At 44.7% G+C, this 140,971-nt stretch overlaps 9 protein-coding genes and 1 pseudogene across 19 annotated transcripts; 4 read left to right on the plus strand and 6 right to left on the minus strand.

Moving 5' to 3' along the window:
• Positions 1-1,444: 1,444 nt before the first annotated feature.
• atad3 (ATPase family AAA domain containing 3) lies at positions 1,445-13,352 on the minus strand. Its single transcript, XM_021569362.3, has 16 exons — positions 12,951-13,352; positions 11,565-11,641; positions 11,346-11,447; positions 10,954-11,013; positions 10,767-10,836; positions 10,472-10,637; positions 9,694-9,763; positions 8,683-8,838; positions 6,999-7,055; positions 4,875-5,000; positions 4,658-4,782; positions 4,382-4,433; positions 4,208-4,278; positions 3,917-4,084; positions 2,815-2,923; positions 1,445-2,293 (listed from the first exon to the last, which is right to left on the minus strand). The coding sequence occupies exons 1-16, from the start codon at positions 13,138-13,140 to the stop codon at positions 1,787-1,789; spliced, it is 2,106 nt and encodes a 701-aa protein (XP_021425037.2). The 5' UTR covers positions 13,141-13,352; the 3' UTR covers positions 1,445-1,786.
• A 489-nt stretch (positions 13,353-13,841) lies between these two features.
• On the minus strand, positions 13,842-16,110 carry mrpl20 (mitochondrial ribosomal protein L20). The gene is made up of 4 exons (XM_021569364.3): positions 15,897-16,110; positions 15,060-15,170; positions 14,797-14,874; positions 13,842-14,367 (listed from the first exon to the last, which is right to left on the minus strand). The coding sequence occupies exons 1-4, from the start codon at positions 15,981-15,983 to the stop codon at positions 14,194-14,196; spliced, it is 450 nt and encodes a 149-aa protein (XP_021425039.1). The 5' UTR covers positions 15,984-16,110; the 3' UTR covers positions 13,842-14,193.
• An 18,038-nt stretch (positions 16,111-34,148) lies between these two features.
• On the minus strand, positions 34,149-35,108 carry LOC149976063 (28S ribosomal RNA; annotated as a pseudogene; the record flags this gene model as incomplete).
• Positions 35,109-40,311: 5,203 nt separating this feature from the next.
• On the plus strand, positions 40,312-46,838 carry sdhb (succinate dehydrogenase complex, subunit B, iron sulfur (Ip)). The gene is made up of 8 exons (XM_021569365.3): positions 40,312-40,427; positions 42,406-42,539; positions 44,624-44,709; positions 45,351-45,487; positions 45,609-45,725; positions 45,857-45,958; positions 46,098-46,220; positions 46,342-46,838. Exons 1-8 carry the CDS (start codon positions 40,356-40,358, stop codon positions 46,420-46,422), a joined length of 852 nt encoding a protein of 283 aa, XP_021425040.3. The 5' UTR covers positions 40,312-40,355; the 3' UTR covers positions 46,423-46,838.
• A 548-nt stretch (positions 46,839-47,386) lies between these two features.
• mfap2 (microfibril associated protein 2) lies at positions 47,387-52,166 on the plus strand. 8 transcript variants are annotated; one of them, XM_021569368.3, is made up of 9 exons: positions 47,387-47,598; positions 49,551-49,611; positions 49,763-49,813; positions 50,296-50,322; positions 50,511-50,594; positions 50,733-50,768; positions 50,885-50,972; positions 51,072-51,145; positions 51,268-52,166. In XM_021569368.3, the coding sequence occupies exons 2-9, from the start codon at positions 49,581-49,583 to the stop codon at positions 51,369-51,371; spliced, it is 495 nt and encodes a 164-aa protein (XP_021425043.1). In that variant the 5' UTR covers positions 47,387-47,598; positions 49,551-49,580; the 3' UTR covers positions 51,372-52,166. The 8 variants fall into 8 exon arrangements, with proteins under 8 accessions (XP_021425043.1, XP_090061874.1, XP_090061876.1 ...); XM_090205748.1 differs by having other exon boundaries at positions 47,426-47,598; positions 50,727-50,768; XM_021569369.3 differs by having other exon boundaries at positions 47,428-47,598; positions 49,532-49,611.
• Positions 52,167-52,232: 66 nt separating this feature from the next.
• crocc (ciliary rootlet coiled-coil, rootletin) lies at positions 52,233-98,667 on the minus strand. 3 transcript variants are annotated; one of them, XM_036950430.2, is made up of 37 exons: positions 98,491-98,667; positions 91,748-91,874; positions 90,170-90,315; positions 88,784-88,975; positions 88,341-88,424; positions 88,117-88,217; positions 87,856-88,021; positions 87,643-87,749; positions 87,312-87,539; positions 85,170-85,260; positions 84,987-85,073; positions 84,684-84,896; positions 84,236-84,435; positions 83,856-84,038; positions 82,817-82,961; positions 82,504-82,650; positions 82,038-82,268; positions 81,655-81,848; positions 81,435-81,562; positions 78,915-79,084; positions 78,494-78,673; positions 74,011-74,145; positions 73,775-73,918; positions 73,449-73,687; positions 73,149-73,308; positions 72,788-72,955; positions 72,172-72,613; positions 71,915-72,081; positions 71,562-71,682; positions 71,200-71,363; positions 70,071-70,286; positions 69,688-69,912; positions 69,381-69,530; positions 68,956-69,156; positions 64,889-65,020; positions 55,111-55,284; positions 52,233-55,023 (listed from the first exon to the last, which is right to left on the minus strand). In XM_036950430.2, the coding sequence occupies exons 3-37, from the start codon at positions 90,302-90,304 to the stop codon at positions 54,937-54,939; spliced, it is 5,907 nt and encodes a 1,968-aa protein (XP_036806325.2). In that variant the 5' UTR covers positions 90,305-90,315; positions 91,748-91,874; positions 98,491-98,667; the 3' UTR covers positions 52,233-54,936. The 3 variants fall into 3 exon arrangements, 2 of the variants coding, with proteins under 2 accessions (XP_036806325.2, XP_036806324.2); XM_036950429.2 differs by lacking the exon at positions 98,491-98,667 and adding an exon at positions 92,478-92,843; XR_016487991.1 differs by lacking the exons at positions 52,233-55,023; positions 55,111-55,284; positions 64,889-65,020; ... (11 more) ...; positions 73,775-73,918; positions 98,491-98,667 and adding an exon at positions 92,478-92,843 and having other exon boundaries at positions 74,023-74,145; positions 78,494-78,747.
• A 575-nt stretch (positions 98,668-99,242) lies between these two features.
• On the minus strand, positions 99,243-109,521 carry necap2 (NECAP endocytosis associated 2). Its single transcript, XM_021569376.3, has 8 exons — positions 109,332-109,521; positions 104,077-104,177; positions 102,137-102,241; positions 101,879-101,960; positions 101,665-101,773; positions 101,427-101,568; positions 101,228-101,312; positions 99,243-100,312 (listed from the first exon to the last, which is right to left on the minus strand). Exons 1-8 carry the CDS (start codon positions 109,430-109,432, stop codon positions 100,273-100,275), a joined length of 765 nt encoding a protein of 254 aa, XP_021425051.1. The 5' UTR covers positions 109,433-109,521; the 3' UTR covers positions 99,243-100,272.
• A 4,789-nt stretch (positions 109,522-114,310) lies between these two features.
• Positions 114,311-118,426, plus strand: ap5b1 (adaptor related protein complex 5 subunit beta 1). The gene is made up of 3 exons (XM_090205747.1): positions 114,311-115,107; positions 115,283-116,086; positions 116,243-118,426. Exons 1-3 carry the CDS (start codon positions 114,970-114,972, stop codon positions 118,193-118,195), a joined length of 2,895 nt encoding a protein of 964 aa, XP_090061873.1. The 5' UTR covers positions 114,311-114,969; the 3' UTR covers positions 118,196-118,426.
• c17h1orf50 (chromosome 17 C1orf50 homolog) lies at positions 118,376-125,701 on the minus strand. Of its 2 annotated transcripts, XM_090204160.1 has the most exons (6): positions 125,056-125,701; positions 122,734-122,970; positions 122,042-122,157; positions 120,156-120,242; positions 119,907-120,038; positions 118,376-119,253 (listed from the first exon to the last, which is right to left on the minus strand). In XM_090204160.1, the coding sequence occupies exons 2-6, from the start codon at positions 122,780-122,782 to the stop codon at positions 119,068-119,070; spliced, it is 570 nt and encodes a 189-aa protein (XP_090060286.1). In that variant the 5' UTR covers positions 122,783-122,970; positions 125,056-125,701; the 3' UTR covers positions 118,376-119,067.
• Positions 125,702-132,064: 6,363 nt separating this feature from the next.
• Positions 132,065-140,916, plus strand: p3h1 (prolyl 3-hydroxylase 1). The gene is made up of 15 exons (XM_036950436.2): positions 132,065-132,951; positions 135,197-135,349; positions 135,682-135,871; positions 135,968-136,099; positions 136,261-136,400; positions 136,508-136,597; positions 136,728-136,780; positions 137,266-137,387; positions 137,521-137,648; positions 137,806-137,901; positions 138,160-138,310; positions 138,460-138,577; positions 138,739-138,814; positions 138,933-139,073; positions 139,265-140,916. The coding sequence occupies exons 1-15, from the start codon at positions 132,487-132,489 to the stop codon at positions 140,255-140,257; spliced, it is 3,048 nt and encodes a 1,015-aa protein (XP_036806331.2). The 5' UTR covers positions 132,065-132,486; the 3' UTR covers positions 140,258-140,916.
• Positions 140,917-140,971: the final 55 nt, after the last annotated feature.

The raw sequence follows: 140,971 nt of genomic DNA on the forward strand, positions 1-140,971 counted from the left end.
AGGCCTTCGTCAGAGCTTTACGTATCGGCCTCAAGGCCTTCGTCAGAGCTTTACGTATCGGCCTCAAGGCCTTCGTCAGAGCTTTACGTATCGGCCTCAAGGCCTTCGTCAGAGCTTTACGTATCGACCTCAAGGCCTTCGTCAGAGCTTTACGTATCGGCCTCAAGGCCTTCGTCAGAGCTTTACGTATCGGCCTCAAGGCCTTCGTCAGAGCTTTACGTATCGACCTCAAGGCCTTCGTCAGAGCTTTACGTATCGGCCTCAAGGCCTTCGTCAGAGCTTTTGTGAGTAAAAAAAAAAATGTGCACCCTCATCCACATCCGTTCCATACATCAAATGGGGTTGGAGTCAAGGGAAGTGTTACCAAATATAACAATGTGCATTTCATAAATATTCTAAAAGTGTGTACCTAAAACGTATTAACCACATCTGTAAAACCACAATGAGGACATCGACCCATCAAGCAAGTTTTCATAAATCATTGGGTGCCAGCCACTTTAAGAAAATGAGCCAGGCTCTTTAACGCCCTCTTCTGAATGGTAGCTATAAATGCAGAGGTTGCACACAGTGCAACAATATGAAGTGTGAATATCTCTGCCACCCACACACAGGAAAACGGTTCCAAATAAATGACATTATTACGTGCTCCACCACCCATGTTATCTACATGATTAATTGCCCATGTGGCTGTGTTATGTAGGTAAAACCTCTTCTCTCAAACAGAATTTGTGAACATAAATGTTTAATCAGGAGAAACGACAGGGATTGGCCGGTCGCAGTACATTTTAATGACCAAAAACATGACATTTCTTCCTTTAGATTTTGTGGCATAGAGAAAGTCAAGATATCAGACCGGGGAGGTGATATAAATAATACTCTGAGCAAAATAATGTTTTTGGATTTTCACCCTCCAGACATGATTTCCTAAAGGACTTAATGATGAAATGCCTGTGCGTGTTATGTTGTAAATGTGAACATGAATTAATGCCCCCATTTCAGATACTCAAGACGTTTTTCTTGCGCTGTACCCATTGATTTATGAAAACTGCTTGGGTGGGTCGATGTCCTCATTGTGGTTTTATAGACGTGTCTAATACGTTTTAGGTACACACTTTATTAGAATATTTATGACATGCATATTGTTATTTTTGGTAACGCTTATTTTCCCTCGACTCCAACCCCATTCGATGGAATGGATGTGGGTGGAGCTGTCTACATAAGGGTGCTAATTCACAAAAGATCTGAGGAAGGCCTTGAGGCCGATACATAAAGCTTACCTAAGAGCAGTGATACTATCAAGAGCAGAATGCTGGTTTCTTCTTTTTTCTCATCTTATTCAACGGATACCATGCACTTGCAAAAAAAGATAGCTCAGCTGTGCAAGTGCCTTTTGAATGTCTATGAAACCATTCCTTTAGAAATCACAACAAAAATGCAGCCATAGTAAGAAACTTGGATTATTTTACTATTCATAAAAACAAAGTAATCTCCATCCACACTGTCATTTAAATAGAGTATTATCTCTTACAGTGCACATCAACATTAATACTATTACAGACATAGGGTTTCGATGTAAAGTACACTTTTTTTCTTACATTTTACACAAATCATATATTACAGCTCTCCTGTTCCTACAGGATTGCTTCGTAAAATGTTAGTGCCTCCATCCCTCCTCCCCCTGCCCACCAACTCTTTCAGTTAGACAGACAGATGTACACAGACCGAGACTACAGACAGTGAGGAGGAACAGGAGGCGTCCTCCCTGTCCTTCCTTTGGCCCCTAATGTTAAACTGGAGTCCCATCCTTGGGAGGAGCTTTGGTTTTCCCCTCCTTCCCTGTCCCACCCTCACTGCTTGGGGCTGCATCAGTCTGGGATACACCCTCTGCCACCTCCCCCTGAGGTGTTACCACCGTTTCTGCTTTGACACCCTCCCCCTTAGCCAGGACAGTCCCCTCCTCCACAGGCAGTTCGGCACCGTCTGATGAAGGTGGGGCTTGCACCTCTAGTTTCAGCTCCTCCTGAATGACATGGGCCTCTGGTTTGTTGCCCATCTCCAGAGCCGGAGTGAGCACATCCTGGGCCTGTGGCGGCTCCCCTAGAGGCAGAGTGAAGCCTATCTTGCTGCTGTCTGCTGGTCCAGCGCTGGGAGAGATTGTGCTCTTGGCCCCAGCCTCCTTAGTGTGCCCATGCAGCCAGTCCATCTTCTGGAGGTGCTGCCGCATGGCTTCGTCCACCCGAGCATCAATCATGGCCTCTGTCAGGACGCCGTCCTCTGAGGAGTAGGCTGCCGCCTGCAAGAGGACATGGAATACAAGGATTATTACATTACAGTCATCCGAACAAGGATTTTATCATTACACGAACAGTCCAGTAAATCTATAATAATGTATCTACAAATATACATTTACAGTATTAACTATCTGCAAGATCAGTGTATGAATATTGAGTAATGTATAAGGTAGTTAACAGACAAGGCCCACTTGTCCACAGAATGAGGCTAGCAGGAGAGATGACCATGACACAGCAGCAGTGGAGATCATGGCATACATAGTGATCCACTTCCCAGCTCTGCGTCTATTAATAAGCCCATGGAGGGAGAATAAATGGGTCTAGACTCCCCGGCTAACCAAATCACCTTGGGTCAGCATTGTCTGATTCTCCCATCCCTAACCAAGTTCCAGCCTGTGCACAGGCTCTCCTTCCAACCAATCATTTATGTCAAATTGGCTTAACTGGAAAATTCACCACATCACGGTTGTTATCCATTCAGAAAGCATTGATGTATGAACAACAGGGGAAACATGTCACATACCTGCCAGGCCACGCCCAGTTTGGAGATCTCTCTGCCTGACATGCCCTCTGCCCGCTTAGCGATGTCCGAGCACTTCTTTCCATAGTCAAACTGAGCCAGCTTCATTCTCCTGCAAGGACAGAGGCAGAGGAAGATGCAGACATAGAGGGGGTTTAGAGACAGAAACAGGTCTGAATGGAATCCAGTCTGTCAGAGGAAACAGGTCTGAATGGCATCCAGTCTGTCAGAGGAAACAGGTCTGAATGGCATCCAGTCTGTCAGAGGAAACAGGTCTGAATGGCATCCAGTCTGTCAGAGGAAACAGGTATGAATGGCATCCAGTCTGTCAGAAGAAACAGGTATGAATGGCATCCAGTTTGTCAGAGGAAACAGGTCTGAATGGCATCCTGTCTGTCAGAGGAAACAGGCCTGAATGGCATCCTGTCTGTCAGAGGAAACAGGCCTGTGTTATGAGGTCTGACTATGTCTGGAGAGACACTCCTTAAGTGGCCCAGCTCCTTCCACCAGCTGGCTCTGTTGTCAGCGTGTTGTTGTTGATCCTGGTCCAGTTCCCAGTGCCCTATGTGTAGGTCGCCCCCTGCCCCTCTTCCTCTCAGGCTCCAGGCCCTCAGAGACCCACTTTAATTAGTGACACCATGGCTACGGCTGGCTGGGCTCCTGCTTACTGCTGGGTCACCTGCTCTTAAATACCTGCTCCTGACACTCCACAGCTCTCAGCCAGAGGTCATTTACATGGAACAGGACAGAGAGGGGCCTCCCTCCTCCCAGGCACTCAGTGTTAATGCCTGTCCCCATGTGTGCGTGGGTAGGTGTGTGTGTGTGTGTCACTGTATGCAGATGACTCCAAGGCTGCATTTACACAGGCAGCCCAATTATTTTGCCACTAAAAAGAGTGACATTTTGACCAATCAGATTTTGCCAATAATTGGGCAAAAGATCAGAATTGGGCTGCCTGTGTAAACACCGCATAAGTGTCTGGGAGTATCTAGTTACTTGACATCAGAACAGTTGCATTATGCATCCCAGTATATGAGTGCTTGTGAAAGTGCCCTATTTAAACCTGTGCTGCCATGTTGTGTGGGTGTAATGCTGTATGACTCACTGTCTCCCCCCTGTGGCAGGCTCCAGCACATATCTGTCAAAGTACAGACGCACCAGCCTCTCCCTCTCATCAGGACCCGGCAGGGCGAAGTTTACTATCTCGTCAATGCGGTCGTTGATGGCCCAGTCAAACTGCTCTGGCTGGTTACTGGCCAGCACCATCATGAACCTGGAGGGGGAGACGACACAACAGTGGTTAGAGCGCTGTGATATCTGAAGGACATGGTACATCAGAGGTCTTGGGCATAGATATGAAATGTCTAAATAGAAGAAGTAGTTGTAGAGAACTGACTTGTTGCTCTGCTCTCCAGTGCGATACAGGAATGCATTCAAAGTGGCTCTGAGCTCTTCACTGATCTTTTCCTGCAAACAGAGAGAGACAACTTGAACTCTGTTTTCCAATATTTCTACAAGATCAGAGTTTTGGTTGTGCTATGAAATACAGGAAGGTAGAGAACAGACTTACAGTAGACCTCTTGCGAAGGAATGCATCGGCTTCATCAACAAACAGCAGCAGGCTGTGTCAGAGGAGAGAGAGGGTTGCATTAGCAGAGCTGCGCTGGTCTTACATCATTCTCTGTACATTGTTTAATGTGAATGTCTGTGTAATGCAAGTGCAAATGTATTTAATGTCAAGTTGTCTAGACACTTACGTTACATGGTTTCACACGGTTACATCATGGTTACATTTACATGAAGTTCTATAAATAGTGTGATGCTACTGCGAGTGAGGGTAGCATACCCACGGCGACTGGTGTTGGCCCAGTCAAAGACTTTGTGCATGGCGGTGACGCCCTCACGGCCCATGGGCGCCACATCTCCACCAGTCATGATGGCATAGTCCATCCCAGAGTGCACTGCCAGCTTCTACTCAGAACACAGAGAGATAGTTACCAACATATATAGATGCCAAGATAACACCTCTTGTCATAGGCTAAATGAGTCGGTACGGGACCTACCTTGGCGAAGAGGGTCTTGCCAGTACCTGGTGGGCCATACATGAGGATGTTCCTGTAGAGCCCCTTGTTCTGACGCGTGTTCCTAGTTGCTATGGCAATATCACGTACACGTTCTTCTAGGTTAGGCTGTGCGGAGCAGAGGGAATAATTCATTTCAGGGAAATCAACATTTCGGCTCAAAGCAGGGCTGCGAAAACATACGTGTGCACAGCATTCTCTAAGAATGTCCCTAGCCGCATCCTCAGACCAGCTGGCTGGTGTGTTTACCAACATATTCAATCTCTCCCTATCTGCTGTCCCCACATGCTTCAAGATGGCCACCACTGTTCCTGTTCCCAAGAAGGCAAAGGTAACTGAACTAAATTACTATCGCCCCGTAGCACTCACCTGTCATCATTAAGTACTTTTAGAGACTAGTCAAGGATCATATCACCTCTACCTTACCTGCCACCCTAGACCCACTTCAATTTGCTTACTGCCCCAATAGATCCACAGATGATGCAATCGCCATCACTCTGCACACTGCCCTATCCCATCTGGACAAGAGGAATAGCCATGTAAGAATGCTGTTCATTGACTACAGCTCAGCATTCAACTCCATAGTACCCTCCAAGCTCATCATTGAGCTCGATGCCCTGGGTCTGAACCCCGCCCTGTGCAACTGGGTCCTGGACTTCCTGACGGACCGCCCCCCCCAGGTGGTGAAGGTAGAAAACATCACCTCGACTCCGCTGAACCTCAACACTGCGGCCCCACAAGGGTGTGTGCCCAGTCCCCTTCTGTACTCCCTGTTCACCCATGACTGCGTGGCCAAGCATGCCTCCAACTCAATCATCAAGTTTGCAGACGACACAACATTAGTGGGCTTGATTACCAATGACGACGAGACAGCCTACAGAGAGGAGGTGAGGGCTCTGGGAGTGTGGTGCCTGGAAAACGACCTCTCCCTCAACGTCAACAAAATTAAGGAGCTGGTCGTGGTCTTCAGGAAACAGCAGAGGGAGCACGCCCCTATCCACAGTGACGGGACCACAATGGAGAAGGTGGAAAGCTTCAAGTTCCTTGGCGTACACATCATGATGAATAACTGAAATGTACCACCCACACAGAAGGTGAAGAAGGCACATCAGAGCCTCTTCAACCTCAGGAGGCTGAAGAAATTTGGCCTGTCACCTAAAACTCTAAATTCTTTACAATTGCACAATTGAAAGCATCCTGTCGGGCTGTATCACCGCCTAGTACGGCAACGGCTCCGCCCACAACCACAAGGCTCTCCAGAGGTTAGTGCGGTCTGCACAACGCATGACCGGGGGCAAACTACCTGCCCTCCAGGACACCTACAGCACCCGATGTCACAGGAAGGCCAAAAAGATCATCAAGGACAACAACCACCAGAGCTACTGCCTGTTCACCCTGCTAACATCCAGAAGGCGAGGCCAGTACAGGTGCTTCAAAGCTGGGACCGAGAGACTGAAAAACATCTTGTATCTCAAGGCCATCAGACTGTTAAACAGTCATCACTAGCACATTAGAGGCTGCTGCCTATAGGCATAGATGATAAATCACTGGCCACTTTAAGGAATGGAACACTAGTCACTTAATAATGTTTACATATCTGGCATTACTCAACTCATATGTATATACTGTATCTTACTCCGTTCCACTCTGATATACGTTGTCAATTTGTATATAGTCTTAATTCATTCCTGGTAGCCTAGTGGTTAGAGTATTGGGCCAGTAACCGAAAGGTTGCTAGATTGAATCCCTGAGCTGACAAGGTAAAAAAAAAGATGTCGTTCTGTCCCTGAACAAGGCAGTTAACCCACTGTTCCTAGGCCGTCATTGCAAATAAGAATTTGTTCTTAACTGACTTGCCTAGTTAAATAAAAGGTAAAAAAATTAATAAAAAATCCTACTCAGATGTGTGTATATGTTGTGTAATTTGTTAGATATTACTGTCGGAGCTAGAAGAACAAGCATTACACTACACCTGCAATAACATCTGCTAATCACATTTATGTCACCAATAAAATGTGATGTTTCTTTCATACATGTACTGGGTATAATATCGATACGAGACTCTAAGGTATGGTGCTCAGGTGTGTGCCGAGTGTCGGTACTCACACTGAGCACTACTCCCTCCAGTGCATCCTGAGGTTTACTTGTCAGGCGCTTTGACATCTAAGAGAGGGGAAAAATAAGAAGATGGACCTTCATCGTACTAAATAAATTTGTGTTTAGGAAAATTAAGTTAATCACAATAAAAAAAACACCAAAAGCATCAGATCAAGGACATGTACAGTGCATTCGGATAGTATTCAGCCCCCTTGACTTTTTCAACATTTTGTTACATTACAGCCTTATTCTAAAATTGATTAAATCAGGTTTTTCCCCCCTCAATCTACACACAATACCCCATAATGACAAAGCAAAAACATGTATTTATAAATGTGCTAACATTTATAAATAAAATATATAAATATCACATTTACATAAGAATTTACTCAGTTCTTTGTTGAAGCACAATTACAGCCTCGAGTCTTCTTGGGTATGACACTACAAGCTTGGCACACCTGTATTTCTTCTCTGCAGATCCTCTCAAGCTCTGTCAGGTTAGATAGGGAGCGTCGCTGCACAGCTATTTTCATTTCGATCAAGTTCAAGTCCGGCCTCTGGCTGGGCTACGCAAGGACATTCAGAGACTTGTCCCGAAGCCACTGCTGTGTTGTCTTGGCTGTTTGCTTAGGGTCGTTGTCCTGTTGGAAGGCGAACCTTCGCCGCAGCCTGAGGTCCTGAGCAGGTTTTCAACAAGGATCTCTCCTTTTTGCTCCGTTCATCTTTCCCTCGTTCCTGACTAGTTTCCCAGTTCCTGCCACTGAAATACATCCCCACAGCATGATGCTGCCACCATCATGCTTCACCGTAGGAATGGTGCCAGGTTTCCTCAAGAAGTGACGCTTGGCATTCAGGCCAAAGAGTTCGAACTTGGTGTCACCAGGCCAGAGAACCTTGTTTGTCCTTCAGGTGCCTTTTGGCAAACTCCAAGCAGGCTGTCATGTGCGTTTTACTGAGGAGTGGCGTCCCTCTGGCCACTCTTCCATAAAGGCCTGATTGGTAGAGTGCTGCAGAGATGGTTGTCCTTCTGGAAGGTTCTCCCAATTCTACAGAGGAACACTGGAGCTATGTCAGAGTGACCATCGGGTTCTTAGTCACCTCCCTGACCAAGGCCCTTCTCCCCCGATTGCTCAGTTTGTCTGGGCGACCAGCTCTAGGATGAGTCTTGGTGGTTCCAAACTTCTTCCATTTAAGAATGATGGAGGCCACTGTGTTCTTGGGGACCTTAAATGCTGCAGAAATGTTTTGGTACCCTTCCCCGGATCTGTGTCTTGACGCTCTACGGACAATTCCTTCGACCTCGTGGCTTGGTTTTTGCTCTGACATTATGTAGACAGGTGTGTGCCTTTCTAAACCATGTCAAATCAATTGAATTTACCACAGGTGGACTCCAATCAAGTTGTAGAAACATCTCAAGGATGATCAATGGAAACAGGATGCACCTGAGCTCAATTTCGAGTCTCATAGCAACGGGTCTGAATACTTACGTAAATAAGGTATTTATGTTTTTTATTTCCATAAATTACAAACCTGTTTTCACTTTGTCATTATGGGGTAGTGTGTGTTGATTGATGAGGGGATTTTTTTTTTAAATCAATTTTAGAATAAGGCTGTAACTTAACAAAATGTGGAAAAGGGGAAGGGGTCTGAACACTTTCCGAATGCACTGTATAATGCACAGCAGGGCCTCTACCTTGATCGGGTGCTTGATCGCCTCCGCAACAGTGATGCGAGAAGTCTCTCTGACCAATGAGGGTTTCCCGAGTCGGGCCTCAATGTAGCGACCCGCCACAGCTGTGGCGTTCCGGGCAGAATACACACCTACAGCCAGCAGAGTCAGTCCTGCCACCTGGTGGTGTGGGAGGGGAAATTACACTACATTTAGAGACGCTCCAAGGACAACTCAAATCAGATATAAACATGTAACATATACACTCAACAATTAGTTAGTGAGCATTTCTCCTTTGCCAAAATAATCCATCCACCTGACAGGTGTGGCATATGAAGAAGCTGATTAAACAGCACGATCATTACACAGGTGCACCTTGTGCAGGGGGACCATAAAAGGCCACTAAAATGTGCAGTTGTCACACAACACAATGCTACAGATGTCTCAAGTTTTGAGGGAGCATGCAATTTGTATGCTAACTGCAGGAATGTCCACCAGAGCAGTTGCCAGATAATTGTATGTTCATTTCTCTACCATAAGCCGCCTCCAATGTTGTTTTGGAGAATAGTACGTCCAACCGGCCTCACCACCGCAGACCACATGTATGGCATCGTATGGGCGAGCGGTTTACTGATGTCAACGTTGTGAACAGAGTGCCAAATGGTAGAGGTGGGTTATGGTATGGGCAGTTATAAGCTACAGACAACAAACACAATTTCATTTTATCAATTTGGAAATTTGAATGCACAAAAATACTATGACGAGATCCTGGGGCCCATTGTGAGGCCCATTGATTTTTAGGGTATTTGTGACCAACAGATGCATATCTGTATTCCCAGTCATGTGAAAAACATAGATTTGGGCCTAATTCATTTATTTCAATTGACTGATTTCCTCATATAAACTGTAACTCACTCAAATCTATGAAATGATTGCATGTTGCATCTATATTTTTGTTCAGTATACTTATGAGTCATTGGCAGTTTGCATAAGGATGAGCATAAACAAGTATGTAGAGTGGAAGGTGGGTTTCACCGTAGCTGTAACTTTATCCCAGTCCGACACAAAAGCCCGGAATCCTTCCCCAAACACAGCACCTGCAGTCCTGAAAACACACAGATATACAGAGACAGTCAGGTCTCCAATAGTATCTATCATTATGGTCTGTAGTGTAATACACAAGGTGTGTCTCAGCATACAGGCTCTAGTACAGCATGTCTTTGCCTCAGCTTATAGTCTTCATAGAGTATGTTCTTGTCTCATCGTATAGTCTCTAGTACAGCATATCCTTGTCTCATCATATAGTCTCTAGTACAGTATGTCCTTGTCTCACCGTATAGTCTCTAGTACAGCATGTCCTTGTCACAGCATGTCTTTGCCTCAGCGTATAGTCTCTAGTACAGTATGTCCTTGTCACAGCATGTCTTTGCCCCAGCGTATAGTCTCTTAGAGTATGCTCTTGTCTCAGCATATAGTCTCGTAGAGTATGCTCTTGTCTCAGCGTATAGTCTAGTCCAGCATGTCCTTGTCTCAGCGTATAGTCTCTAGTACAGCATGTCTTTGTCTCAGCGTATAGTCTCTAGTCCAGTATGTTCTTGTCTCATCGTATAGTCTCTAGTAGAGTATGCTCTTGTCTCAGCGTATAGTCTCTAGTCCAGTATGTCCTTGTCTCAGCGTATAGTCTCTAGTACAGCATGTCTTTGTCTCAGCGTATAGTCTCTAGTCCAGTATGTTCTTGTCTCATCGTATAGTCTCTAGTAGAGTATGTTCTTGTCTCATCGTATAGTCTCTAGTAGAGTTGTCCTTGTCTCACCGTATAGTCTCTAGTACAGTCTGTCTGTGCTCTGCTGCCTTCAGGCGGATCTGCTCACGGATGATGTCTGCGTTTTCCCGCTCAACACGTGCCCGCGCTTTAGACTCCGCCTCTACGCGTAGCAGCTCATTCTTGTGCCTCAGCTGCATCTCGTGCTCAATTGTTGCTACGTGGAGAGGATACATTAGTGGACATTTTGTGATTGCCAGACCCCATATGGCTATATTGACCAGTGAATATTGAAGCAGAACCATATTCCTGGAGGCTGCGTGAGAATAGTATATGGGGTCAGTACCTTTCCTCATGGCTTCCTGTTTAAGCACAGAGTCCTCCTGTTTCCGAAGGTTGTCCTCATTCAGGGCTTGCTGAGGACACCGAGGAGAGGCCACACTCAAGTCAGTTGGACATGGCATTTTCACTGTACTTCTTTATATCCTAAACAGGACTGAATTGATATTGCAGCTAATGGCAGTTGATATTACCTGTTGCTTGAGTTGATCCTCATACCTCTGTCTGGCAAGTCTGTCTTGGAACTGTGCTCTCTGTGAAGAGATAGAGAAGGTAACCATAGTAACAGATGTATGCTGGACAGATAGGTAATCACTTGTTCCACTCCCTCATTGTAGCCTCTGTTTCAACAGAATTAAAGCTAATTGTGCAAACAATTTCAAGCTTACAGAAAATTCTACTCTCTACAAACTCCTCAAGATCTTTTAACTACTACAGGGAAAATGCTTCCTTCTACAGTTTACCCATACATGATGATCCATGCTATTAGCCCATCATTGACCACATACTATGTAGTACAATGAATACTACTGCACAATCACCCCCTCTGCAGTACCACTAAACCCTTCCTCTGCTCTCCTCTCACCGATTGATGTTGCTTGGTCTCCTCGCCGACAGTTTTCCTCCTCTCCTCCCCTTGAATACGCAGCTGATCCCCCTTCAGCTGCTCCACTGCTGCCTCGTACTCCTTACACCATCACACACACAAAGGGAACAATTAGCATGATCAGATTTAAGATTGATAGTACTGTTTTTTGGTGGCCTACACATTACTCTGCATGTGCCTTGTTTAGTGCAACTGTACCTTGATTTTGGTCTGGTGTTCCATCTGAACAGATTGCTCCTGCATGCGAGCCAGATCCAGGGCCTCTTTGGCATGACCTGAAATTAAGCCAAGGTATTGGACATTAGTCGTCCAGATATACGTTTAATTTAATGACGATAGCTATATTCCAACAATACTAAACAAAAATATAAAACGCAACATGTAAAGTGTTGGTCCCATGTTTCATGAGTTGAAATAAAAGATCCCAGAAATGTTCCATAAGCACAAAACGCTTATTTCTCAAATATGTTTATTTTCTAAATTTGTTTACATCCCTGTTAGTGAGCATTTTATCCTTTGCCAAGATAATCCATCCACCTTACAGGTATGGCCTATCAAGAAGCTGATTAAACAGCATGGTCATTACGTTGTGCTGGGGACAATAAAAGGCCACTCTAAAATGTGCAGTTTTATCACAGAACACAATGCAACAGATGTCTCAATCGGCATGCTGATTGCACAAATGTCCACCAGAGCTGTTGCCAGATAATTTTATGTTAATTTCTCTACCAGAAGCTGCCTCCAATGCTGTTTAAGAGAATTTGGCAGTACATCCAACCAGCCTCACAACCACAGACCATGTGTAACCACGTCAGCCCAGGACCTCCACATCAGACTTCTTCACCTGCGGGATCGTCGGAGACCCAGCCATCCGGACAGCTGATGAAACTGAGGAGTATTTTGGTCTGTAATAAAGCCCTTTTGTGGGGAAAAACTTGTTATGATTGGCTGGGCCTGGCTCCCCTGTGAGTGAGCATGGGTCCCAAGTGGGTGGGCCTATGCCCTCCCAGGCCCACCCATGACTGCACCCCTGCCCAGTCATGTGAAATCCATAGATTATGGGCTAATTCATTTCAATTGACTGATTTCCTTATGAACTGTAACTCAGTAAAATAAATATGGTTGTATTTATATTTTTGTTCAGTATACTTTGAAATTCTAAGTGTAATGCTTGCATGTTTGACTAGAGCAAAGATTAACTATATACTGACTAGAGCTATTTGGCAAACGGTGTGAAAGAATGACCTTTGCACCTTTCACCTTGAATACACTAACTTCCAACATGAATGAAAATGTGCAGCACAACGTTCAAACCAAGCAGTGAAACCTGTGATTCTCGTTTACTACAGTGTTATGTTCTACTGACAGCTGTCATCAGGATTTGATAGTTTACTAGATTAGATACCCGTAGGAACTAGGAGAATATATATCAGACACTGGCCCGTGTTGCATCAGCATCACTGCTTAGGCTGTAAAGCATGCTGCGGGTGCATCGGTCTTTCTGGGGATGTAAACAAAATGTTTCAAGCTAGCTACTAGCTCTACAGTACTATATATAATATAGTTATCATGCAAGACACTTACGAGACTTGTCGAGCTCCTTCGCCGCTTGGGCCGCTCGCTCCAGCCCGGTTGGGTCGAAGTTGCTCCATTTGTCCTTGGGTTTATCTCCGCCACCTCCGGAGCCGCCAGCTGGTGGAGGGGGTGGCGGTGGAACCGGGAATTCCGGGGGAGCCTCGGGCTGCCCCTTATTCAGGCCGAACAGCCAGGACATGTTTAGGTAAACGGAGAATAAACTGCAGTCCAGGCCGGTAAAGGTGATCAGGTTTGGCTGTCAGTCACTACACTTCCTCCACACGCGTGTCACGCTGCAGTCTTTGCGCAAGTGCAGGAGAGGACAGATTTTCCCTGAAAGACAACTATGCTGATTGGTTACGAGGAAAAATATATTCCTCTCATTGGTTGTCCTTTGCAGAGGTTAAACACACAGTCACACCCATAAGAGGGTATGGTAGCCGCAATGGCCCAAAACAGGAAGGTCTTATAATTAACCTGAATAACTTCACAGGAAGGCCATGTCACAAAATGAATTGATAGTTGCATCATACGGAGTTTTTGTTGGACTTCGTTCAACAGAAAGCAGTTTTTAATTGGAATTTATTAGCTAACATTTTATATTCTGTTTGGATATCTACGTAATGCAATGCAGTAGCATTTTAAGGAAACCCTGAATTAAAATTTTGAACAAATTAATTGACAGTTACTGAATAATTATGAACATTCTACGTACAATTACGTTGGACAAAGTTGCACAGCACTAATTTAAAAATTAGTTATGTAAAGTGCTTTACATAACCTCATTTAGTAGTCAGTCTTGGAAACCCTAAATTGAGACCACCACTTGTTAGGAGAAAGTACATAATGTTTCATTGTCATATATTTGTGTAACATTAACAACAATATCAGAACACTGAATAGATAAAATGTTTTATTTACTAGACAATCATTTTCCACATGTATTGACAAATACACAATCACACATATATACAGACACAAGGCATTACAAATGAAGGTAAAGTATTTTCTCTGTAACTCTGGCCCCCGACCACCACTCAACAGTCTATGAATACCATCCCATTAAGTGTGGTTTGGAGCTGGATTCTGTCTGTATCCATTCAGTAGCCATGCTTCAAAGAGGGATTAAATGGTTGCAGGGCAGAACTGTGTTGGTCGTATTGCAGGTAAGGAAAATTGGTTATTGGATGGGTGGGTCACTTGCAAAGAGGTGGTATGGTGTCCATTGCAATTGCCTATGGAGGTGGCTAGATCACTGTAGCGTGACAATGCGTGAGAAGACACCAGGAGGTTCTTTGCCGTCACCCAGCGCTGCACCGAATCCCTCCTGTTGCCTCGCCCTGGCCAGCTTTGCAAGAGACAGGAATGACTTAGGTTCTGTGATGGCAAGGTCGCTCAGAACACGTCGATTCACCTCAACACTACTCTGTAACGGGGGAGAAAAGGGACGGAAGCGTAAATAAGTATACACCTTGAACTAACAAAAATCTAAGGAAATATTAGGAAAGAATGAGAGGATTTTAGTTACAACTTTAAGGAGTGGGATAAGAGGGTAGTGCAGAGGGTTTACAGTAAAGTACATACAATCAATCATGTAACATTCTATTTGTACCATTCATCCCTATTTGTTATTAATATATAACATTTTCAGTGAATCCCCTCCAGCTAATGTTTTTCTTTTCTAAGTATCTTCTGTGCTCTGATTACATGTGGTTGCCCTCCTTATAGAGCCGCTGCATCATCGTAAATCAGACCTTGGGAACAAAAATGCCATACAGCGGTGTACTGAATTCTCACTAGCTGGAACAGAGTGGTAACTAGGTTAAGACATATACTGTAGGCCTAATGTACTGACCTTCACCAGGTTGTGCATAAGGGCGGGATACTTCATGCCGTGCTCCCGTGATGCTGCCGCGATGCGTGAGATCCACAACTGATGAAAGACATGTTTTAGGATCACACAATAGCAGTCATCTACATGTAGCTGATTATCATAATGATGAGAGGAGAGATCTTGATGACATGTTAGGGTGCACATATAGATCTACGGTATAGCATAGCTAGCACATCAGATTAGATGGATCAATGACATGGCTATAATTCTGAACATGCTCTTACCGTACGCATGTTACGTCGTTTTATTTTGCGAGCCTTAGTAGCATATACAAAGGCCCTTCGTACTGCCCTCACTGCCAGGCTGTAGCATCTGTTCTTTCTACCTCTGAAGTGCTGATGGACACACAGATAGGGGGAAGAGAAATACAGATGATGGGAATGGGCAAAAAGGGTGACACACTACAAGGGTATGAGGGTTCTTTTGGGCCAAGTTCATTTTAACTCTGACAATACAGGAAGTGAATTGAAATGAATGAATTGAAAAGTCCATGTATATAACATTGCACAATTTTAATTCATCCCCAGAATAAAAATGGAATTTAATTGAACCCAAATGGAAAGGTAGATTGGTTTTTACTTCATTGACGTTAATTGGCAGATGACCTCTAGTAACGTTACTCAGGTAAAATTTTGAAACATCTTTCTTAACCACCTAGCTAGGTTGCTAACTGAATAAGACGACTAGCTATAACGTTACCACACTTGTACACTGTATCTGCATGACATGTGCAAGAGGTGAGTAGGACTAGCTACATTTAGCTATAACAAGCCTAAAATTGGCACAGTCCTCCTCTCTTTGGAATGAGACTTGCCCTGAAATGAGTACCAGACAGCTATTTGGGAAACTAGCTGAAATGCTAATTTCTAGCTATCTTAACTAGCTTCATAACTAGCTAGCTATATAACGTTAATAGAGGAGTCACTTGCAATGTAAAACTGTCACTACGGTGAGTAAAGGTTGCATACAAAGCAGCTAAATTCTGTAATGTCAATTAAATAGAATAGCTAGCTAACTGTCAGTCAATGGCTGGCTAGCTAGTAGCTACAGTGCTAACTTACCCGTGCATTACTGAGAACTTCTTGAACCTTCCAATATCGATCAGGTCCACGATTGCGGATCCAGCAAGATAAAGTCAAAAACACCATCTTTCTTTCGTAAAGATTTTGCTACGATCCTGTAGTTTTCCCTTCGTCAACTTCAATGGATTAGATGACCTTTATGCAGCACGGGAAATCACATGTGTTCGCTGCCTTTTGCAGTGTTCTTGACTAGCTAGGATTATACCGGCAGCACAAATGATAATGTCAAATTGGAATGGTAAAAAGGAAACCTAAATAAAATCCCGCATTTCAAAACATTACAGTGTGGATAACTAATTCAAAAGATATTGCATTTGAATCAATTGGCACTTATTATGCCAATAACAAAATACAAAAAGTAATAAAATACATTTTGAAATATGTGTTTGGACATGCCAGGGTTTTTCTATATTTATACTATTTTCTACATTGTATAATAATAGTGAAGACATCAAAACTATGAAGTAACACATGGAATCATGTAGTAACCAAAAAAAGTGTTAAACAAATAAAAATATATTTTATATATTTTATACTTACACAGCCTGGAGATGTGTTGGGTCATTGTCCTGTTGAAAAACAAATGATAGTCCCACTATCGCAAACCAGATGGGATGGCATATTGCTGCAGAATGCTGTGCTAGACATGCTGATTAAGGGTGCCTTGAATTCTAAATAAATCACTCACAGTGTCACCAGCAAAACATCCCCACCCCATCACACCTGTAGAAAGGCCCATGGAGTAGGTGGAATCGTCCTTTAATTCATGGCCACTTGCTCAGCTGGGCCAGGGGCGCTTTAATTGGTATAGAATCATCTTGATCCCCTCTGTCAAATACGCTTGGACCTTATTTTTTGGTATTTTCAGTGAAAATGAAAGAATGAAAGAAAATGAGAATTATAAAAAGGTTCATTTCTGGTTCTACCGTGATCTTGTTACTACATCTCAAGAATTGCATTTGGTGAAAGGCTCAGTGTTCATACTCTTGTTCAGGCAAATGAGAAATAAGTGCACTCAGGCTACCCGGAAGGCCAACGTTAGTTACTTTAAGAAGCAGTTCACTCTCTGTGGGTCAAACCACAAGAAGTTCTGGGAAACGGTTAAAGACCTGGAGAATAAACCCTCCCCCTCACAGCTGCCCATATCCCTTAAAGTTGATGATATGGTTGGTTGGTACTGACAAGAAGCACATGGCTGAGCTATTTAATCACCACTTCATTAAGTCAGGATTCCTATTTGACTCAGCCATGCTTCTTTGCCTGTCAAACATTTTCTCATCTCCCACCCCTTCTAATGCAACTAGCCCCGATGCTCCTCCCTCTTTCCCCCCTGCCCCGCTACAAAGTATCTCCCTGCAGGTGGTCAATGAGTCCGAGGTGCTAAAGGAGCTCCCTAAACTTGACCCCAAAAAAACATCTGGGTCAGATGGTTTGGACCCTCTCTTCTTTAAGGTTGCATCCCCTATCCGCCAAGCCTATCTCTGACCTTTTTAACCTGTCTCTCTTCTCTGGGGAGGTTCCCATTGCTTGGAAGGTAGCCACGGTTCATCCTATATTTAAAGGGGGACATCAAGCTGATCCTAACTGGTATAGGCCAATTTCTATTTTGCCCTGTTTATCAAGTGTTGGAAAAACTTTTCATTAATCAACTGACTGGCTTTCTTGATTTCTTGTCTATTGTATTCTCTCTGGTATGCAATCTGTTTTCCGTTCAGATTATGGATGTGTCACTGCAACCTTAATGGTCCTCTATGATGTCGCCATTGCCCTTGATTCTAAACAATATTGTGCTGCTATTTTTATTGACTTGGCCAAAGCTTTTGATACGGTATACCATTCCATTCTTGTGGGCTGTCGAAGGAGTATTGGTGTCTCTGAGGCCTGGTTTGGCCTGGTTTGCTAACTACCTCTCTCAAAGAGTGCAGTGTATCAAACCAGAACATCTGCTGTCTCAGCCACTGCCTGTCACCAAGGGTGTACCCCAAGGCTCGATCCTAGGTCCCAAGCTCTTCTCAATTTACATCAGTAACATAGCTCAGGCAGTAGGAAGCTCTCTCATCCATTTATATGCAGATGATACCGTCTTATACTCAGCTGGCCCCTCCCCGGATTTAGTGTTAAACACTTTACAACAAAGCTTTCTTAGTGTCCAACAAGCTTTTTCTGCCCTTAACCTCGTTCTGAACACCTCCAAAACAAAGGTCATGTGGTTTGGTAAGAATAATGCCCCTCTCCCCACAGGTGTGATTACTACCTCTTCAGGGTTTAGAGCTTGAGGTAGTCACCTCATACAAGTACTTGGGAGTATGGCTAGACGGTACACTGTCCTTCTTGCAGCACATATCAAAGCTGCAGGCTAAAGTTAAATCTAGACTTGGTTTCCTCTATTGTAATCATTCCTCTTTCACCCCAGCTGCTAAACTAACCTTGATTCCGATGACCGTCCTACCCATGCTAGATTACAGAGACATAATTTATAGATCGGCCGGTAAGGGTGCTCTCGAGCGGCTTAATGTTCTTTACCATTCGGCCATCAGATTTGCCACCAATGCTCCTAAAAGGACACATCACTGCACTCTATACTCTTCTGTAAACTGGTCATCTCTGTATACCCGTCTCAAAACCCACTGGTTGATCCTTATTTATAAAACCCTCTTAGTCATCACTCCCCCCTATCTAAGATATCTACTGCAGCCCTCATCCTCCACATACAACACCCGTTCTGCCAGTCACATTCTGTTAAAGGTCCCCAAAGCACACACATCCCTGGGTCGCTCCTCTTTTCAGTTCACTGCAGCTAACGACTGGAACGAGCTGCAACAAACACACAAACTGGACTGTTTTATCTCAATCTCTTCATTCACAGACTCAATCATGGACACTTACTGACAGTTATGGCTGCTTTGAGTGATGTATTGCTGTCTCTACCTTCTTGCCCTTTGTGCTCTTGTCTGTGCCCTAGAATGTTTGTACCATGTTTTGTGCTGCTACCATGTAGTGCTGCTATGTTGTGTTGCTACCATGTTGTTGTCATGTTGTGTTGCTACCATGCTGTGTTGTCATGTGTTACTGCCTTGCTATGTTGTTGTCTTAGGTCTCTCTTCATGTAGTGTTTTGTTGTCTCTCTTGTTGTGATGTGTGTTTTGTCCTATATTTTTATTACATTTATTTTTATTTTTAATCCCAGCCCCGTTCCCGCAGGATGCCTTTTCCTCCTTTTAATGAGTTGAGATCTGTCGGACATTTCCACCTGACCTAATTAAAGCGCCCCTTGCCCAGCTGAGCAAGTGGCCATGAATTAAAGGATGATTCCACCAACTCCATGGGCCTTTCTTACAGCCATCCCGGGAATTTGTTAAATTCCACACTCCTCAAAAGGCTCATCGATCCACATCCTCTGTCATCTCAGGGAGAGGAATTAGTTGGGCAACTGGTCGGATATATTCTTTACCTGGATTTCCACTGATCTAACACAACCGTCAGTCCCAGGCATGGTCTTGGTGATATGGCCCACCAGCCAGGAGGCTTGAGGCACTTGAGGGTCCACTATCATTAATACTTGGCCAGTGTCCAGGCTGGCCATTTCTTTCCGCCATTTCCCTCTGTGCTGTAGGCTTGGTAGGTAATCCCGAATAAATCGGCCCCAGAAATGGTCAACCAAGATCTGACTGTGTCGCCACCGGTGTCTGCCAACGAGGTTGGTATCAGCATACATGGCTTGAGGAAGTGACGCATCTCGGCGCCTCATCAGGAGCAGATTTGGTGTAACAAGATCTGGGTCAGCGATGTCTGCAGAGCGATATCCCAATGGTTTGGAGTTCAGTATCCCTTTCACCTCTATCAGGACGGTCCGCAAGATAGTTTCAGTGACAGTTTGGTCCCCCAGGACAACTCATAAGGCCGACTTCAGAGATTTGATCCTGGAGGCTTGGTTCCATTGCTTGGAAGGCTTCCTTCAACCTGGCTTCTCCTGCCTTGAAGTTTGTGCCCGTCAGCCAGAATCTCGTAGGGTTTCCCCCGTCGGGAGATAAACCGCCGTAGGGCCACGAGGAAGGTTTCAGTATCCAAACTCTCTTGTAGGTCCAGGTGGACACATCTAGTTGTCAAAACACTTGAACAGAATGCCCCAGCGCTTCTCCACTTGACGACCTAGTTTGATCGTAAAGGGGACTAAGCAATCTACTCCTGTTGACCAGAAGTGGAGTTTGAGAACGCACAAGCGAGCAGGGGGCAAATCCGCCATTTTGGGCACAGTTGCTCAGGCCCGCCATCTCTGACATTCCATGCAGTCGTATTGGTGCTTACGAATGGCTCCTCGTCCTCCAAGTATCCTGTACCTCCACCTCATCTTCCCATAGACTCTCTCTGGCCCTGGGTGGAGAAGCCTCTCATCATAACTCTTGAGATGAGGAGGCTGGTGAGAAGGTGTCTGGAGTCAAGGATAATTGGGTGGATAGCATCGGGATCCAAGACTTCTGCTTGGCGCAGCCTCCCTCGACTCTGATCAATCCGAGGATTTGGTCGTACTCTGGGGCAAGAGAGAGAAGACGTCTGTCCTTAGCTACTTCCCTACCAGCTTTCAGAGCTTTTAGCTCCTCAGGGAAGCTGGCCCAGCTGAGCAAGTAGCCATGAATTAAAGGACGATTCCACCAACTCCATGGGCCTTTCTACAACTCCTCCTCAATGCTTCACGGTGGGAACCACACATGTGGAGATAATCCGTTCACCTACTCTGCTTCTCACGAAGACACAGCGGTTGGAACGAAATATCTCAAATTTGGACTCATCAGAACAAAGGATTATTTTCCACCGGTCTATTGTCCATTGCTCGTGTTTCTTGGCCCAACCAAGTCTCTTCTTATTATTATTTAGTAGTAGTTTGTTTGCAGCAATTCTACCATGAAGGCTTGATTCACGCAGTCTCCTCTGAAAAGTTAATGTTGAGATGTGTCTGATACTTGAGCTCTGTGAAGCATTTATTTGGGCTGGTAACTCTAATGAATTTATCCTCTGCAGCAGAGGATAGAGGTAACTACAGAGGTAACTTTGGGTCTTCCTTTCCTGTGGCGGTCCTCATGAGAGCCAGTTTCATCATAGCGCTTGATGGTTTTTGCAACTGCACTTTGAAACTTTCAAAGTTCTTGACATTTTCCAGATTGACTGACCTTCATGACTTAAAGTAATGATGGACTGTCATTTTTCTTTGCTTATTTGAGCTGTTCTTGCCATAATATGTGTAACAGTATAACTTTAGACCGTTCCCTCACACATACCCGGGCGCGAACCAGGGACCCTCTGCACACATCAACAACAGTCACCCACGAAGCGTCGTTACCCATCGCTCCACAAAAGCCACGGCCCTTGCAGAGCAAGGGGAACTACTACTTCAAGGTCTCAGAGAAAGTGACGTCACCGATTGAAACGCTATTTAGCGCGCACCGCTAACTAAGCTAGCCGTTTCACATCCGTTACACTCACCCCCCTTTTGACCTTCCTCCTTTTCTGCAGCAACCAGTTATCCAGGTCACGGCACCAATGTAACAGTATAACTTTAGACCGTCCCCTCGCCCATACCTGGGCGCGAACCAGCGACCCTCTGCACACATCAACAACAGTCACCCACGAAGCATCGTTACCCATCGCTCCACAAAAGCCACGGCCCTTGCAGAGCAAGGGGAACTACTACTTCAAGGTCTCAGAGAAAGTGACGTCACCGATTGAAACGCTATTTAGCGCGCACCGCTAACTAAGCTAGCCGTTTCACATCCGTTACACTCACCCCCCTTTTGACCTTCCTCCTTTTCTGCAGCAACCAGTTATCCGGGTCACGGCACCAATGTAACAGTATAACTTTAGACCGTCCCCGCGCCCATACCTGGGCGCGAACCAGGGACCCTCTGCACACATCAACAACAGTCACCCACGAAGCGTCGTTACCCATCGCTCCACAAAAAAAAAAACGATTGAAACGCTATTTAGCGCGCACCGCTAACTAAGCTAGCCATTTCACATCCGTTACATATGGACTTGGTCTTTTACCAAATAGGGCTATCTTCTGTATACCACCCCTACCTTGTCACAATGCAACTGATTGACTCAAACGCATTAAGAAGGAAAGAAATTCCACAAATTAACTTTTAATAAGGCACACCTGTTAATAGAAATGCATTCCAGGTGACTACCACATGAAGCTGGTTATGAACATGCCAAGAGTGTGCAAAGCTTTTATCAAGCTGAAGGGTGGCTATTGTCATGGAAATGCTAACCAGAAAAGAAGAGATAGACTGTAGATTCCTCAAAACAACTTATTTTCTTATAAGATTTGCAAAAATGGAGCTGGTTAACAATCGCACAACAGGTGCAACAGTCAAGAGGCCAAAAAACAAGAGTTGGGTCTCAGCCTTTATAGGAAAATACAACCTCTTTTGTCTATGTGACAGTTTAGCAGGTGTGTGAGATCATGGTGGGAGCATTGCGTACAAACAAGTGATAACACCAGTTTTGTTACTCCTTTCTGCTGACAGAATTGTCGCTGCTGCTCAAGCTAGCCTCTGTTCTCTTCTTATCTCCACACAGCGGTGCCATTGAATGATACGAAAATAACAGGATGACTAAGTTACTCAAAAACAAGAGAGGAAAAACACTGTCTTCTTCTTACATGAGAGAAACAGAGAGTGGAAATGTACAGGTTTTTATGCTTATACAAATGATGTGTAAAACAGAATTTATAATTTTGTCACTATTCTACTTTAAAGAATCTAAAATCTAAAATAGATATTTAGATTTTTTAAAAACACTTTTTTGGTTACTACATGATTCCATATGTGTTATTTCATAGTTTTGATGTCTTCACTATTATTCTACCAAGTAGAAAATAGTAATAATAAAGAAAAAAGAAAAATCCTTGAATGAGTAGGTGTGTCCACACTTTTGACTGGTACTGTATATATATAGTTTCTATTTTATATATCTCGGATATAGGACAGACAATTCAGAACAAACTTCCTTTAGATATTGTTTTACTATCTGTTTATCCATGTATGAAGCTGTTTTTCAATGTGTTTCTGTGGGCTAATAGCAGGAAAGCCAAATTCAACGTTTCTTCAAATCATTTTTGTATATATATATATATATATATATATTAGACCCGCCCCCCCAAAAAAGGGGTAGCAGTGCTGTGAAAAACAGTTGTACTGCACTAGAGTGCAAAACACTTAGATTTTCCTGATGTTTAATCAGCACGTCTTTGCAGGTGGACTCTTATTTTGAAGAAAGAAATCCGAGATCGTGCTGCCAGCATAATATCCTGCTGCTAGGAGAGCGGTAGTGTCAAAGATGTTTATAACTAACCCAAGATAGACCACAGCCTGTCTTTTCCAACGGGACCAAACTACTCATAGCGGGCAGAATAAACCAGATCCTATTGGCATGTATTTGCATATTTCCGTTAGGGAAATACTACTTTTTGAAGTGCGCGGGTGCAATAACTCCTTTCGCCCTTGCACTCCTTCTACATATTTAAAACATTGACAAAGAGTAAAGTCTACAGATCTTAGTCCAGTCTGTTCATAACAGATTTAAGTGTTGGGAATAGAACACAGTATTGAGTTCAAATGTTTAATCTATTACAAAATTAAAAGAATATCAGCCAAAATCCATCTCGCACCATCTTCTCCCACTGCCGGCCACTGGGCTTCCTCTCATCACCATATTGGTGGTGAGTGGAAACGCCAAACAGATGTATCAGATTCATACATCAGGTGAAACATCTGAAACATAGTTTTATCTGTAGCAATGGGAGCGTTCCAGCAGATAACCTTTGTCAAGACGTTGATCACCACCATTCAAAGTGTGTTGCATTTTGGTTAAGAAAATTGTCAGACTTGCGATGACTCGTTGATTGCATGACCTTTACAACAACCATGTGATCAAAGGTTATGAACTTTCCACTGCAGTTGCCTGGACATTTCTGCAGTTTCTCCTCGCCAACTGTAACTTGAAGACCGAACCAAAGCAATGTGGGAGACAACCTTCTTTTTTCTTGGAAGCAAAAGGCACTACATGCTCATAAATGGTTGATGTCTCCACCTGTCATTGGTTATTAACAATGCATGTTTAATGTTTTGGGTGGATAACTAGAGCTTAAATACATCTTTATCCTTACATGTGGTCCAAATTTCTAACATAAATAAACTGAAATATCCTACTTGCGACAAATATAGCTAATTTATTTATCTCGATGTTACTGTAATGTTGTGTCCCATGTTACTGTCACAACTTCCGCCGAAGTCGGAAGTCGGGCGGCGTTCGGGGATCGAGGGACTATGATGGGACGGCCACACAGTGCCAGGGATTCCAATTACAACTGGACCTTTACCTGGCCACTGTGCACCCAGCTCCCTCAGGAAGGGAGAGAGTGGCTGCCCTCGTCTCAGGCATCTCATGGAGAGCTCTGGAGTGTGGGGAGAAGTGGGGGTGAAGATGTGGGGGAGAAGCCGTGTGGGGCGAAGATGATGCGGCGTTGGACCACTTCGAGGAGTGCTAGCTGTGCCACCAGAGACTCTGGGTTCGCGCCCAGGCTCTGTCGCAGACGGCCGTGACCGGGAAGCAGTGCGGCTTGGTTGGGTTGTATTTCGGAGGACACATGGCCTTTGACCTTCGTCTCTCCCGAGCCAGTACGGGAGTTGTAGCGATGAGACAAGATAGTAACTACTAACAATTGGATACCACGAAATTGGGGAGAAAAGGGGGTAAAAATAAAATACATTTTAAAAAGGAATTCCTTGGCCGCCGGAGCAGGCTGGAACAACAGGGCCCCCATCGACCACTATCAGTGCAGCCTGTGCGAGGACGTCCGATGTGAGCTGGAGTGCAGGGATGCCACCATCTCCTTCGACCAACTGGTGGATTTGTCCATCCGGTTGGATAACCTGCTGGTCACCCGCGGATGTCCAGAGGGGGCTCTGTCTGTGCCATCTTCCAGCACCCCCGCTCCGGTGCCCATGGAGTTGGGAGGGACTGCGCGTAGGGAGATTGGAGGAGGAGCCATCACGTGCACCATCTGTGGCCGCAGAGGGCACACTGGCGGTCGGTGCCGTGTTGGTTCCTCTGGAAGTCGAGGTAACAGGCAGGGCAATCTGGCGTCGCCCCAGGTGAGTTTGCACCACACTCATCCAGAGTCCTCTGTTGACCACCTGTTTGTACCTGTTTGTTTCCCTGAGTTTTCCCCGCATTCCCAGCATAAGGCACTCGACGATTCAGGCGCAGCTGGGAATTTTATCAACAGAGCGTTAGCCCTTAGTTTAGGGATCCCCATTATTCCTGTACCTTTCCCGGTTCACGCTCTGGATAGTTGACCATTAGAGTCCTTGCTAATCAGGGAAGCCACCATCTCTCTGGCCATGGAGACGCAGGGGGTCACGAGGAGAAAATCAGTCTCTTCCTCATTGACTGTCCTGCGTTTCCCGTGATACTAGGCCTTCCCTGGTTAGCTTATCATAACCCCACTATTTCCTGGCAACAGAGGGCCCTCACGGGGTGGTCGCAAGAGTGCTCAGGGAGGTGTGTAGGGGTTTCCGTTGGTGCTACCACGGTGGCAAGTCCAGACCAGGTCTCCACCGTGCGCATCCCCCCAGAATTTGCCGATTTGGCTCTCGCCTTCTGTAAAACGAAGGCGACTCAATTACCACCTCATCGACAGGGGGGTTGTGCGATAAATCTCCTGGCAGACACTGCGCTTCCCAGGAGTCACATGTATCCCCTGTCGCAAGCGGAGACGGTGGCTATGGAGACATATGTCTCTGAATCCCTGCGTCAGGGGTACATTTGGTCCTCCACTTCACCCGCCTCCTTGAGTTTATTTTTTGTGAAGAAGAAGGATGGAGGTCTACGCCCATGCATTGACTATAGAGGTCTCAATCAAATCACAGTGAGTTATAGTTACCCGCTACCTCTTATCGCCACGGAAATTGAGTCAATGCATGGGGCGAGCTTCTTCACGAAACTGGATCTCAGGAGTGCGTATAACCTGGTGCGTATCCGGGAGGGAGACGAGTGGAAGACCGCGTTTAGTACCACCTCAGGGCATTATGAGTACTTAGTCATGCCGTACGGGTTGATGAATGCTACATTAGTTTTCCAATCCTTTGTAGACAAGATTTTCAGGGACCTGCACGGTCAGGGTGTAGTGGTGTATATTGATGACAATCTGATATACTCCGCTACACGTGCCGAGCATGTGTCCTTGGTATGCAAGGTACTTGGACGACTGATGGAGCATGACCTGTATGTCAAGGCCGAGAAATGCCTGTTCTTTCAGCAGGTCGTCTCCTTCCTAGGGTATCATATTTCCACATCAGGGGTGGAAATGGAGAGTGACCGCATTGCAGCAGTGCGTAATTGGCCGGCTCCCACCACGGTAAAGGAGGTGCAGCGATTTTTAGGGTATGCCAATTATTACCGGAGATTTATCCAGGGTTTTGGCCAGGTGGCTGCTCCCATTACCTCACTGCTGAAGGGGGGTCCGGTAATGTTGCAGTGGTCGGCTGAGGCGGACAGGGCTTTTGGGCAGCTAAGAGCTCTGTTTACTTCGGCTCCTGTGCTGGCCCATCCAGATCCCCCTTTGGCATTCATAGTGGAGGTGGACAAGTCCGAGGCTGGGATAGGAGCCGTGCTCTCACGGCGCTCGGGTACGCCACCAAAACTCTGCCCCTGTGCTTTCTTCTCTAAGAAGCTCAGCCCAGCGGAGCGTAACTATGATGTGGGGGACCGGGAGCTGTTGGCTGTGGTTAAAGCGTTGAAGGCGTGGAGACATTGGCTTGAGGGGGCTAAACACCCTTTTCTCATCTGGACTGACCACCGCAACCTGGAGTACATCCAGGCAGCGAGGAGACTGAATCTTCGTCAGGCAAGTTGGGCTATGTTCTTTACCCATTTTGTGTTTATTTTGTCCTACAGACCAGGTTCCCAGAATACGAAGGCAGACGCACTGTCCCGGCTGTATGACACAGAGGAGCGGCCTATGGATCAGACTCCCGGCCTCTTGCCTGGTAGCGCCGGTCGTGTGGGTGTTGGACCCAGACATTGAGCAGGCGTTGCGTACAGAGCCCGCTCCCCTCCAGTGTTCTGTCGGGCGTATTTACGTTCCGTCTGCTGTCCATGACCAGTTGATCTATTGGGCCCACACGTCACCCTCCTCTGGTCATCCGGGGATCGGTCGGACGGTGCACTGTCTGACTGGGAATTACTGGTGTCCCACCTTAGCTAAGGACGTGAGGGTTTATGTTTCCTCCTGCTCGGTGTGTTCCCAGTGTAAGGCTCCGAGACACCTGTCCAGAGGTAAGCTACACCCCTTACCCGTTCCACGTCGACCTTGGTCACACTTGTCTGTGGATTTTTTAACCAATCTACCTCTTTCACAGGGAAACACTACGATCCTGGTCGTTGTGGATCGTTTCTCTAAGTCCTGTCGTCTCCTCCCTCTGCCCGGTCTTCCTGCCGGCCCTACAGACTGCGGAAGCCCTGTTTACCCATGTATGCCGGCACTACGGGGTGCTTGAGGATAGTGTCTGATCCGGGTCCCCAGTTCACGTCGAGAGTCTGGAAGGCGTTCATGGAACGTCTGGGGGTCACGATCAGCCTTACCTTGGGTTTTCACCCAGAGAGTAACGGGCAGGTAGAGAGAGTCAACCAGGATGTGGGCAGGTTTCTGCGGTCCTATTGCCAGGACCAGCCGGGGGAGTGGGTGGCGTTCATGCCCTGGGCTGAGATGGCACAAAACTCGCTTCACCACTCGCTTCACCACTTTCAGTGCATATTGGGGTACCAGCTGGTGGCATCAGGGCAAGACCGAGGCTCCTGTGGTGGACGACTGGTTCAGGCGCTTGGAGTAGACATGGGAGGCCGCCCATGTTCACCTCCAGCGAGCAGCGCTTCGCCAAAAGACCAGCGCGGACCGTCACCGCAGTGAGACTCTCGACCCGAAAACTGCTCCTCCGCCTGCCCTGCCGGAAGCTGGGTCTGTGGTTTGTGGAGCCATTCAAAGTCCTGAGGAGGGTGAACGAGGTGTGTTACAGATTACAGCTTCCCTCTGATGACCTTATTAACTCCTCGTTCCATGTGTCTCTCCTCAGGCCGGTGGTGGCTGGTCCGCTCCAGGAATCTGAGGTGCGGGAGGTCCCTCCGCGCCCCCTGGACATCGAGGGGGCCCCGGCGTACTCCGTTTGTTCCATCCTGGATTTGAGGCGTCGGGCAGGGGGCCTTTAGTACCTCGTGGAGTGGGAGGGTTCCGGTCGCGGATGTTCTGGACCCCGAACTGTTGCGGGAGTTTCACCTTCGCCGGCCGGATCGCCCTGCGCCTCGCCCTCCGGATCATCCCCGAGGCCGGTGTCAGGGCTTTTGGGCAGGTGTCAGGGCTTTTTTACAGGTCTGTGAGAGCCAGAAATCTTGCTTGTTTGTAGGTGACCAAATACTTATTTTCCACCATAATTTGCAAATAAATTCATAAAAAATCCTACAATGTGATTTTCTGGATTTTTTCTCATTTTGTCTGTCATAGTTGAAGTGTACCTATGATGAAAATTACAAGCCTCTTTCTTCTTTTTAAGTGGGAGAACTTGCACAATTGGTGGCTGACTATAACTTTTTTGCCCCACTGTATATACACAGATGTTGCTCTCTGGTTTCATCAGACTGTTTAACAGTCCAGTCGCGGTGCTTGGGTAAAATCATTAAGGAAGTCAAGACAAGCCAGCAAAAAATACATGTTATGTTGTGATAGTTGTGATAATTGCCTCGTTTGCTCTAAAACCAATTTGTTCATACACCACCGTGATATATGTCTGTGACAACAAAAAGACAAGTCACACAGTGGCGGAATAAATTCAACTACACATACATTAGTTTCATCACAAAACCAGACAGCAACATCTGTCTGGTGAAGTCCACAAAGCAAATATTGCATGTAACAAACAGTTATATCAATCAAATGTATTTCAATCAATCAAATTTATTTATGAAGCCCTTTTTACATCAACCGATGTCACAAAGTGCTGTCCAGAAACCCAGCCTAAAACCCCAAACAGAAAGCAATGCAGATATAGAAGCACGGTGGCTAGGAAAAACTCCCTAGAAAAGCAGGAACCTAGGAAGAAACCTAGAGAGGAACCAGGCTCTGAGGGGTGGCCAGTCCTCTTCTGGCTGTGCCGGGTGGAGATTATAACAGTACATGGCCAAGATGTTCAAATGTTCATAGATGACCAGCAGGGTCAAATAATAATAATCACAGTGGTTGTAGAGGGTGCAACAGGTTAGCACCTCAGGAGTAAATGTCAGTTGGCTTTTCATAGCCGATAATTCAGAGTTAGAGACAGCAGGTGCGGTAGAAAGAGAGATTCGAAAACAGCAGGTCCGGGACAAGGTAGCACGTCCGGTGAACAGGTCAGGGTTCCATAGCTGCAGGCAGAACAGTTGAAACTGGAGCAGCAGCATGACCAGGTGGACTGGGGACAGCAAGGAGTCATCAGGCCAGGTAGTCCTGAGGCATGGTCTTAGGGCTCAAGTCCTCTGAGAGAAGAGAGAAAAGAGAGAGAGTTAGAGGGAGCATACTTAAATTCACACAGGACACCGGATAAGACTGGAGAAATACTCCAGATATAACAGACTGATCCTAGCCCCCCGACACATAAACTATTGCAGCATAAATACTGGAGGCTGAGACAGGGGGGGTCTGGAGACACTGTGGTCCTGTCCGACAATACACCCGGACAGGGCCAACAAGGCAGGATATAACCCCAATCACTTTGCCAAGCACAGCCCCCACACCACTAAAGGGATGTCTGTGCATAGTCAATATTTTGGACAGTTTACTGAACATCTACCAATTTAGAACCATGGAATTACCGCAAGTCAGCACAAAGAAAACAGGAGAACTGCTTCTGCTATTCCAGCACCATTTCAACTTAAACATTTAAACATCATCAAATCAACAAGGCTATATATGCTTAGTTTAATACACTTAAAACAAACTTTATGATACCAAAAACAATTTAGTCTAATCAATGTTCTAAATATCATGTGGCTGTCCATGATCCATGATGCTGCAACAGGACCACCCACAGTTGAGCTCAGCTCAACACTGATTGGCAAATTTTTATTTATTTTATCAAAGGATGCCAAATGCTAGTCAAATATTTGGGAAAGCCTGGCTTCCCTTGGCATCCATGAATACACACCACTGTCTCGGTCCCAGCTTTGATATACCTGTACTGTCTCCGACTTCTAGATGGTAGTGGGTTGAACAGTCCGTGGCTCGGGTGGCTGAGGTCCTTGATGATTTTCTTGGCCTTCCTGTGGCAGTTGGTGCAGTAGATGTCCTGGAGGGCAGGCAGTGGCAGGCAGCCTTTAACCAGCTTGTAAAATTCAAAAAATGATGTCATGGTGTTAGAAGCTTTTGATAGGTTAATTGACATAAATTGAGTCAATTGGAGGTGTACCTGTGGATGTATTTCAAGTCCTACCTTCAAACTCAGTGCCTCTTTGCTTGACATCATGAGAAAATCAAAAGAAATAAGCCAAGACCTAAACTAAGCCAAGACCAAGAAAAAATATTGTAGACCTCCACAAGTCTGGTTCATCCTTGGGAGCAATTTCCAAACGCCTGAAGGTACCACGTTCATCTGTACAAACAATAGTACGCAAGTATAAACACCATGGGACCATACAGCCGTCATACCGCTCAGGAAGGAGACGCATTCTGTCTCCTAGAGATTACGTACTTTGGTGAGAAAGTATAGGTGAGAAAAGTGCAAATCAATCCCAGAACAACAGCAAAGGACCTTGTGAAGATGCTGGAGGAAACAGGTACAAAAGTATCTATATCCACAGTAAAACGAGTCCTATAACCTGAAAGGATGTTCAACAAGGAAGAAGCCACTACTCCAAACCCGCCATAAACAAAAGACAGACTATGGTTTGCAACTGCATATGGGGACAAAGATCATATTTTTGGGAGAAATGTCCTATGGTCTGATGAAACAAAAATAGGACTGTTTGGCCATAAGGAGGAAAAAGGGGGAGGCTTGCAAGCCAAAGAACACTATCCCAACCGTGTGGCACGGGGGTGGCAGCATCATGTTGTGGGGGTGATTTGCTGCAGGAGGGACTGGTGCACTTCACAAAATAGATGACATCATGAGGTAGGAAAATTAGGTGGATATATTGAAGCAACATCTCTAGACATCAGTCAGGAAGTTAAAGCTTGGTCGCAAATGGGTCTTCCAAATGGACAATGACCCCAAGCATGCTTCCAAAGTTGTGGCAAAATAGCTTAAGGACAACAAAGTCAAGGTATTGGAGTGGCCATCACAAAGCCCTGACCTCAATCCTATAGAAAATGTGTGGGCAGAACTTAAAAAGCGTGTGCGAGCAAGGAGCCCTACAAACCTGACTCAGTTACACCAGCTCTGTCAGGAGGAATGGGCCAAAATTCACCCAACTTACTGTGGGAAGCTTGTGGAAGGATACCCGAAACGTTTGACCCAAGTTAAACAATGCAAAGGCAATGCTACCAAATGCTAATTGTCTGTATGTAAACCTCTGACCCACTGGGAATGTGATGAAAGAAATAAAAGCTGAAATAAATCATTCTCTCTACTATTATTCTGACATTTCACATTCTTAAAATAAAGTGGTGATCCTAACTGACCTAAGACAGGGAATTTTTACTAGGATTAAATGTCAGGAATTGTGAAAAACTGAGTTTAAATGTATTTGGCTAAGGTGTATAATGTGTAAACTTCCGACTTCAACTGTAAATGCATAAAATACGGTCTGAGGTTAACACAGGCATAGGACATCTTGTATGTTTTGATCTATGAGATAATCATCATCATCATCAGCCAATGTCACTTTTTTTGTACATTTTGAAGCATTTATGTAATCATACAAATAACATAAAGGCATCATAATTCATAAAGGTCATGTTAACGGACTGATATTACTACATAGAACAAAATGTATAAGATCTCCTAAGCCTGTGTTAACCTCATGCGTTACCAGAAAATAAGGTATTTCTGTCTTTTAGGAATACAAGCTGGCGGGGTCTATACCATGCCTTCTTAACTGTCCGTGGGAATATTAATTCAGTTTTAGTGACTTTAATTAAATCTAAAACTTCAGTCTCACAGACATGTTAATAGTGTATTACAAGAGGTATTACAGAGTGTTATGCATTTGATTATGATAATGCTATCTCTTACCTCTCCAGCTTTGAGTCTGGGTCAGCTCCATACTGTACCCCAAATTTGAGCTTGACTACATTGATGTGAATGCAGGAAGAAGCGTGTGGCCAGCACCTCAAACACTAACCCAGCAGAAAGTGACACACAATTATGTAACTCTTCTGATGAATGGAAAAGTGTTGCAGTTGACAATCATCAATGCAGGAGGAACACATGTTGAATGCAGCCTTGCTTACCACGGTGTCCCTGAACACAAGCTTTCCCCAGTGCATGGGCCTCAAAAGTCAGGGAGCAGTCTTTTTCCATCTGGTAACAACACAGTGTATTGATAGTGAGTGACCCACAATAACATACATCGATGTAGACAGTTAAAAGTTAAAACAGACATAAATGGGCCCTTAATCAGAATGCACTATACAGCATGAAATAATTACTATCTTCTGCATGGACAAACAAACCTCTTAGCCTGACAGATTCTCTCCAGAGCAGTCTAAGGCTGTTTATAAAAGCCAATTAAATGCTTAGTCCTCCCATAACTAAACAAGAATAATGGCAAAGTTTAGAGCTTGTCAGTGAAAGAACCAAATTCAATTGTTTTCCCCCATGTATAAACATGTATCTACAGTATATATGTATCGGATCATCCTGAAAGTTAAAGACCCCCCCACAGTGGATATATAGTATTTTGGAATGAAAATTCTTCAAATGTATTTTATGTTTTAACATCAGCTATGCAAAGACCCAACTGTTACATGACATACCATCTGTAAAAGCCCACCAACACCATGCTGGTCTGTGGGAAAAAAAGAAGCAAAAATGAGCCTTGGCATGGCAACATATATTGTAAAAACTATAACAGTTTACAGTTAAGCTACTGGTATGACAATAATATCACTAGCTAGCTATTACAGTTGTCACTCAGCAATAAAGTGAAGTGCATTACAGCCTAACAAAACTCTGGTAATGAGAATTCACAGCTAACATTTTTTAACTGCATTTGTCAAAGAGATTGTGCAGAGACACGTTTGACTGACTAACTAATACAAATGGTGCAGAAATCAAATGTATCATGACAGAAAAGTGTGTGCTAGCTTACCAACAGTAGGTCAATTTAACAGAGGTAAAGCCAGTTTCAGGTTGGATTTTCCATGGATTTTTGCCTGCAGTTTTCCTTACGTCCACCAACAGCAGTTAGGGACCGTCAACATAGTGAAAATCATATTTTTTAAATTTCAATAGCTCTTTAACCATTACTCCTAAAACGTTCAAAACTGGTTCTAGCTACCCCGACGGCATAGAGACACAATGCACACACTTTCTTTGGTCGATTTACATCTCACTCCATTTGAAATTGTTTATTTAAATGTTTGAAATTCAATAGCTCCTTGGTCATGTGACCTACTGACCTCAAACAAGGTTCAGAATGTCCACTGACTACCCTTGTATATTGCACATCATTTCGTTTGTCAATTTTCATCTCGTACAATTTTACATGAATTGTGTAAACTTTAGAATTTCAATAGCTCCTTGGTCATGAGACCTACTGTCTTCAAACAATGTTCAGAATGTACACTCAGTGGGCCTACACATTGAACATTGCCTCAAGGCCTACACTCCATGCCCGCCCTCTCCCTGGGCCTGAGAGTGTATAGCTTACTCCCTGGAACTACAGACCTCCACACCTATTCTCTCTACCCCTCAACACCCCTCTTCCTTAGCCTAAGAGTTTAGCTTACTCCCTGGAATTGCTAAGATGTCTATAGTCCCACTGTCATGAACCACGTGCACCTGCACGAGCCCAGGCAGATGGACAACCACCACCTAGCCTCATACCTATCCAGAGCCCAGTGTCAATGGTTTACGCCTTCTACTCGCCTGCCTGGGCTCCCTCACATTCTGTGTGTGGCCTCTGGCCCCTGGTCCTTCTCCGTGCACCTGGTAACCCGTAATTAAAGGAGCAGGTTGGTGGAGGAAGACGCCTTCCTTCCCCAACAAAAGCTTGGATCGAGGGCTGACTTTCAATAGATGGCAGCGAGTGAGAAGCTCAGCTACGTACGAAACCATGACCCAGAATCAGGTCGTCGTCTACGAGTGATTTAGCACAAGGTTCCCCACAAACATGCGGTGTGCATCAGGAGAGGGGCGGCAACCCATCCGGCCGCACCCCAACCCTGTCACGAACAGCTCTACTCAACCGCCAAAAGAGGCAGGCTATCCTGGGCCAACCGAAGATTCGCAGCGCTACGGTATTGTTATGTTTAGGGGGGGATTCTGACTTAGAGGTGTTCAGTCATAATCCCACAGATGGTAGCTTCGCACCAGCCAAGCAAATACACCAAATGTCTGAACCTGCGGTTCCTCTCGTACTGAGCGGAATTACTACTGCAACAACACATCATCAGTAGGGTAAATCTAGCAGGTCTCACGACGGTCTAAACCCAGCTCACGTTCCCTATTAGTGGGTGAACAATCCAACGCTTGGTGCATTCTGCTTCACAGTGATAGGAAGAGGGGACAGCGAAGGATCAAAAAGCGACGTCACTATGAACGATTGGCCGCCACAAGCCAGTTATCGTTGTGGTAACTTTTGACACCCCCTGCTTAAAAGCCAAAAACTCAGAAGGATTGTGAGGCCCCGCTTCACGGTCTGTATTCATACCGAAAATCAAGATCAAGCGAGCTTTTGCCCTTCTGCTCCACGGGAAGTTTCTGACGATTTGACAGGTGGACCGCCCCAGTCAAACTCCCCACCTGCCACTGTCCCCGGAGCGGGTCACAACTGGAGCGAGCACTTGGGGCTCACCTCCCTGCCTCACCGGGTAAGTGAAAAAACAACATGCATAGTGGTGGTTCATCGGCGGCCGAGGCCTCCCACTACTTCTACTCCTCTCATGTCTTTTCACAGTGCCAGACTAGAGTCAAGCTCAACCAGGTATTCTTTCCCCACTGATTCCGTCAAGCCTGGTCCCTGGGCTGTGGTTTCGCTAGATAGTAGGTAGGGACACTGGGAATCACTTTCATTCATTCATGCTCGTCATTACTTAGATGACGAGGCATTTGGCTACCTCAAGAGACACTTAATTAAGTCCCGCTGTATCGAATTTCCTTACTTTGACATGAGGGGGTAACAGACACCCCGAAGTTGGTTTGAGTGCGACCGCTAAGGGTAGCATGCTACGGTCAGATATCATCAAATTGACATCCATTCGAGTCACGCCCGATGGCATCTGTTACGAATCCCACTGGCTCTACAGTCTAGGGGGGATGGCAACGAGACCCTTAACATAACTCATGCAAATTATAACAGTGAAGAAGTAACAGTGAGAACGAAAAAAAACACAGACAACTAAATTACCGTCAAACACTCATGGTTTATTTTGTAAAAACACGGTAAAGGGGGGCAGGAAAAGGGGCTGAGCTGGACCCAAGGAAAGAAACAAATATCCAAAAACACCCCTAAACTAGACTAGCCTACTTCAATACAGCTAACTAACTAACCAAAAATACAGCAGGTGGTCCGCCCAATTCTAACTAGGGTATTTATACAAAGTATTCCTACGGGTAATGTATGCCCATGGGCGACTTGGCTTGGTACCCCCTTTTGCCACCATCAAACAAATAGTCAAACACCATAACAATACTCACAGGTGGGGACAAAGTGACATGTAGTTGCAAAAAACAAAAGACAGCTCAATCCAAAGAGATATAGAGAGCGAGAGATTGAGCGAGAGATTGAGAGAGAGACACAGAGAGATTGAAACACAGAGAGATCGAGCTCCAGAGGAAACAACTGAATGTGTTTTTAAACCAAGAGAAAGGGGATGTGATTAGGTAATGGAAACAGGAAGTGTGCCTTCTGATTGATGACTGCATGGTGACTGATTGGGGAATGATGATTGCCACCTGTGAGGAGGGGAGAAGGAGAAAAAAGAAATACACACACACAGGATACACACACAGGATACCTGTATCCGTAACAGCATTGTCAGAGGCTTTTCTGTCTTACAAACTGAACATCAGGTGCCGCGACTAACCTTCAGCGGACTTTAACTGGGTTTTTACACCCAATCAACATCAAGTGCCAGCGTAGTACTTATAGGCTTGAGAACCAAATACCCATCCCAGTATCTAGCGGCACCTTCAACCGGGTGTCGGAAGAAGCAACAGAAAATAATCATTGTCTTTCAATCATTTGCTTGCCCAGACAGCCCTCTGGGACAGAGCCATAGGAACCACTTTTACCAGTGCTTCATTGATATTCCTCACTTTGAAATGAGGGGGTCACAGTCACCCCACAGGTGATTTGAGTGCCCCCAAGTGGGTACGCTCCTTTGAATTTCATCAAGTTGACATTCAGTGATCCGTGCCCAGTAGGAACCTAGGCTTCTTCCGTCCGTTTTATGGTTCCGCAGCAAATCAATGGGCGTGGATGGTCCTACCCACATCAGATGTAGGCCTCCCTCCCCAGACAAGCTGGAGGTACCTCTCCCCACTTCATAGGGCATGAGCCAGATCCATGCAATGCCCTATCACTGCGGGGCCAATAGGTTAAGTCGCTGCCTCAAGTCTAGTGAGCGTAGAGGAGACCTCCCCACCTACAATGTGTGGGGCCGGCGAGCGCTGTAGCTGGGGAGATCCGTGAGAAGGGCACGGCGCTCGTCCAGAGTTTCCGCCGCCAACCACCGGACCCAACCGTTCGCCCTACTCTCTGTAGCGCCTTACGGGCAGATGCCGAGCAGTTGCCACACCAGGCGGTGATGCAACCGATCAGGATGCTCTCGATGGTGCAGCTGTAGAATCTTTTGAGGATCTGGGGATCCATGCCAAATCTTTTCAGTCTCCTGAGGGGAAAAGGTTTTGTCGTGCCCTCTTCACGACTGTCTTGGTATGTTTGGACCATGATAGTTTGTTGATGTGGACACAAGGAACTTGAAACTCTCGACCTGCTCCAGGTGATGTTGTGCCCTCTTCACGACTGTCTTGGTGTGTTTGGACCATGATAGTTTGTTGATGATGTAGACACCAAGGAACTTTAAACTCTTGGCCCGTTCCACTACAGCCCAATTGATGTTGTTGTCCACGATCAGCTCCTTTGTCTTGCTCACATTGAGGGAGACGTTGTTGTCCTGGCACCACACTGCCAGTTCTCTGACCTCCTCCCTATAGGCCGTCTCATCGTTGTCGGTGATCAGGTCTACCACTGTTGTGTCGTCAGCAAACTTAATGATGGTGTTGGAGTCGTGTTTGGCCATGCAGTAGTGGGTGAACAGAGAATACAGGAGGGGACTAAGTACACACCCCTGAGGGGCCACAGTTTTAAGTATCAGCGTGGCAGACGTGTTGTTGCCTACTCTTACCACGTGGGGGCGGCCCGTCAGGAAGTCCAGGATCCAGTTGCAGAGGGAGGTGTTTAGTCCCAGAGTCCTTAGCTTAGTGATGAGCTTCGTCGGAACTATGGTGTTGAACGCTGAGCTGTAGTCAATGAACAGCATTCTCACATAGGTGTTCCTTTTGTCCAGGTGAGAAAGGGCCGTGTGGAGTGCGATTGAGATTGACGTCCTCTGTGGATCTGTTGGGGCGGTATGCAAATTGGAGTGGGTCTAGGATGTCCGGGAGGATACTGTTGATGCCATGACTAGCCTTTCAAAACACTTCATGGCTACCGACGTGAGTGCCACGGGGCGGTAATCATTTAGGCAGCTTACCTTCGCTTCCTTGGGCACAGAAACTATGGTGGTCTGCTTGAAAGTGTGGTCTACAGCTTATCATAAGGTACTCTACCAAAGGCGAGCAATACCTAGAGACATCTTTAATTTTAGACTTCGCACACTAGCTGTTATTGACAAATAGACACACACACCCACCCCTCGTTTTACCAGAGGCAGCATCTCTGTTCTGCCTGTGCACGGGAAATCCCGCTAGCTCTACAGTGAGGGAAAAAAGTATTTGATCCCCTGCTGATTTTGTGCGTTTGCCCACTGACAAAGAAATTATCAGCCTATAATTTTAATGGTAGGTTTATTTGAACAGTGAGAGACAGAATAACAACAAAAGAATCCAGAAAAACACATGTCAAAAATGTTATAAATAGATTTGCATTTTAATGAGGGAAATAATTATTTGACCCCTCTGCAAAACATGACTTAGTACTTGGTGGCAAAACCCTTGTTGGCAATCACATAGGTCAGACATTTCTTGTAGTTGGCCACCAGGTTTGCACACATCTCAGGGGGGATTTTGTCCCACTCCTCTTTGCAGATCTTCTCCAAGTCATTAAGGTTTCGAGGCTGACGTTTGGCAACTCGAACCTTCAGCTCCATCCACAAATTTTCTATGGGATTAAGGTCTGGAGACTGGCTAGGCCACTCCAGGACCTTAATGTGCTTCTTCTTGAGCCACTCCTTTGTTGTCTTGGCCGTGTGTTTTGGGTAATTGTCATGCTTGAATAACCATCCACGACCCATTTTCAATGCCCTGGCTGAGGGAAGGAGATTCTCACCCAAGATTTGACGGTGCACGGCCCCGTCCATCGTCCCTTTGATGCGGTGAAGTTGTCCTGTCCCCTTAGCAGAAAAACACCCCCAAAGCATAATATTTCCACCTCCATGTTTGACGGTTGGGATGGTGTTCTTGGGGTCATAGGCAGCATTCCTCCTCCTCCAAACACAGCGAGTTGAGTTGATGCCAAAGAGCTCCATTTTGGTCTCATCTGACCACAACACTTTCACCCAGTTGTCCTCTGAATCATTCAGATGTTCATTGGCAAACTTCAGACAGGCATGTATATGTGCTGTCTTGATCAGGGGGACCTTGCGGGCGCTGCAGGATTTCAGTCCTTCACCGCATAGTGTGTTACCAATTGTTTTCTTGGTGACTATGGTCCCAGCAGCCTTGAGATCATTGACAAAATTCTCCTCATGATCATTGCAACTCCACGAGGTGAGTTCTTGCATGGAGCCCCAGGCCGAGGGAGACTGACAGTTCTTTTGTGTTTCTTCCATTTGTGAATAATTGCACCAACTGTTGTCACCTTCTCACCAAGCTGCTTGGCGATGGTCTTGTAGCCCATTCCAGCCTTGTGTAGGTCTACAATCTTGTCCCTGACATCCTTGGAGAGCGCTTTGGTCTTGGCCATGGTGGAGAGTTTGGAATCTGATTGATTGATTGCTTCTGTGGACAGGTGTGTTTTATACAGGTAAGAGTGTGCTCCTAATCTCAGCTCGTTACCTGTATAAACGACACCTGGGAGCCAGAAATCTTTCTGATTGAGAGGGGGTTAAATACTTATTTCCCTCCTTAAAATGCAAATCAATTTATAACATTTTTGACATGCGTTTTTCTGGATTCGTTTGTTGTTATTCTGTCTCTCACTGTTCAAATAAACCTACCATTAAAATTATAGACTGATAATTTCTTTGTCAGTGGACAAACGTACAAAATCAGCAGGGGATCAAATACTTTTTTCCCTCACTATATATTGTCCGTATTGTCATTCAGCCACATCTCGATGAAACATAAGATGTTACAGTTTTTGATGTCCCGTTGGTAGGATAATCTTAATCCTAGATTATTCAAGATTCTCAGAAGGCTGCCCGATCTGCGGCCCCTTTTCCTGCATCTTCCGTCAAGCAAAATACCTTGATATGGGCCTGTTCCAGTGAAAGCAGGATGTCCTTCTCGTCGGACTCGTTAAAGGAAAAGGTTTCTTCCAGTCCGTGGTGAGTAATCACAGCTCTGATGTCCAGAAGTTATTTTCGGTCATAAGAGACAGTAGCAGCAACATTATGTACACAATAAATTTAAAAACAAGTTACACAAAAAGCAAAAAAACTAACTAAATAGCACAATTGGTTGGGAGCATGTGCCATACATTTCCACGTTTATTAGCTTTGCAAAGCGAATTATTGTCCAAATCATGAAAATAAGACCTGTGTAATGTTGTGCGTAACGTTTCCAACATCGTGGCACTTATTTGGAGTCTGTGGTTCAAGTGGTTTGAATGAACGAATATCCTTCGAAAGTCCAACCTGAAACTGTCTTTACCTCGGTGTCAATTTACCCAACCCCACTATTAGCGCCATTTGGCCTTCTGGTGTACCAAAATGCAATACACTGCCAGTGTGATCTAGGCGTAAAGGAAATACCGCAGTGCATTCTGGTATAGCATATACAGCGAGAGGTCAGAGGAACGTTGTTCAAGATGTCGGTCGTTTGTCTCTCGTCCTTGGGTCGCTGTAGCGCCGTGGCATTCCGATCTTCCGCCGGAATGGTGGTAAGGCTGTGTTAAATACGTCTGTGTCCATTTTAACGATTACCTAAACGGAATGTGTTTTGTTGACCGTTTCTAACGATATGCGTTTGTCGGCTAGTTATCTAGCTGCTTGCTTCGTCCCTCAACGAACTATTGTTTACAGACCGCTCGTTGCGGAAGCTTCCGTAGCCTGACATACTTGATCAACCAAATCTAAACTATTCGGTTTCACCAGAATAACGTTTCCAGTCAGAGGCATATTCAGTATCTCCAGGAACAAAATGTGTGGAATGTGGCCTTCGCTATCAAATAAGCGTTTTAAACACGCTTTTATCCGGTCTCCCATTTGACGCCCGTGGTGGGTGGGCTGTCACTGTAGTCCATTTTAGACCACGTAGTCACGCGAGAGTAAACTACAACATCTACAGCCGGAAAATGGGAGATTTGTGGAATTTCTTTCCTTAATGCGTTTGAGCCAATCAGTTGCATTGTGACAAGGTAGGGGTGGTATACAGAAAATGGTCTATTACCAAATAGGGCTAAGTCCATATTATGGCAAGAATAGCTCAAATAAGCAAAGAGAAACAACATTCCATCATTACTTTAAGACATGAAGGTCAGTCAATATGGAACATTTCAAGAACTTTTGAAGTTTCTTCAAGTACAGTCGCAAAAACATTAAGCGCAATGATTAAACTGATTCTCATGAGGACCGCCACAGGAAAGGAAGACCCAGAGTTACCTATGCTGCAGAGGATAGGTTAATTTGTGTTACCAGCCTCAGAAATTGCATCCCAAATAAATGCTTCACAGAGCTCAAGTAATAGACACATCTCAACATCAACTGTTCAGAGGAGACTGCGTGAATCAGGCCTTCATGGTTGAATTGATGCAAACAAACCACTACTAAAGGACACCAATAAGAAGAAGATACTTGCTTGGGCCAAGAAACATGAGCAATGGACATTAGACCAGTGGAAATCTGTCCTTTGGTCTTATTCCAAATTTTTGGTTCCAAGGTGAACGAATGATGTCCACATGTGTGGTTCCCAATGTGAAGCGTGGAGGAGGTGGTGTGGGGGTGCTTTGCTGGTGACACTGTCAGTGATTTATTTTGAATTTGTGGCACCTTTAACCAGGAAGCAGCGACACACCATCCCATCTGGTTTGCGTTTAGTCCCACTATCATTTGTTTTTCAACAGGACAATGGCCTCCACAATCCACCGACCTCAACCCAATTGAGATGGTTTGGGATGAGTTGGACCGCAGAGTGAAGGAAAAGCAGCCAACAAGTGCTCTGCATATGTGGGAACTCCTTCAAGACTGTTGGAAAGCATTCCAGGTGAAGTTAGTTGAGAGAATGCCAAGTGTGCAAAGCTGTGTAATTGCTGGCGATTCTTTAGATGCAAAAAACGTCTGAGCTCAAGTCCTCCCACACCAGTCACCGGTACACACCGGTCAACTCCATCATAAATCGTTGAGTTTAATCAGCTAGAGTCAGAGCTGACAGTAAGCAAAGACTTGTGGATGTTTTAGCAACGGCTGCCAAAATAGCACGGTAATGTTAACAGGATGGCCGACTTTGCTTAGTCCTTTTTAAAGGCACTTTTGTTCTATTGTTTGATCTTGCTTCATCTGTTTCTTGTCAATACTTCATATTGTGTCCATTGGAGATGGTGCTATTGTTCACATGTTTAAAATTAAGTAAATGCATTATGTGCGGAATGAGTTGGGTTAGTGGTGTAAGGTTAGATGATCCTGTAACACTTGATGTAATGTAGTTATGTGATCTGTAGGGGGACGGTATGGGAATGGCACAAAATATGTCTGACCTTGCTCCACCGGGTATTACGCTTCCTCTGATGTAGCATAATGTTAAACAATTCACTCAACACTGTTTATACAATCCTCATGCCAGGAACATTGTCGTCATTCGTGTGTTTTGTTATGACACGCATGGAAGAAGCAGTCCTCCTCACTCGCCTCTCTTACTGTTAGGCGGTTCGGTATGCCCAGACAGCAGCGGCCACAGCCCCACAGCCTAGAATCAAGAAGTTCCAGGTGTACCGCTGGGACCCAGACACAGTTGGGGACAAGCCCCGCATGCAGACCTTCGACATTGACCTCAACACGTAAGTACAGCCCACCTTATCAGCTGCACACTTCCATTAGGTTGTTGGACCAAGGACTTTGTCATTTATTGAACGTTATCACAAACCATGTTTCCATCTACAGTTTTTATGTGAGTAAAGTCAAGCCGTATAAATGTATGATGGAAACAGGAATTGTTGGTAGATTTTTAATAAATGTCGACAGACAATTTGTTAATTCGACATGGTGGGATATTTCTGTCGGTAAAATTAATTACGCAACGAATTGAGGTGGAAATTATTTCTTGTGCATACTTTTCCAAGAAATTGCACAGTTTAGGCTACTGGGTGGTGAAAGTGCACGGTTATGAACTTGATGCTCCTTTCCAATAAAATTGTGGGTCTTAATTTGTATGCTAGTGACATGATGATTGGTGCTTAAGCTGACAATTCACAAACAAAAATGGTCTTGCTCTTATCCATGTCATCATTTAACCTAACCAGTCCAGTGCCCACTTTATCAGTAAACTGTTATCTCGAGAGTATGCTCGAAAACCAGATTAAGTTTGTCGCAACAGTTTGTCTGGCAACTCTATCGGTATAGCAAAAAATACAATGGAAACTCATTTAACTCCTATTTTGTTTGTTCGGTACATGACAACTTAAGTGCAAAAGTGTTTTTTTTACTTTGTATTTTATGTGCATGACTTCATCACGCACAGCCTTTTATCCCTAACAAAGTCAGTCTGACACACCTCTGGTGTGGAATTGCAAGTATGATAAAATATGCGGTTAATTTGTTTGCATGAGAATCTGTCGCAAATTGAATGGAAACCTAGCTACTGTGCTAGATCTTTTTAGTACCGAGCTCCCCTTGTGATGGAAGACTACCCCTCTAGATCAGACTGGCTGTTGACTGGTCCTGGGCATTGGCATGTTCTGTTGATGTTAATCTCCTTTCATTTAGGAGTTTGCGACTTGGGAGTTACAGAATGACTTCACATGTCTCAAGGCGGCCAACTATATCTCTCGATACAGTTCTCAGAAATAGAAGATCGTGTTGCAGTGGTGTTCAGGGCATTAAGTATTAACTCAAATGATGACACTGTTTGAGAGCGAATCATGAGCACCCTTCATATGGAATTAAGGAGGATAACCCTGATACTCTGGACAGGTTCCCAGTCCTACTTATGTTCTTTCTCTATCTGTTCAGACCTATTGGCTCACCTCTGGCAATGAGGCACCGTGACAGTACACCACGGTATTTTTGTCACAAGTTCACAGCATGGATATGTATAGTATGTGTCAATCCTGTTGTCATATTTCTTCAGTGTACAGCTGTCAAATCTAATTTCATTTGTCACATGCTTTGTAAACTGATGTAGACTAACAGTGAAATGCTCATGCCAACATGCAGAGAGAAAGAAAATAGAAAAGTAATAATATACAATGAGTAACTTGGCTATATACATGGGGTACTGAGTCGATGTCCTATCACTAGGCAACAGGATAGAAAACGCTGTAGCCGCAGTGTATGGGATGAGTAAAAAAGGGTCAATGCAGATAACCAATAGTTACCCGGACTGACTATTTAGCAGTCTTACAGCTTGGGGGTAGAAGCTGTTCAGGGTCCTGTTGGTTCCAGACTTACATCGGTACTGCTTGCCATGCGGTAGCAGAGAGAACAGTCTATGACTTGGGTGGCTGGATTGTTTGACTTTTTTTGGGGCCTTCCTCTGAAACTGCCTGGTATTGAGGTCCTGGATGGCAGGGAGCTCGGCCCCAGTGATTTACTGGGCGATCCACACTGCTCTCTTGTAGCGCCTTGCGGTCAGATGCCAAGCAGTGTCCATACCAAGCGGTGGTGCAGCCAGTCAAGATGCTCTCAATGGCTCAGCTGTACAACTTTTTGAGGATCAGAGGGCCCGTGCCACACTTTTTATTTTCTTCAGCCTCCTGACTGGAAGAGGCGTTGTTGTGCCATCTTCACGACTGTTGGTGTGTGTGGACCATGATAGATCCTGTGTGTGTGTGGACCGTGATAGATCCTGTGTGTGTGTGGACCATGATAGATCCTGTGTGTCTTGGGAAACAATAAGTTGACTGTGCTTCCCTCCTTTCCACAGCTGTGGCCCCATGGTATTAGATGCCCTCATCAAGATCAAGAACGAGATGGACGGCACTCTGACTTTCCGTCGCTCCTGCAGAGAGGGTCAGTGTGGGAAGGGAAGTGGGGTTAGTTTGGGACACTGATGAATAGATAAAATTGTTGGAATGATTCTAGTAATGAATCACTAAATGTTCTGTGGGGAGTGAGAGAACAGCTGGGATTAGTGTTCTTAAAGGTTGACTTACTGTATTTTTGTTAAGTGAGGGGATTTGAGTAGCATCAAGGTTGGAAAAAGATTGGAGAAGAGGTTGGGAGTTTGGTATGACTCGCTCAGTGATCAAAGACTGTAAAAATGGGACCCGTTGCGTCTCTGCTTGGCACTCTGCATTAAGGAGATAGATTGGGGCTAAGGCCCTGCGGTAGACTAGCGTCCTGTCCAGAGGGTGTAACTTGTACATCAAGTTGCCTCATGCTACAGAAACAGGAGATAGGCTCGTGCTCCTATGAGCCGTTACGGCTCACACACGCCAAGGCTACTAAGGTTGGAAAGTGTGTCCAGGATGGAATTATCTAAGAACAGGATGTCCAGGGATGATACCAGGGCAGCTTAGTTCTAGTGACTGGCTATCCTCAGATGGATATGCTCTAGCCAAGGAAACCTAACACGTGTCAATTCCTTCTACAACTTCATATAATGTCTAAGGGGTCTAATACAGTGTGTATGTGGGTTTGCTATGGATCAGGTATCTGTGGATCCTGTGCAATGAACATCAATGGAGGCAACACACTGGCCTGCCTCAACAAGATTGACACCAACACCAGCAAGGCTACCAAGATCTACCCTCTGCCACACATGTACGTGGTCAAGGACCTGGTGCCTGTGAGTGTCATGACATTCCATACAAGCTCTTCACAAACTGGCTGGATTCCTTTATACACCATTATGGCTTTCAATGTTAAATTGCAATGAGTTTTGTGATTGGGTTCTGTTTTGGTTGCAGGATATGAGTAATTTCTATGCTCAGTACAAGTCAATCGAGCCCTACCTGAAGAAGAAAGATGAGTCAAATGAGGGAAAGGAACAATACCATCAGACTGTGGAGGACAGACAAAAACTGGTACACCCAAATTACCTTTGTTCAATTTGCAATGAGCATAATTTAGACGTATGAACTTAGGGCTGCTATTGTGTCCATTCTGCACTCTTCTCCCTTTCCTCCTCATGACTTGATAATTCTCTCCCTCCCAGGACGGGCTGTATGAATGTATCCTGTGTGCGTGCTGCAGCACCAGCTGTCCCAGCTACTGGTGGAATGGAGACAAGTACTTGGGACCTGCTGTCCTCATGCAGGTCTGTGTATTTGAGTTTAGACTAGTCTGAGAACTTTTTTGTTTAGAGTTGTTGTATTTTGATCAACGGAACACTGATGGGTGAATGTGTGTATGCACCTTGGACTGTTTGTGAGCTCACATGTCCGTCCTCCCTCCAGGCCTATCGTTGGATGATCGACTCGCGAGACGAGTTCACAGAGGAGCGTCTTTCCAAACTGCAGGATCCTTTCTCTCTCTACCGCTGTCACACCATCATGAACTGCACTAAGACCTGCCCCAAGGTAACCTCAGTCTAGTAAACAACACTACTCCCTTCCAAGGGCTAACAGTAAACCTCACTGCTTACTAGCACACTTCTTCCTCATTGTACTCAAATGCATCACTTCTCTCCTACTCTTACAGGGCCTTAACCCAGGGAAGGCGATTGCAGAGATTAAGAAGATGATGGCCACTTACAAGGAGAAGGAATCAGCTTCTGCTTGAACCCCCCCCCATAAATTATACTATAATTAAGATTCCCTACCAGTAGGTTCTGCTGGGCCTACACACCTGTTCAACACCTCCACACTCTAGCACTACTGACTGACACTGGACTCCAAGGGCAATGGGTGCATGGTCCACGCCGGATTGGTGTGTGTGTACTGTAGCGCGAGAGCGTGTGTTTGTGTGTAAGAGAATGCATGGGTGCATACTGTATGTGAGACTTGACCCACTGACTTAAATTGTGCATTCCTTAGTTCATATACCCATTGTTTGGTCTCGTAGGTGTGTGTGGGGGTGGGTTTGAGTTCAGAGTGTGATGTATTCACAGATATTAAATATGTATATGATCTGCAGCTCTTCCGTCATACCTATATCTATCAGGAGTCTGCTTGTAATAAATCCAATGCTTTAATGCCTGCCGTTGTTTCCCTTGTTATTACGCTTGCTTCAGACCAGATGTCTCTCATTTTATTCCTTTAGTAATAGTTATCACCCCTCGGCTTTATCAGCACCTTCATTGAGTGGCGTGATTCTTTGTACAGCATTTGAATGGTGATGGGTTTTTAGGATCAGCTAAATATAAAAAATACTGTATGTGTGCTACAGTGAGTAGTGCCGTAATTTCAATCTATATCCTCTAGGTGTCAGTCTTTCACATACTTAACTGGAGTTGCGTGAAAAGGGAGAACAAATAAGGACCCTGTCCAAAAAAAGCCCCTTCAGTGTACGCAATTTGGCGAGTCTCCCGAAGCCTATTGTTGGGCATGTCATTAATGCACAATGGCAAATTAATCAATAAAATAGAACCATGAATGTATCTGCCATTTTTAAATGGTTCATGTTCTGTCACACGGTACTGCCCTGCTAATTGACTGTCCCCTATCATGAACAATGACGTGGACAATCAAAATCATACACGAAAAATGATATGCCTTGAGATCAATTATGTGTGTGTACTGCTTTCAAACATCCCTATATATCCATCCTTGAGGGCAGGGGGTTTATGTGCAGTCAGTGCCGTGGACTCCAGTCTGTGGTTGGTGGGGGTCGGCGATGTGTCGACAGAGGCGGGAGAGGGGGCTTGAAGGCGGGGCGCTACAATATGCGGTTCGGTCAGAAGTTGCTGAAGACGGACGCATTAAACTTGCGGATCGCCAGAGCTAAATTGAAATAGAGGTAAGAACTGCAAGTTGTTTAAATATATTTAGAAATGAAATAATTGCAGTGTTTGTAAGCATGTCCGCTTATTTTGATTACTTTGAATATTGACCATTAATCAATGACCAAGGAGTTGGGCTACATTTCTTAACTTTTACCATGTGTCAGGGTGGTGAGGGTTTTTGATCACTTATCAGTTATTTGAAATATACATATTTGTATCCATCATCAGTACCGAGTTATAGGCCCTCCTGAAGAAAAAAAAACTATAAAATACGAAGTCTACAAGTTCAATAATAGCAAGCAAGCAGACCTGTCAACTAAGCTGATTCTGTGTCTTTTCTTTACAATTCACGACATGATTGGGCCTCATGTAATTATTCAACAGGTACTTAAATCTTTCATTTATTCAGATTGTTATAGGTTGACATGAGGTTGTCTATTTGTTGTCTGTTTACACTGTTGTGGAGAATGGGGCAATCTGCAATCCAGGGGGTGGGGTTATAGCTGGGGGCAATGACAATACAATGGAGAGGGGCTGGCCAACATAAATAAAATGAGAGGACAAGGGAGAAAAAGAATGCGGACTAATGGGGGGTTGTTAAGAGGGGAGGAGATTGGAGGCAGGGGAAGAGATGGAGAGAGAAATCACATATGTTATATATATATTTATATAGTACTTGAAAACACACTGTGTTTAGTAGGAGGAGGCATGAAGAGTGGGAGCTCTCCCTCTTCATGTTTGCATTGTTCCGAAGTCCCCATGCTTTGGGGGAGGGGGGCAAAATGGGGTTGAGGAGGAGGGTGTAATAGCTCCCAGATGTGTGCTGTGAAAACATATGGTTTTCGATAGCCACTGTGATGCACAAGAGGAATATCTGAACACACACACTTTGGTGACATGTACCTTCATACATACATGTACACTCTGAAACACTACCGCCAGACCTCATAGTATGAAACATTAAATGTGATGATACTCACACATATACACACTGATGATCACATGATAGCACACTCGGTGCACAAAAAAACACACACAAGCTAGACTGTCTGATTGTGTGCAGTACAGAAGGGGAGAAGTATTTGTTCATTCCACAAGGAAAGTAGCCTAATATTGTGGTCTGCACAGTTACTTATAAACAGTCTTATAAACTGTTCTCAGTTTATAAGTGGTTTATGAACTTTTACCGTGCCATTGTCATGTACTTGAAAAATGTAATAAGCATTGGAGGGGGGTCTTATTGCAGCAGTGTACTGCTATCCTCTGAGAATACAGTCCTCTCTCTCTCTCTCTTCACTAACTCCCCCTTCCTCACTCTCTCTCTCTCTCACTCTGTCTTTTTGGCGTGGCATACAGTGGTCATACTGTACGAACTCAACCTGGCCAGCTCTCTGCTTGTTAGAGAGAGAGAGGAGTAGAGAGGGGGAGGGGTTCAGGGAAATGACAAGAGAGGGCGACATAGAGGAAATGAGAGACGTGGAGGGAGGAATATGGAAGATGGGGAGAGAAGGAGGGGTGGGGTGGAGGGGCTCAGTGGTTCTTTTCCTGGAATTTAGCCCCTGGTCTGTCTGCTTTAGAGTGTTTCGTAGTGGAATGGAGAAAAGGAGAAAAACAGAGGGATTGTTAAGAAAGACAGACGTGCCACATTCTTGCTGTCAAATTTTTCCTTTTTCCCCCTGACTGTTTGGGGCCAGGGGAGGGCAGAGTGGAGGGTAAAAGAGAGAGGGAAGAGGTGAGGTCAGAATGCAGGATAGGAGAGAGATGGAAGGAAAAAGACAAGAGGCCCATGGATAAAAGACTGTGATGAGGCCCATGGGTAAAAGACTGTCACAGTTGGGAGTCTGAAAAACGACACACAGAAATACATCTATGACACAGCGAACACTATGTAACAGATGTGTGTTTCTGTATCACTTGGAATCAGTAACCTTTTGAAAATGTATACAGTCTTCTCTCTCCTCCTCAGTGTCAGTCTACCTCCACAGAGACAGCGATCATGAGAGTCCTCCTACTGCTCTCCATGCCAGGTGAGTCCAGCACAGTCACACTGAACACTGCATAATGTACGCAACACTCTTAATGTACACACAGCAGTAGACTAACCCAATAAACATTCTATACAACAAAACACTTGTCCAGCACCTTTGCCTAAACATTTAGGCAACTTTGCCTCAACAGTCCTCCTGCTAGCTCAGCCCCCCCTCTACCAAGAACCATTTCCTTTCCTGGGTGAGTTCATCCATGTCATTATTACACTGTCTGTCCACGTGTACAAACACACCGTGACTCAGTACAGTGTCTCTTCACATGTGGTCATTATTTCAATGTCTTTTGTCTACCCACCCCGAGAGTATACCATTTTACCAGGTAGATAGAAACATTGAATGTCCTGTGTATTGTAATTTGTTTATTGTAAATACTTCAATGACCACTTACTATCTCAGCACTTGTTAACATCTTGATTATGAAGTCATGCACAAAGACAATCTACCGTACATTTCCTCCCAATTTTAAAAGCAGGTGGTCGATGTTATATTCTTGCAAGACTTGCAACAATCCCCACTGTGCTTGAGAAGATCTCTGCTATTCATCTGTCACATAAAGAGTTGCTTGCCTGTCTGTCAGTCTGCCTGCTGTACATTTATCACAATATGTTATCAATGTAACAAAGGAATATCTCATACTGTACCTTTGTTAATTTTGCTTCACAGAGGACTATGGCCCTGATTATTTCCCAGGTAAGATACTTGTGTGATCTTGTTACCTATTCTACTCCTGGAGTATCATTAGTTTTGATAGACTGATGTAGAGAGCTTCTCTGCCCTTTGGTGATGTACTGAAAGTTCTGCTCAGTACCTCCATTTTCCTTGAGAGAATTCAGCAATTCCCTTGTTGCTCACCATCTCTCTCTCCCCCCTCCTATCAGATAATCCTGACACGGATGTCCAGCAGCAGATTCTGTCACAGGTTCCCCAAATGTTCCCTGGTCCCGAACGTCCTGGTCTGTCTGGTACACACACACCTTTCATTATCTACTATTCAACATTTATTATCAACGGGTATGTTCAACATCTATATCCACTGTCCTGTTCTTCTGTCGTATTAGTAGGGTTATTCCATTAAAATGTGAGTTTCTGTTTAGTTTCAGAGCAAGAGACAGAGCCCACAGAACCTGGCCCCCTAGGTAAAAAACAGAGAGGGAGGGTCCGTGTGAATAGTTTTTGATGGATGACTGACCTGGACTATTATGCTGTGTGTAGATGATTGTGTTGGATGGCTCATATGTTTTCTGTTGTGTAGATTGTCGAGAGGAGCAGTACCCCTGCACCAGACTCTACTCTGTTCACAAACCATGCAAACAGTGTCTGAATAGCCTCTGCTTCTACAGGTCTGATATTGCACACCTAACCCTTAACTTATCATGGTTACATTGAACATGGATTATAAAGTGTTCAACATCCCACTAACACCGTTCCTCTCTCCTCAGCTTGCGAAGGGTGTATGTGGTCAACAAGGAGGTGTGTGTCAGGACCGTGTGTGCGCATGAAGAGCTGCTAAGAGGTGAGGTGTTCTTGTATACAATGCACAACCAGCTGTCCCCACTAAAGAAACACACACACCCGTTCAGTTTTGTATTCACCTCTGTGAAGGACAAAGGCTGTAACACTTCTCTCTCTCTGTAGCTGACATGTGCCGTGACCAGTTCCCTCGTTGTGGTGTAGCGGCGGTGAGTGGCCAGTGTGGGTCACTGGGGAGCAGCTGTGGGAAGAGCTGTGGAGGCTGTTGAGAACATGGGACACATCAGAGAACACCAGCCCAAATACTGCCACATCTCTAGGGTCCACATCCCACCTCCTTCCCATCCCATTTTCTGTTTAATCTTTGACTGTATTCCACTTTGGTACCAAAGAACTCCCATGTTTCTTCTCTTTTCATCTCTCCTCCCTTTCAGAATTCCATACATAATGAGAAGTGGGATCAGTAGAACGTGTGTATGGATAAATATATATTCTTTTATACTCAACAGAACATTGATGACTGTATAATGTCACTGGTGCTATAAAATCACTACCACACTGGTGCTAAGGAATGGAAATCAGCAATCAGAGGCACATAAAAAAAGCAACATTTTTATCTTGTTTTTTATGCCTAATTTTATCCTATATTCTAAATCATTGTGTGATGTTTGTTGTTTACTATACCTGTGTTGAAAAGCAGTCATAGTAATGAGGGGACAGCCAGAGTGACAGCTACTGCTTACTGACCTCAACAACAAAGGCATTAGCAAAACTCAATCATCCATAACCATCCCACTGCCTTGGCACTGACTGGGTGGCAAGCAGCGAAAATCAGACTTGAAGAGACGGGTGCTGACCCCTGACCTCTCGAGTGTTATTGTGTAACATGGTCAACGTGACTAGAGCTACAGTGGCTGGTGACCTTGCAGTGAGTGCATAGGTTCACATATCAGTGGCAAGAAGTGCTTTGAAATGCGGCTCACAAATTGTTACTGTACTACTGCTTTGTAAAACCCTTTCACTATACTGTATGAAAAAAATACATGTTTTTTACTACAACTTTACCTTGGTGTGACTAATTCTGATGAGTTGGATTGTTTGTGCTTTATGTGGATCAAACAAACAAGCAGTGTTGTCAAAGATTCTTTATCAACATTCATTTCTTACAGAACACCACTGTTCTCTCATTTCAATTCCCTTACAATGTGTATCCATCCCCTAAACATCATCCTGATAGTTATCATAAATGTACCTCGATATGTGCTATTCCTAGTTAGTTACAAGTATATCAATCTAAATTCACAAACTGATATACATACAGCACATACAGTGCCTTGCGAAAGTATTCGGCCCCCTTGAACTTTGCGACCTTTTGCCACATTTCAGGCTTCAAACATAAAGATATAAAACTGTATTTTTTTGTGAAGAATCAACAACAAGTGGGACACAATCATGAAGTGGAACAACATTTATTGGATATTTCAAACTTTTTTAACAAATCAAAAACTGAAAAATTGGGCGTGCAAAATTATTCAGCCCCCTTAAGTTAATACTTTGTAGCGCCACCTTTTGCTGCGGTTACAGCTATAAGTCGCTTGGGGTATGTCTCTATCAGTTTTGCACATCGAGAGACTGACATTTTTTCCCATTCCTCCTTGCAAAACAGCTCGAGCTCAGTGAGGTTGGATGGAGAGCATTTGTGAACAGCAGTTTTCAGTTCTTTCCACAGATTCTCGATTGGATTCAGGTCTGGACTTTGACTTGGGCATTCTAACACCTGGATATGTTTATTTTTGAACCATTCCATTGTAGATTTTGCTTTATGTTTTGGATCATTGTCTTGTTGGAAGACAAATCTCCGTCCCAGTCTCAGGTCTTTTGCAGACTCCATCAGGTTATCTTCCAGAATGGTCCTGTATTTGGCTCCATCCATCTTCCCATCAATTTTAACGATCTTCCCTGTCCCTGCTGAAGAAAAGCAGGCCCAAACCATGATGCTGCCACTACCATGTTTGACAGTGGGGAAGGTGTGTTCAGCTGTGTTGCTTTTACGCCAAACATAACGTTTTGCATTGTTGCCAAAAAGTTCAATTTTGGTTTCATCTGACCAGAGCACCTTCTTCCACATGTTTGGTGTGTCTCCCAGGTGGCTTGTGGCAAACTTTAAACAACACTTTTTATGGATATCTTTAAGAAATGGCTTTCTTCTTGCCACTCTTCCATAAAGGCCAGATTTGTGCAATATACGACTGATTGTTGTCCTATGGACAGAGTCTCCCACCTCAGCTGTAGATCTCTGCAGTTCATCCAGAGTGATCATGGGCCTCTTGGCTGCATCTCTGATCAGTCTTCTCCTTGTATGAGCTGAAAGTTTAGAGTGATGGCCAGGTCTTGGTAGATTTGCAGTGGTCTGATACTCCTTCCATTTCAATATTATCGCTTGCACAGTGCTCCTTGGGATGTTTAAAGCTTGGGAAATCTTTTTGTATCCAAATCCGGCTTTAAACTTCTTCACAACAGTATCTCGGACCTGCCTGGTGTGTTCCTTGTTCTTCATGATGCTCTCTGCGCATTTAACGGACCTCTGAGACTATCACAGTGCAGGTGCATTTATACGGAGACTTGATTACACACAGGTGGATTGTATTTATCCTCATTAGTCATTTAGTTCAACATTGGATCATTCAGAGATCCTCACTGAACTTCTGGAGAGAGTTTGCTGCACTGAAAGTAAAGGGGCTGAATAATTTTGCACGCCCAATTTTTCAGTTTTTGATTTGTTAAAAAAGTTTGAAATATCTAATAAATGTCGTTCCACTTCATGATTGTGTCCCACTTGTTGTTGATTCTTCACAAAAAAATACAGTTTTATATCTTTATGTTTGAAGCCTGAAATGTGGCAAAAGGTTGCAAAGTTCAAGGGGGCCGAATACTTTCGCAAGGCACTGTACATATTTAGGTGTTATGGCTTGGGGGTAGAATCTGTTCAGGGTCCTGTTGGTTCCAGACTTGCATCGGTACTGCTTTCCGTGTGGTAGCAGAGAGAACAGTCTATTGAATTGAATTGTTTGACCATTTTTTGGGGCCTTCCTCTGAAACTGCCTGGTATTGAGGTCCTGGATAGCAGGGAGCTCGGCCCCAGTGATTTACTGGGCGATCCACACTGCTCTCTTGTAGCGCCTTGCGGTCAGATGCCAAGCAGTGTCCATACCAAGCGGTGGTGCAGCCAGTCAAGATGCTCTCAATGGCTCAGCTGTACAACTTTCTGAGGATCCGAGGGCCCAAGCCACATTTTTTCAGCCTCCTGAGGGGAAGACGTGTTGTCGTGCCCTCTCCACGACTTGGTGTGTGTGGACCATGATAGATCCTGTGTGTTTGTATATCACAAACTGATATACATACAGCACATAAATACTTCATCTCATGTGGTCGCTTCATGTGCTCTACATATAATAGTGTCTATTGGTCCAGACAAAATAGTTGGTTCAATCTCAACCAGATGGACAGTACAGTAGTTCCTTCATATGGCCGATCAATTTGTTGCCTAGTGCTCAAACAGTGACTCAGACTCGGTTCTCCCTTTGTATTGTGTTTTGCTGGTGTGTGTGGGAGGGAATCCAGGCCAACTGTATACTGGCAGCTGAGGATCTCATTCCTCCTCTGTTGTACCGGATGACACTTCTATCATCCACAGTCTCCTCCCGTGGTGTCGCTGACTTTCTCCCTGAGTAGGAGAGGCGTGTGTCAAATCATAGGAGATGATTGGATATTGGTTCTTGTAGCTGTTAGTGGGCTTTAGTACCCATGGAGGGACACAGGTGAACTGCTCAGTGCTCAGTTCCCCCCAGACATCAGGGAGGTGGGTAGAGATGGCTGCCTCCGCCTCATTTCCTGCTGCAGCTGCTCCTTCAGAGTGGACACCTGTGGGACAGACAAACAGACAGACGAGGTCAGAGACAGACATTAAGGGTATGTCTTCTTGCCCTTTGACCTCACGGCTGTATCTACCTGCTCCTCCAGCCCTTTGACCCGGTGGCGGTGGGCTCTCTCCCTGGCGGCCAGGGTCCTCTCTGCCTCCCTCTGGGCGACCCTCAGCCTCTCCGCCTCACGCATCACCTCGTCACGCTGCCTCACAGAGCTCTCACTCACATTGTGGGACTGCTCCATCTCAGCCAGCTGGGCCTGGATACACAGAGAAATATATATACACAGATAAAAGAGTGTTAGTCACTGGGCCACAGCAACACCAAGTCACAGTGTTAGTGACATGGTGTCACACTGACAAACTCAAATCCCAGACAGAGATATGTCTCAGTGTTAACACAGGGTTGGGGTCGTTTTCTAGATGCTAACAAGAGGTATGTCAACACTACATGGGATACCATAAACACACAGCTGGTGGGGCTGGGAGAGGTCTGACGACAAATGGTTAATAGCCCGTCTGTGGTGGTCACTGGTCACGTCTGCTTCTTGATTGGCTGACACAATGAAAGGAAAAGCTATTCTCATTGTTCACATGCATGACCTTGATAAATTAATCTGTTGACGAAGGATTGAAAAATAATCTAAAATGGACTAATCAGTAATATAAGGTGCATTCGGAAAGCATTCAAACCCCTCGACCTTCTCCACATTTTGTTACATTACAGCCTTATTCTAAAATGGATTTTAAAAATCCTCAGTAATCGACACACAATACCCCATAATGACAAAGCAAAAACAGGTTTTTAGACATTTTTGCAAAAGTATTTTAAAATAAAAAACAAAAATACATGATTTACATAAGTATTCAGACCCTTTGCTATGAGACTCAAAATTGAGCTCAGGTGCATCCTGTTTCCATTGATCATCCAGGTACAGATCTGGGGAAGGGTACCAAAAAATGTCTACAGCATTGAAGGTCCCCAAGAACACAGTGGCCTCCATCATTCTTAAATGCAAGACTCTTCCTAGAGCTGGCCGCCCAGCCAAACTGAGCAATCGGGGGAGAAGGGCCTTGGTCAGTGAGGTGACCAAGAACCCGATGGTCACTCTGACAGAGCTCCAGAGTTCCTCTGTGGAGATGGGAGGACCTTTCAGAAGGACAACCATCTCTGCAGCAGTCCACCAATCAGGCCTTTATGGTAGAGTGGCCAGACGGAAGCCACTCCTCAGTAAAAGGCACATGACAGCCTGCTTGGAGTTTCCCGAAAGGCACCTAAAGACTCTCAGACCATGAGAAATGGCCTGAATGCCAAGCGTCACTTCTGGAGGAAACCTGGCACCATCCCTACGGTGAAGCATGGTGGTGTCAGCATCCTGCTATGGGGATGTTTTTCAGCGGAAGGGACTGGGAGACTAGTCAGGATCGAGGCAAAGATGAACGGATAAACGGATAAAGCCTGCTCCAGAGCACTCAGGGCCTAAGACTGGGGTGAAGGTTCACCTAACAGGACAACGACCCTGACAACACAGGAGTGGCTTTGGGACAAGTCTCCGAATGTCCTTGAGTGGCCCAACCAGAGCCCGGACTTGAACCCGATAAAACATCTCTGGAGAGACCTATAATAGATGTGCAGCGACGCTCCCCACCCAACCTGACATACATTGAGAGGATCTGCAGAGGAGAATGGGAGAAACTCCCCAAATACAGGTGTGCCAAACTTGTAGCATCATACCCAAGAAGACTCAAGGCTCTAATCACTGCCAAAGGTGCTTCAACAAAGTACTGAGTAAAGGGTCTGAATACATATGTAAATGTATGTATCAGTTTTTTATTTGGAATAAATTAGCAAACCTTTCTCATCCGGTTTTTGCTTTGTCATTATGGGGTATTGTGTGTAAACCGATGAGGGAAAAAACGATTGAATCCATTTTAGAATAAGGCTGTAACCTACCAAAATGTGGAAAAAGTAAAGGGGTCTGAATACTTTCCAAAGGCACCGTATGCTGAATAGTAGATCTTAAAAATGAAATCAAAAGGAAATGAAAACCCGCAGAACACTATTCAACAGTGCCCTCCTACCTAGGCTATATCATGTAGTTTTCATACTACATTTATTTTCAACAAGTTGTGCACGTTCTTGTAAAACTTTCTTAACTTCATCCGTAACAGAAACCATAGGGGTCCAGATCAAGAACAAACAAGCCAAACAATTCTGCTCAACATTAGGGGTCTAACTAGCAGCAGATGCATTCAGAGCCCGGGGCTACAGCCATTTTGTACGGATCCCAACTCACTTAAGCCTGCATGAGGTTTCATTTGGCTGCCTTTAAAGGGAGCTCTGGGAACAACATAAAGGCGCTGTGGGAGGGTTAAACTAATGAAAAAGAATGTACAATAATCTGCAACAAAAGCACTGTCTCGCCTGACTAACCCCTCACCTGAACTGAGAATTTCAGAGTAAAAACTACCAAGAAGAACACACTAGCCTCGTCTTCTCTTACAGGACATTCTGCTAATAGTGATAGAGGCTATGGTGATCAACTGCTTATGGTGATCAACTGCTTATGGTGATCAACTGCTTATGGTGATCAACTGCTTATAGTGTTAAAATTGTTCTGCACGGATTTGATCACTCAAAGAGGAGTGCACTGACTGTATAACAATCACTTGAGAAATAGACACTCACCATAGAAAAAGTGATCTTCTTTCTTACATCCACCAACTCCTCCTTCCACAAAGCAGCCAAATAAAGAATAAACACCTCCAACATCAGCCAATCACGTCAGTAAATGAGGTTTGTTATTGTGGTTTGACTAGAAGATAAGTGGGGGAGAGGTTAAGTCTATTGGACCTTACTTTGATGAATGCTGGGCATTATCAAATGAGTTTGACCCCAGAAAAAGACTAGCGGGTGACTAGGGAAAATGGTAATAGAAATAATGATCTCCTATCTCATTACCATATTCCAGATACAGTTCATGGCCTTTTTGGACTCAAACTGAATTTGTTGTGATACTGACCTACACAGAAAACCAACTGACTGACACAATTAACTAAAGGCTGAATGAATAACTAAATCTTGACTCCTTTGATCATTCTGCCAAAGGGGAAATAAGCAGAATGACAAACTCAAATGCTAAAACTGAACTAGGGCTGGGTGATGGTATGGAGGTATTTGATGTTTCTGAATAATAAAATCAGCAAAAAAAGAAATGGCCCTTTTTCAGGACCCTTCTTTCAAAGATAATTTGTAAGAATCCAAATAACTTCACAGATCGTTATTGTAAAGGGTTTAAACCCTGTTTCCCATGCTTGTTCAATGAACCACAAACAATTAATGAACATGCACCTGTGGAACGGTTGTTAAGACACTAACAGCTTACAGACAGTAGGCAATTAAGGTCACAGTTATGAAAACTTACGACACTAAAGAGGCCTTTCTACTGACTCTGAATAACACCAAAAGAAAGATGCCCAGGGTTCCTGCTCATTTGCGTGTAGGTGCCTTAGGCATGCTGCAAAGAGGCATGAGGACTGCAGATGTGGCCAGGGCAATAAATTGCAATGTCAGTACTGTGAGACGCCTAAGACAGCGCTACAGGGAGACAGGATGGACAGCTGATCATCCTCGCATTGGCAGACTGTGTAACAACACCTGCACAGGATCGGTACATCCGAACATCACACCTGCGGGACAGGTACAGGATGGCAACAACAACTGCCTGAATTACACCAGGAATGCACAATTACCCCATCAGTGCTCAGACTTTCCTCAAAAGGCTGAGAGAAGCTGGACTGAGGTCTTGTAGGCCTGTTGTAAGGCAGGTCCTCACCAGACATCACCGACAACAATGTCGTCTATGGGCACAAACCCACTGGACCAGACAGAACTGGCAAAAAGTGCTCTTCATTGATGAGTCACGGTTTTGTCTCACCAGGGGTGATGTTCAGATTCACGTTTATCGTCGAAGGAACGAGCGTTACACCGAGGCCTGTACACTGGAGCGGGATCGATTTGGAGGTGGAGGGCCCATCATGATCTGGGGCGGTGTGTCACAGCATCATCGGACTCAGTTCGTTGTTTTTGCAGGCAATCTCAATGCTGTGCGTTACAGGGAAGACATCCTCCTCCCTCATGTGGTACCCTTCCTGCAGGCTCATCCTGACATGACCCTCGAGCATGACAATGCCACCAGCCATTCTGCTCGTTCTGTGCGTGATTTCCTGCAAGACAGGAATGTCAGTGTTCTGCCATGGCCAGCAAAGAGCGTGGCTCTCAATCCCATTGAGCACGTCTGGGACCTGTTGGATTGGAGGGTGAGGGCTATGGCCATTCCCCCCAGAAATGTCAGTGAACTTGCAGGTGCATTGGTAGAACAGTAGGGTAACATCTCACAGCAAGAATTGGCAAATCTGGTGCAGTCCATGAGAAGGAGATGCACTGCAGGACTTAATGCAGCTGGTGTCCACACCAGATACTGACTGTTACTTTTGATTTTGACCCCCCCTTTGTTCAGGGACACATTATTCAATTTCTGTTAGTCACATGTCTGTGGAACTTGTTCAGTTTATGTCTCAGTTGTTGAAACTTGTCACGTTCATACAAATATTTACACATGTTACGTTTGCTGAAAATAAACACAGTTGACAGTGAGAGGATGTTTCTTTTCTTGCTGAGTTTACAAGTTCTAAATATGTTTTATGAGTAGTGCAACTTGTCATTTAATTTAGCAATGTATACAAATATTGTTATAGAATCCATACCGGTATGTGGATCAATAACGGTCACGATATACCACCTAGCTCTAAACTGAATCCACATTTTCTCTGTCACCTTTCAGACAAGCGTGAAATCAACAGCAGCTGAGGAAACGCACTCAGTGGTAGTGCTCAACATGGTCAATGTCACCTCACTGTTATCTTAAAGTTAGCCTTCCTTTGCCTGACCCAATGGTCTTCACATAAAAGTTTCCAAGTCTTAACAGTTGGGGTTGTCCCACCTTCTGTAGGTTAGGGAGTCTCAAGTGTTTCTCCAATGCCTGTATCTCTCTGCCTACATGTTTCAGTGCTATGTCTCTATGCATCTCTCTGTCAACCTGTATCAGTGCTATGTCTCTCTGTATCTCTCTGTCTACCTGTAGCAGTGCTATGTCTCTCTGTATCTCTCTGTCTACCTGTAGCAGTGCTATGTCTCTCTGTATCTCTCTGTCTACCTGTAGCAGTGCTATGTCTCTCTGTATCTCTGTCTACCTGTAGCAGTGCTGTCTCTTTATCTCTCTGTCTACCTGTAGCAGTGCTGTCTCTCTTTATCTCTCTGTCCAGCTGTAGCAGTGCTGTCTCTCTTTATCTCTCTGTCTACCTGTAGCAGTGTTGTCTCTCTTTATCTCTCTGTCTACCTGTAGCAGTGCTATGTCTCTCTGTATCTCTCTGTCTACCTGTAGCAGTGCTATGTCTCTCTGTATCTCTCTGTCTACCTGTAGCAGTGCTATGTCTCTCTGTATCTCTCTGTCTACCTGTAGCAGTGCTATGTCTCTCTGTCTACCTGTAGCAGTGCTATGTCTCTCTGTCTACCTGTAGCAGTGTTGTCTCTCTTTATCTCTCTGTCTACCTGTAGCAGTGCTATGTCTCTCTGTATCTCTCTGTCTACCCTGTAGCAGTGCTATGTCTCTCTGTATCTCTCTGTCTACCCTGTAGCAGTGCTATGTCTCTCTGTATCTCTATGTCTACCTGTAGCAGTGCTATGTCTCTGTCTACCTGTAGCAGTGCTATGTCTCTGTCTACCCTGTATCAGTGCTATGTCTCTCTGTATCTCTCTGTCTACCTGTAGCAGTGCTGTCTCTCTGTATCTCTCTGTCTACCTGTAGCAGTGCTCTGTCTCTCTGTATCTCTCTGTCTACCTGTAGCAGTGCTATGTCTCTCTGTATCTCTCTGTCTACCTGTAGCAGTGCTATGTCTCTCTGTATCTCTCTGTCTACCTGTAGCAGTGCTATGTCTCTCTGTATCTCTGTCTACCTGTAGCAGTGCTATGTCTCTCTGTATCTCTGTCTACCTGTAGCAGTGCTATGTCTCTCTGTATCTCTGTCTACCTGTAGCAGTGCTGTCTCTCTGTATCTCTGTCTACCTGTAGCAGTGCTATATCTCTCTGTCTACCTGTAGCAGTGCTATGTCTCTCTGTATCTCTGTCTACCTGTAGCAGTGCTATGTCTCTCTGTATCTCTCTGTCTACCTGTAGCAGTGCTATGTCTCTCTGTCTACCCGTAGCAGTGCTATGTCTCTCTGTATCTCTCTGTCTACCCTGTAGCAGTGCTATGTCTCTCTGTCTACCTGTAGCAGTGCTATGTCTCTCTGTATCTCTCTGTCTACCCTGTAGCAGTGCTATGTCTCTCTGTATCTCTCTGTCTACCTGTAGCAGTGCTATGTCTCTGTCTACCTGTAGCAGTGCTATGTCTCTCTGTCTACCTGTAGCAGTGCTATGTCTCTCTGTCTACCTGTAGCAGTGCTATGTCTCTCTGTCTACCTGTAGCAGTGCTATGTCTCTCTGTCTACCTGTGGCAGTGCTGTCTCTCTGTATCTCTCTGTCTACCTGTAGCAGTGCTGTCTCTCCGTCTACCTGTAGCAGTGCTGTCTCGCTGTATCTCTCTGTCTACCTGTAGCAGTGCTATGTCTCTCTGTCTACCTGTAGCAGTGCTATGTCTCTCTGTCTACCTGTAGCAGTGCTGTCTCTCTGTATCTCTCTGTCTACCTGTAGCAGTGCTATGTCTCTCTGTCTACCTGTAGCAGTGCTATGTCTCTCTGTCTACCTGTGGCAGTGCTATGTCTCTCTGCATCCCTCTGTCTACCTGTATCAGTGCTATGTCTCTCTGCATCTCTCTGTCAACCTGTATCAGTGCTATGTCTCTCTGTATCTCGATGTCTACCTGTAGCAGTGCTATGCCTCTCTGTATCTCTCTGTCTACCTGTAGCAGTGCTATGTCTCTCTGTCTACCTGTAGCAGTGCTATGTCTCTCTGTCTACCTGTGGCAGTGCTATGTCTCTCTGTCTACCTGTGGCAGTGCTATGTCTCTCTGTATCTCGCTGTCTACCTGTAGCAGTGCTATGTCTTTCTGCATCTCTCTGTCTACCCTGTAGCACTGCTATGTCTCTCTGCATCCCTCTGTCTACCTGTATCAGTGCTATGTCTCTCTGCATCTCTCTGTCAACCTGTATCAGTGCTATGTCTCTCTGTATCTCGATGTCTACCTGTAGCAGTGCTATGCCTCTCTGTATCTCTCTGTCTACCTGTAGAAGTGCTATGTCTCTCTGTATCTCTCTGTCTACCTGTAGCAGTGCTATGTCTCGCTGTCTACCTGTAGCAGTGCTATGTCTCTCTGTATCTCTCTGTCTACCCTGTAGCAGTGCTATGTCTCTCTGCATCCCTCTGTCTACCTGTATCAGTGCTATGTCTCTCTCCATTCCTCTGTCTACCTGTATCAGTGCTATGTCTCTCTGTCTCTCTGTCTACCTGTAGCAGTGCTATGTCTCTCTGTCTCTCTGTATCTCTCTGTCTACCTGTAGCAGTGCTATGTCTCTCTGTCTCTCTGTATCTCTCTGTCTACCTGTAGCAGTGCTATGTCTCTCTGTCTCTCTGTATCTATCTGTCTACCTGTAGCAGTGCTATGTCTCTCTGTCTCTCTGTATCTCTCTGTCTACCTGTAGCAGTGCTATGTCTCTCTGTATCTCTCTGTCTACCTGTAGCAGTGCTATGTCTCTCTGTCTCTCTGTCTACATGTAGCAGTGCTATGTCTCTCTGTATCTCTCTGTCTACCTGTAGCAGTGCTATGTCTCTCTGTCTCTCTGTATCTCTCTGTCTACCTGTAGCAGTGCTATGTCTCTCTGTCTCTCTGTATCTCTCTGTCTACCTGTAGCAGTGCTATGTCTCTCTGTCTCTCTGTCTCTCTGTCTACCTGTAGCAGTGCTATGTCTCTCTGTCTCTCTGTCTACCTGTAGCAGTGCTATGTCTCTCTGTCTCTCTGTCGCTCTGTCTACCTGTAGCAGTGCTATGTCTCTCTGTATCTCTCTGTCTACCTGTAGCAGTGCTGTGTCTCTCTGTATCTCTCTGTCTACCTGTATCAGTGCTATGTCTCTCTGTATCTCTCTGCCTACATGTTTCAGTGCTATGTCTCTCTGTATCTCTCTGTCTACCTGTAGCAGTGCTGTGTCTCTCTGTATCTCTCTGTCTACCTGTAGCAGTGCTATGTCTCTCTGTATCTCTCTGTCTACCTGTAGCAGTGCTGTGTCTCTCTGTATCTCTCTGTCTACCTGTATCAGTGCTATGTCTCTCTGTATCTCTCTGCCTACATGTTTCAGTGCTATGTCTCTCTGTATCTCTCTGTCTACCTGTAGCAGTGCTATGTCTCTCTGTATCTCTCTGTCTACCTGTAGCAGTGCTGTGTCTCTCTGTATCTCTCTGTCTACCTGTAGCAGTGCTATGTCTCTCTGTCTACCCTGTAGCAGTGCTATATCTCTCTGTCTACCCTGTAGCAGTGCTATGTCTCTCTGTCTACCCTGTAGCAGTGCTATATCTCTCTGTCTACCCTGTAGCAGTGCTATGTCTCTCTGTCTACCCTGTAGCAGTGCTATATCTCTCTGTCTCTCTGTCTACCTGTAGCAGTGCTATGTCTCTCTGTCTACCTGTAGCAGTGCTATATCTCTCTATATCTGTCTACCTGTAGCAGTGCTATGTCTCTCTGTCTACCTGTAGCAGTGCTATGTCTCTCTGTCTACCCTGTAGCAGTGCTATATCTCTCTGTCTCTCTGTCTCTCTGTCTACCTGTAGCAGTGCTATATCTCTCTATATCTGTCTACCTGTAGCAGTGCTATGTCTCTCTGTCTCTCTATCTCTCTGTCTACCTGTATCAGTGCTATATCTCTCTATCTCTGTCTACCTGTAGCAGTGCTATATCTCTCTGTATCTCTCTGTCTACCTGTAACAGTGCTATGTCTCTCTGTCTACCCTGTAGCAGTGCTATGTCTCTCTGTCTACCCTGTAACAGTGCTATGTCTCTAAGCATCTCTCTGCCTACCTGTAACAGTGCTATGTCTCTCTGCATCTCTCTGTCTACCTGTAACAGTGCTATGTGTCTCTGTGTCTCCTACCTACTTGTAGCATGGCTATGTGTCTCTGTGTCTCCTACCTACTTGTAGCATGGCCATGTGTCTCTGTGTCTCCTACCTACTTGTAGCATGGCCATGTGTCTCTGTGTCTCCTGCCTACCTGTAGCAGTGCTATCTGTCTCTGTGTCTCCTACCTACCTGTAGCAGTGCTATCTGTCTCGGAGTCTCCTGCCTACCTGTAGCATGGCCATGTGTCTCTGTGTCTCCTGCCTACCTGTAGCAGTGCTATCTGTCTCTGTGTCTCCTACATACCTGTAGCAGTGCTATCTGTCTCTGTGTCTCCTGCCTACCTGTAGCAGTGCTATCTGTCTCTGTGTCTCCTGCCTACCTGTAACAGTGCTATCTGTCTCTGTGTCTCCTGCCTACCTGTAGCAGTGCTATCTGTCTCCGTGTCTCCTGCCTACCTGTAGCAGTGCTATCTGTCTCTGTGTCTCCTGCCTACCTATAGCAGTGCTATCTGTCTCTGTGTCCCCTGCCTACCTGTAGCAGTGCTATCTGTCTCTGTGTCCCCTGCCTACCTGTAGCAGTGCTATCTGTCTCTGTGTCTCCTGCCTACCTGTAGCAGTGCTATCTGTCTCTGTGTCTCCTGCCTACCTGTAACAGTGCTATCTGTCTCTGTGTCTCCTGCCTACCTGTAGCAGTGCTATCTGTCTCGGTTTCTCCTGCCTACCTGTAACAGTGCTATCTGTCTCTGTGTCTCCTACCTACCTGTAACAGTGCTATCTGTCTCTGTGCGTCCTGCAGTTCCTGCTCTGCGGTAGTGAGGGAGCGATCCAGACGGCCTTTCTCTGCAGACAGACGCATGCTGCCCTCCTCCGTCTTTAGCTTCTGACGCTCCACCTGGAGAAACAGTCATACATAGTCATAATCACCTCAATATCATTCAACAGTAGATATTGGGGTCAAAACAGCAGCCATCCCTAATGGCGCCGGCGGGCATGGCTGCCGTTTTATGGGCTCCTAACCACCTGTGCTATTTAGTTAGTTTTTTCGCATTGTTTGTAACTTATTTTGCACATAATGTTGCTGCTACCATCTCTTATGAACGAAAATAGCCTCTGGACATCAGAAGAGATTACTCACCTCAAACTAGACGCAGTCCGACGCAAAGGATATACTGCTTCCCCGAGACCAGGCCCAAATCCATGTAATTTACATGAAGAAAAGACGGAGATACTGGGGGCAGAGGTCGTGGTGCCTTGAGAGAATTTGTCGGCGAGTGGGTGTTTACCCACTACCATCCGTCCTATTGGTCAACGTGAAATCACTGGAAAAAAACTGGATAACCTACGTTCAAGACTATCCTAGCAACCGGACATTAAAAACTGTAATATTTTATGTTTCACCGAGTCGTGGCTGAACGACGACACGGATAATATAGAGCTGGCTGGGTTTTCCATGCATCGGCAGGACAGAGCATATATACGTCTGGTAAGACAAGGGGTGGGGGTGTGTATCTATTTGTCAATAACAGCTGGTGCACAAAGTCTCAAGGTATTGCTCGCCTGAGGTAGAGTACCCCATGATAAACTGTAGACCACACTAACTACCGAGAGAGTTCTCATCCATATTATTCGTAGCGGTATAGTTACCATCACAAGCCGATGCTGGCACTAGGACCGCACTCAACAAGAAAATTCTCATCCAGAAGCGGCGCTTTACGCCACACAGAGGCGCATACAAAGCTCTCCCTCGCCCTCCATTTGGCAAATCTGACCATAATTATATTCTCCTGATTCCTGCTTACAAGCAAAAATTAAAGCAGGAAGTACCAGTGACCACAAAGGGAAACCCAGCCGTGAGCTGTCCAGTGACGTGAGTCTACCAGACGAGCTAAATTCCTTTTATGCTTGCTTCGAGGCAAGCAACACTGAAGCATGCATGAGAGCACCAGCTGTACTCAGAGCATGCACGGACCAACTGGCAAGTGTCTTCACTGACATTTTCAACCTCTCCCTGCACGAGTCTGTAATACCTACGTGTCAAGCAGACCACCATAGTTCATGTGCCAAAGAAAGTGAAGGTAAAATGACTACCGCCCCGTAGCACTCAAGTTGGTAGCCATGAAGTGCTTTGAAAGGCTGGTCATGGCTCACGACAGCAGGTAGCCTAGTGGTTAGAGCGTTGGGCCAGTAACCGAAAGATAAAATCCCAGAGCTGACAAGGTAAAAAATCTGTCATTCTGCCCCTGAACAAGGCAGTTAACCCACTGTTCCTAGGCTGTCATTGTAAATAAGAATTTGTTCTTAACTGACTTGCCTAGTTAAATAAAGGTTAGATTAAAAAAATGAAATAAAAACATCAACACCATCATCCTGGAAACCCTTGACCCACTCCAATTCGCCTACCGCCTAAACAGATCCACAGATGACGCAATCTCAACTGCACTCCACACTGCCCTTTCCCACCTGGACAAAAGGAACACCTATGTGAGAATGCTGTTCATTGACTACAGCTCAGCGTTCAACACCATAGTGCCCACAAAGCTCATCACTGAGCTAAGGACTCTGGGACTAAACACCTCCATCTGCAACTGGATCCTGGACTTCCTGATGGTGGTAAGGGTAGGCACAAACACATCTACTACGCTGATCCTGGACTTCCTGATGGTGGTAAGGGTAGGCACAAACACATCTACTACGCTGATCCTGGACTTCCTGATGGTGGTAAGGGTAGGCACAAACACATCTACTACGCTGATCCTGGACTTCCTGATGGTGGTAAGGGTAGGCACAAACACATCTACTACGCTGATCCTGGGGCCTCCTAAGGGATGCATTCTTAGTCCCCTCCTGTACTCCTTGTTCACCCACAACTGCGTGGCCAAGCACGACTCCAACATCATCACTAAGTTTGCTGACGAAACAACAGTGGTAGGGTTGATCAATGACAACGATGAGATAGCCTACAGGGAGGAGGTCAGAAACCTGGCAGTGTGGTGCCAGGACAACAACCTCTGCCTCAATGTGAGCAAGGCAAAGGAGCTGATTGTGGACAACAACATCAATTGGGCTGTAGTGGAACGGGCCAAGAGTTTAAAGTTCCTTGGTGTCTACATCATCCACAAACTATCATGGTCCAAACACACCAAGACAGACGTGAAGAGGGCACAACACCACCTTTTCCCCCTCAGCATCCTGACCGGTTGCATCACTGCCTGGTATGGCAACTGCTCGGCATCAGACCGTAAGGCGTTACAGAGAGTAGTGTGAATGGGCCAAGCTTCCTGCCATCCAGGCCCTATATACTAGGCGGTGTCAGAGGAAGGCCCAAAAAATGGTCAAAGACTCCAGTCGCCCAAATTGTATTTTTTACTTTAGTTTATCTAGTAAATATTTTCTTAAATCTATTTCTTGAACTGCATTGTTGTTACGGCCTTGTAAGTAAGCATTTCACGGTAAGGTCTACTACACCTGTTCTATTCGGCGCTTGTGAAAAATACTATTTGATTTGATTTCCATGTTTAATCCAATTAATTGAGGAAGTTAATTGATAACCGGCCATTATTTTCAGAGGATTTTTTCATTCATGAATTGCATTTAAATTCACTTCCTGAAATGAACTGATTGAAAATCAATACTCCCAACTTTTTTCGACAGTCATCATATTCATCTTAGGGGCTTGTAAAGTAAGCATTTCACTGTAAGGTCTACTACACCTGTTGTATTCAGCATTTCACTGTGAGGTCTACTACACCTGTTGTATTCTGCATTTCACTGTGAGGTCTACTACACCTGTTGTATTCAGCATTTCACTGTAAGGTCTACTACACCTGTTGTATTCAGCATTTCACTGTAAGGTCTACTACACCTGTTGTATTCAGCATTTCACTGTAAGGTCTACTACACCTGTTGTATTCAGCATTTCACTGTAAGGTCTACTACACCTGTTGTATTCAGCATTTCACTGTAAGGTCTACTACACCTGTTGTATTCAGCATTTCACTGTAAGGTCTACTACACCTGTTGTATTCAGCATTTCACTGTAAGGTCTACTACACCTGTTGTATTCAGCATTTCACTGTAAGGTCTACTACACCTGTTGTATTCAGCATTTCACTGTAAGGTCTACTACACCTGTTGTATTCAGCATTTCACTGTAAGGTCTACTACACCTGTTGTATTCTGCATTTCACTGTAAGGTCTACTACACCTGTTGTATTCTGCATTTCACTGTGAGGTCTACTACACCTGTTGTATTCAGCATTTCACTGTAAGGTCTACTACACCTGTTGTATTCAGCATTTCACTGTAAGGTCTACTACACCTGTTGTATTCAGCATTTCACTGTAAGGTCTACTACACCTGTTGTATTCAGCATTTCACTGTAAGGTCTACTACACCTGTTGTATTCAGCATTTCACTGTAAGGTCTACTACACCTGTTGTATTCAGCATTTCACTGTAAGGTCTACTACACCTGTTGTATTCAGCATTTCACTGTAAGGTCTACTACACCTGTTGTATTCAGCATTTCACTGTAAGGTCTACTACACCTGTTGTATTCAGCATTTCACTGTAAGGTCTACTACACCTGTTGTATTCAGCATTTCACTGTAAGGTCTACTACACCTGTTGTATTCAGCATTTCACTGTAAGGTCTACTACACCTGTTGTATTCAGCATTTCACTGTAAGGTCTACTACACCTGTTGTATTCAGCATTTCACTGTAAGGTCTACTACACCTGTTGTATTTGGCGCATGTGACTAATACAATTTGATTTGATATTCCTAATGTTCTGTGTGTGGTTCATATTTCTCTCACTCTTGTCTCACCTTGTCCAGTGTATTTCTCAGTGCGTTTTTGTCCTTCTCCAGGCGGATGGCCTGTCTCTCTGCATCCTTCTTCTCTGTCTCCAGCACGGCCACGGCCCTCTGCAGCCCCCGCAGCCTTTCCTCTGCAGACACCCTCTCTGTCTGGGCAGACTGGGCACTGCGCTGGGATTCTGTCAGACCGGCAGACCGCTGACGCAGGGCCTAAAGGAGAGACAGGGTGAGGGAACAGCTATTCAGATGAGATACAGGCCTATGTCTCCCGCTCTTTTTCGTTACATGTTTTTTAATGTAAATTCTTCACATGCCCCCGCTATGTCCTTACCACTCTCCTCCTGTGTGTGTATAAGGTTAGTGTTGAGGAAATGATTATGTATGAGTAAAAGTCTCTTTCATTCTCGTTCTTTCTCTCCCTCCCTCCCTCTCACCTCCTGTGTGTGAGCCAGCTCTGCCTCCAGCTCTCCTCGTCTCAGGTCGCTCTGAGTCAGCTCAGTCTGTAGGCTCTGGATACGCTCAGTGAGGGCCGTCATGCCTCTCTTCCCGTCCGTCAGGGACGCCCGCGCTCCATCCACTCGCTCCTGAAAACAGCAACACTACATTCAGTTTCATGGGTTCAATCTAGACTACTCATTACAATTTGCCCTAATCCTATTTAAATTACAGGGATGAACCTTGACAAAAACAAACACTTGAATTTCAGCCCACTGTCATATCAATGATTCCTCCTCCACCTACCTGTAGATGCCTGCGGTCCTGCTCGGCCAGCCCCAGGGTCTTCTGCAGTGCGACAAGGCGCCCCTGGGTGGCGCTGTGGGCAACGGTGGCCTCCTGGAGGCTCTGGGAAAGGCTCTGGTTCTTCTCTCTGAGACAGACCTCTCCCTCCTGGGCTTTAGACAAAGCCTGGCTCAGCCTGTCCACCTCTCTCTGGAGAGACGCCACACAGCTCTCCCCCTCCGCCACCTGGGACAGATGCACAACTGAGTGTGTGAGTGGTTTAAGTCAGTGTGTCTTAGTGTGTTTCCGTTTAAATCTGGTTAAATCTCAGGATGATGTGCCTCTATGGAGGGTGTACTTGTTCCTCTATAGTAGATTGATTGAGTTTTTATTCAGTGTGCTACCTGTTTGACTAGTGCATCATGGCGCTCCTGGGTGGCCTGGTTCTCGGCCTCCCTGTCCCCCAAGCTCAGTTTGAGTCTCTGCAGCTCCCCTTCCAGGCTGCGTCTCCCCAGCTCCACCCTGGTCCCCCGGGCCTCGGCAACCTCCAGGGCCTCCCGCAGACGCCTCCGCTCAGCCTCCAGACGCACCTCGCCCGCACGCTGCTTACTCAACTGGTCCTACAGGGAGGGAGGAGGGGAGGGGAGAGTGAGGTGAGAGAAAGGGAGACAGAGGTAGAGAGTGAGAGAGTGACTGAAAGAGAAGGAGAGAGCTAAAAGAGATGAAACTGGCAGACTGGCACATGTCAAAGCCAGCCATGTCAAAGCCAGCCAGCCAGTCCATACAGTTACAGTATGTCATGGTGACCCAGTCTGGCAGCAGAATGGCTGCTCTGTAGAGAGATATAGAACTAGACACAAGGGGAAATCAGAGACACTCCACAAACACACTCTCAGAGAGGCCAGGCCAGATAGACAGTTGATCCACAGATGGCCACATCCCTTCTTTCTTCTCTCAACTCCCCATAATGCTGAACCCCCCCCCTGCTCCCGAACTTCCTCCCCTCTCTTTCCAGCAACATAAATCATTTGAGTCTTTTCCCAGGAATACAGTCTATTAAATAATCTACTATTTGATTCTGTGGCTCCTAACTATAATCTCTATAATCATAAATACCTACCCTCCTTTCCCTTGGTTCGTCTTTTCCATTGCACTTTATCCCACTAACCCTCTCAATCTCTCTATTTCCTTCTCACTCAGCCAGTCCCTTTCTCTCTCCCTCTCCCTCCTGCTCCCTCTGTTGTCGGCTATGGGGAGTGTTTTCTAGGGTGGTGTGAGGGTTGGACTTAGAGGACTGGACATATGGACAGTTGCTTTGCCCAGAAATATGACATGGAGTTTTGTTTAATGACTCAGTATTCTGTGGCATCTGTTGTTATGACAGTTTTCTGCTTCCACCTAGTGCTTCCTGCAGGGTCACCATATGGCAGTGTTGGCAGGTCAGTGGTCAGCACTGTCTGTTAGCAGACACTAGAATCCTTGTCAGGGAAGATATTCTACAGTAAGTATGTGTTTGTGTGTGTGCATGTCTACCTGTGTGTGTTTTTTCTCTGTCTCGACAGTCTGCAGGGCTCTCTCCAGCTCCTTGACTCTGTCAGTGAGGGTTCTCCTCTCCCTCTCTCCCCTCCTTGCCGTCTCCTCCTGCTGCTGGAGCATGGCCTGGGTGGAGCTCAGACGCCCGTCAACACCACGCTTACCTGGACGGAAACACAGACAGTCACAACACTGGAGCATTCACAGACAAGGTCTTTACGCTAACGTGTTCCTAACGTGTTCCTAACGTGTTCCTAACGTGTGCTCTCCCCGGGTCTTTGTATGTCTGTCAATGACTTCACTGTGTAAATGATTCTCTTGGCCTTCTTATGGTTTGCGTGCAACGTGTGTGTGTGTCTCACCCTCCTGGCACTCCTGCAGTGTGTTGTGTAGCTGAGAGAGGCGGTTCTGGGCGGAGTCTCTCTCCCCTGTCACCTCCTCCAACTCTCTCTGTAGCGCCCCCAACTGGCAGCGAGCCTCGTCCTGAAAACCAACACCAGGAACACATTTCAACAACATGCCTTCAGACAATCTGACAGACTTTTAGCATTTCCTACAGTCACATATCAGTGCTGCAGAAATGTTTACAGCACAATGTTGAGATAATTCATCTAAAAGTGAAGAGTGAAAAGGGACTTCAATCTGTTAGAATAGGAGAATGTGTATAAAATCTAAATATGTGTACTGCTCTGCCCATGTAGTGTGGCTGTAGTACCCGGTCTCTCTGAGCTTCTCGGAGCTCCTGGAGGAAGTCTCTGAGGCCGCAGCGCAGCGTCTCAGGGTCCAGCTCAGGCAGGGGCATGGGGAGGGGGGTGTCACCCTGCTCTGGGGAGATAGGCCTTGAGCAGCCCAACGTGTTGTCAGGGGTCGAGCCTCCAAAATCTGGAAGAAAAGATTATATACAGTATAACTCCTCACAATTTATGTCCCACTTTCACACTGTTTTGTGATATGTGAGCATTTTATCCTCACCTTTTGGGGGTGAAAGTGAGCAGCGTAGAGGCGAGAGGCTGCGGGGACGTGTAATGCTGCTGTAGAATGCTGCTGGGGGGCTCCCTCTGGGGCTCCTGCCCCTGCCCCCACTGGCACTTCTCCGCCCCCCTGCCCCAATACCCAGCGTACGGGTCAGTGCCGACTGCAAGCTGCCCAGGCGGAACTCTAGCTCCCTGCGTCCGGCCTCGGCCCGGGCCAGCTCTACCTCGGTGGCAGCCAGGCGGCCCTGGGCCTCGCTGAGCTGCAGGCTGGATTGAGTGAGGGAGTCCTGGGATGTCTGGGCCCGCAGGGACAGGTTCCTGGCCTCATCCTGGAGCTTCTTCTCACAGCCCCGGGCATCCTGAAGCTGGGCCGTCAGCTCCCTCTCACATCCCCGCCAGCCTGACTCTGACTCTGTCAGACGCCTCTGGAGGATGGACAGCTGGAGGGAGGAGGGAGGGAGGGAAGAGGAGGAGGGGGAAAGATAGAGATGGGAAGAGAAGTACAGTAGAGAGAGATGTGTAGACGGCAATTGATTAAGTTTTATGTTTAAACAAGCATAAATACAATCTAACCTCTCACTCTACTCCACCCACACCTCTCCCTCCCTCCTCACCTCTTTCTTGATGGAAGTCCTGGCTGTGTCAGCCTCGGCCAGCTTCTGTTTGAGAGAGAAGATCTCCCGCCCTCTCTCCTCCTCTCTCTGCTCCTCCAGGGAGAGACGCGTCTGCAACTCAGCCACCTCCCTCCCTTTCTGTTCCTTCTCTCCATCCAGTACCTTCACCTGATGCAGTGATCGAACGGAGGACAATTTCTAGAATATGTCTAAGCCAAGCCAAGGCCTGGTAAGATCCAGGGGATAGCAAGACCTCAATGCCCTAGTGAAATTCTGAGTTCTCTACAGCAGGTAAGGTAAACCAATAAGTGTAAAAGAATAAACAAAGTGTTTCAGAGATGTGAGGGTATGTGTGACTGACCTGTCTGCGTAGCTCCTGCAGCTCTCTCCGGGCCTCCAGCCGTGACCTCTCCACCTCTCTCAGACAGCTGCGGAGCTCCGTCACCTCTCTCTGTGCAGATGACAGGCTCTCCTCCAGAACAGCCAGCCGCTGCTCCTTCTCCTCACACTGACGCTTCACACTGACACACACATATTTCGTCCTTTAGTATACAGTTGATGCCTTCTGAGTTTAATTTTTACTACCTAACAGAGAGTGATACTAGTAAATTAACATTTGAAAGGTGACAATCAGGGTCAGAGGTATGCAGCGAAGTACTACCTGATTCTCTCAGTCTCTGCACTTCTCAAAGTCTCCCTCAGCTGGGTATTTGATAGGCTGAGAGTGTCTCTCTCCTTGGTGACATCAGTGAGGGTGCGCCGTAGCTCTACCCCATCCCTTCTGTACCCTTCCCCGGTGTCACGGGTTTGGTTGAGGCGCCTGTCCATCTCCAGCATGTCCCGCCTCACCTGGTCTCGGCTCTCCTCACTGGCTGAGAGAGAAGCTCTGCACTCCTCCAGCTGGAAGAGGAAGTTAGGGAGAGTGGTGAAGAAATGTTGAACCAGAAATGGTCACCGGCTCCATCCCTGACTCTAACCGCCTCTTACCTCTTTGAGGGCAGCATCAGTGTGTGTCTGCAGGTCAGAGCTGTTCTCCTGCAACCGGTGCAGCTCCCGCTCATGAACACTGCCAGCCTCCTCCAGCTGAGAGCGAAGCTCCAGTAACTCACTGGTCAGAGCTCCCACTGTGGCCTGCCGACAAAGTCAGGGGAACTTTAATGTCTTTAAAAAAAGTTCACGGTAGTACAGAATGGGAACAGAGTCCTAAAACGGTCTATAATTACCCTCTCCTGTTCTTTGTAATGTGCTGCCTCTCTGGCCAGTCTGTCCAGCTCCAGGGTTGCAGTACCCAGCTCTGCCTGCAGGATGGACACTCTCTCAGACAGCACTGCCTTCTCTGCCTCCTTCTGGGACAACATCTGAGAGAGGGAGAAAATAGAAAGGGCCTCTAGAAGTGGGGATATGGATCACAACCTCATGAGAGTAGTCATCTCTTATCCACATTTGCTCTGCACTTCATTACAGACGAATGTAACGCAATGTTAAATCTAAGCACTGGCAGTAGTGCTATAGGTCCAGGGGTGTAAGAAATATTTTTGCTATTTTCACAGACGGAATTAAGAGTGCAATAGCTGCAGGTGGCTCTAAATGGCTAGGTTTGGATTAATACACAAGTTGAAGGTGTGAGAAGGGCTTGGCAGCAGGTAGGGGCGGCAGGTAGACTAGTGATTAGAGCATTGGACTAGTAACCGAAAGGTTGCAAGATCTAATCCCCGAGCTGACAAGGTAAAAATCTATCGTTCTGCCTCTGAACAAGGCAGTTAGGCCATCATTGAAAATAAGAATTTGTTCTTAACTGACTTGCCTAGTTAAATAACGGTCAAATAAAATAAGGGTTTGGCCATTCTCTGGTTAAAATCCCTAAGAGTCTGATTGATGCACGCGTGCGTCAATCTAAGTAACATAATTTTAAAAATCTAGAGATGTAACCTAGAGATTTTGGTTTTTTGAATCGGCTACTTCTCAATCCACAACATCCTCCTCTGTCTGACAACGGTGTCTGTCAGACCCATCCGAAAGTCGGTCTTCTCATGAAAGCATCAGAACGATTTGGCATACAAACTAATGAGACACTCACGATAGTGTTCTCCGTTTTGCTCTACAACCCCCACAAAGGTAGCCCATGCAAATGAATGGATGTATGGAGGTAGTTTGTTCCAACAAAAATAAGGGGTTAAATATGTGTCCCAAAAAATACAAATATTCCTGAGCTTTCTTAAATCTCCTAGATATAGGACAGACACTTCAAAGCCTTATTCATTATGATATGTTTTTACTGTCTCTTTGGGCCATTTATCAATGTGTTATTCAATGTGTTTCTATGGGCTATAGTAGTAAAGGCCAAATTCAATATTTTATTAAATCATTTTTTTTATATAATTGTTGATACCTAAAGGGTCCTAAAATTCCAAATCAAATAGCTAAATTATCCATGGTATGACCATCTTAAAACAATTACATATTTTAGCATTGCCCAACGGCTTAGACTTTTAGAGGTTTTAATCAACACATTCCATAGCTTAATACTGCATGTGCTTGTCTCAAGTTTTGTAGGTTACTGATGGTATTTGCGTTGCCCCCAACTTCACTTAGGCTGGGGGCTCTGATTATTTTCGTCCTGGTCCATTGTGTATTGATATACTACAGTTCATTAAATAGCATACGCTACAGTAACGTGTAGGCTAATAGCAACAGTAAAAAACCATTCAGTGTTTGTTTAATGCCCTATGTCTGGCATCAACGAGCTTAGACAAGCCTACATGTCTTTACGCATCACCCCTTCCCTGCTTTGGTAACCGGATGAGAGGCGCTCTTTGAAGATGGGGATGGATACTTGAACAAGCCAAATTAAGTATGCAGGTAGGCATATGTGTGTATGTTTAAGGATGTGCAGTACTGTATATTTTCAAATCAAGACACTCTGACGAATAGATGATTTAAGGCCGGCACTACAGGCTGAAATGACATTTTCGCAAATACCTATACATTTTGAGATTTGTTGGTATTTTGGCTCACTAATATTAGTATTTAAACACATAAAACGATCAAAATCTTGATGAAAATGTGTATTTTATTTTATTTATCTTACCATCAAAGTTTCATGAATTTGATCCACTTTATAATGGTCATACATCCATAATTTCAAAACTCACTATTTTTAATTACACTTAAGTTAAAAGCCATTTTCATAGAGAATGTAACAAATTGGAATACATATATATAGTAACTTAGTTTAAAGAGATGGTGATTGGATCTAAAAAGGTGTTTGGTAGTCTAAATTCAGTGTACTTGCCTTTAACTGCCATTTCCTGAAAGTCAGACTCTTCCCACATGCCAACTACATTTCCTCAGCTTCAGTAGCATCTACTTTCACCAAATTGTGTGTGGTAATACTTAGACATATTCTCGAGACTTGCCCAGAGGGAATTGTTGATATGTTGTAAAAAATAAATTATCTCTCGATAATACATTTGCCAAAAATGCATTTTATAAACATGGCTTTAGTATTTTACAGCTAGAAATATGAAGAAAAACAATATGTATCCACAATCTGCTCTGAGTCAGTCCTGTCCTGGAGGGTCTTAACAAAATGAAACCAAAATATTTAGGGTACACGTAATCCAGTGTCCAGAAAAATGGATTTGCAAATATGTGCATATTTAATGAGTTATTGCCTCATTTGCATATTTTACTACAATATTTCAGAACATTTCAGTAGACCATTTAAAACCTTATTTATTTATATACTTGGTTAATGGCTAGGACAACAATATGCACCTATGTGATACCTCTAAACCAGCCTTGATTAAGGGGAAGGTAGGCAATGCTTGGTTTTTAATCTATTTAAACGGGATGGAAACCAATCGTTTTTTTGTTTCTACACTGAACAAAACTATTAAAAACGCAACATGCAACAATTTATAAGATTTTACAGTTCATATTAGGAAATCAATCAATCAATTGAAATAAATAAATTAAGCCCTAATCTATGAATTTCACGTTTTATAGATACATGCATCGGTTGGTCACAGATACCTTTAAAAAAAAAGGTAGGGACGTGAATCAGAAATCCAGTCAGTATCTGGTGTGACCACCATTTGCCTCATGCAGCGCGACACCTCTCCTTCGCATACAGTTGATCAGGCTGTTGATTGTGGCCTGTGCTATGTTGTCTCTCCCCTCTTCAATGGCTGTGCAAAGGTGCTGGATATTGGCGGGAACTGGAACACGCTGTCGTACAGGTCGATCCAGAGCATCCCAAACGTGCTCAATGGGTGACATGTCTGGTGAGTATGCAGGCCATGGAAGAACTGGGACATTTTCAGCTTCCAGGAATGGTGTACAGATCCTTGTGACATGGTGCCGTGCATTATCATGCTGAAACATGAGGTGATGGCGGCAGATGAATGGCACGACAATGGACCGCAGGATCTTCTCACAGTATCTCTGTGCATTTAAATTGCCAGCGATAAAATGCAATTGTGTTTGTTGTCCATAGCTTATGCCGGCCGATACCATAACCCCATCGCCAGCATGGGACACTCTGTTCCCAACGTTGACATCAGCAACTCACCCACACGATGCCATACACGCTGTCTGCCATCTGCCTGGTACAGTTGAAACCGGGATTCATCTGTGAAGAGCCCACTTCCCCAGCGTGCCAGTGGCCATTGAAGGTGAACATTTGCCCACTGAACTCGGTTACGACGCTTAACTGCAGTCGGGTCAAGACCCTGGTGAGGATGACGAGCACGCAGATGAGCTTTTTGAGATGGTTTCTGACACTTTGTGCAGAAATGATTGTGCAAACCAACAGTTTCATCAGCTTTCCGGGTGGCTGGTCTCAGATGATCCCACAGGTTAAGAAGCTGGATGTGGAGGTCCTGGGCTGGCGTGGTTACACGTGGTCTGTGGCTGTGAGGCCAGATGGACGCACTGCCAAACTCTCTAAAACGATGTTGGAGGCGGCTTATGGTAGAAAAATAAAAATGATGTTATCTGGTAACAGCTCTGGTGGACATTCCTGCCGTCAGCATGCCAATTGCACGCTCCCTCAAAACTTGAGACATCTGTGGCATTGTGTTGTGTGACAAAACTGCACATTTTAGAGTGGCCATTTATTGTTCCCAGCACAAGGTATGTCCAGTGTAATGATCATGCTGTTTAATCAGCTTCTTTATATACCACAGCTGTCAGGTGGATGGATTATCTTGGCAAAGGAGAAATGCTGACTAACAGGGATGTAAACAACTCTAGCCACCACATTTGGGAGAAATATGCTTTGTGTGTGTATGGAACACTTCTGGGATTTTTTATTTCAGCTCATGAAACATGGACCAACACCTTACATGTTGCGTTAATATTTTTGTTCCGTATAAATACAAGATTCACTGGCACAAAATGCACGTCTCTCTTCCATGGGCACTGTGCGTCGTGGCTGGATAGGCTATGGGTCTTACAACTTCCCATTAGCGCTGCATAAAATGGTTACTTCTGCGCTTGTTTTTAAGGACACACTTCAAATATTGCCATCCCTCCCACCTCAGTGCAAGCGAGCTGATTTAAGACAGGTTAATTGCCAAACCTGGCGTTAGGGCTGGAAAATGCCTGTGCACAGGTTTTAGATGACACTTGCCCCTCAGACCTTAGCGCCAGCTGAAAATAGATCCCGCATTGTGTTTGTATGGACTCTCAGATGTGCCTGACCTGTTGTTTCTCTGTCTCTGCCTGTAGCAGACTCTGGTCTCTGTCGTGCTGCAGACTCCTCACTTCATCTTTCAGGTCCTCCCGGTCTCTCTCGGCTCTGAGGAGCTGCTCTTCTGCCTCCTGTCTGACCTGTCGCAGTGCCCCCTCCTGTTCAAACTCCAAACTGCGACGCAGGGCCTCCTGGAGAACAAACACACTCAGTTGTTCATGTTCATTGCATGGGTTAAACCAGCCCAAATAAAGAACATGAACAACTGAGTAGAATCAAGACCTACAGTGAGACACCTTGGGCAAAGCAAGAAAAAGCAAGAACACATTTCTTTACAGTAAAACCATCCAAATAGTACTCTTACTGCTAGCACAAACACTTCTCCAAACAGGCCTAGACAGACAGACACAATCCAGCCTGAGCCCTCCTCACCTTTTCAGCGGTCAGTCTCTCTGCCTCCTCCTGGTGGTCAGTGATGGCGGTGTGGAGGGCCTGCTGGGACTCCTGCTGGGTGGTAGTCAGGGCCTGGCTCAAAGCCTCTCTCTCCCTCTCACTCTGCGCCAGCACATTCTCCCCATCCGCGCGCACACGTCTCAGCTCCGCTACACAGGACAATATCAGACATGATGACCGGTTTCACACCTGTGTTTATACAGACTCAGTCATACAACAGATACACCATCAAACGCAGCAACAGTTTTTAAATAAGGGCTGTAACCCTCTCCACTCACAGCCCCGTTCATATATGGGTTGAAAATGGCAGATTTTGTCATTGTAACATGCTATATATGACACCAGAGCCCCGGTTCTCCACTTCACAGAGCTGTATGGGTTTTGGCTGACAGCCTTTATAAACTTGAGCACCGTGCACGACTTGAAGAGACCCATCCCTCCGAATAATCAGCTACTTTTGCACATTTGTTGTTGTCCGAGCGAGGGAAATGCTGTAAATCGAGAGGAGTCGATGTGTTTTGAAAGAAGAGACGTTGAGAATTATAATAAATACCGCTTTGATGTCATACAAGCAAACCACACAGCCGTGAGTCCAAACGTTTACTTCACATTTCCGTATTAGAAAACTCATGTCATTTACAGTATCAACGTTTATGATCACTATGGCATGTGCTATACCCCGGGTTGTCCTGAACATGTGCTATACCCCGGGTTGTCCTGAACATGTGCTATACCCCGGGTTGTCCTGAACATGTGCTATACCCCGGGTTGTCCTGAACATGTGCTATACCCCGGGTTGTCCTGAACATGTGCTATACCCCGGGTTGTCCTGAACATGTGCTATACCCCGGGTTGTCCTGAACATGTGCTATACCCCGAGTTGTCCTGAACATGTGCTATACCCCGGGTTGTCCTGAACATGTGCCATACCCCGGGTTGTACTGAACATGTGCTATACCCCGGGTTGTCCTGAACATGTGCTATACCCCGGGTTGTACTGAACATGTGCTATACCCCGGGTTGTCCTGAACATGTGAAATACCCCGGGTTGTCCTGAACATGTGCTAATCCCCGGGTTGTCCTGAACATGTGCTATACCCCGGGTTGTCCTGAACATGTGCTATACCCCGGGTTGTCCTGAACATGTGCTATACCCCGGGTTGTCCTGAACATGTGCTAATCCCCGGGTTGTCCTGAACATGTTCTATACCCCGGGTTGTCCTGAACATGTGCTATACCACAGGTTGTCCTGAACATGTGCTATACCCCGGGTTGTCCTGAACATGTGCTATACCCCGGGTTGTCCTGAACATGTGCTATACCCCAGGTTGTCCTGAACATGTGCTATACCCCGGGTTGTCCTGAACATGTGCTATACCCCGGGTTGTCCTGAACATGTGCTATACCCCGGGTTGTACTGAACATGTGCTATACCCCGGGTTGTCCTGAACATGTGCTATACCCCGGGTTGTCCTGAACATGTGCTATACCCCGGGTTGTCCTGAACATGTGCTATACCCCGGGTTGTACTGAACATGTGCTATACCCCGGGTTGTCCTGAACATGTGCTATACCCCGGGTTGTCCTGAACATGTGCTATACCCCGGGTTGTCCTGAACATGTGCTATACCCCGGGTTGTCCTGAACATGTGCTATACCCCGAGTTGTACTGAACATGTGCTATACCCCGGGTTGTACTGAACATGTGCTATACCCCGGGTTGTCCTGAACAGAATAAGCCTGTTTGTCGTATTGTGTCGAAAATTTGCCACAGAACAAGCACTTGAAAGCACTCATGACTCCATTTCTATGTGCACCAAAATTACAATCTGTTGGTCTGAAGTGCCTTCTGAAAGCCTAAAACTGTAAGATCGTATTTTATAACTTAGTTAGCCATGTTGGCAATAGAATAAGCTTTCAAATCATGCCCAACTGACCCAGATTGGGATTTACAGTATAATGGAACATTTTGGATTGCGTGTTTTCTTATTTTGCACCTATTCCAAAATGTCAATGGATATTCCTATTATGTTACTGAATGTATTTTCAGATTTCGTTATTAAAAATGCTGTAATATGTCCAGTAAATGTAAAATGCACATAAAAGCAACAGTGTAATGTCTGGATTCAGTCTTGTGTCAGGTGAACTGTTGTGTTCTTTCCCCATAATCTCCAAAGTCTTTTCTTTCAATTGCTACCCTGGTCATGCTTTTTATAGTTCTGTTAGAACCATTTCAATTTGGCCATATCCATATAGCCCAATTTCCACGAGTGTAAGGGGTTAAACACAGGTTTCTAATTCCTGATCTATGGCTCTCTCCCTCAATGTTCCTTAATCATTTTCTTCCATTCTAACATATCCATCCTCCCCTCTTCCTTTCTTACTCTCACAGACTTTCTCTCTCTCCTACCTATTCTCCTCTTCTCACTCATTTATTTCATTTCCCTCCACATGGTCATTTATTTCTCATCCTCCTCTCTGTCTCTCTCCATCTCTCACCGGTGGTGGTCTCCCTGAGTAGCCGCAGGCTCTGGTTCTCTGCTTCTAGCTGCTCTCTGCGAAACTCTATCTGAACCAGCTGCTGCTGCACCTCAAACAGGCTGGTCTCCAAGGCCTCCCGCTCTGACCTGCAGGGGCATGGACACTAATATTAGGGACCAATTCGTCAACACACACACAGAAATACACACACCGTCGTTCAGACACACAGATCTCTCACCTGAATGCGGCCAACTCCTCTGTTAGTGTGGCGTTCTCTCTCTCCGATGCAGTCAGCTGGACCACCAGCCCCGCCCTCTCCCTGATAAGCTCCGCCCGGCCCCGCCCTACTTCCTCCAGAGCCACGCCCTGTCTCTGTTCCTCACCGCGGGCCATGCCCAATTCCGCCCCCAGAGAGCTCACCTCGCCACACAGCTGTCAGCAGAGCGATACACAGGTACATGCAGTAAAACTGTACACATTTACAGACAAATGTTCACTGGAACAATGAGGTTTCAGAACCCAGTGATTTTCATGCACTGTTAATTACTTATTAGTCCAGAGTGACAGAAGCTCTTTCTTGCCACATTCCCATTCAGAGTGGAGAGGACATTCATCATTTACCTGAGTGACTTTGTCCTGCAGCTTCACTCTGTCGGCCCTGAGGCTCTGAAGCTCCGCCTCCATCCCCACCCTGCTCAGCTCAGACTCCTGCAAGGACTGGTGGAGGGCGAGGCGGGCGGAGTCCAACTCTAGCCTCTCCTGTTCCAATCGGACGAGCTCATCTCTGATGGTCATCTTCTCCTGCTCCGCTTCATGTTTCTGGGCCTGCAGGTAGGCCTTCTCCTCTTCAAGCTGAGAGAGAAACATGGACACATAAGAGAGACAGGACGGGTGTGCAAGGCTTACATTTAAAACTACAAGCAATCCTGATAGGCAATACGCATACCATGATACCATGGCTTACAGAAAACATATTAGCAAGGGTAATGCTTTGATTTGATGAAGATGACATGGTCACTCTTGCATCAGTTCTATATGACATCCACCACAAGTGTCAGTCAAATGTTGATCACGGTGTTGGTCCCACCTGGCTGATGATGGAGTTGAGGTCAGACTTGTCCTGGGCAAGGCCCTCATTCATGCTGCCCATCTTGGCCAGAGAGTCTCGGAGGGCAGCCTCCTCAGAGTGAAGCTTGTTGACCAGCAGAGAGAGCTCTGCATTACTGCTCTCAGCCTGGGGCACCGAGGACAAAACATTCAAGGATATGTAACACAGAGGATAGGTAACCTTTCAGCATAGAACAGAGAGGAAGTTAAAGGGACCAAAAATATGACAAGCAAACACAAGAGGAGCCAGATAGTTATAGTGACATCCGTATCCGTATCTGTGTGTGTCATACCCGGGCCAAAGCCTCAGTGAGCTGGGTCTTCTCTCCTTCCAGCAGCTGCCTCTCCACCTCTGCCTGGTGGTGAGTCTCTCTCACTGTAGACAGCTCCCCTCTCTGGACAGACGCCCGGCTCTCACTCTGCTCCCACTGCTTCTGACTGTGGGGACAGGTACCAGGGACAGAGGACAAGGATAGGAATACAGTTATATACAGTATACTGCAATATCCTCCTTCTAATTCTCATCATTTACTTCCCTCGTCTCCTCCTTTCTCATAATTTCATCATTTACTTCCCTCGTCTCCTTCTTTCTCATAATTTCATCATTTACTTCCCTCGTCTCCTCCTTTCTCATAATTTCATCATTTACTTCCCTCGTCTCCTCCTTTCTCATAATTTCATCATTTACTTCCCTCGTCTCCTTCTTTCTCATAATTTCATCATTTACTTCCCTCGTCTCCTCCTTTCTCATAATTTCATCATTTACTTCCCTCGTCTCCTTCTTTCTCATAATTTCATCATTTACTTCCCTCGTCTCCTCCTTTCTCATAATTTCATCATTTACTTCCCTCGTCTCCTTCTTTCTCATAATTTCATCATTTACTTCCCTCGTCTCCTCCTTTCTCATAATTTCATCATTTACTTCCCTCGTCTCCTCCTTTCTCATAATTTCATCATTTACTTCCCTCGTCTCCTTCTTTCTCATAATTTCATCATTTACTTCCCTCGTCTCCTCCTTTCTCATAATTTCATCATTTACTTCCCTCGTCTCCTCCTTTCTCATAATTTCATCATTTACTTCCCTCGTCTCCTCCTTTCTCATAATTTCATCATTTACTTCCCTCGTCTCCTCCTTTCTCATAATTTCATCATTTACTTCCCTCGTCTCCTCCTTTCTCATAATTTCATCATTTACTTCCCTCGTCTCCTCCTTTCTCATTATTTCATCATTTACTTCCCTCGTCTCCTCCTTTCTCATAATTTCATCATTTACTTATTTTTCCCCCCATCACTCTCTCCCTTCCACCTTTATTTTCACACATTCTCACTCACACTCTGTCGGTCTCTGCCTTGGCCCGGTCTCTCTCCTGCAGCGCGTCCACCTTCTCCTCTCTCTCGTGATCCCTCTCTCTCTGGGCCGACGTCACGGCCTGCTGCAGCTTCTCACAGTCCATCTGCAGAATCTGGGCCTTGATCAGAGCTGCCTGGGCTGCCTTCTCCACAGCCACCTTCTCACTGACAGGATAGAGACCAAGACACAGAACACAACAGGACAATGGATACATTAGAAATATAGACTGAAACGTAACCATTTATATACATAGAGTAAGTGTTCTTTAACTAGGGCACTGAGGGCAGACACTTCCTGGTCCTAAAGGGTTTTCCATCACCCAAGTTGTGTTAGAAGTCTGCCTGAGCCCTCCTGGTTGTACCTAGCCAGTGTGTCCCTGTCTTGTTTCAGACGGTCTCTCTCTCTCTGTGTGGTGTCCTTCTCTCTCTGAACTCCATCCCTCTCTCCATGCAGGGTCTGACTGCGCTGTTCCGCCTCCCGCTTGGCTGATTCCGCCTCTGCTAGCTGCCTGCGCAGCAATTGTACTGATGACTGGGAAGAGGAGAGACGCCCTCGGACCTCCTGTGGACCAGAGAGACAGAGGCAGATGAGAGAGTGGGACACTGAACACTGAAAGTGATACAGAGGAACGAAGAAACTCAAGATAACTTTTATAGAAAAGGTTTGTATAGGAACGTTTGACAATGTAACATTGGAATAAAGCAACCTCAATTTCCAATCCCAGAGAATAAATATAGTAAACCCATATAGATAGTAGTAGATGTGTTAATGTGTCCAGTTGCAACAGAGGGACAGTGTGAAGGGGGTACCTGCAGCTGGAGATGTCTGCTGTTGACAGCAGACCGCAGAGCTGACAGGCTGGCCTCTGGGACGGTGGCCAACGAGGAGTAACGTCTGGGAGAGGTGGATCCCCATGGTGATGAGGAGCGGTGAGGGGAGGAGCCACGGAGAAGAGCCAATAGAGGAGCCCCAGTGTTCTCCTGGTCTGCTTCTGATGATGAGTCCCCATCGGATAGGACAGTCTGGGAAGAGGATTCAAAAAAGGGTTTTGGTCAAAGTTTCCCTTTGTTTGTTTGTGGTGTGGTGTGTGTGTGTGTGTGTGATGGCTGTACCTGGGCAATGTCTCTCAGTGTGTCCAGTAGTGTTTCAGTATGAGCCCTCATCACCTGCATGTCTGTCTCATCGTTGCCACTCTGCTCCTGCAGGAGGATAGAACCATAGTGAGAAGGGAGGGGTATGATGGCTAATGGCTACAGGAAGTATCTCTGCTGGGTTCACACAGGCCAGTCTCTCACCTCCAGTCTCCTGGTCAGTGAGGCCACGTCCCTGTCTTTCTCCTCACTCTGGCTCTTCAGCCTCTCCACCTCTCGCACTGCATCTGACAGCCTGACCATAAACACACAGATCACTTAGCATACCATGGAATCTCTACGATGCACGTTACACTCCTGATTTGTCTACCACCACCAGGCAGATCAGGCTGCCACTTACTAAACACAAAGACACAGACAGACAGACAGACAGTGTCTGAATCCCATAGGGCTCTGCTCCAAACTATTGTACTATGTAGGGTGCCATTTGGGACGCAGACAGTGAATGAGCAGTGTTCAGTTCTCTCTCTGACCAGGGGCCTCATTTATAAAACTGTGCGGAGGATTCACGTCAAGAGGTGCCGTACGGACGAAACGCAAACATTTCTTAAGCACAAAAATATTCTGATTGATAACACAGTGCGCACACATGTCCCATGCCGGTTTCCTTTTATGAATCACAATCAACTCGAAATTGGGCGCACGTGAGCGAGCGTCTTGTTCCACCCTTTTAACGCCTATAGTTGCCTATAAATAGTCAGCGAAACGCCCCCAATTCATTTTCCTCGGGATTTGCCGACGATGACGGCAAATCCTGACAGAAAGGCCGAAATGCGCAGCCGCACACAGACAAAGTGTTTGTGCCAAGGTCGGGGGAAACTAACGACTTGCCGGTATTATAGGGGAATCCCTCCTGAGTGGAGTAGTGACGGAGGTGGAGGGGGACAGACGCACCGGATGATCCAGGTATTAGTATTCCCTACTTTGAAAAGAGTAAACCAAATGCATTCAAGTTGTGTTTAAAAATGTATTTACACAAACAATTGTGACATTTTCTATTGTTTTTAGTCGCTGCGTGTTCTACCGGGGCAGTGGTGCTGCATCTGAGCAGGAGCTGAGTGCGCCCAGCCCCGGCGACTCTACTGCACCTCGTGTGTCACAACCCTCCAGCGGCCGTGTCCTCACAGATGCAGTCCTGCAAACGCAAAGAGACACCATCGATGCTATTAACGAGGTTGCCAAGGAGTTGAAGTGGGACAGGCACGGCTAAATCTTCCATCAGTGCCAAAGCAGCCGTTGTGCGTCATTTACGCGTTGTAATTGCATGACTTCTTATATCCAACCATTTGATTGTCAAAGCCACCCAGTTGCGTAACACCTTCAGGTGTGGTAATTACCCTGATTGTAACTGACAATGACAAGGCCATTACCACACTGACAGTTCTGCGCAACGAACATGTGATAATAATATATGAAACTGTATACTGGTATCTGCCCGACTGAGGCATCGTAAACAGCATCAGTTTAAATATAATTTGTCCAACTGTTCACCTTAATATTCATGAGAATACATTTCATAACATGCAAGTATTGTTTAAGAATTACAGATCCAATTAAATATGATTCCCGATTAAACTGTACAACATATTTGAGGGGTTCTTTTGCAAAAACAGATATCTCCGTTTGTATTTATTATCCTAAATCATGTTTTTTGTCTGTTTTTTGTGTGCACTCCAGGGAACTCTTCATATATAATACGTGAGAGGTAATATTTTGATTTATTTTACACAATGGTATCAATTTCAAAGCGTTTCTCGAGTTTCATCCTTCTGCCATCAGAGTCGTAGTTTCTAATTCCTCCAGTTTATGTGCGTACGTATGGGTCATAAGTGTCCGTGGAGGACCGCACATTCTCCGGTCAAGTTTGTTTTTATAAATCCCAAAATCTGCTTCGAAAGTGGCATAGACCTTCTTTTGTGCCTACGTAACGTTTATAAATGAGGCCCCTGGTGTTCAGTTCTCTCCCTGACCTGGTGTTCAGTTCTCTCTCCCCTGACCTGGCGTTCAGTTCTCTCTCCCCTGACCTGGCGTTCAGTTCTCTCTCTCTGACCTGGCGTTCAGTTCTCTCTCTCTGACCTGGTGTTCAGTTCTCTCTCTCTGACCTGGTGTTCAGTTCTCTCTCTCTGACCTGGTGTTCAGTTCTCTCTCTCTGACCTGGCGTCCAGTTCTCGCTCTCTCTGACCTGGTGTTCAGTTCTCTCTCTCTGACCTGGTGTTCAGTTCTCTCTCTCTGACCTGGTGTTCAGTTCTCTCTTTCTGACCTGGTGTTCAGTTCTCTCTCTCTGACCTGGCGTTGAGCTCAGCCCTTTCAGCGTCAGTCCTGGTCTGCAGGCTCATCATTTCAGCCACCCGTTCTCTGAGCTGCAGCTCCAGCTGCCCCCGCAGCGCCACCTCCCGCTCCAGGGCCAGAGCCGCCCCTCCCTCCCGGCTGCGCAGCGTGGAGGACAGGCCGGAGCAGGACGACTGGACAGAGTGGGAGGCCCGGGCCAGCTCGTTACGCATGTCTGACAGGTCCCTGGCAGGGAAAAAGGGGAAATATGAAAGAATTCAAAGACACAAGCATGCAACTATATAATGTAGTGCATTAATGCAGTGTGTTGTGAGTTAATTGTTCGGACCTCTCTGTGGCGCTCTTCAGCTCACAGATCTGTCTACGGAAGCCCACCACCTGTCGCCACACGGATAGCAGACGACTGTGCTCACTGCTGAAATAACTGTGGAAAGACTAAGTGAGAGAAATTGTGAAATGTCAATGTCACGTAACAGAAATAAGAGAAGTGCTTCTAATATGAAAATTGAAAACAGCCATCCACAAAAACTATAATACACACTTCCTCCTCCCTCCTCCAATCAGACTCCCTCTGCTCCAGCTCCTCCCTGGATTTGGACCAATCAGCAGTGAGTCTGCGTATGTCCTGGCTGAGTGCCTCATTGGCCAGTCCTGCCTGCTCCAACTGCTCTCTCAGCATGGCGTTCACTGCAGACAGACTGCTGCTCCTGTGGAACATAACACGGCATTGCATCAATTGCATTGAATTCTGTACGTCATTAGTTTCATTGCTGATTAGCCCAGGCAGATTCCAATCACTAACCTTTGCTGCTCCTCCTCCAACCGGATGAGAGCATTTTCCAGGTCGCCGCATGGATCCTCCTCGTCTCGATGGTGGCTGTTGCTGGACATATCACAACGACCCTAAAGGGAAATAAGAATGACAGTCATGCATCAGATTGAATTGTAGATTAACTCAATGTTGTTGCTAAATGGCATGGTTAGTTGTTTCAGAATGTCTCCATAGTGGTGTAGAGCAGTACGAACACTCAGTCTGTGCTGCTCCAGCTCCGAGGACTTCTCCACTAGAGTCTGCTCCAGGTCTCCACACCTCTTCTTGTACTGCAGGACCTGGAGGGGAGGACACAGTGAGGTGATCTGCTCTCTGACTGGTGACATAATATAGACTAGGTAATCAGCATCAGGTTCCCATTTGTCAGCATCAAATGTTTTCATTCTTAGTAAGAGAGTCTGTAGGACAGTGATGTCATACAGGAAGACATCTATGAGGTTCATGAACTTACATCCCGTATTACAACCACGAAAAGAAAACACTGCCACCACCTGCTTTATGTTCATGTGTGTGTTCTTCTGTTGACAACTGAGAGGGTTGACAGACAATTACGGGCCTATAAATGAACTAGTAAAACACCCTTTAACCTCCAAATATATGGGAGGTGAATGGAAACAGATGCATCATAGTGTGATACCTTGGCCTGCAGTTTCTGCACCAGCTGAGCCTGTCTTTGCTGGCCCTCCTGGTAGGCTGTGAGTTTACGCTTGTAGGCTGCCTGTTCCTCGTCCAGACGCCGGCGCAGGTCCATGTTCTGCTGAGCCTGGCTGCGAGACTCTGGTGAATCCCGCTCCCCGTCACCTGTCTCCAGGCGGAGAGCCTGCTCTAGCTATGTGGATGAGAACACATGGGGGGGATGATTTGATTTGTAACCCCTGTCTTTCTTCAGGTTTGCCAGGTATGCTATAGAAAATAAATAAAATAAAATATGCTGAAATGTTTTACCATAATTCTATGTTATAAATTCAGAATTATTGCATGGTGCAAGGTAGTTACATCTACCTACCCGTATCTGACCAAAATGGTTTCTCCGAGGGCTCTGTGATTGAGGAGAGTTGTAAACAGCACTGTAATGAATGTTCAGGGCCTCTCCATGGAGAACACCACAGTTCAGTCTAAGCAGTAAACACAAACCTGTCTCCATAGGAACCTCTGTAGGTCTCAACAACTGGGTCTATACAGATAAGCCTCTCTGTATTCTACAATTTAGCCATAAAGCACTGACGTGAAGTCATGTTATAGTAGCCTGGGTGTTGGATTTTAGCATTACATTTACATCAGTGTCATTTGTCAGAAGAGTCATTTTAACTGCAGGTTATCTGAATCACCATTTGAAGAACATTTGAAGATCAAAGGTAACATAGGAGATATATCCGGTTTGTTTTAGAGCTGACACCTTGCATGTACAACCACAATAAGTTAGGCTAAATTCTAACGCGATACTACTGACCCCCCCCCCCCCCCCCCCCCCAGCCTGATCCCCCCCTCTCCTCCCCTCTGAAGCCTCTGTTTACAATCACCAGGGGTGACGAACGCCATAGCAACATGCCACTTCACTTCATTCCAGTCCCGTAACCAAGGAGACGGACAAAACTCTTCCAAGCAGACAAAGAAAATAGTAAAAGGAGAATTGAGATAGGGGTACATTGGTATTCCGTATATGTGTCTGTGAAATGCCCCTACGGAATTCCCCTCTGTGGCCTACTTTGTCTTTAGTGTTTGGTGTATGGCAACTCCTCTGACTAGTCCTCTATGGGAAAGATTTCAGACTACATTGGTGGGTCAAGAATTTAAACCCACCAAATATTTTCCTCTAGCAACCAGGTTAGTGTAGTACTACAACAAATGCATTCATTCTCCCTCTCTCAACCTCCATTTACTTATTTACTTCACATCTAATCCTGTTATCTTTTCCTGGATAATCTAATTTTATCTTTTACTTACTTCTCTCTCTCTCTCTCTCTCTCTCTCCCCCTCTCTCCACTCAATCTATTTTTCCTGCCTTCTCTTCTCTGTCTCTTACCCTCTCGCTGATGGCGCTGTATTTGATAGCCAGCTCATCTCGGTCTGCCCTGCTATGGGCCAGCAGATCCTCCAGCCTTCCCAGCTCTACCTGCAGCACCCGGTTCTCCTCTTGGACAGACATCACGGAGGACATGGCTCCTGGTGCTGGGGTGGGGAGGGGAAAGAGAGAGGCGCAGACAACCACTTGTGTTAATGAAAAGCACAGCACTTCATTCAATATTCAGGACACTACTTTGAAAACATCTGTGATTTTTTTGAATAATCAGGTGATTGGAAACTCAATTCAAATCGTATTTGTCACATGCGCCGAATACATCAAGTGTAGACTTTAGCATGAAATGCTGACTTACGAGCCCTTTCCCAACAATGCAGAGTTAAAAATGATGAGAAATGTGTAAAAAAAAAAAAAAGGGAAATAGTAACACAAAATAACAATAACGAGACCATATACAAGAAGCACCGGTACCGAGTCAATGTGCAGGGGGACAAAGTAGTGGAGGTAATATGTACATGTAGGTAGGGGTAAAGTGACTAGGCGATCAGTATAGATAATAAACAGAGTAGCAGCAGCATATGTGAAGAGTGTGAAAGTGTGTCTACATGTGAGTGTGTTTTGTGTGTGTGAGAGTATGTAGTGTGTGTGTTGAATTGTGACTGTATAGTATGTGTGAGTGTGTGGGTAGAGTCCAGTGAGTGTGTGGGTAGAGTCCAGTGAGTGTGTGGGTAGAGTCCAGTGAGTGTGTGGGTAGAGTCCAGTGAGTGTGTGGGTAGAGTCCAGTGAGTGTGTGGGTAGAGTCCAGTGAGTGTGTAGGTACAGTCCAGTGAGTGTGTGGGTAGAGTCCAGTGAGTGTGTGGGTAGAGTACAGTGAGTGTGTGGGTAGAGTCCAGTGAGTGTGTGGGTAGAGTACAGTGAGTGTGTGGGTAGAGTCCAGTGAGTGTGTGGGTAGAGTCCAGTGAGTGTGTGGGTAGAGTACAGTGAGTGTGTGGGTAGAGTACAGTGAGTGTGTGGGTAGAGTACAGTGAGTGTGTGGGTAGAGTACAGTGAGTGTGTGGGTAGAGTCCAGTGAGTGTGTGGGTAGAGTCCAGTGAGTGTGTGGGTAGAGTCCAGTGAGTGTGTGGGTAGAGTACAGTGAGTGTGTGGGTAGAGTACAGTGAGTGTGTGGGTAGAGTCCAGTGAGTGTGTGGGTAGAGTCCAGTGAGTGTGTGGGTAGAGTACAGTGAGTGTGTGGGTAGAGTACAGTGAGTGTGTGGGTAGAGTCCAGTGAGTGTGTGGGTAGATTACAGTGAGTGTGTGGGTAGAGTCCAGTGAGTGTGTGGGTAGAGTCCAGTGAGTGTGTGGGTAGAGTCCAGTGAGTGTGTGGGTAGAGTCCAGTGAGTGTGTGGGTAGAGTACAGTGAGTGTGTGGGTAGAGTACAGTGAGTGTGTGGGTAGAGTACAGTGAGTGTGTGGGTAGAGTACAGTGAGTGTGCATAGAGCCGGTGCAAGAGAGTAGGTGTAAATAAAAAGGGGGTCAATGCAAATAGTCAGGGCAGACATTTGATGAACTGTTCAGCAGTTTTATCTCTATCCCACTCACGGCTCTCGTTGAGGTTCTTGGTAACGATCTCTCGGACTCGTGCAGGTAAACACGTAGGTGGGTCTTCAGGGGAGGCGCCTCGGACTGTCAGCCTCTTCTCTTCAGACAACACACTCTCCTCCAGCCTCTGGTAGAAGACAGACACAGAAGCATTTATATTGGAGAAAGGAGAGTTAGGGGGAGAGAAAGCGAGAGAGCATGTACATTGAAGATAGGATAACAGCTGTTGCAGCCACCTACTAGTATTGTGTGAGGCTACTTTGATTATCCTGTTGAATGTGGACACTTTTGACAAATAAAATCTCCAATTTCCATTTGATTACCCTTTCTGCAATCCTTATCTTATTTGTGAGTTCATGTCCTCAGAGACAGACTAAAGCTCAGGGCCCTGCAGTGCACAGTGCCATGAGGACAGGTGGTGTCTCAGCAGTCACTCCTGTCTACCACAGAGCTGCGTTCAGAATAGAACACTGACCTCACACTCTCAGAGTGCACATACACATTTTCAGCACACAACATAGAGCAGAATGTATGGCATCTCTGTCGAAGTGTTAAACCATCAGCATCCCCAGTGAAGAAGTCTATTGTAATTACAACTAGCCTACATAATTATAACATATTGGTGGCATATTGATATTTCTGTAAATCAATTATTTACAGGAGAATACCAATTCACCATAAAAAAAGAACGATAAATCAAAGTGCAATCATACACTGGCCATGACATCACCTGTATGACCAATTCCAATTTGGAATCCGTGTTGGAATTCTCTGTGTCGCTCATCGAGGAATATCTCAATAACAGCAATATCTTCAGGCCTGAAAAACACACTTTTGTCGCTCCAGTCCCGTGCGCTGGGAGCGTTATCAAATAGGATTAACCGTTCGATGTAGATCGCAATTAACGGATGCACGCGAGTAAATGCTTATCTAAATTAACGACACATTAGCAACTATAAAATTAAAAGCATATGTATGCTATACAGACAGTCCAGAACGTTGTGATAGTTTGCTGTAATCTCAGGATTTCTTACACGTCCCACAGGTGACTGCCCTGCTCGGTCCTTCTCTCCAGAACTGTCGAAAGATTGAGGACAGGGGGATTAGCAGATTTTAAATCCCCCCTCCCTCCCGAGGAGCGCTTCCGTTTGCATTCTTTGCCTGGCCACCCATGCAGTTTAATTAGATTTTTTTTTAAATACAGTTGAGTGTAGGGCTAACTAAATAAATTGTTATTGGATAAAATAAATCTGCTGCAAATGTTAGTGGTTATCAACAAAATGTTGAGGAAATTTGTAGGCCGCACAAATTTCACAGTTCCTGCAGGATGTGCTTTGTATGGGTTTTTCAAGGCCCAGTGCAGAGAAAAACGTGATATATTTCAAAACTATGAGGTTGGAATAATACTGTGAAATTGATTATAATGCCCTTGGTGTAAAAGCTGTTTGGGAAGTTTTGGTGGGATGGAGTTCTGGCCTGCCTGGTGACATCAGCAGGGGGTGAATTAGTTAATAGATCAATAAGAAAGAGACTTCTCTGCCAATAACTATACTGTACAAAAATATAAATGCAACAATTAAAGATTTTACTGAGTTACAGTTCATATAAGGAAATCAGTCAACTGAAATAAATTCATTAGACCCTAATCTATGGATTTCACATGACTGTGCAGGGGTGAAGCCAATTAAAATGGCCAAAAAGACACAATAGCTTCACAAAAAAGAAAACGAATTCTGATTGGCTGGGCCTGTCTCCCCACTGGGCCAATCAGAATTAGTCTTTCCCCACAAAAGGGCTTTATTCCCAGACATAAATACTCCTCAGAACTTTACTGGGATTTTTAAAGAAGCTATTTTTATTTTAAATTAAATTGGTCAAAAAGACACAATCCCAGTAGGGTACATACTTGTTAAACAGAAATGATTTGATATTGAGATAAAAACAGCTGCATTGGACATTTAAGAAGTCTGTGTGTCCTTTCATCAGGCCTATTAGTGACATACAGTACTTTCTTCTGTCATATAGAATTAGACAAGGAAGTGTTGTTAGGCTACACAGTATGAATAATGATGAGGGCGGCCACGTTAAGGGGTATCCATGATCCCTACACCCCTCTGTAAATTGGAAATTTGGTGACAGTGACTACATGTCGGTCACTGTTTATAATGTTACAATATATTAACACACACAACACATGACCAACAAGGAAGGAAAAGCAGAACAAATGTGTTCCCCTTTTCAGTATCTGGGGGCCCAGCTTGATCACTGTGCCTGCCACACCACTTCAATGCTTTAATTACCATGGTAACAGACATGCCTACAAAAGAGAGGGACTCAGAATGTCAATAACAGACCCCTCTATTCACAAAGCTCAGCCTTAACCACACCTCCACAACCTTCAGCATGTTGTCATTTTGAAAGGTGTGCATAAAATATTGAGACATTTTATACTGCCACATAACCACTGTATATTCGGACAATGTTAAATATTACAGCCCAACATTCAGTTGTTAGGGTTTGTTTTGGGTTTAAGGGCCCTCTTGTGGTGTCCTGGCAGAGCTGCATTGTATAGAGGCAAGGGTAATAGATACTTTTTTGAGCATGCAAGATCAGCATTTTAATCTTTGTGAGTAAGTTGACTTGGAAACATAACCTTAGGTTAATCATAAAGCACATCTTAAGGTCTACAACAAAGGCCCCACAATTTTTCCTGGTCAAGTCATGAGAGTAAAAACTCCAGGCCCTAAGTGATCCTATTACCATGCAATTACCAGTACTGTAATAATAAGCAAGTTAGCAAACTAGGCCTAGCCTATTATAGCTCAGACAGGTTATAAGGATTCATTAATTTGTCAGTTATAGCCAAACTCTCTGCTGTAACCCCTGGAATGTCTATGTAATACTGTACAGTGGTATCTAAACTAGAGCGAGCACGAGTAGTCTTTGCATTCTACAAATGTAAGCTGTTCTGCTATAAATTATGAATAAATTGTGGTCAGGCAGAATTACAAACGACTAATACTAACTATTATTATTGTGAATATATAAATTAAGATAGTCTTTTGGGGAATATTACATTGTTATAGGCTACAGTTAGGGTGTATTGTCAAAAGCTTCAAGTTACTTGGCTTTCACATCACTGAGCGTTGGGCCAGTAACCAATCGAATCCCCAAGCTGACAAGGTAAAAATATGTCGTTCTGCCCCTGAGCAAGGCAGTTAACTCACTGTTCCCCTAGCGCTGAAGACGTGGATGTTGGTTAAGGCAGCCCCCCTCTCTGATTCAGAGGCGTTGGGTTAAATGTGGAAGACACATTTCAGTTGAAGGCATTCAGCTGTACAACTGACTAAGCTTCCCCCTTTATGGTCCCGCCACACCGGCGAACAAGGCGCAATAGCGCCTCTTCAACCTCAGGAAGCTGAAGAAATTCTGCTTGACCCCTTCCGAGCCATGGCTTATTTACCCCACTACCATCTAGAAGTCGGAGACAGTTCAGGTGCATCAAAGATGGGACTGAGAGACTGTTAAACAGCTTCTATTTACAGACCATCAGACTGCTAAACAGTCATCACTTGCCACCCATGCCCAGTACCCTGCCCTGCCCTGACACTGTCACTACCATGCACCTTAGTATCTGCTGCCCTATGTACATAGTCATCCAACACTGGTCACTTTAATAATGTTAACATGCTGTTTTATATATAGGTTCAGAAATGTTGTGAAATAGCCCGGTTACAAATACAAATCAAACTGGATGGACGTAAGAAATAGAGGAAGGACTAAAAACAAAATAACTATTGTAAAATAGATTGTGTCTGTAAAATGTGCATGAGATGTATTAGTTTACTCCAATTGGGGGAAGGGTAGTAGGGTTTGCAGGGAATAATAAAGGTATATTCTAAAACAAGTATGTACAGTGGGGCAAAAAAATATTTAGTCAGCCACCAATTGTGCAAGTTCTCCCACTTAAAAAGATGAGAGAAGCCTGTAGTTTTCATCATAGGTACACTTCAACTATGACAGACAAAATGAGAAAAAAAAATCCAGAAAATCACATTGTAGGATTTTTTATGAATTTATTTGCAAATGATGGTGGATTGGTGGCACAATTGGTGGCTGACTAAATACTTTTTTGCCCCACTGTATATAGGTAAAACAAGTATTTGATACACTGCCGATTTTGCAGGTTTTCCTCCTTACAAAGCATGTAGAGGTCTGTCATTTTTATCATAGGTACACTTCAACTGTGAGAGACGGAATCTAAAACAAAAATCCAGAAAATCACATTGTATGATTTTTAAGTAATGAATTAGCATTTTATTGCATGACATAAGTATTTGATCACCTACCAACCAGTAAGAAATCCGTCTCTCACAGACCTGTTAGTTTTTCTTTAAGAAGCCCTCCTGTTCTCCACTCATTAGCTGTATTAACTGCACCTGTTTGAACTCGTTACCTGTATAAAAGACACCTGTCCACACACTCAATCAAACAGACTCCAACCTCTCCACAATGGCCAAGACCAGGGAGCTGTGTAAGGACATCAGGGATAAAATTGTAGACCTGCACAAGGCTGGGATGGGCTACAGGACAATAGGCAAGCAGCTTTGTGAGAAGGCAACAACTGTTGGCGCAATTATTCGGATGGAAGAAATGGAAGAAGTTCAAGATGACGGTCAATCACCCTCGGTCTGGGGCTCCATGCAAGATCTCACCTCATGGGGCATCAATGATCATGAGGAAGGTGAGGGATCAGCCCAGGACTACACGGCAGGACCTGGTCAATGACCTGAAGAGAGCTGGGACCACAGTCTCAAATAACTTTTCTGCAAAGGGGACAGGACGACTGCACCGTATTTAGGGGAGGATGGATGGGGCCATGTATCGCGAGATCTTGGCCAACAACCTCCTTCCCTCAGTAAGAGCATTGAAGATGGGTCGTGGCTGGATCTTCCAGCATGACAACGACCCGAAACACACAGCCAGGGCAACTAAGGAGGTCCTGGAGTGGCCTAGCCAGTCTCCAGACCTGAACCCAAAAGAAAATCTTTGGAGGGAGCTGAAAGTCCGTATTGCCCAGCGACAGCCCCGAAACCTGAAGGATCTGGAGAAGGTCTGTATGGAGGAGTGGGCCAAAATCCCTGCTGCAGTGTGTGCAAACCTGGTCAAGAACTACAGGAAACGTATGATCTCTGTAATTGCAAACAAAGGTTTCTGTACCAAATATTAAGTTCTGCTTTTCTGATGTATCAAATACTTATGTCATGCAATAAAATGCAAATTAATTACTTAAAAATCATACAATGTGATTTTCTGGATTTTTGTTTTAGATTCTGTCTCTCACAGTTGAAGTGTACCTATGATAAGACTTCTACATGCTTTTTAAGTAGGAAAACCTGTGAAATCGGCAGTGTCTCAACTAGTTCTCCCCACTGTATGTATAAATGTTTATGTATGCATATGTTTGTACATGTATATATTTACCAAAAAAAGATATGGGGACTGGAAATGATGCAGACAATTACACTGATGGAAGCAACAATCTTTCCGCTATACTAAGCTGATCCACACCTATTTAAAACAAAATATATATATATATATAAACTGTTTTACCCACTTTATATGTATATATTGTAGTGATGGCTCATCCTATAACTACTGCTGTACACACCTATATATTAATATACTGTCTATACACAGCATTATATCCCTGAACAAAAATATAAAAGCAACATGTAAAGTGTTGGTCACAGATTGGAGAAATTTTCCAAGCAAATTTCGTGCACAAAATTGTTTACATCCGTGTTAGTGAGGATTTCTATTTTGCCAAGATGATCCATCCACCTGACGGGTGTGGCATATAAAGAAGCTGATTAAACAGCATGATCATTAAACAGGTGCACCTTGTGCAGGGGACGATAAAAGGCCACTAAAATTTGTCACAGCGAGATGCTGTTAGCAAGCTGGCTATGGCCATCCAACACTGGAACGCGTCCAAGTCAAGGTAAACTTCTGTTTTTATTAAGTTATTGCCACTGGGGCCTGCTGGTGTAATTGCCACGCTGAGTGTACTGCATGATTTTTGCGTTCGTTCTTGTAGCTATGTTGACTATGACGTTAATTTCTTAATGGGATTGTGTGTATTGGTAGATATTACTGCACTGTTGGAGCTAGAAAACACAAGCATTTCGCAGCACCTGCAAATCTGTGTACACGACCAATAAACTTTTGATTTGATGAAACCCAGACGTCCGTGACCAACCACAATGGCCCCCCACTGACGCGCCCAGTCAACGTTTAAAAAACTTGGAAACAATGTTGCAAAGCGAGAAGTTAGGTCACCCAGAGTAACGCCAGCCTACTGATGTTACAATCATCTTATTCGCAAAACACGCCTATTGCTTTTTAACCGGCAACATTGTTGCAGAATACATGGATTTCCAAAACACACCATTTCAGTGACAAATGTGATGATCCTGCGTGCACGACGGGTACGTAAACATGTCGTGCATTAAAATCGCATCACCGATACGGTTGCATCTGCCTGCCTCCATGGAGGCCATATGCCGCCTTAACGCTTCTCTGAATTTATGGACGATGGTCCCAATTAAACGCGGACATCCAGTGAAAATAGTATTTCCTTTCGTTTCCCGTAATAAACAGAGTAGCCGATACTCTGCGAAGGACATTCACCACTTCCTTTCCAAAATCACAGCCCATTCAAACGAGTGCCATTACCTTACCTAGAATGAATAAGGGTTGAGTGCATAGTTGTCAACTCCATTCGTATTCGAGAGCAGGATACTTGGACTACCGTTTCGGATTTGAAATGTTTTACTAGACTAGTCAGCCAACTTGCAGCAATATGCTGCTGACGTCGATTTGCTTCCAGCTCTCCCCCAAACCCTTTCCGGGGAGGGACTTGATACCCGAGATCGGCACTGTACTGTACCATAAGCATGAAAGTCTAAGTCCAGTAAATCATGAGCAATGTCTCTTCTAGGGCCAAGCAAATATTAAGAGCGATAGCCCAATGTTTTGTAGAAAAGTACTCAGTTGTATGTGACATGTAGCCTTCAATCCACCTTGCAGTGTCATTATTAGGCTAACAACTTTATCTAAAAGTAAATGCGTAGAATATGGTACATTTAATCTAATATATATATTTAATACCCACTACTCACCCTAGCACCTTCTCCAGTTACCAGTGACAGTTTCAGTCCAAGCAGTCTTAACACCTTAATAAAACAATATAATCCTGAATTCTGGTGTCAGATGACATACACTGGCATAGTTCCTTCTCTTGTACACTGAAGCAAAACGTTTGCGGAGAGGCTTGTGTCAGTCATACTTCACCAAACAAACACCAGTCATGGAGACGGAACCAAGGAGACAGACCTAGTCTAAAGTCAAAATAACTACCTGTTAAACACGCTTACCCCTGTTTCCTTACCTGTGTAGTGGGAAGTCAACCTGACAATGAAAAAGGAAAAAATGAACAACAAATGGTTTATTTACAATAGTGTTGCTTTACATTTTATACAGGTGATTTTGATTTGCGTAAAAGGCACTTTTGGCTTTAATTTGTGACATATTTGCTCAAACATCCAACTGTCCGTTCGCTGAAAGGCACTATTAGGGTAAAGTATGGGTTGACAAAGGCCACTCAACAAAAAGGAACAGGAAAGGTAGCTAAAGATACATGATATGCTATGTAAACAAATAAAATAATTGTCAATGTTGCCTTTCTCCAACCTACCACCACATATTAATCAAAATCCAAACTAGACATTGGTTTGACCTGGCTGCCCAAGAGACTGATATGAACAGATACTATATGTTCTCTTAAGCCAAGAGTACAGTTTGAAAGAGGTTGGAAAGCAACATTGAAGTAGACAACTCCCAACCTTGTGACATGACAGACATACACCTGTCCTTCATAAGAGTGACATGTTATACTTGAACATAAAAACTAAAAATATTCACCCTATTCAACAACATAAGGCATACAAATACTAAACTTTACACCTAATCATGTTGGATGACTCAACGAGATGATGGTACTGGGCTGTAGCGAGGAGTAGTGTAAGGTGAAGGGTCAGATGACAGTTATGAGGAGAAAGGTTGACATCCAGATTTGTGTAAAATGAAGAGAAATTGAGGGAGGGACAGATGAGTAGACCACCTGAAGGTGTCATTAACATGGAATGCATCATTTTCAGGTGGTCAGAGTGACAGAAAAATAATACATACTTGATCAGCAACAACATGGTCACTTCTGACTGCATAGTTAAAGTATCTAAAAATAGTAATATTGTCTTTGTATCTAAAAAGGACGTGCTGGTCAATCACTGACTTGTGACAGTTTGAATCTATACATTTGTGTAGGCAAACAATGAGTATGTAATGTAGAGCATCATTTGTGCCAAGCAACCTGTCAGTTGACTGAGCTCCCCACATTTCATTTCTCACAATCATTCTGTCCAGGGAATGTTAGGAGCCTGTGTGTGTAGTCCATCTCACAGTTAAAACTGCACCCATCCTTTAGCAGTGTCTTGACTGGAGCTGTGGTGAGGGGGAGAGGATGATGTGTGAATGTGAGAAGGTTAACAACATGAATGGAGACAAAATGTTGATATGGCCCCCCCATCAAACTATTTAAAAGCTTTACCCAAAGGGATGAGAGAGTTAAACTCATCATGGATTTGAGCTAGTAACCCTGTGATCTCTAGTCAGTTTCCCTTGCCACAACACAATGCATAAGGCCTGCCAACTTCCTCAGTCGGGGTCTTAACTTACTGTTGCCAGTTAGAATAGTAGAATACACAATAGTACAGTAATAGTGGCTCCCAAGTAATTTATGGCTCCCGAGTGACGCAGCGGTCTAAGGTACTGCATCTAAGTGCTAGAGGCGTAACTGTAGACCCTGGTTCGATTCCGGGCTGTATTACAACCGGCCATGATCGGGAGTCCCATAGGCCGGCGCACAATTGGTCCAGCATCATCCGGGTTAGGGGAGGTCAGGGTAGGCCGTCATTTGTAAATAAGAATTTGTTCTTAACGTACTTGCCTAGTTAAATGAATACAAAAAGGGTAACAGAATAGTAGAATACACAAAGTGCGATTTCGAAATTTGGTTGTGCAGCGGCAGTTTCTTTTGTTATGAGAGTCAGTCAATTAGCCCATGTCAGCTAAAAACAAAGTCCGATTGCTAAGTGAATTTTGCAGCCAGCTATCATAGTAGAATTACCATCGGGGGGAAACCCCATTGATTTTGTTAGTCTCACTCAGATATAATACTAAAAACTGCAAACATTTCCTGCCACTCTGGCAAAATGTGTATAATTACAGGAAATTAGCTGTTTGTGTACGCAGAATTGCGAGCTACTGCGGCCCATCATGATGAGTTCTGATTTGTGTGGCCTCCACGCCCATCAAAGTTGCCCATCTCTGGTCTAAACCATTAGCTCTAAGACTGACCTGGCACCAGCTGCTGTGAAGTCTCCCCACAGGTCTGCAGTGGGCAGGGCGGCAGGGACCGGGCCTCCAAAATCTAATAGAGAGGCTGGAGGGGGTGGGATAAAAACAAAAGTAGATTTAGAATTATCCATGTTAACATGTTCTTGAGCAGTGGTAATGGAACATTGGGTCATTGAGCTCTATAGCCTAATGAGGTTACCTGTGTTAGACTGCGTAGGTGGAGGTGATTGCTGGCCTCCAGGAGGGGATACAAGGACTGCACCCTTAGCCATTGGTGGAGGAAGGAGAAGGCCACTACCCATGGGCCTAGACTTGGCACCTGGATCCTTCTTCTTTATGTTCTAAGACAAAGAAAATCCCTATCCCTTCTTAGCATGTCCGTATCACCTTTTCTTCATCCCATTTTTGTTTCTCCTCATTCCACCATTTATGCTCACCCCAATGCTGATCTTGATAGTCTGTCCGTCTTTAAAGCCTAGGTCCAGTTTGGGTGCTGTGCTCTGAGATGCTTCCTCTTTCGCCAGCTCACCTTCCTGTTTTACCCACCTGTAGAAAAAGGGGCAGATAGATTTGTTAGATTGTACATAATGTTCCAATGTGAAATGGATGTTGATGCCAAAACCAAAGAGGATAGACATGAGGTTGACTCACTTGAAGTGGTCTTGAAGAGCTACATTGAAGTCAAAGGAGTCCCCACGATCAGCAAACCCCAGGCCGATAAATGCATGTCGTCCTTTAAAAATAGAAGTGCATGAGAAGACCGATGTACTAGCTAGAATACTGTATTGCAATTAACCTTTCAAACTACAATGGATTTTTTTGCCCAAAATATATATATATTTTTCAGCATATCAGATCGCATGGTGACGTATTTCTGCTGGTGTCTTTCTGATTGTGATGGCATCTTACCATTGCCGTCCTCTATCCGAACCACAAAGTATCTGCTGGAATCTGTGACTGCCTCCACCACACATCCAGGATACTGCTCCACTGGGGCTTGGGCAAACAACTCTCCTACGAAATACAGAATTCAGTTAGACTAAAAGCTGGAAATCATATATATATATATATATATGAATATGAGAGAGAGAGAGAGCGAGAGAGCGAGCGAGAGAGAGAGAGAGAGAACGTACAGTTGAAGTCGGAAGTTTACATACACTTAGGTTGGAGTCATTAAAACTCGTTTTTCAACCACTCCACAAACTTCTTGTTAACAAACTATAGTTTTGGCAAGTCGGTTAGGACATCTACTTTGTGCATGACACAAGTCATTTAGCTAACAATTGTTTATAGACAGATTATTTCACTGTATCACAATTCCAGTGGGTCAGAAGTTTATATACACTAAATTGACTGCCTTTAAACAGCTTGGAAAATTCCAGAAAATTGTGTAATGTCTTTAGAAGCTTCTGTTACGCTAATTTACATCATTTGAGTCATTTGGAGGTGTACCTGTGGATGCATTTCAAGGCCTACCTTCAAACTCTGTGCCTCTTTGCTTGACATCATGGGAAAACCAAAAGAAATCAGCAAAGACCTCAGAATTAAAAAAAAAAATGTTTAGACCTCCACAAGTCTGGTTCATCCTTGGGAGCAATTTCCAAACGCCTGAAGATACCATGTTCATCTGTACAAACAATAGTACGCAAGTATAAACACCATGGGACCACGCAGCCGTCATACTGCTCAGGAAGGAGACGCGTTCTGTCTCCTAGAGATGGACGTACTTTGGTGCGAAAAGTGCAAATCAATTCCAGAACAGCAGCAAAGGACCTTGTGAAGATGCTGGAGGAAACAGGTACAAAAGTATCTATATCCACAGTAAAACGAATCCTATATCGACATAACCTGAATGGACACTCAGCAAGGAAGAAGCCACGGCTCCAAAACCACCATTAAAAAAAGCCAGACTATGGTTGGCAACTGCACATGGGGACAAATATCGTACTTTTTGGAGAAATGTCCTCTGGTCTGATGAAACAGAAATCTAGCTGTTTGGCCTTAATGACCATCGCTATGTTTGGAGGAAAAAGGGGGATGCTTGCAAGCCGAAGAACACCATTCCAACTGTGAAGCACGGGGGTGGCAACATTATGTTGTGGGGGTGCTGTGCTGCAGGAGGGACTGGTGCACTTCACAAAATAGATGGCATCATAAGGGAGGAAAATTATGTGGATATATTGAAGCAACATCTCAAAACATCCGTCAGGAAGTTAAAGCTTGGTCGCAAATGGGTCTTCCAAATGGACAATGACTCCAGTATACTTTCAAAGTTGTGGCAAAATGGTTTAAGGATAACAAAATCAAGGTATTGGAGTGGCCATCACAAAGCCCTGACCTCAATCCAATAGAACATTTGTGGGCAGAACTGAAAAAGCGTGTGTGAGCAAGGAGGCCTACAAACCAGACTCAGTTACACCAGCTCTGTCAGGAGGAATGGGCCAAAATTCACCCAACTTATTGTGAGAAGCTTGTGGAAGGCTACCCGAAACGTTTGACCCCAAGTATAACAATTTAAAGGCAATGCTACCAAATACTAATTGAGTATGTAAACTTCTGACCCACTGGGAATGTGATTAAATAAATTAAAGCGGAAATAAATTACTCAATTTCTCTGACATTTCACATTCTTTAAATGAAGTTGTGATCCTAACTGACCTAAGACAGGACATTTTTACTAGGAATAAATGTCAAATTGTGAAACTGAGTTTAAATGTATTTGGCTAAGGGTTATGTAAACTTCCGACTTCAACTGTATGCATGCATACATGAAGCAGACAAGGTGACAGACATGAGCGCAGCAGCTCTATTGACAGATGTAGCCATGACAGTCTGACAGATTTAGTTACCTGAGTTTTTGTCCTCTAGCTTGATATAGGCAAGCTTTCCTATGGAGATAATTTTCATCCTGCCAGTCCATGCTGGCTCATCCAGCTTCCAGTCAGCAGCTCTGCAAAAACAAAGTGAAGCACCCTTCCTGCATGTCATGACTGCTTTGCTACAAAGCTTTTGGGCTTACTAAAACCCATCAAACTGTGTAATGCAATAATTGCAATCTCAAACCATGCAACAGAATGGGAGTCTTAGGCTACATAAAGAACATCAGTAGCTTGCTCTTTCTAAAGAGCATGGGATGCAGGGATTGACATGAAGGTGAAGTCAGGAGTATTTTTTGGTTTCTCGATGATTATGATCACTTGGATAAAAATGTACCTTCACCTACACACAGGGGAGGAACCAAAAAGCAGTGGGGTAAAGTACTACTTAAGTAGTTTTGGGGGGTATCTGTACTTTACTACTACTATTTTTGACAACTTTTACTTCAATACATTCCCAAAGAAAATGTACTTTTTACACCATACATTATCCCTGACACCAAAAAGTACTCATTACATTTTGAATGCTTAGCAGGACAGAAATGGTATAATTCACACACATCAAAGACAACATCCCTGGTCATCCCTACTGCCTCTGATCTGGCGGACTCACGAAACGCATGCTGCGTTTGTAAATGAATGTCAGATTTGGATCATGCCCCTGGCAATACGTAAATTAATAACAAAACTAAAATGTGGCCGCCTGGTTTGCTTAACATAAGGAAATTGAAAGGATTTATACTTGTACTTTTGATACTTAAATATATTTTAGCAATTACATTTATTTTAGATACTTCGTATATTTACAACCAAATACATTTAGACCTTTACTCAAGTAGTATTTTACTGGGTGACTTACTTTTACTTGAGTCATTTTCTATTAAGGCATCTTTACTTTTACTCAAGTATGACAATTGGGTACTTTTTCCAAAACTGACAAAATGACTAACCTTCTGGAATTCTTTGTATATTGGTTGTTAGGAGGAAATAAATCTAAAATCACCTGCCCAATGGAGTAACCACAAAGCAGGCTGAACTTGAGGTCATTTGCCCTGGGAAATAGGGCAACTCCTTAGCCTAATTAACTTTACCTGCTACATTAAGTATACTAACCTGATATGAAAAAGTCGTAGCTGTATCGAAGTGCCATGCTTAAGGAACCTCAAACAAATCTGCTCTCAAATAATGTGACAGGAAATGTTAGTGTTAGCTGGGAGCACGGGACATTCTACAGAGGCTCAAACATGCAGACAGTCAGTCATGGTTGGTAAGTGGTTGTTACTGTTGGTACAGTCATGCAACATTACATAGGAAGGTGGGAAAGTGTTTCTTGTGAAAGGCAATTTTGGTTCTTATGTAAGATATGTAATACCATTATAGCTAGATCTATATTCTCTAGAGTACAGTCACCTTTTATTATTTCAATGTTGAGAGTTTCACCCAACTGTCCATTAATTGTCCCAACTGTAAACCCCCAAAATGTTTCAAATCTTATCTGTCACATGCGCCGAATACAACAGGTGTAAACCTCACTGTGAAATACAAATTTAACAGCTTCTACCCCCAATCCATAAGACTGCTGAACAATTACTCAAATGGCCACCCAGATTATTTACATTGATACACATTTAGGCCACTAGATTGCGGCAGTCTGTGCAAAGTTTTAGAATGATCCAATGAACCATTGCATATCTGTTCAAAATGTATCAAGACTGCCCAAATGTGCCTAATTGGTTTTTAAATACATTTAAGTTCATAATTATGCACTCTCCTCAAACAATTGCATTGTATTATTTCACTGTAATAGCTACTGTAAATTGAACAATGCAGCTAGCTTAAATTGTTGTTAAACTTTCTGCCCTAGCCTTTAGATATGTCTATGTCCGGGGATGTTTTGTTTAGTTACCTCACGCTAATCACACTAGCCTACGTTAGCTCAACCGTCCCGCGCGGGGACGACGACACTGATCCCATAGATGTTAAGGAGCCTTTTGGTCCTAGACATGGCGCTCCAGTACCGCTTGCCGTGTGGTATTAGAGAGAACAGTATGACAGTTGACTGGAGTCTGACAACTTTTGGGGCCTTCCTTTGACACCGCCTTGTATATAGGTCCTGGATGTCAGGAAGCTTGGCCCCACTGATGTACTGGGCCGTACACACTACCCTCTGTAGTGCCTTATGGTTGGAAGCCGAGCAGTTGCCATACCAGGCGGTGATGCAACCGGTTAGGATGTTCTCAAAGGTGCAGCTGTATAACTTGAGGATCTAGGGACCAGTGCCAAATCTTTTCAGTCTCCTGAGGGGGAAAAGCTGTTGTCGTGTCCTCTTCACAACTGTCTTGTGGTTTGGACCATGATAGCACCACTTCAGCCCTTTCAATGTTAAATGGGGGGCCTGTTCGGCCCTCCTTTTCCTATAGTCCATGATCAACACCATAGTGCCCACAAAGCTCATTACTAAGCTAAGGACCCAGGGACTTAACACCATCCCCTTTTAGTCTTGCTCACATTGAGGGAGATGTCCTGGCACCACACTGCCAGGCCTCCGACCTCCTGTGTTGTTGCCTACCTTTACCACCCGGGGGCGGCCGGTCAGTAACTCCAGGATCCAGTTGTAGGGGATGGTGTTAAGTCCCTGGGTCCTTAGCTTAGTAATGAGCTTTGTGGGCACTATGGTGTTGAACGCTGAGCTGTAGTCAATTAACAGCATTCTCACATAAGTGCTCATTTTGTCCAGGTGGGAAAGGGCAGTGTGGAGTGCGATTGAGACTGCGTCATCTGTGGATCTGTTGGGGCGGTATGCGAATTGGGTATTAGACTCGGTCAGGGAGAGGTTGAAAATGTCAGTGAAGACACTTGCCAGTTGGTCCGAGCATGCTTAGAGTACATGTCTTGGTAATACATCTGGCCCCGCATCTTTGTGAATGTTGACCTGTTTAAAGGTCTGGCTCACATCAGCTACGGAGACCGTGATCACACAGTCGCCCAGAAGAGCTGGTGATCTCATACATGCTTCAGTGTTGCTTGCCTCGAGGCGAGCATAAAAGGCATTTACCTCCATCTGTAGGCTCGCATCACTGGGCAGCTCGCGGCTGGCTTTCCATTTGTAGTCCGTAATATTTTTCAAACCCTGCCACATCAGATGAGCATCAGAGCCGGTGTAGTAGGATTCAAGCTTGGTCCTGTATTCACGATTTGCCTGTTTGTCTGAGGACATAGCAGAATTTCTTATAAGCGTCTGGATTAGTGTCCCGCTCCTTGAAAGCAGCAGCTCTAGCCTTTAGCTTGGTGCGGATGTTGCCTGTAATCCATGGCTTCTAGTTAGGAAATGCACGTACGTTCACTTTGGGGACGAAGTCATCGATGCACTTATTGATGAAGCCGGTGACTGAGGTGGTATACTCAATTTCATTGGATGAATCCCAGAACACATTCCAGTCTGTGCTAGCAAAATAGACCGAGTCATCTGTTCACCTACCTCTTCGTTATCGTTCAGGGGACGTGCTGCTGTAAGTTATCTGGCAAACTTCCTTTCCACTCCCTCGCTGTATTTCCAGAGCGTGCACTGATGATGTAACTATCAAATTGGTTGTCTCTTCTCTTCAGTCTCGTGCTGCATTCTGTTGTGTGAACCTTGGATACAGCCAGTATTGGTCCAAACGCGCATCACGCATCCTTGTAACTAACATCAAAGTAGATCATGCAACACTACAAATCCCTGCAAGCTTCTACACGTCATCTCTACCTGACACCTTTGCTAACAGGTATTGGAATTGTCCATTCAAAAGACATTTAAACAATGTATTAATTACTACATTTAGCTAACATTGGATAGTTAATCCAGAGATGATTATATTCGCCTTGATTTGGCATTCGTAGTTAATGATCATTTATTTTGGGGGTAAATACAGGCAAATATATTGTTTAGTCACCTTGTCCTAGCTAATTTTCCCCCCATCATTGGACGCCCCCTAACTTCAGACACACTAGCGGTTGGAGGATTAAATCACCTGTAGCTCAACATTTAAAACGGCTTGGGAAATGATTCACTCATGTTAGTAATAAACTTATCTACCTTCTCAAAACATAAGATTAATCTGTAAAACAAATGAGACATTATTTGGTTACGACACTGAAGATGTTGGTGAAGAACCATTTAAGAGTCTACAGGAGGGCACACCAGGCTACGCAATGAAAAGTTGACAGGCAAGCCTTTGTATTTTTTACTGGAAGGCTAGCCAACTAGTCAAATATCTAGTGGATACGAGGATGGTGTTTTTTAACTAAATTATGTGGGTATTTATTTGTAATTGAGCAAAATAGTAAGGTGGCCAATAACTGTATGCAGATAATACAGGAGATGCAAATTGCTAACCCGTTAGCTAACATTTCTATAACACCAATGACAAAACATTGATGGCTTGATCACAAGATAAGACAGAAGGTAATATTTCTTAAACACTGTTGAATATGCTGATAATAAGGGGTGCTACGCTAAAGATATTTACATAGTTATCAAAACTACACGCCAGGGTAAGCCTACACAAAACACAGCCCTTATTTTAAGTTCCTAAAATCCCCTATGGGAAAAACTAATGGTTGAAAAACGATTGGAACCATTTCCCTGTTTGACCGCTAGGTTTTATGGGTATTATGACTCATACTGTGGTACTCTATTAAGGGTATGGGTTAGCGAAAATACTTTCCTAACCTGTTACAAGTCACTTGTACCTAAGTGGCATGTTTTAGGGATTCCCGATTTATTTAGCATTGCACACACTCCAAAATAAAGCAGACTTGCCTACTTGAACTTGTTAACTATGAGCAAACCATATCAGTCTAACTACTCGTTACAGGTTTATAGCTAACTAACTCGTTAAAGTTAATTGGTAACTTAACTCACCTGGCTAGCATTATTTAGAAGCTAGCAAGTTAGCTAGCCAAACAAAGGTGCCACCTCACAGCATATTGAAAGTTAACTTGCTGCATAGGTAGCAAACTAAATGAATACACAACTTTATCCCTGAAACAATATTAATCTACTCTCCATTTTATGCATTCAATAATGTAATAATTTCAAATTAACATTAGCTAGCAACAACCTTGTCTTCCTGGATCATCCAGTTTCCACTTGTTCATGTTGATTTGCTAACGCATTAGCAAGCTAGCTAATAACGAGTAGTTAGAAGAAAGTTCATCAACAAAGTGGGGTCCATAAAAGAACTCACCGATATCCACGGTTAGTGGCACGGGGTGGGATCTTGTACACATGAACCTCTGGCTTTACACAGATCACTGACTCGTAACTACCGTCGTCTGCCAGTGCCATTTTGGCAAGTAAAAAAAACTTCCAAACTTCTAACTGCTATAGGGGGAGAATGAACCCACTGCACTGTAACGTTTACAGCTCAAGAGCGTCTCTCTTGGAGAGGATGACTACTACAGTCACCTTCTCAATTCAATTTAAGGGGTTTATTGGCATGAGAAACACATGTTTACATTGCCAAAGCAAGTGAAATAGACAATAAACAAAACAAAAAAATGCACTGTAAACATTACACTTACAAAAGAATAAAGACATTCCAAATGTCATTGCATGTATACATAAAAACACACACGCATATCTTCTTTGGTATTATGGCGGTCCGCAAACAAATGTTATAGGTACATGCCGCCACCTACTGCATTGGCTGTATATCAGCCTACTATTCCGCAGGATGCAGTCATTACACTGTATGAAATAAAAATGCTCTACCTACTAACCCTGCACCCATTAACCTCCCTCCTACACACTGCTGCCACATGAGCATAAGCTTGACACCTAAAATACCATCATGGATTCGGAACAAAAGCTCTCACGGGATAATTGACACATCCTAACTTTACTTTATCTGGTAAAGACTGCATCAAAACTCAGAAGTACAGACACACTCTTCACCGGGTCTGCATTGCACCAAATGGCAGGGGTCACAGACACCAGGAATCTTCAACTTCAGTTGGTCCTTCTCAACACTTAATGCCTCTCCAGTTATCACTCCTTTCAACAGCGCCCTGCTCCGAAGAGGAAAGCAAATCACAGTTCTTGACCCCAGTCGCGTGGTGTGGAGCGCCCACTCTTTCTGGATGGCAGAAATGCTAAAAATCTACACGATTCTACATCGAGTCAGCTGTCTTACTGCCTCCACCTTCCAATAAACTACACCTGATAACTGATACTCACACAATTTACATTGGGATTATGAAATGCTATAGAGACTCAGCTCTCAATGAAGGCTCCTCTCACCTGTGAGGTAAGGCAATGTTTCATGTCCTCTATGGTGACATGAGGAGCAAGCTTGTTCTGGGCCTGCAAAGCCATGAACTCCATCGGGGCTTTTTCTGCAGAACAGATCACAAGAAGTTCTCCATGAAGAAGAGGGAACTTACTGTTAAGGTATGACTCAGAGTTCTGGATAAAGCAGAAGTTTACGCAGGAGGAGGGTCCAGTCACGCAGTTACATGTGACAAGCTGACACACTTAGAGTGACAGCTGTCACGACAGTCCTGAAAACCTCATCTCCAGTAGTCAGGGCTTTTCTCAGGGCAGTGGGGCCACCAGCCACACTCAACAGGTGTGGCTGAGGTATCACAGTAAAAAAAATATAACAATAAACAATATTCTAATAATTAACTTCTATAGCACTTTCCATAATAGAAATCTCAAAGTTTCTTAAGCAAAAAACAAACAAGCAATATATATATTTGGTTTGCAATCAAGTTTAATTTTGTTTATTCTCTTCAACGTTTACTATTTTACCTGTTGGGCATAATAAGAATTCCCAGCACAGATCTATGCTCCTCAGGTATGTATTACTTTTAGAGCAAATTACCTGGAATAGAAACATAAGCAACAACAAAAAATGTATGCAGAAAGTAAGTAGATCTGATGTTACCCCCCTCTATCGCCATTTTATAGTAGTTAGCTTTATTCCTCCTTCGGGTAAATACATTATTTAAAAAAAAAAAGCTAATATTGGTGCCACCTGCAGTGCTGGAGTCCTCAAATCAAAGTTTATTGGTCACATGCACAGGGCAATTTATTTAACCAAACAAGTCAGTTAAGAACAAATTCTTATTTACAATGACTGCCTACCAGGCCAAACCCTCCCCTAACTCAGACGACGCTGAGCCAATTGTGCGCCGCACTGTGACTCCCCGTCACAGCCAGTTGTGATACAGTCTGGAATCGAACCCGGGTCTGTAGTGACACCTCTAGCACTGCGATGCAGTGCCTTAGACCACTGTGCCACTCGGGAGGCCTACAAAAGGGTGCAAACAGTACAGTGCAATGCTTACATGCAATCTCTCCTCAACAGTGCAATAGATATTTATATAGTAAAACTAGAAATAATAAAAAGTAGTCAAATAAAAATAGTAATGTCCTGAACCAAATGTGTGTCTTAACTATTGTGGCGGCAGGTAGACTAGTGGTTAAAGTGTTGGACTAGTAACCGAAAGGTTGCTCGATCGAATCCCTGAGCTGACATGGTAAAAATCTGTCATTCTGCCCCTGAACAAGGCAGTTAACCCACTGTTCCTAGGCTGTAATTGAAAATAAGAATTTGTTCTTAACTGACATGCCTAGTCAAATAAAATAATGGTAATACATTATTACCAATCCCACAAGGTATGACTCCAAACACCCAGATAAGGCTACTCTCCTTGATGTTATCCTCACAAATAATCCTGATGGGTATCATTCTGGTGTTTTCTGTAATGACCTTAGTGATCACAGTAATGGCTGCTCAGTGAAACGACCTGTCCTGATTTGTCATAGACGCTTGCTAAAACCTTTTAATGAACAAGCCTTCCTTCATGACCTGGACTCTGTAAATTGATATAGAATCAGCTTGATCCTCTCTGTCAAAGACGCTTGGAACTTCATTTTTTAAATAATTTCAGTGGTATTGTTAACAAATATGAAAATAAAGAAAATGATCTGGCAGTTACTCCACGTCGAATTCTATTTGGCAACAGGCTCTGCACACGCACACTCTTGCTGACTGGCTCTCGTTCAGGCAAATGAGATAAGTGCACTCAGGCTATCCGGAAGGCCAAAGTGAATTACTTTAAGGAGCAGTTCTCTCTACGTGGGTCTAACCCAAAGGTTATGGAAAACGGTTAAAGGTGGAGAATAAACTCTCCTCCTCACAGCTGCCCATGTCCCTTAATGTTGATGATATGGTTGCTAAGGAGCTGTTTAATCACCACTTCATTAAGTCAGGATTCCAATTTGACTCAGCCATGCCATTTCCTCATCGCCCACCCCTTCTAATGCAACTAGACCCGATGCTCTTCCTTCTTTTTCAATGTTTCTCCCTGCAGGCAGTCACTGAGTCCGAGGTGCTAAAGGAACTCCATAAACCCCAAAAAACATCTGGGTCAGCTGGTTTAGACCCTTTCTTCTTTAAGGTTGCAAGCTGCAAGCTGATCCTAACTGTTATAGGCCCATTTCTATTTTGCCCTGTTTATCAAAAGTGTTGGAAAAACTTGTCAATAATCAACTGACTTGCTTTCTTGATGTCTATAGTATTCTCTCTATATGCAATCTGGTTTCCGCTCAGGTTATGGATGTGTCACTGCAACCTTAAAGGGCCTCAATGATATCACCATTGCCATTGATTCTAAGCAATGTTGTGCTGCTATTTTTATTGACTTGGCAAAGCTTTTGATACGGTAGACCATTCCATTCTTGTGGGCTGTCTAAGGCGTTTTGGTGTCTCTGAGGGGTCTTTGGCCTGGTTTGCTAACTACCTCTCTCAAAGATTGCAGTGTATCACATCAGAACATCTGTTGTCTCAGCCACTGCCTGTCACCAAGGGCGTATGCCAAGACTTGATCTTAGGCCCACGCTCTTCTCAATTTACATCAACAACATAGCTAAGGCAGTAGGAAGCTGTCTCATCCATTTATATGCAGATGATAGTCTTATACTCAGCTGGCCCCTCCCCGGATTTTGCGTTAAAACGCTCTACAACAAAGCTTTCTTAGTGTCCAACAAGCTTTCTCTGCCCTTAACCTTGTTCTGAACACCTCCAAAACAAAGGTAATGTGGTTTGGTAAGAAGAATGCCCCTCTCCCCACAGGTGTGATTACTACCTGAGGGTTTAGAGCTTGAGGTAGTCACCTCATACAAGTACTTGGGAGTATGGCTAGACACTACACTGTCCTTCTCTCAGCACATATCAAAGCTGCAGGCTAAGGTTTAATCTAGACTTGGTTTCCTCTATTCAATTCAATTCAATTCAAGGGCTTTATTGGCATGGGAAACATGTGTTAACATTGCCAAAGCAAGCGAGGTAGATAATATATAAAGTGAAATAAACAATAAAAATTAACAGTAAACATTACACATACAGAAGTTTCAAAACAATAAAGACATTACAAATGTCATATTATATATATATATATATATATATATAGTGTTTTAACAATGTACAAATGGTTAAAGGACACAAAATAAATAAGCATTATCATCAGCATAATAAGCATAACCTCTATCTTAGGCCTCACTCCCCCCGTCTGGGATGTCTACTGCAGCCCTCGTCCTCCACCCGTTCTGCCAGTCACATTCTGTTGGGGGTCCCCAAAGCACACACATCCCTGGGTCGCTCCTCTTTTCAGTTCACTGCAACTGGAGCGAGTTGCAACAAATTCTCAAGCTGGACAGTTTTATCTCACTCCATTCAAGGACTCAATCATGAACACTCTTGCTGACAGTTGTGGCTGCTTTGTGTGATGTATTGTTGTCTCTACCTTCTTGACCTTTGTGCTGTTGGCTGTGCCCAATGATGTTTGTATCATGTTTTGTGCTGCTGCCATGTTGCTACCATGCTGTGTTGTCATGCGTTGTTGTCTTATGTAGTGTTGTGTTGTCTCATCCTATATTTATATTGTATTTATTAATTTGTGTTAAATCCCAGGTCCTGTCCCCACTGGAGTCCTTTTGCCAGGACGTCATTGTAAATAAGAATTTGTTCTTAATGGACTTGCCTAGTTAAATAAAGGTTGGATAAATAAATATATCGTAATTGCTCCTCTTTCACCCCAGCTGCTAAACTAACCCTGATTCAGATGACCATCCTACCCATGCTAGATTACACAGACGTAATTTATAGTTCAGCAGGTAAGGGTGCTCTCGAGCGGTTAAATGTTCTTTACCATTACCAACATTCGGCCACCAATGCTCCTTATAGGCCACATCACTGCACTCTGTAAACTAGTAATCTCTGTATACCCGTCACAAGACCCACTGGTTGATGCCATTTACAAACCTTAGGAAACCAAATTTGAAGAAGACAATGGTCTTATCACTGGCGGAACGATCACAACCCATAGGAATCCCCACCCAGTTAACTTTAAAATGAAGCCCTCAATATTCATGCTAAAACGAATTACCTCGCTCAAGGGCCGCTGCCATGCAAATGGCTACCTTTATTTTGAAGCACACTTAGCGCCATGTGATATCTGATCACATGACTACTAAGACAAGGAAGTGAAACATCTCTAAAAGTGTGATGATCGTTAGTGCGGGTGAGGTGAACATAAGCAGATGTGTACGTAAGAAGCTAGCTATGTGATAATAACAACCGTCGGTGTGGTGTGATTGCACATAAAAAAGGTATGCTGTGAAATACGGATGACAATCGCTTTGAAGACATCACAACACATTGTTTTGCAGGTCGAGAAAAACTTTGCCTGATTTCGCAGACCGTAATCACAGTTGTAGTCGTACCTCTGGTCGTAGGCTACCAACCTTAACTAAACAGAGACATTGTGCAATAAAGGTAAGTCATTTTTTACCTGTAGGCTATATTCGGTTCAACCATGTCAGCGAACTGGCCCGAGAGGATCTCCGCATTCTTGCGCAGCCCGTCCCAGTTCTTGTGCAGCACGACATCGGACATCTTCCTCGCAGAGGTCCTGCACGAGCTGCGAGATGACAGGGCCAGTGACCACATCAAGGTACATTACGTTTTCAGGGCACAATTATTGTATTGAAGCCTCCCGAGTCCCTTCCTATGTATGTATCCACAGGAAGTTCCAGAGCATTTGCTATGGAGGAAGGCACTTTCATTATTAAAGTGTTTAAAAGTTAAACCATTAAACTGCATTATGTCCTCTGTTCCGCCTGCCTCAGGTCCTGCTGTTGTCCCCACTACTTGAGCACCCTACTCTGCTGTGCCCCTCTGTCTTTGTGGGCGAGGAGACCGCCCTGGAGCTCATGTCTGTGTTTGCCCAGTGCTCCCCCAAATCCCTCCCGCTCCGCTGCCACCTTCTCCTGGCCCTCACCTCTGTGCTCCTCTGCTCCTGCTGTGTTAGCTCACACACCAGCGCCTCCCAAGACTTCCTGGACCTTCTCTTACAGATGGCCCAGGACACCAACGACGCACAGGCTGGGGCTGCATTACACCCATTGAGGACAACAGCCTGCGACTGCCTTAGGGAGCTAGAGGCTTGCCTCCCGGGCCTACTATCCCAACGCTTGGAGCTCCTGAGCAGCCTGAGGCAGCAGGAAAACTCCAGGCTTCACCAGGCCTACACGGGGCTCCATGCCCTGGCACTGAGGAATGCTGTGTATCTGCTCACCCAGCAGAAAGAGGCTGGGGCTGGAGACCTGAAGGCTGCACTGGGGAGCAATGAGGGGTTTGTGTGGGGGGAGGGTGCAGACTCCGCACACCCGAACTCTGAGTCACACTCAGACTTGGCCCTCTTCTCGCCCCTCACTCTGGGCACCATGGGAAAAGTTCCTTCCCTGCAGACGGGCCTAGACTGTAAAGAGCTGAGATCGCTACTCTCCTCCCTCTTAGAGGAGTCCTACCTGCTCACATCCCTATCCCAGGCTGCCCTGCTGCGACAGCTGGTGGAGGTGCTTGCCATGGTGCCCGCAGTCTCCCCAACGATACTCAGGGCACAGTTGCTGCGTCTATTGGGCACCTGCAAGGTTAGTAGCAGTCTACTTTTCTAGGATGAGTTATGGAAGAAATAGCAGATTATCCACAGATCTAACCATGCTTGTGCTGTGGTAGAACATTATCAAACCTAGCTGTAAAATCTTAAGATTTATGACCGCATTGTTTAATCTCTCTTGTTGTTGCAGGTGTGTCTTCTTCATACCACTCTGCTGATGAAGGCTGCTTTCACAGACAGCCTGTTCAACGCAGAGGATGAAGCCTTCCTTCTAAAGCGTCTCGTCGGCCTGTCCCAACACCCCCTACTGAGCACGCCTGAGAAGCTCTTCTACATTGACTGCATCCTGCACTTCCCAGAGAACCGACCTATCAGCAGTGGCGACGAGAGCCTGCCCGTGCTCTTGACCCCTCGGCTGGCCGCAGCCCTAGTGCCCACTGTGTTCAATGATAGTGTCAGCATGCTGGCTAGACTGAACCTACTCTCGCTGGTCTACCTGGAGGAAGGAGAAGAAGACAGGGAGGGACAGGGGGGGAGAGGCCTGGCCTACCTGTACGATCACCTAACCTCCCTTCTCCGTATCGTGGAGAACCAGGCCAGTAGGGAGATGGTGGTGACCTTCTTCAGGGCTTCCTTCCTCTTCCTCCTTCACTTCTGCCACGTGGAGCGCTACTCTGAGGACCTGTCTCAGAGGCTGTGTGACCTGTACCTCAGACGCACTCGGCTGGCCCCTCACCTCATCAACCTAGCTGACCGGACCCAGGACCGGCTGGAGGAGTCAGGCTGGGCTGTGGCACTGCTTAGAGCCCTGCAAAGAACCATCACAGAGGCCCCACTGTCCCAGCTCACCTTGCAAGACCTCCGCTGGCACCTCAGGATCCTGGCCCGTGTGGCAGAGGAAGGGGAAGTCCTCCAGAGGGCCACTCTCAACTTTCTGCTGTGCGTCATCACTTCCTCTTCATCCGCGCTGTGTGTGAGCGGGGACTGGCGTCTGGGGAACAGCGTGCTGGGGGTGTGTCGACGCCTGCTCCTGCACCCCAGCTTAGACTCCCTTCTCACACCGCTGGCTGATCTCCTACAGCACCTCACCTGCCATTATGGTGAAACAGACATCCAGGACCACGCCCGCTTGTACTACACCCTCCTCACCACTCTTTCCCAGGAGAAGCTGGCTGGGGTGTTAGCACAGAGGGGAACAGAAAGGGGGCGGCAGGCCAAAGTGCGCTCGCTGTCTGCCATCATGGGCGAGAACGAGGAACTGACCAGCGGTCTGACCGTGCACCAGACAGAGCGACCGCTGCTGAGGCTGGTCAAACTGGACAAACATGAACCAGATGAATGCAGACCAGAGCATAAACCAGACAGTGAACCAGCCTGTGAGACTGAGAGTTCCCCAGGACAGGGTGGGATAGAGGACTACAGAGCCCAGTTCCAGAGTTCCAGCTTCGCCTCTGAAATCACCCTCCAATACCACCTCACACACACTGGAGTTCACGACCCCCATTTCGACAAGCTCTTCAGCATCCGCTTGCACTTTGATCTCACAGACGGCCACTATGAGGAAGTGAGTGACATCAGCGTGCCTTGCCTGTTCAGGACCAGGAAGCCCCCTACAGTGAGGCTGAGGCTGAAGCCCAAGCAGCCGTACCACACCACCCTGAGAGCTAGCGCCATCTTCACCACGGAGGACGGCCTCTCCTGGCACTCCCCGCTGGCAGACCTACATGTGGCCTTCCCTGAGGTGTTTCTGCCCCTCCTCACACCCCTAGGGTGGGCCAGGGAAAAGAAGCAGAGGGTGTTTGAGGGGATCTGGGGTGAAATATGCTCAGGGCAGTCTGAGGGGGATTTGACCAACACTGCAACTAGCCTGTTCTGTGATCAGTTGGAGGATTCGGCTGTGGGTGAGCTGGTGGAGAAGTACTTTCAGAGATATCTGGTCTCAGACTTGGATAAAGGCAGGTGTAATGTGCTCTTCTTCCTCCCACCCCAGTCTCACGTGCTGCTGAAGGTTATCACAGAGGAGGATGCCGTCCAGGTTCATATTGCTACAGACAACTGGAAGCTTCTGCCTTATATTAACTCTTATCTAGAGGACATTACCAAAGAGATTCACAGCACACAGCAAGTCAATGGTGATGTCTGATTCTGAAAGTGGTGGGCTCCATAAAAGAGATGGCTTGTTTTTATGAAATATTGCCCTTTTAACACTTGTCTGATTTCAGTGCTTCCTTTTGTCTCTGCTTTTGAAATGTTGCGTGATACATTTACTTATGACAATATGTTTCGAAGCTGCACTCAGTAAACTGATAATTTGAATCATGGATTTTTGAAAACATTTTAATTTAACTTGTAAATAAAGTCAATGTGTGACTGACTTCTGCTTGTTAACCTCATGCTTAACACAGAAACATTCCATACTTAAACATTTTATTACAGCTGTACAATCATTTTGCAGGTCCCAAAAAACAGAAGATGCATTCTCTCCCAATTACAGGACAGGTTGCCTGTTCCCCCATGAAAATAGAATTAAGACATGGACACAAATCTATTATTAGAGATGGTCATTGGAGTGATCTAGCAGAACAAGAATTTTCCATTGTGTGAAAAGGAATATGCTTTAATTTAAGGAAGTAAATCAAATGCATTCCTTGAAAGACCTTTGGTGCAAAACTGGAAAGTATTTTGAACCTTGAATTGGTTCCTAATGCTATTGTACATGGGGTATTTCCCATTTGGGCAGTTTGAAGAATATACTCAACTGTCTTTGACACAACAAAACAGTTCTGTATGACTAAAGTTTCACATTAAAACCCTAATGGGACCAGATTTACTGAGCTTGCCTAAAGGTTTGTGCCAGATGAATAAGAACTAAATGAATTGTTTTACAATACACATTTGCCTCCCAAGTTAGCTTCTGTTTCTCAAGCTATTAAATCTGTCCCTGTATGTCCATTAAGACCATTTAATGCCACTCAATGTGGCCTCTTTAAGACAGTCCTGTTCCAGGTTGCAGCTCTACTTTGAGATGTTCTCAAAGTTGGGCTCTAAGCAAGGAGGCAGGGCTGTCTGCTGGCTTAGGATTTTGTCCATGATGGCGATTTCAGCGTCCTTCTTCGCCACGTCATCTATAGGGGTCCAGGACATGTCGTATTGAAGCTTGAACGCACCACAAGGCTTGTGAGGGCAGCCGGCACCCCAGTCCTTCAAATGAGAGATGGGTGAGAGGCCATTACGCAATTTCATAAAAGAAGCCAAAAAAGTGTAGTGGTGGGTCAGCATAAAAAAGTACTTCCAGCCTTACTCCACTAGGCTTTTCTGAAGAGAGACATTTTAGTGGACCTACACCAGTTATTGAGTAACCAGTAGAGTAAATATTAGCGCCATCTTTTGCTAAAAGGGTTATGGGTTTGGCAGACACCCAATGGGCCATTTCATTCCTATATTCAAATTAAAGTGGGACTATGTTAATCTTCCTATATCCATTAAATGTTCTGTGTGTGCTACTGTGCTTACACAACCATGCTGTGGCCAATGCATGTGCACACAAAGACCCAAGTGGTCAGTCAGCACCACCTCTAACTGGCTAAAGAGAACATTATCAACTCCCTTCAGGGTCACATGCAGACTGAGCATCTAAATGTCCAAACTCATATCATTATGCGCCACATGGTGGTAGACGTTCTGTAACAGTTACTCAATCTTTCAGCTGCTGTATGTGCTGGGGGCTTTCCCGGGTGATTGAAATTTTAGAAGTGTTGCAGATGGAAATGTGACGATCTTTAGGAGTAGAGTAATATCTCAACGCTCCAAAGTATTGTGCCCTGCTGAAAGCCGCCCAGGTGCGATGTACTTACCTGAGGCGAGAGGATAGAGAAGTATTTCTGTCCGGAGGGCCGCTCGTACAGGTAATACATGTTCCCTGGCTTCTTGACTACATTACATGCAGCGTGGTGCAGCTCAGCATCCTTCTTGGCATCCTCTAAAACCTACACCAGAGAACAAAATCATTCAGATCAAACCAACTTGCATCACTAATGCTACTTAATTATCTCCCTATATCAATTACATAGATTGGTTACATAAAGTCAAATATAAGCCATCACCTTTCTGGCTTGTTCCTGCAGGTATCTAATTTGATCAGCAATGACTGTCAGTCTGTTGCAGGCGTTGGCTCTGACAAAGTCATCTCCCTAGGAACCAAACAAGGTTAATCTCAAACAGAATGTCTTCATCATTATGATACATTCTTTATGGGGCCACGTCAAACCAAAGTTAAGGTTCAGAATAGCTCAGTTGGCAGGGGAATGCTCCTGGCAACACCAGGGGTTTGTACAGTGTCTTGCAAAAGTATTCATCCACCTTGGCGTTTTTCCTATTTTGTTGCATTACAACCTGTAATTTAAATGGATTTTTATGTGGATTTCATGTAATGAACACACACAATAGTCCAAATTGGTGATGTGAAAAAATGAACTTGTTTTTTTAAAGTCATAGGTATTCACCCCCTTTGCTATGAAGCCCCTAAATAAGATCTGGTGCAACCAATTACCTTCAGAAGTCACAATTAGTTAAATAAAGTCCACCTGCGTGCAATCTAAGTGTCATATGATCTGTCACATGATCTCAGTGATCTATATATACACATACACACCTGTTCTGAAAGGCATCACCACCAAGCTAGCAGTACCATGAAGACCAAGGAGCTCTCCAAACAGGTCAGGGACAAAGTTGTGGAGAAGTACAGATCAGGGATGGGTTCTAAAGAAAATAATCTGAAACGTCGAACATACTACAGAGCACCTTTAAATCCATTATTAAAAAAGGGAAAGAACATGGCACCACAACAAACCTGCCAAGATAGGGCCGTCCACCAAAACTCACAGCCCAGGCAAGGAGGGATTTAATCAGAGGAAACAGAGACCAAAGACAACCCTGAAGGAGCTGCAACGCTCCACCTCAGAGATTGGACTATCTCTCCATAGGACCACTAAGTCGTACACTCCACAGAGCTGGGCTTTACTTAAGTGGCCAGAAAAAAAAGCCATTGCTTAAAGAAAAAAATAAGCAAACATATGGAGCCCAATAAGCAAGATGTTTGGTGTTTGCCAAAGGGCATGTGGGAGACTCCCCAAACATATGGAAGAAGGTACTCTGGTCAGATGAGACATTTGAGCTTTTTGGCCATCAAGGAAAACTCAGTCTGGCGCAAACCCAACACCTCATCACACGAGAAGATCATACCAACCGTGAAGCATGGTGGTGGCAGCATCATGCTGTGGGAATGTTTTTCCATCAGCACAGACTGGGAAACTGGTCAGAATTGAAGGAATGATGGCCGGTGCTAAATACAGAGAAATTGTTGAGGAACACGTTTCAGTCTTCCAAAGACTTGAGACTAGGACGGCGGTTCACCTTCCAGCAGGACAATGACCCTAAGCATACTGCTAAAGCAGCACTTGAGTGGTTTAAGGGGAAACATTTAAATGTTTTGGAATGGCCTAGTCAAAGCCCAGACCTCAATCCAATTGAGAATCTGTGGTATGACTTAAAGATTGCTGTACACCAGCGGAACCCATCCAACTTGGAGTTGGAGCAGTTTTGCCTCGAAGAATGGGCAAAAATCCCAGTGGCTAGATGTGCCAAGCTTAGAGACATTCCCTAAGAGACTTGCAGCTGTAAATACTGCAAAAGTTGGCTCTACAAACTATTTACTTTTTTTTTGGGGGGGGGGGGTGTATGCACGCTCAAGTTCTGTTGGTCTTATTTGTTTGTTTCACCAAAAATATTTTGCATCTTCAAAGTGTTAGGCGTGTTGTGTAAATCAAATGATACAACCCCCTCCCCCCAAAAAAATATTTTAAGGCAACAAAATAGGAAAAATGCCAAGGGGGGTGAATACCGTCGCAAGCTACTGTACTTGAGTCTGCTTACTATGATCATCCTTATCATTATTCCATTAGGATCATTGCAATGCCATTCATTTAATTACCCTCTGTACTTGTGTTGCCAGAGCAACCAGGTCCATGGGGTCTCCCACCCTGTTGGTCTGGTAGGAGCTGACTAGTTCTAGCCCATTGGGGTTGCTGCTGCTCTCCACCAACTGCACTGCAAACACACAGGGACACTTGAAACTTGCATAACACAAACTGAGGAAAGGTGACAAAGCTAGACATTTTTGTGAAGCTTTCTGCATGTCTAGACTACATGGATTTACTGATTGCAACACCCATTTACGTAGGCCTGTAGTCTTAAATGTCTGTCCTCCCCTCCACCAATAATCTCAGCCAGACTGACTATAATACATAACCTGCTCCACATCTCATGATTTGAGTGACTTGTGCCTTGCTTCCTGACCTGCAAGCAAACACTTTCTGTTCACGTTTAGCAAAAGCCAGCTGCTAAAACGTAGGCAAAATTGCTGACACCGAACCAGGTGTATGACGGTGGAATATCCTATTGTAAAATGTGAAACTGTAATGTAAAAAAAGTTAGTGTTAAATAAAAATTCCCTTTGAATGTGACCAGCTAGAACGAATAGTCGAGCTAAAAGCCTACAAGAGTTCTAAACTACAACAATGAATCAAATGATACTTAAGTTAACATTCCATTCACACCCTATACAGGACATTGATTGAGAACAATTAAAAACAACTATCAATGCTAAACAGCAGGAAGTCTTACCTGTGGTTGTTTTGTCTGGTTGATTCGGGAGGCTAACTGTCCTGTCCATTTTCTTTACTGTAACTAATTTGGTGTACAATGTAGCAAAATGCTCTCAGAAATAACCAGTTGCAACTGGAGCTCAGTAATAGGTTTTGTAACCGCTGTGCTGTGTGAAAGTTTGACTGGCCAGCAGGGGGTTGTTTTAAGGTCTTGCGTCTCCACCTACCTACAATAGTAGGCCATTTAGTTGCCAGTCTGAAAATGATTACAAAACGTTATTTCAGTATAATTGTTGAACAATTATAATAATAACAATAATTTAAATATCACATTAAACGCTAGATATAATTAATTGCCATGCTGGCGGATGTTTATTGTCATTATTGAGTGAAAGGGAGACTTTTATTGTAGGGCTTAGAACACAGGGGAAGGTGTAACTTGTGTAACAAAATTGTTACATACATACGCTATTTTGGAAGGAACGTGGAGAAAGATCTTATGAAATTCAATTGCAGTGAAATATATAATGTGTGAGACCGAAATCCTGCAAAGTAAACAACCAATAAAAACACAGAATGAGGACCTGACATGAGTGTGGTCAAGACTCATGACTGAGACTGGTTTGGGAACGTGGACTGTTCCCAGACAGGAAAAAAATATTTGCTGTTTATCACTGCAGAGTGCATGCTCTTCTCTCCTAGGTTTCAATGCACATGTAGTAGAAATCTACTTTAAAATGGAAATGTCGAATATTAGGGATGGTACATTCTGACAGGCCTAATTTCTCAGCCTATTGCAAGAAGGCTACACGTAGCCTAACTGAACATATTATTAGTACTATTAGTACATACTATTAGTCATTTTGGGACAATAGGTCGATAGGCTATAAGGGAGCTTTGGCTCTTGACGAGGTTGTGCTAGTTTTTGTTATTTTTCCTTCAAAAAAAGTTTTATATGGCTATACAGACGAGTATGGCACAATATGGGTGTCACCTTATCAACAAATTCAGAACATTCCAAATGATGCATTTAAACCCATAGGTGTATTGTGACAGATTCGGGTCCAGGTCATGGACACCAAAATTTTTTTTGGTTGTGGGTAATAACAAGTGTCAAAAGTCTAGGTGAGGTCAGTCACACTGCACAAAAATAGATGGGAGCTGTTGTCAAACCAGCTGTGGGACGACTTTTTCTTGAGCAGATGGTCTGGCCGGAACATAATTATATGAGGGGCCTGCCATATACACATTCACAGTTGTATATGCTCCTCTGGTTGCTTCAGCTTTGTGAAAAGACAATATTTTATTTAACTAGGCAAGTCAGTTAAGAACAAATTCTTATTTACAGGGGCAGAATGACAGATTTATACCTTGTCAGCTCAGGGATTCGATCCACCAACCTTTACAATGCTTTAACCACTAAGCTACCTCCTAGCCAGGAGGAAGCCCCTCGACATCATATGTAATTGACTCTGACCTCCAGAAACTTTGTAACAACATTGAGCTGACTGCAAATGTCCCCTCTCAACCACAAAGCTCTTGATGACCTACACCAGGGATCATCAACTAGATCCAGCTGTGGGACGACTTTTTCTTGAGGGGATGGTCTGGCCGGAACATAATTATAAATATATATATATATTTTTTTTTTGGGGGGGGGGGGGGGGGGGGTTGAGAACCTTATGTTCTCCAACACTTGTAAGGACTTGCAATTATAAATGTCCAGACATGATTTACAGGTTGAGTATCACATTTATTGTAATAATGTGGGATATTTATCATGTGGAATATATTACCTTCAACCTTTATTGAAGTTGTATTGTCAATTTGGTAATTGGTAGGGTTTGTGATGCATTATGGGTATGGCTACAAGAATCTTGTCATTGCTTTGTTTGTTAGACGAGATGAGACAGATGAACAGGCAATTATTGAGTCTGGGTTTTCATTTGAGTTTATTATTGCCTACTTTTGTTAATTGTCGTTGTCACCCCCTGACCTTAGAGAGCCGTTTTATTTCTCTATTTGGTTAGGTCAGGGTGTGATGTGGGGTGGGCATTCTATGTTTTGTATTTCTGTGTGTTTGGCCGAATGTTGTTCCCAATCAGAGGCAGCTGTCTATCGTTGTCTCTGATTGGGAATCATACTTAGGCAGCCTGTTTTTCCACCTTAGTTGTGGGTAGTTGTCTTTGTTAGTGGCCTGTAGCCCTAGTAAGCTTCACGGTCGTTTTTATTTTTATTATTTTTGTTATTTTTATTTTTTTAAATGTAAATGTTTTTTTAATTTTTTTATTGTTTCTAGTTTTGTTGGCGACATTTAAAATTAAGAGAAATGTACGCTCACCGCGCTGCACCTTGGTCCGGTCATTTCCCTGACGAAGTTCGTGACACAACTACCCACCACAAACGGACCAAGCGGCGTGGCCGGGAGGAGCAGCGTTTTCTGGAGGAATGGACATGGGAGGAGATCTTGGAAGGCAAGGGACCCTGGGAAAAGGCTGGAGAGTATTGGCATCCAAGTGAGGAGATAGAAGCGGCGAAAGCAGAGCGGCGACAATACGAGGAGTTGGCACAGCGGAGCAGGCACGAGAGATTGGCTGAGTCAGGTTGGAGACCTGAGCCAACTCCTCGTGCTTACCGTAAGGGAGCGTGGTACTGGTCAGGCTCCGTGTTATGCGGTGGAGCGCACGGTGTCTCTAGTGCACGTTCAAGACTGGACTTTGGCTGGGCCACTCAAGGACTTTCACATTCTTGTTCCCAATCCATTCCAGTGTTGCTTTGGCTGTATGCTTGCAGTCATTGTCCTGTTGGAAGTCAAATCTTCAACCCACTATAAGGTCGTGTGCACTCTGAAGCAGATTCTCATCAAGGATTTGCCTGTATATGGCTCCATTCATTGTTCCCTCTATCCTTACCAGTCTCCCAGACCCTGCTGCTAAAAAGCATCCACATAGCATGATGATGCCACCATCATGCTTCACGGTAGGGATGGTGGTAGACGGGTGATGAGCTGTGCCTGGTTTCTCCAGACATAGCGCTTTGCATTCAGGCCAAAGAGTTCCATTTTTGTCTCATCAGACCACAGAATACTTTGCCTTTTTGAAAACTCAAGGAACTTCTGAGGAAAGGTTCTTCGCTCAGACTGTGCTGTCTTCTGGAGTAGTAAAGGCCTAGTTCACTAATACTGTTAGAAAAAACACAACGACTGGAGTAGTGGTGTGAAAAGTACTCAATTGTTATACTTGAGTAAAAGTAAATATACTGTACTTTTAAATTAATAGAAAATGACTCAAAGGTAAAAAATCCCCCAGTAAAATACTACTTGAGTTAAAGTCTTAAAGTATCTTGTTTTAAATGTACTTAGGTACAAAACAAACTTTTTTTTAAAACAAAAAAGTATTCAACTATCATACTTGAGTAAAAGTAAATGCTTTACATCAAATTCCTTATATTAAGCAAAACCAGACGGCACAATGTTCATTATTTTTTCACGGACAGACTGGGGCACACTCCAACACTCCAAAATAATTTAGAAATGTAGTATTTGTGTATAGTGAATCCGCCAGATCATAGGCAGTAGGAATGACAATGCGTTATATTGATAGGTGCATGAATTGGACAATAATTCTGTCCTGCTTGAGCATGAAATATAACATGTACTTTTTGGTGTCAAGGAAAATGTATGGGAGTAAAAAGTACATATTTTCTTTAGGAATGTAGTGGAGTAAAATTAGACAGAAATATAAATAGTAAAGAACAGATACCCCCAAAAAACTACTTAAGTAGCAGTTTAAAGTAGTTTTACTTAGACCAGTATAATAAAGGCCTAGTTCACAAAATGAGGCAAATATATATATATATATATATATATATATATATATATATATATATATATATATATATTGTGGTATCCCAGGAGGTCTACCCCAGGGGGTGGTAATAGAGGGGAGGTATGTGATGCGACGTTGGCTCCCTCTGCTGGGAGTACACGAGCTGGGCACCCTGACACGGATAGCTCCAAGTGGAGGTAATTAGGGGAAAGTGCCAACCAGCCGGGGAGGCCACATAAAATAAGCACTGTGGCACACAGTGAGAGAGAACCCGGGAGACACAGAGCCAAAGCTACTTGATTTTCTTTGTTATGTCTATTTTATGGCCTACTAAAGTTGTGTTTGCGGACTAAAACCTCCCTGTCTCTGTGTTAATCTCTGCACGCTCAACTCAATATCCCACAGTTTACCACATATGGTGGAGAATGCTAGCAACTCAGCAGCTTTGGGTGCCATGGGGTCGAGAATACGGAGATTACCAAGGAGGAGCTGGTGGCTCAGTTTATCCTCAGCCAGCAGAAGCAACAGGCTCTCCAGGAGCAAGCACTGGAGGAGCAGCACCAACAAAACCAGACTGGTAGCAGAGATTGCCCAGTTGAAGGTTGGGATGGCTCAGGAGTCTGACCCGAATCAGTTCCTGGCTAAGGGAGGAAGATGACGTGGAGACGTGTTTGTGCACCTTCGAGTGGACGGCTCAGAGGGAAGGATGGGCCAGCCTGTTGGCACCCTACCTCCCTGGGAAGTCCCCGAAGGCCTACTTTGACTTAAATGCTGACCAGGCCATGAATTATGAAGGAGATCCTGAGATCCTGAGCCGTTATGGATTCAGCCTCGCATGCCGTGCACAACTGGTCCACAACGGGGCCTTTTACCCCACCCTTTTCCCCCGTGCTCAGGTGAGCGACCTGGTGCGCCTGACCAAGGGCTGGCTACTGACGGAAGTACCGTCCCACCCGATGATCGACAAGCTCGTCCTGGATCGATACCTTCGGGCCCTGCCATACGAGATGAAGAAGACGTTGAGCATGCAGAACCCCCAGAGCCCTGAGGAATTGCTGACTGCTGTGGAAACTCACCAGAACACCCAGTCCATTTCAAGACCATGATTGTAATTTTGTCAAATCACCACCAAAATAATGTTCAAAATGTCCAGTATATCTGTGTTCATATTTCACAACATATGGATTCTTTAGACATTCCGAAAATTATTTTTTTCCCCCAAGATGTTCCGATTTAATCTATTCAGTTTTTGTTGGAAAGGAACGGGTTAACACGGAAGAGAAAAAACGTTCCAATTAGGATTTATCTTTCCTGGTCTATCTAACTAAATCAACCATCAAAAGCTAGATAAAGGCATCTGCCATTCAACTTTATTAGGGCAAACATTTTGGAGTGACAATGGAATCAACCAATCACATTTTGACTTAATGGTTGGGACCTTAATGGAGGACACTTAGAAGAAGAAAAAAAAGATTTGACAAGCGACCACTTAGATATGGTCAATTTAACTTTTTCATAAATTCTTAGAACGTTAGGGAATTTACGTATACTTGTGAAAATTCTATAGCATTATAGAATGGGAAAGCGGCCATCCATTTGGATAATTTAATAGACACTGCAGTAAATAAAACCAAATAAAAACCTCTGTCTTGTTCAAGACTGGAGTCTACACAGACCGATGTGCTATAGCCAATCAGAGCAACAGTAGTTCTTTATACAAACAAGCAATTTACCACACGGGCCTGCCATCATTCACTTTGTACTGGACTGTGTGTTTACAGGCAGTTGCCTGTCACGGGTTACTTTGTGTGCTAAACGTGAAATGTTTTTTTGCAATGGGAAGTAATAGTTCTACCGATGTCATTCTTCTGTGAGCTATCAGCATGTTAAATGTGCAACCAGAGGCAAAAAAAAATCTGGACCACATTTACTCCACACACAGAGACTCATACAAAGCTCTCCCTCGCCCTCCATTTGGCAAATCTGACCATAATTCTATCCTCCTTATTCCTGATTAAAGCAAAAATGAAAGCAGGAAGCACCAGTGACTAGATCAATAAAAAAGTGGTCAGATGAAGCAGATGCTAAGCTACAGGACTGTTTTGCTAGCACAGACTGGAATATGTTCCGGGATTCCTCCGATGGCTTTGAGGAGTACATCACATCAATCATTGGCTTCATCAATAAGTGCATCGATGACGTTGTCCCCACAGTGACCGTAGCTCAACCAGAATCCATGGATTACAGGCAACATCCGCACTAAGCTAAAGGCTAGAGTTGCCAGTTTCAAGAAGCAGGACTCTAACCAAGAAGCTTATAAGAAATCCCGCTGCCCTCCAACGAACCATCAAACAGGCAAAGCATCAATACAGGATCAAATCGAACAACACCGGCTCTGACGCACAGCTTGCAAACCATTAGACTACAAAGGGAAACACAACTGAGAGCTGCCCAGTGGCACGAGCCTACCAGACGAGCTAAACTACTTCTATGCTCACTTCGAGACAATCACTAACCTTTGATGATCTTCATCAGATGGCACTCATAGGACTTCATGTTACACAATACATGTATGTTTTGTTCGATAAAGTTCATATTTATATCAAAAAAATCTCAGTTTACATTGGCGCGTTATGTTAAGTAATGTTTCACTTCCAAAACATCTGGTGATTTTGCAGTCACATCAATTTACAGAAATTCTCATCATAAATGTTGATGAAAATACAAGTGTTATGCATGAAATTAAAGATATACTTCTCCTTAATGCAACCGCTGTGTCAGATTTCAAAAAAGCTTTAGAGCGAAAGCACACCATGAAATAATCTTTGTACAGCGCTCAGAGACCAAACAAGCTATACAGATACCCGCCATGTTGTGGAGTCAACAGAAGTCAGAAATAGCATTATAAATATTCACTTACCTTTGATCTTCATCGCAATGCAATCCCAGGAATCCCAGTTCCAAAATAAATGTTTGTTTTGTTCGATAAAGTCCATCATTTATGTCCAAATACCTCCTTTTTGTTCACGCGTTTAGTTCACAAATCCAAATTCACAAGGCGCGAGCACTAGGTCCAGACAAAAAGTCAAAAGTTATATTACAGTTCATACAAACATGTCAAACGATGTATAGAATCAATCTTTAGGATGTTTTTATCATAAATCTTCAATAATGTTCCAACTGGACAATTCCTTTGTCTTTAGAAATGAAAGGGAACGCAGCTCGCTCTCACGGCCGCGCGTGTGATTTATCTCATGGCATTCTGCCAGACCCCTTAGTCAAACAGCTCTTATTTGCTCCCCCTTCACAGTAGAAGCCTGAAACAAGGTTCTAAAGACTGTTGACATCTAGTGGAAGCCTTAGGACGGACCACATTTACACTGTATCTTGGATAGGCAAAGACTTGAAAACCTACAAACCTCAGATTTCCCACTTCCTGGTTGGATTTTTTCCCAGGTTTTTGCCTGCCATATGAGGTCTGCTAGTATAACAGAAATAATTCTAACAGTTTTAGAAACTTCAGAGTGTGTTCTTTCCAAATCTACTAATAACATGCATATCTGGGCCTGAGTAGCAGGCAGTTTACTCTGGGCACCTTATTCATCCAAGCTACTCAATACTGCCCCCCAGCCATAAGAAGTTAAACAGGTCAACATTCACAAGGCTGCAGGGCCAGACGGATCACCAGGATGTGTACTGCGAGCATGAGCTGACAAACTGGCAAGTGTCTTCACTGACATTTTCAACCTCTTCCTGTCCAAGTCTGTAATACCAACATGTTTTAAGCAGACCACCATAGTGCCTGTGCCCAAGAACACTAAGGCAACCTGCCTAAATGACTATCAACCCGTAGCACTCACGTCTGTAGCCATGAAGTGCTTTGAAAGGTTGGTCAGGGCTCACATCAACATCATTATCCCAGAAACCCTAGACCCACTCCAATTTGCATACCACCCCAGCAGATCCACAGATGAAGCAATCTCTATTGCACTCCACACTGCCCTTTCCCACCTGGACAAAAGGAACACCTATGTGAGAATGTTGTTCATTGACTACAGCTCAACATTCAACACCATAGTGCCCACAAAGCTCATCAATAAGCTAAGGAACCTGGGACTAAACACCTCCCTCTGCAACTGGATCCTGGACTTCCTGATGGGCCGCCCCAGTTGGTAAGGGTAGATAACAACACAATATATTTCATGTGCTTTGCGATTGTGTAGGCTACTTTGTGTATGATTTCTCTATTGTACTACAGAATTGATAAGGCTTATACCGACACTACACTACTTTGATATGCATCAATAGGGATTAAGAAGTGAGTATATGCAATGCCCACTGACAAAAAGTGGTTATATGTCTTATACATGCGTACAGTGCATTCGGAAAGTATTCAGACGCCTTGACTTTTTCCACATTTTGTTACGTTACAGCCTTATTCTAAAATATATCCGTGAAGACAACCTCTTCCATGGCAATAGGAGACACCATATTTATCTCTTTACTCAACCAGGGGGCGGAATAATCGTGTATAAACCAATTTAGAATGAGGCGAAATGCTAGTGCTTTGAAATACTACGTATTTAAGGTTTGGGACGGATAGTAATAGCTGTGGGAAGTAGGGGTGCTGAGGGTGCTGCAGAACCCCCTGATAAATCAGAATTAAAATATTTTTTTTCTCCAAATTAGTGTACTAAACAAATAAAATACAATTGTGCCATTTGGTTTGTTAAATATATAAGCAATTTGAAATTATGTATACTTTTACTTTTGATACTTGGGTAGCCTAGTGGTTAGAGTGGTGGACTAGCATCCGGAAGGTTGCAAGTTCAAATCCCTGAGCTGACAGCACCGTCTGTCGTTCTGCCCCTGAACAGGCAGTTAACCCACTGTTCCTAGGCCGTCATTGAAAATAAGAATTGGTTCTTAACTGACTTGCCCAGTTAAAAAATGTTTTACATTTTCTTTTGATACTTAAGTATATTTAAAACCAAATACTTTATTACTCTTGTATGAGCAGAGAAAAATGATCATCAGCAGAGTAGGGTGAAGAACTTCCTCAGCTTCTTCATCTTCCCCTTTCCTACCTTTTAATTAATTTTATCTGGGATTGCTTACCTTGCCATATGAATTTTGTAACTGCACTATGAATTTTATCCCAAAAGCCAGAAGGGGGAGACATGGAAAGCATTGAATTACAGAAATTCAGCCATGGCAGAATATTCATTTTGACATTAGATATTCTGCCATTTAAAGCCAACAGATATAATATTTGAATAAAACATAATAATTTCAAACCCTGCTTACATTTGTATACGATCACATGTCTCTCTATTAGAACTATGTGTGGGAACAGATTTCCAAAATTAAAATCACTTGGAGCTGAATTCCTGGTGTTTTTACAGTCTTGTATATCCAACAATGAAAATGTTTTGGGACAGATAGAGGCTGTATCACAACCGGCAGTGATTGGGAGTCCCACAGGGCGGCGCACAATTGGCCCAGCGTCGTCCAGGTTTGGCCGGTGTGGGCCGTCATTGTAAATAAGAATGTGTTCTTAACTGGCTTGCCTAGTTAAATAAAGGTTAAATAAAAAAATAGATATAATAATTGGCTGCCATTTGGGAAACCGTGACCTACACCAAAATTGTTGTGAGACTCTGTGCCTATTTTTCTTCTGCGATGTTATCACACTGTAATAGTGAAGTCAAGCAATTGGATATGAGCAATTTATTATTTTTCTACTGGACCTGGATGTTGTCTTGCAGCTGCTGCTGCAGAATGAACAGGGGCGCTGTGCGCCCTGGGCTGTTCAGCTCAGCGGCTCTGCGTTAACTCCACCCCCGACAGAAGTTTGCAGCCCCGGATAAACTTCCAGTTCCCCTCTCTACCGACGAGTGCTCTTTTCCAGCTTACCATCCCACGTAGAGGCCCCATTTTCCAGAATGGAGTGCCGGTTGGGTTTAGCGATTTTAGTCGTTTGCCTCATCTCTTATGGCCTTTCTGATGTGCAGCTCAGTAGTAATGTTATTCTCGAGCCGTATGATCTGCTGTTCGACACAGCGGTAGAAGCATACTACAAGGGTGACTGGATGACCGTCATCCTGAACATGGAGCGGGCGCTTCGGAACAAGGCTGCGATACGCAGGGTGAAGGCGCATTGCCGGATAATTTGTGCAAACCAGAGCGCTTTCGGAGAGCCTTTATCCAGCATAGTTTTGACAATACCAGGCGCTGGTTCTGTGGAAGATCTTGTTTTTTTTCAAAAAATTATGAAAAGGGCTGATTGTGTAAATACCTGTGAAAGTGATAAAATTGGACCACCAACTATCCATAAAATCACTGAAGATGTGGACCTCGAGTTTAAGAAGAGAACCCCTTACAATTATCTGCAAGTCGCATACTTCAAGGTAAAAATTGTCGATCAAATGGGTCCTATGCATAATACATGTTCATATCTTTCATCGTGAAAAGAGTCGACAATATAGGTTATTTGCATAATAAATGTTCAGACATTGTATAGGCTTGAAACAAATACAGCCAGTAGTAGTAGCCTATTCAATGTTGTGGATAAGATTCGCCTGCGTCATCTTATTGCACTTTTTGAAGTGGTCTACCATGCACATTTATCAACCACACTTGCATGTCAATATAAGAGCAATGTCACTTTTTATTTTGTCCAATTTCATTTAAACTAACACTAAGAAGCAAGTCGTTCACTATAAGTGCTCTGTTTTCCCCAACCCCCCAAGCCAAGCCGGCCGTGCCACGTCTCTAGGTGGAGTCTAGCTGTGTAGACAATTTACGTCCTACACTGGATTCTTCTCGATTTTGGGGCTTGTCATCAACATGCGCTGTAGATCTCATGCATGCTACTGTGCCATTCAAGAATTTATTCAACTTTTGACAGAATAGTCATGTTGTCACGCTCTGACCTTTAATATCTCTGTTTTCTTTATATTTTGGTTAGGTCAGGGTGTGACGAGGGTGGGTATGCTAGTTTTGGAATTGTCTTGTAGGTCTAGGTATTTATGTCTATGGTGGCCTGATATGGTTCCCAATCAGAGGCAGCTGTTAATCGTTGTTTCTGATTGGGGATTATATTTAGGTGGCCATTTTCCCTTTTGTGTTTGTGGGTTCTTGTTCTATGTTTAGTTGCCTGTCTGCACTACTCATATTAGCTTCACGGTTCGTTTTGTTATTTTGTTCGTTTGTTCAGTGTTCGTTCTTATAATAAAGAAGAATGTACGCTTACCACGCTGCGCCTTGGTCCGATCATTATGACGAACATGACACATGTATATATTTATTTGTGTTGTCTGTTTATAAAATGGTTATTACGTTGTAATAAGAGTAGTTGGCCCTATAAATTAAGTAAATACATGTAGCCTATAAGATGTTCCTGAATGTCAAAGGTCATATTCATAGCCTGTTTACGAATTTCAATAGATCTGGGAAAAAATATGTAGGCCTTATGGCTTACATATTGGCTCCAATGCAGTCGTTTTTAACTCAATATTAAATCATTTCTGGATAACAATTAAATACCTTACTGTGAATGTTATCCATTAAAATTGTGAAAAAGAAAAAAAAATAGCTTCTTAGCAAAGAGCAATTTCTCAAGGAATAATTATGACTGTGAGTGTTCTGAGTGGGGTCTCGCTGTTATAGTAGTTTGTTTCTGTACACCACTTACTGACTTTGTCAGGTATGGGTGTGTGCAAATCAAGGATGCAGAAAGACTGCCATCCCATCTGCCCCCATTTAATATAGCGTACGTTAACATAATTATTACTTCTAAACAAAAACACCTTTTGCGTTCTTATACGCTTACATGTTGGTATTATTGCAGTCGCTAAGATTATATTTGATTATATTTGCAGTCGCTAAGATTATATTTGATTATATTTGCAGTCGCTAAGATTATATTTGATTATATTTGCAGTCGCTAAGATTATATTTGCAGTCGCTAAGATTATATTTGATTATATTTGCAGTCGCTAAGATTATATTTGATTATATTTGCAGTCGCTAAGATTATATTTGATTATATTTGCAGTCGCTAAGATTATATTTGATTATATTTGCAGTCGCTAAGATGACCTATTTTGGACGCAGCAATTGTTAGCTAGACTGCTAACGTCATTGGCTGTAGCAAAGGCAATCGAAGAGCCATTTTACTGGTTGAAGACAAAGTTGATTATGTTTTTATGTATAATGCAGTTGATTTGTGATGATGACAAACATTATGTTAAGCAGGACATTCATACAAGCCTTAAATTACAATTATAATGCACTCATAAGCAACATGTAAATGGAGGCTTTTTTTGCTGGCATTCTATGGAAACTCCCAGAATTATTATTATTTGTTGACTGAACTGGGCCTTTAAGTTAAACCAACTATAAAATAGACATATGGCCCCTGATTGAAGACTACTTACTATATTAAATAGGAGATTGACTAGTTTCCGAAAACAGCATGTTGGTGATTGCAGCTCACACATTTCTTACACCATTCCAGGGGGTCTTGTAAAATACTTCTGAGAAGTGGAGCATTTAGGGAAGCCTTTGGAGTCACAATGTGTATAAGGTTTATACAGATACAGTATGCTGTATTAATGATTTGTTCACTAAATATCTCTCTTCCTTATGTAGATCAATAAGCTGGATAAGGCTGTGGCAGCGGCCAACACATTTTTCCTGGCCAACCCAGACCACATGGAGATGAGGCAGAACCTGGACTACTACAGGATGATGTCCGGAGTACAGGAGGAAGACTTTAAAGACCTGGAGGCCTGGCCTCACATGGTGAGACTGACACCACTGATCCCCAGTAATGCACCCATTATCCCAGTGACAATGCACCTGTTATAACGGTAACTATGCACCAGTTATTCTAGTGACAATGTATCAGTTATCCCAAGAACAATGGACCAGCTATATACCATTTACAACATTTGGAACTGCACATAGTCAGACTGTAACCACTTAACAATTTGCCTACTTGGAACTGCCAAGCATATGGGACAGGGAAAGGGGCAAGGGACCTTATTGGCACCAGGTTAGGTAGGGTCAACGGGTTGAATTAGAATGTGGCTGGGCTGCTGACTCCCTGCTTTGCTCTTTCCTCTATCTCCCAGGCAGAGTTTCTTGCAGGGAAGCGGTACTACAGCTCAGACTCGTTCGGTCTGGCCATCGACCACTTTGAGGCAGCGGTAGAAGAGTACTTCAGCGCGGACCAGGAGTGCCGGGCGCTCTGCGAAGGAGCTTACGACTACGACGGATACAACTACATGGAGTACAGTGCTGACCTCTTCCAGTCCATGACAGGTGTTAAGACAGACTAAATCCCAAAAGAACACCATGCTAACATTTTGGATAAAAGCTTCAACCTTGTACTCTTGTGTCTGCCCATGTCACTGTCAGACCACTACATGCAGATTCTGAACTGTAAGCAGAGCTGTTCTGTGGAGCTAGCCTCCACCGCAGGAAAGGACAAGCCATTTGAGGATTTCCTCCCTTCCCACTTCAACTACCTACAGTTCTCCTACTACAACAGTGAGTCTCAGTCCCTATTCACTCTGCACCTACATGCCTTTTTAGAATCAGGGTGATTTGCTTTCACAAATCAACGTGTCCTCTGCCTGGCTGTCTGCTCGTCTGTCTGTTTGATGTCTCTCTTTCTCTCACCCCCCCCCCCCCCCCCCCATACTTTTCAGGTAAAAAGTATGAGCAGGCCATAGAGTGTGCTAAGACCTACCTGCTGTTCCACCCAGAAGAGGAGGTAATGAATCAGAACCTGGCCTACTACTCCGCTGTGCTGGGAGAGGACAAGGCTGCAGCCATACCTGCTAGACAGGTACACACACACACACACACACACACACACAAACAAACAAAACCTGCACCTTCCTACCTATCCCTCATGCCTCCAACCCACTTCTCTCCATCTCTTCTCCCTCCCAGGTGGTAAAACAGCACATTCAGCAGTCCCTGTTGGAGAAGGAGCTGCTTTACTTTGCTTTTGAAGTGTTTGGAATCACCTTTGTTGATCCAGTAGGTTACCATGTCTCTTATCTTCTCTTGTGTCTCACTGTTTCTACCAGCAAGACATCACCCTGATAGGGGACTGCTGTCAGGTGGGTTTTAGCATGTGTGATCTCACATCCTTCCCCTTCCTTTGCAGGATTCCTGGACCCCTGCAGACATTATGCCCCTCAAACTGAGAGAGAAGCAGAAGTAAGAGAAACACACACTTACAGACTAGAAGAGGCTGCTGGAGGGAGAAATTGGAAGAATGGCTCATTTTAATGGCTGGAATGTAATGAATGGAAATGTATCAAACATGCTGTTCCATTCAAGTCATTACAATTATCCTGTGCACCAGCCTCCACTAGTACATGCATGCTCTCAATATCAGACTAGGATCTGCTCCCCATTATGTTTGGGCTCCCGAGTGGCGCAGCGGTCTAAGGCACTGCATCTCAGTGCTAGAGGCGTCACTACAGACCCTGGTTTGATCCCGGGCTGTATCACAACCGGCCGTGATCGGGAATCCCATAGGGCGGCGCACAACTGACCCAGCATCGTCCGGGTTAGGGGAGGGTTTGGCAGGGTTAGGACGTCATTGTAAAATAAGAATTTGTTCTTAACTGACTTGCCTAGTTAAATGTTAAATTAAAAAAAGTTTTATCTTGTAACCTCTTCTTTGGCGCCCTCTGCAGGGCAGACAGGGAGACTGCAGCAAGGATCACTGAGGAGATTGGGAATCTGATGAAGGAGATTGAAACTATGGTGGAGGAGAAGAATAAGGAGTCGACTGATATTGCCAAGATCGTACGAGAAGGTAAGATTTCCTGATAGCATTCTTTGTCCATAGTTTTTTGGAGGGTCACCGCATGAATTTTGGGAATGTCAGTGGACTGTCTAGCACACTCTGACTGTACACTCTATATTAATTCCCCCTGTCTCCCTTCCAGGTGGTCCTCTGTTGTTTGATGACATCAAGATTACCATGTCGTCTAAGCAGCTGAATGGGTCTCAGAGGGTTCTACTGGATGGATTTATCTCGGAGGGCGAGTGCAGAGAGCTCACCCGCCTCTCTAATGTGAGTGGGAGCCTGGGTCAGGACTATCTGTCTGTGTGTTATTGTGTGTGTGTATGTTGACTGTGTGTTGGAGCGTGAGCTTCTGATGGTCTGTGTGTTAAAACTGTGTGCATGCTTCTGTCATTGTGTGTGCTGATGCTGTGTGTTTGTCTGTCAGGCGGCTGCGCTGAAAGGTGATGGGTACCGAGGCCTTCCCTCCCCACACTCCCCCAGCGAGAGCTTCCAAGGAATCACAGTCCTCAAGGCTATTAAGGTACATCACTGACCCTACACACTAAAGCCCTGATAACCCAACCATAACCAAAACACCACCAGCCCAGCACTGCCAACACTGACTCTAAACCAGCATGGTCAACTTCACCCAAACCCAACCCCCAACTAGTTTCATCTCTTAGCCTCAGCTTTATCTCCAACCTTTCTAAAGCCTCAGCCTAATGGCATCCATGTACAGTGACCAGTGAGTTGTCTACAAGAAAGCACCTATTTCTGATGATATTGTCCTGTTCTACAGTTTGGACAGGAGGGAACTGTGCCCCTGAAGAGTGCCCGTCTGTTTTTCGACATGAGTGAGAAGGTACGTAGGGTCCTCGAGTCGTACTTCCGTCTGGACTCTCCTCTCTACTTCTCCTACTCCCACCTGGTCTGCCGCTCCGCCATCGACGGTGAGAAACTCCACTACGACGGCCCTCAGGGGACAGTATTGTTGTGTATATCGAATCCAAGATGGGGCATTTAACCCCACATTAACCACCTGTCTGTATGAGTATATAGACATACAGTAAGATATGTTTCCATTCCTCTGTCTGTACAGAGAAGCAGGATGACCGTGACGACCTGAGTCACCCGGTTCATGCAGACAACTGCCTTCTGGTCTCTGAGCTCAACAAGTGCATCAAAGAACCACCCGCATACACACACAGAGACTACAGGTACACACACACACACACACACACACACACACACACACACACACACACACACACACACACACACACACACACTGCATATGTTTATAACATAGGTATCAGCAGCAAGTCTCATCATGCACCACTGTCTTTAAGACCCTTCTCTTGTTCCTGTTGTGTTTTAGCGCCATCCTCTATCTAAATGATGACTTTGAAGGAGGAGATTTCATTTTCACTGAACTGGATGCCAAAACTGTCACAGTAAGTTTTAATCAATGATGAAGGATTGAGGGATGCAGAGTAAAAACAGTTGATTTACTCTAAGGTGCAAGTTAATTGACTTGACTGATGACTGATGTCACTGCCCTGTGTTGCCCAGGCGGAGGTGCGTCCTCAGTGTGGTCGTGTGGTTGGTTTTGGGGCTGGGGAGGAGAATCCTCACGGCGTGAGAGCGGTCACTAAGGGACAGAGGTGTGCTGTGGCCCTGTGGTTCACCCTTGACCCCAAACACGAGGAGAAGGTAACATATCTATTAGTCAATCCATCTGGATTTAAGTATAGTCTTTGTTTCTATCATGCTATATATTGTTTTCTAATCTGAGAGAGGGAGAGAGCAATGCTTTCCACTTATTGATTCATCTACATTTAATCAGTTTCTCTTGCTTCAGTCTTAGCTAATTTGTGTGTGTGTGTGTGTGTGTGTGTCTCCAGGAGCGGATCCAAGCTCAAGAGATGCTGAAGATGTTCTCCACTCCTACGGACGCAGAGTTCACAGAGACAAAGACAGAGAGCTCAGAGCCACAGCTCACACTTCCTGACCAGGCTGTGCTTCTTGGTCAAGCTGCACCCCCAGTACAGGTGCAGGCAGACAAACCAGATGACAAACCAGCAGAGAAGAAGCCTGAGGAACCAGCAGAGAAGAAGCCTGAGAAACCAGCAGAGAAGAAGCCTGAGGAACCAGCAGAGAAGAAGCCTGAGGAACCAGCAGAGAAGAAGCCTGAGAAACCAGCAGAGAAGAAGCCTGAGAAACCAGCAGAGAAGAAGCCTGAGGAACCAGCAGAGAAGAAGCCTGAGAAACCAGCAGAGAAGAAGCCTGAGGAACCAGCAGAGAAGAAGCCTGAGGAACCAGCAGAGAAGAAGCCTGAGGAACCAGCAGAGAAGAAGCCTGAGGAACCAGCAGAGAAGAAGCCTGAGAAACCAGCAGAGAAGAAGCCTGAGGAACCAGCAGAGAAGAAGCCTGAGGAACCAGCAGAGAAGAAGCCTGAGGAACCAGCAGAGAAGAAGCCTGAGGAACCAGCAGAGAAGAAGCCTGAGAAACCAGCAGAAACAGTCATTGAAAACCCAGAAGATAAAAAGGATGAGAAGCCGACAGAGAATCGGGGAGAAAAACAAATTGCTAAAGAGGGTGAAAAACCTATGTTGAAAGAGGCGGTCAAAACGAAAGCCAAAGCAGCCGACGCATCAAAGGCCAAAGCGAGGACTAAAACAGCGGCTAAAGCAGGGGACAAAGCCAAGGCTCAACCAGCAGCCAAAACAAACGTCAAACATGCAGCAAGCAAAATGAAACCTAAAGCGACAGACAAAAAAGAGCAGAAGCCAGCTACAAAGAAAGCAGAGAAAGCCCCTGTCAAAAAGGTTTCCAAGGACTCTAAAACTGAACCCAAATCAGCCTCGGACTCACAGACAGACAAGGTTGAGCTATGAGACCAACAGCACCTGTGACTCTTACTCTGTGGTGTCTCTATTTTTCTACCGTTTGAATATATTTGCTAAGGTTTTCTCTGTGGGTGTGCTGGATAAAGATATGTAGTTGTTGATGGATATTGTTTTGGATGTTATTTGTCTGCCCAGTGGCTGTGAAAAATGAACCAGGATAAGGTGTTGTAATGTAAGCCATACCATAATACCAAGGGACTGCAAACTCACTCTGATGGCTGATATCAACTAACCAATCAATCAAATCAATGAATCAACCAATCAAATTGGATTTGTATAGTGCATTTCACAAATGCATATGTCACAAAGTGCTAAATAGTAACCACCTTTAAATTCATATCCCAGACTCATGTGAACATACTGTGTTGTTTTTATAGTGTTACTTTTTTGTATGATTTGGAATTCTCTGTGCTATTTTGTACTGATTTTAAATAAACTGTTCTTTGCCTCAGGAATGGAAAGATATAATCTCCCAACAAAAAGAGATACAAAAAAACAGGAAAGACTGAAACTTGGATTCATGTGGATACATTAAAAAAGTCATGTTTTCATACTGAACAAAAATATGAACGCTACATGTAAAGTGTTGGTCCCATGTTTCATGAGCTGAAATAAAAGATCCCAGAAATGTTCCATATGCACAAAAAGCTTATTTCGCTCAAATTTTGTGCACAAATTTGTTTACATCCCTGTTAGTGAGCA

Source organism: Oncorhynchus mykiss, chromosome 17 (assembly GCF_057628025.1).
Source record: "Oncorhynchus mykiss isolate SJ-2025 chromosome 17, ASM5762802v1, whole genome shotgun sequence".
Taxonomy (NCBI): domain Eukaryota; kingdom Metazoa; phylum Chordata; class Actinopteri; order Salmoniformes; family Salmonidae; genus Oncorhynchus; species Oncorhynchus mykiss.

Coding starts and splice junctions, on each gene's coding strand:
- atad3 (XM_021569362.3), bottom strand. CDS start 13,140: ATGTCCTGGCTGTTCGGCCTGAATAAGGGGCAGCCCGAGGCTCCCCCG. Junction 11,642..12,950: donor GAAGGAGCTCGACAAGTCTC/GTAAGTGTCTTG, acceptor GCTTAATTTCAG/GTCATGCCAAAGAGGCCCTG. Junction 8,839..9,693: donor GGGATAAAGTTACAGCTACG/GTGAAACCCACC, acceptor CCACACCACCAG/GTGGCAGGACTGACTCTGCT.
- mrpl20 (XM_021569364.3), bottom strand. CDS start 15,983: ATGGTGTTTTTGACTTTATCTTGCTGGATCCGCAATCGTGGACCTGAT. Junction 15,171..15,896: donor AAGTTCTCAGTAATGCACGG/GTAAGTTAGCAC, acceptor TGTGTCCATCAG/CACTTCAGAGGTAGAAAGAA. Junction 14,368..14,796: donor TTATGCACAACCTGGTGAAG/GTCAGTACATTA, acceptor CCCCCGTTACAG/AGTAGTGTTGAGGTGAATCG.
- sdhb (XM_021569365.3), top strand. CDS start 40,356: ATGTCGGTCGTTTGTCTCTCGTCCTTGGGTCGCTGTAGCGCCGTGGCA. Junction 40,428..42,405: donor GATCTTCCGCCGGAATGGTG/GTAAGGCTGTGT, acceptor TCTTACTGTTAG/GCGGTTCGGTATGCCCAGAC. Junction 46,221..46,341: donor GCACTAAGACCTGCCCCAAG/GTAACCTCAGTC, acceptor CTACTCTTACAG/GGCCTTAACCCAGGGAAGGC.
- mfap2 (XM_090205748.1), top strand. CDS start 49,581: ATGAGAGTCCTCCTACTGCTCTCCATGCCAG. Junction 49,612..49,762: donor CCTACTGCTCTCCATGCCAG/GTGAGTCCAGCA, acceptor TTGCCTCAACAG/TCCTCCTGCTAGCTCAGCCC. Junction 49,814..50,295: donor AGAACCATTTCCTTTCCTGG/GTGAGTTCATCC, acceptor TTTGCTTCACAG/AGGACTATGGCCCTGATTAT.
- crocc (XM_036950429.2), bottom strand. CDS start 92,531: ATGAGCGACACAGAGAATTCCAACACGGATTCCAAATTGGAATTGGTC. Junction 87,750..87,855: donor ATTGGAGGAGGGAGGAGGAA/GTGTGTATTATA, acceptor TCTCTCACTTAG/TCTTTCCACAGTTATTTCAG. Junction 81,849..82,037: donor TGCAGGACAAAGTCACTCAG/GTAAATGATGAA, acceptor CTCTGCTGACAG/CTGTGTGGCGAGGTGAGCTC.
- necap2 (XM_021569376.3), bottom strand. CDS start 109,432: ATGGCACTGGCAGACGACGGTAGTTACGAGTCAGTGATCTGTGTAAAG. Junction 104,178..109,331: donor GCCACTAACCGTGGATATCG/GTGAGTTCTTTT, acceptor TTGTTTTTGCAG/AGCTGCTGACTGGAAGCTGG. Junction 100,313..101,227: donor TTCACAGCAGCTGGTGCCAG/GTCAGTCTTAGA, acceptor CCCTCACCACAG/CTCCAGTCAAGACACTGCTA.
- ap5b1 (XM_090205747.1), top strand. CDS start 114,970: ATGTCAGCGAACTGGCCCGAGAGGATCTCCGCATTCTTGCGCAGCCCG. Junction 115,108..115,282: donor GGGCCAGTGACCACATCAAG/GTACATTACGTT, acceptor CGCCTGCCTCAG/GTCCTGCTGTTGTCCCCACT. Junction 116,087..116,242: donor GTCTATTGGGCACCTGCAAG/GTTAGTAGCAGT, acceptor TTGTTGTTGCAG/GTGTGTCTTCTTCATACCAC.
- c17h1orf50 (XM_090204160.1), bottom strand. CDS start 122,782: ATGGACAGGACAGTTAGCCTCCCGAATCAACCAGACAAAACAACCACA. Junction 120,243..122,041: donor TGGCAACACAAGTACAGAGG/GTAATTAAATGA, acceptor TTTGGTTCCTAG/GGAGATGACTTTGTCAGAGC. Junction 120,039..120,155: donor TGCAGGAACAAGCCAGAAAG/GTGATGGCTTAT, acceptor TCTCTGGTGTAG/GTTTTAGAGGATGCCAAGAA.
- p3h1 (XM_036950436.2), top strand. CDS start 132,487: ATGGAGTGCCGGTTGGGTTTAGCGATTTTAGTCGTTTGCCTCATCTCT. Junction 135,872..135,967: donor CCTCTTCCAGTCCATGACAG/GTGTTAAGACAG, acceptor TGTCACTGTCAG/ACCACTACATGCAGATTCTG. Junction 136,598..136,727: donor GAATCACCTTTGTTGATCCA/GTAGGTTACCAT, acceptor CTTCCTTTGCAG/GATTCCTGGACCCCTGCAGA.